Raw genomic sequence first — 122,461 nt, 5'->3', positions numbered from 1 at the left:
GAGGAGATAATGCTATTAGAAACTCATCTGCTTTTGAAGAATAAGCTCTGTCCCTGTGCTTTGGCTAATGTACCAGATGGGACTGCCACCACAAGCAGTCTAGAGAGTATGACTGGCATATTTCTAATTCAACAGCTTATGTCTTAGACAGATACTGACCTTTGGCCGACAGGGGTCCTTAAACACTATTGCAGTGTTTTGGAGTGAAACAGAAGTCATTTAGCGCACTCACAGAATCGAATGGAGCATAAAGTTACAGGGGAGGCTGTGGCTCAGTGGTTAGTGTGCTGGACTTCAAATCAGGGGATAACAAGTTCGAGTCCCTGGGCAAGACACTTCAACCCAAATTGCTCCTAGGGGAATTGTCCACAGTATTGAGTATGTAAGTCGCTTTGGATAAAAGCGTCTAACAAATGACATGTAATTACAGACTGTCCATTCAAGTTTACAACAGAGCATTGGAGGAGCACTTGTTAAGTGCTGTGTGATAAGTTGTTGGCACTCCAGAGAACTCAAACTGATTTGACAGCTTAAAATGGGCCAACGTTTACGGTTAAAGTGAGAAGTAGGTTCATTTTCTCACAGACTTCTAAACAGTTGGACTTCTCCTTTGCCACCACTGGAGTTGCCCCCTACTGAATATTTGAGTTTATTCAAGCTAACACCACAATTGCTAAACTGTGTTTTCAAATACATTTTACTTTGCTTAAATCAAACATCTACATCTCTTAAGTTGAAGACATCAATACAAAATCCTGCACACATTTTGGCATTTCATAACAATACAAAAAGAAATCTGTCAGACAAAATGTAGAATTGCTGTGATTTAGCTACTACAATTGGTGTGACTGTGGTAAACCGGAGAAATCCATTATTGCAATTTGTTATTGTTTTGTTTGTTTGCTTAAGTCTGAAGTATATCCCAACATGGACCAGGCAGTTATTTATAACAAGGCTGACACAGACTGTCACTCACACACTCCTATTAATGGACATACTAATGTTTCCCATCCAAACCTGCATGTATTTTGGACAACATCCAAAGATATCCAATGTGGCAAAATATGTAAACTAACAATTGAGCCACTGTGTCACCTATTTTCAAATGCTGCCAGTAAAAATGTGCCTGTGACTTTTTTTCACAAATCCAGCACTCAAAATGATGGTAAAGTGCCAAAAAAGTAAGCCATCTCCAAAAATGAACAGCTACAAGGTCAATGCCCTGGCTTTTTTTTATGACTTTGGAGCATGATTACTTTTTGTGTTAATTTGCTGTTTATATGCATACAAAAGCCTATAAATAGTGCAGCCTTGCAGAGTGATAATGTGTTTTGGCTTTGTCAGCTCAAGATAAGCAAATCCTGTTGCTCTGAGTAAGAGCTTTCTTGGGATTCGCTTTCCTTGACCTAGAAAGTCCAATCACTCCCACTCGTAAACATGCTTCTTTCCCCTCGAGATGGTTTAAAAAGTCAGTTATGCTTAGAGAAGGTCCTGTACTATCCACAAGTATATGTGGCTACTTTAATCCCCTCAAGAGTTTCAAAAGTGTAACAAATATCAGAAATGTTGTATATTCAATGGAACTGCTCAACTCAGGCTTTGATGTGTTCAGTGTCTTTTAGACTGAATTTTAAAATGCCTTGGTGAGAGTGTTGCCAACCAACAGTCATGACCAAAACTCTGATTGGGATCTCAGGTCATGGTTGTCAGAGAGGATTTACAGTTCATGTAATTGATAGATGAATCTGATCCCATTAGTTATTCGTCAATAATGAAATCTAAAAATGACAAGTCCAGCATCATGTCACTGTTTAACATGAATAAAAGTACTTACTGCAGCTAATATCTCCCTCCAGGCACGAAAAGCTGATGTATGATTATTATTATATACAGTATATTATGCTTCAAATGGACGTAAGACTCTTAAGGATTGGGTAGTCTGCCATACTGGATGTAAATACTGTATGTGTTATTATGCTGCCATTAGGAGAAGTTCCTGTTCTTTTCCTGTCTGCCTTGTAACTTGTAAAGCCTAAACTTATTATGTACGTGTAAAATGATTGTTCAATCTGTTAGTTTTGAAATAGTGGTTTAAAAAAACATTTTCCTGTGAAAGATGATTTATGACAGATTGCCAACAATAGCTTGATTTGACTCAATCGCTCCTATTTCGTGCAGTTCCCAGTGGAGTATGCAACATTTCTCCTTTCTTTACAGCATTGTATTGTTGCTTCTAAAGTGTCTGAGAAAAACATGGGTCTGATGAGGTTATGCAAGGAAAAAGGGTTCAACCGAGCGCTTTGAGCACCAGGAAAAGCGCTATAGAAATAACATATACTATTATTATTATTATTATTATTATTATTATTACCAACTGCATAAATAACACTGTGGAGCTGCAGGTCCTATTAATGTAATGCTCCACGGAACAAGCACAGGTATTTGACCAATATTATTTTTAAGATTTTTTGATTATCTGTAGCTACTTATTCGGCGCAGGTCTGCAGGGGCAGAAGAGACTATCTCCTCAGTAGAATAACTGACAGCATGGAGTATTACCTGAAAGAGGCTGCCCATAGCTCAAGTTTTACAATCAACCCGGCACCTGAGGCTAGAAACACATAAAAACACAGCTTAAAAAAGCCATGAGGATTCATTCACTCAGCAAATGTGATCCCTAATGAGCTTTGTGATGACTTTCTAACTTTTTGGTAAATGTATATTTTAATGTCTTTTCCCATTATACTGTCATTTTCCAAAACAATTACAAGGTAATTATGAATACATTTACTATTGTGTCTTACCCATATAACAGTATTTTATTGGCCCTGTGTCATAGACATTGAATCAATTAAGATAGCTAATTACAATGACTGGAAACTAACTGACTGATTCTAGGATATTCCACAGAAAAGCAACCCATTGACTTAATATCATTCGCTTTTTGAAAGAAACAGTCTGATAAATTGATCACCAGTTATAAACACGAGAAAATGGACAAGACACATAAGAGGAAAGATAGAGCGAAAACAGGACAGAAAGCGCTTGACAAAGCAAATATAATAAATACTTTAACTGTCTAGTTAAATAGTGAAGTTGTGTTAAATAGTGAAGTTGTGTCATTTCTGTCAGAGTAGCAATTGCAGTGATAGCATCCGCCGGATGAGAGTGGAGTCATCAGCCTGTCGTCCTGTCGATTTTGCATCTGTGACTTAGTCCTCATCAAGGCACCTAAACGACACACACAGATGGCAACTGTGTTCCAGAGCTGTTTAATGTGCTGTTTTTATAGCCTTGCCTATAACACCCCCCCACCAACACTCACATCAGTGCAGTTTTCTCACTACACTATAGGAAATCTTGACTGTTACATAGTATTTTCTGAACAATATTGGGTAAATAACTCTACAGTAAAGACATTTGAGGACTTTTAACAATATAAAGTAAAATACTTTATTTAATCATCACCATTGACACTAGTAGGAGTGCTCTTTCTGCTGTTTGCCTTTGAGTCAGGAATGATTTCCTTCACCTTGATGGAATTATAATCAACTTTATTTTCACTTCACCCCCTTGTAACTCCTCTCTATGAAGAGGGCTCATTATTATTCTAAATTCCCTAAATTTAATGATGCAGTCCTGATCATATTTTGCAATGCAGTCATGAGGGAAATGTGAATATAGAAGTGAACTAAGGATGCATCTCTGGGGTGCAACAGCGTTTATTACCTCTGCAGATTAAGTGAAATCATCTATTCTCAGTGCTCTTTCTCTTCCTTTGAAAAAAAAGGAAATCTGGGCTAACAGATCATCTGCATGCTGTGATGGTTGGCATATAATGTGCATGCTAGTTCATGACAGTGGTTATTTAAAAGAATATGCATATGAACTTTCTCATAGTCTCACTGTGAGTGGGAGGAAGATGCTCTGAAGAAGGCAGTTTTTACATAACGCTGATGTGTGCATCCGCATGAAGTAAAACAAAGTGAAACACTAAAATGTTACATTGCTCTCCATAACCATGCATCCAGGGAGTGTGTTTGTGGTTGACACCCTCTAAACTGGAAGACACATTTTCTAACACATCCACATATTTTAACAGATCTTGTCAAAGCACATTTCAAGCCTCAAGTCAAATATATTTATTTCACGTAAAATAAATGTTTTATTGCTCTGAAAATGTGGATCAAACATGGCTCTTATCAGCTTGACAAAGATAAGATTAGTTTTCCAGTTTAATAATGCTGATAGAATAACGTATGCTTTTAAATCACTTCCCCCCCCCCATGACTCCATCACACCCTCTTTCTGTCTGGCACAGTGAGGAGTACTTCTGCCTCATCATCAATAAATACACTTTGAATGTCTCCCTATCGCACATAATAATTCCACAAGTCTTTTAGTTTAGCAGGTGAAATCACTCACTGTAGGAACTCTGCATGCTGTGATGTTCCTGAGACTGAACTAAAGTAAAAATGATGAGATATACATATAAAGATTATATTATAGGCATAAGACTGAAACGTTTCCTGCTACACAAAGTTAGATTTGTGTAATTATTTCTTGTTATTGTGAATTGTTGCTAACTTTGCCATAGAAAAATGTGATTACATGAATTTTTCCTACAGTCAATATTGGTTTCTTTAAATCATAAACACGTTTGCTTCCTATTTCTTCACTAAGTCCATAACATTGTAAGCATGGTCAATATGGTCTATTTACCTTAATACCAAGTTCTAATGTTAAATCCAAGATCCTCTAAGTTTTGTTTGTGCCTAAAACGTAACCAAAACTCAGCCATTTTTCAACAATGATTATTTAAATATAAGAACTTCATTGTTATGTTTGGGAAAGCTGTAGCAAACAGTTAATGCTGTAAGGGGGTTCAGAGTATTAACAGAAGCACGTTTGTAACAGAAAAATGAGTGGAGCATGTTGGCTCTCTAACCCAACCTGTAAAAGCTTCACACGGCTCTCACCTGTAGCTCATAAACAGTGTCATGTGAGTGGTCCCATCATCATCTCCATGAGCTGTTAATGAACACGTTTTGTCTCCATTTCTATCTTTGCCACCCACTTAACTCCTTTTTTTCTTTCTGGCTGCCTTCCAACATCATTTCTGATCATCCTCACCAGATGTCACCCCGAGAGGAAATGTCTCTGCCACAAAACATCCCGAGTATCACTTAGAGCCAATTCAAGGTCACCAAGAGGATCAAGACCTGCATACGATGATAATGTGAATCAGACCAATTTTTCTATTTCTATTTTATTGCCAGAAAGCTCAAGTTACAGCTCCAGAATATTGCTACTGGCTCAGCATTGGCACCTTTCCACTTTTTCTCAACTTATAAACATGTGAGTATCAGCTCCATTATCTCCAAGATAGTGTAGAGGCACATCACTAACTGTCAGAAACTGTAAGAAAATTGCTTTTCAAAACACTGTGCATTTTCAGTGTTACACCATACCATCTTCTCCATGGAAAAGCCAGGAAGCTGTTCATATGGCCTGACTCAACCCAGTGATTGACCCAACTTGCTGTGCTCCCTGTCCCTCACCTCCCAAAGCAAAAGTCTGAGCCCCTAATTGGGAAGACTGTGGGCTTATAGCGAAGAATGAGCCAATCAGGATGTGTCGCTCTCCACAGGAGAGGAACTGCTTGCTGGTTGTGGAGCTTGTTAAGCCACGGTTACTTGTAGCTTTGTGGCAACAGCAGCATACAGACGCACAGCAAACATAAGGCAAGGCAAGGCAAGTTTATTTATATAGCACCTTTCAACACAAGGCAATTCAAAGTGCTTTACAACAATGAAAGACATTAAGAAAATGGCATTGAAAAACAGTCATTAAAAAGCAAAGATAATACAATAAACATTAAAAGAAAAAATACATGAATAAAGGTTACAGTGCAATTTAAGATGTGAATAGTTCAATTAAAAGCAGCGGCAAACATAAAAGTCTTCAGCCTGGATTTAAAAGTAGTCAGAGTTGCAGCGGACCTGCAGCTTTCTGGGAGTTTGTTCCAGATATTTGGAGCATAATAACTGTACGCTGCTTCTCCATGTTTAGTTCTGACTCTGGGGACAGAAAGCTGACCAGTCCCTGAAGACCTGAGAGTTCTGGATGGTTCATAATTTAGCAGGAGATCAGAAATGTATTTTGGGCCTAAACCATTCAGTGCTTTATAAACCAGCAGCAGTATTTTAAAAATATATTCATTGACACACAGGAACCAGTGTAAAGACTTCAGAACAGGAGTGATGTGATCCACTTTCTTAGTGTTAGTGAGGACTCGAGCAGCGGCGTTCTGAATCAGCTGACGCTTTCTAATATATGTTTTAGTGAGACCTGTGAAGACACCATTGCAGTAGTCGAGTCTACTGAAGATAAAAGCATGGACACGTTTTTCCAAATCCTGCTGTGACATTAGTCTTTTAATCCTAGATATGTTCTTTAGGTGATAGTAAGCTGATTTAGTAACTGTTTTAATGTGACTGTTGAAACTCAGGTCAGAGTCCATGACTACACCTAGATTTCTGGCTTTATCTGTTGTTTTGAACATTGCAGACTGAAGCTCAACGCTAACTTAGTACAGTACAGTTACTCAAATCATCCCATGCATCTACACCATTTGCAAAGACTAGACATTTTTATATTTTATATTTTAGAATTTAAATACCATCGTAGGCAAACATTCTGCAGTTAATCATTACTATTATTATTATTATTAGTATAATTTCTGCAACATTATCAGTTTATGTTGTAATGATGTGGCTGAAAAAAACGTGCCAAACTATAATTACTAACAAATCAGCCGTTCTAGCGATTCTGACAGCAACTCTTTAACACAACATTGTTTTAAACTAAATGCTAACGTGAACATGCTCACTGAAAAAGAAACACAACAATTGTATGTTTACCTTGTTAACCATTGTGAGTTAGCATAATTACATTGTTTTAGTTGCAATACAAATGGGGGTGAAAAGAAGTAAAGAGATCACCAAAGTGAAATCATCGTGAGGGGGGGACATCATTGTTTTTAAAGCTTTCATGTCAATCCATCAAGACATTTGGCTCAAACCACAAATAGTCAAACTCACTGCGGCACTAAGATTCCTGGGGTAGACAACGAATGTCTTGTGCTGACCCATTCAGTTGTTGTGTGGATTTTTCTGGATATATGGGAAGCATTTGACCTCACAGTATATTATTAGAGGAAGAAGATTACCAAAGTTAGTTAGATTCATCCTCTGGGAGCAACAGTATTGAAGAGTTGGTTGTGAGAATGTAGAATCAGAATATCTTTATTCGTCCCACAGAGGGGACATTTGCATTTTTACAGCAAGAAAATACCCAAAGATAATATTAATAAGAAGAATGCATACAAAAAATATTAAAGATAACCATTTTTTTTTCATTACACAACTTACAAAATACACATGTAAAAGTTTGCCTGGCTGGTTCAGTGTTTGAAATACGATGCAGTATTTTGGTCTCACCAAATTCATTGGAAACAAATATATAACAGGACATTGTGATGTGCAGCTGAGATATGAGGCTGAAAAGACACCCTGTCAACAGTTACATCAGACCTCGTTGTCCAAAAGGCAGTGCATGATTAACAACCGGAAAAAAAAAGTCTGCTGTCATTTCAATTTTAATATTCAGAGGGGCTTATGACTCCTGTAACAGGCACTGCACCCACCAGGCAAACACATAATAAAACACCGGCAGCTACACAATAACTTTATTGGATTTGAATATAAAAGAGATGACAGACAGATGGAGAAATAAAACAGCTTCAAGATGAGAAAAGTAATAATGATATATAATGACATACTTTTACATGAAGAGGTTAATTATAACTGCAAACTTAAAGTACTATGGCTGACTAATAAACGACAACCTCAGCAGGTAAGTTTGTTAACAAAGTTTGGCAACATTTATCCTATCATTTAAAAGTGATTTTCATAATTCCATAACACTCAGCAGATGGCACAAGTCTACATGTGGTGTGCTGATGGGTTTGACTATTTAGCATAATGCTTAGGCTCTGAAGGCAACAGGGAGGCCAGATGTGTCTCATGATATAAAATAACAAACCTGGGGAAAATGCTTTTAGCTCACCTGTAGTTATAAAGTGGAAAAACGTTAGGGAAATGTACGGTCAAACAGCAACACACTTTAAAAAAATGTAAATGAAAGCAGTGTGGTGAACTTTATGTACACGAGCATGCTGCAGCACAAGTGAGGGCGGCTTTGTACATTTGGGACATGTGTGAAGTTAGATATAGAGTATCGAGTAAATCAAGTTTATTGGAGCTTTGAATGAAATGGCTCAGTGGGTTAGTGCGCTGATCTTCAGATCAGGGGAGAACCAGTTCAATCCCACATTGACAATCCCACATTTCACCCTAAAATTGCTCCTGTGCGGATTTTCCACAGTATTGAGAGTATGTAAGTCGCTTTGGGTAAAAGCCTCTTAAAAGTAACATGTAATGTAATCTCATGCTCTTCATTCACTTCAACAAACCAAGAAAATATTAAACTGCACTCTCTGCGAAAAGGTCAAGGAAATTTCATTTTAGATTTTAAGTATTTTCAAAACCAAGAGAAAATACGAGAACACTTTGTCTTTTTAACTTGCTCTTGCGGATTCTACCCTTAGTTCTAACGTGTAACCCTAACCCCTAACTCCCTGAGTTTATAAACAAAGAGATTGCTCAGTGTTTGAATTATGATTCAAATGTGTAAATCACACAATCTATCAGAATATAGATAATGTATTTATTCACAGCCGTTTAAACAGTTAAACATCAGTATTCATTTATAATTTATAAAATATGACATAACAGTCATACAAAAGTCATTCTGCTACCTCATGGCTTGCTAATGCTAATGCTAATACATCTGAACAGAAGTGACATATAAGTAAGAAATGTGAATGCTGGAGATGAAATGGTGATTGAGGTATTACTTTTACTTAAACTGACTGTACTTGTTTTTTTGGGCTCAAATTCATGATTTTTGGGGTGGATATGCCAAACGTATTTACACATCCAGCAGTTACAAAGCAACTGTATTATTCATTTAGGGTCTGGTTTCAAGCTCAATATTCACTCTCTTCTACTGTAACTCTGTTTTTGGTCTAACTTCTGAGGGAACGAGTTGTTAAGAGTTTTGTTTGGTTTAGCTTCCTGCAAAAACGATGTGAGCCGTGAAAGTGAAGGGAAAATCTCCATTAACCCGGTGGTAAGCTGTCTAGGCTATCTTTAAATTCATCACTATGAGCAACTCCTTTCACATGTGTATGTCAGCTTTAAAATACATGACATTTTACACTGATAGAAAATCACGGATACTGACTTTATGAAGGCTTTGAGTGCTTTTCTTTTGTTAACTTGCATGAAACTTGGAAAAAGTTTAAAACACTCGGAGCAAGTTGGCCTCTCAACATTCACAACAGTGTTGACATTGAGGAGTTATAATTAAAGCCTTTTTCCCTCTGACCAGCAGCACTCAAATTTGAGACTAAACTACAAGGACAAGCACCCTTCATTTTGAAGCCCCAAATAATAATTGCATCTTAAACTGCAAAACATCATTAGCACTCTTCTACCCAGAGGCTTTTCACAGTTTCAAAAGCCAGCCATCATTTAGTCCTGTATGATAGATGTCTGTGTCGAGTTACCGGTATATGCCCAGGACAGACTTCAATAAATCTTCAAGCTTCAACATTCGGCCGATCCCTCTCTACACGGCATCTGAAATGTAGCATGACCTTTCTGGTCCCATCAGACTGCCAGCCTGTCTGCTTGATGTGTTTGGGTTTGGTATGTGCTGACAGGAATTTGGAGAAGGAGCGGAGCGTGCAGCCGAATCATAGATGTGAAGCTATTTAGATCTACCCTGGTTCCTCACCCTTCCATGCCTCTCGTTTCAGGATCATTTAAAACCCTCCATAGCTACTTAATAGTATAAATTATTCCGAAGTATAACTTGCCAACAAATTGTAGGCTGTATTTGTTACTGTTGTAGGCAGCTCCCATGCTACTCTTTCAAACATTCTTGGTTATGCCCTGAATTATCGAAATACTAGATAACAATTTTTCTGTCAGATGTGTTTTAGTGGGTGAAAGAACCTGATTCTTTGATTGCCATATTCATTGAGCCAAAAGAGGATAATCCTCTTAGAAGGGATAATAACATGATTGCAACCATTAAAATTATGTCACCTCGCAGCCTTCTCCTAATCTTTAAAAAAAAACGTCTCCCAGTTTACTTGAGAAACTCTGGTTTGTACTTAGTAGCTCTGTCTAAAGCAAAGAATTACACGTTAAAGAATCACCTGCGGGTACATAACAAAATATAATTTAATACAGCAGCATAGGGAGTGCTTTGAGATGACAGTAACATGATATTGATTGGCTGCAAACTGAGAGCCTGTCTGTGCTCAGACCAGCAGGTAGTGGCTGTACAGTGGGAACTGGCTGTCATAAGGGATAACTAGAAAGCAGTAGTTTAATAATGCTTTGCTGAGATGTATACTTCCTGTGGTTTTATATAACACCCTCACCCCTTAGCAAAATAGTTTTCCAGGTTTGAAAATGTGCAGTATACATTACATTACATGTCACTTATTAGACGCTTTTATCCAAAGCAACTTACATACGTACTGTGGGCAATCCCCACAGGAGCAATTTGGGGTGAAGTGTCTTGCCCAGGGACACAACGACATGCTGACTGCAGTGGGGTTTGAACCTGTGACCCCCTGATCCCAACACCAACGCACAACCCACTACACAGCACGCCTTCCTATATATACTTCTTTCTTTCTTCAGTTATAACTGCTTTAATCGTTGCCTGGCTTGTTCCCCAACAGTATTTAACCTCTTGCCCCGAGTCCAGTAGCTGGGATAAAACTCAAGAGTCTCCACTTTCCCCTTAGTCTCTGAACTGTTGCAGTGAAAATAAGAGTTTCTCTGCCTCTTCTAACTAAAAGAGCTAATTAGCTGTAATATTTAGATGTTCATTCATGTGACTGTTTCAAGCTCAATTTAGGTGTGTGATAGCATGGTGGAGAAGATGTAGGAATAGACCATGCTTTGCCCCCTGATGGATGCTTGATCACAGTAAGACAAGCTTTGATCTGTCCATAAACATTAGAAATGATTTGTTTATTTCCTGTGAAAACATTAGCCCATCCAAGACATTATTGAATAACTGAACCTAAGCTAACATCTGTTATATCATTATTATGGACCCGTTTTGCATCCTGGTACATCTGGTCATATAAAAAGACCCCATAATTCCTGGTTGCTATGACGTTGTGCAAAGCAAACATTGGGCCAGACAACTCTCACCAGATGGACATGCAAACCATGACAGATGACCAATATGTTTAATGGTGGATAACAGACACTTCATGTTAAATGCACCATTGAGTCTTTATTCAAATTAAAAAGCTCTGATATGAAAAGAGGCTGAAAGAGGACCCTTCATCAATGAGATCTTCAGCATTTCTTTCCTTAGACTAAATTATGCTTCTTTGTGTGTCGACCTTGGATACAAATGTGGCACAAACTGCTTTTTCTACAATATATGCTTTGCTCTAGGATGCTTGTCATGCAGTTGTGTTGACACTGAAGTGGAAATACATTCTATACGGTGTACATTTGGAGGCCAAACTGTATTTTTCTGGCCAATGCATTAAGTTCATGTATAGTTCAAGTGCTTCCTCTACAGCTTTCAATAGAACTCGGTCTTTCAGACAGAACCTGAACTTTAAGCATCTAAGGTTTTAAAACTCACACTCGCTGAACCTTTGAAATAAAAAAACATAAAAGATAAGATTATACATGTACTTAATTGTCTACAGGGGATTTATTTTTCAGGTAAACACACAGCTACATTCAACCTATAACATAGCTCTTGCACTGTAATAAACTAAATATGTTGTTAATTTGCTAGAAAACCATTTATTGACAAAATATCTATTTCCCGCCTTTCTGCTGTGTAATTGAAGGAATGTCTTAGCTTTAATATTAATTACTATGCTGTAAAGTTTTCATTGAAAACTGTGGCTATAATACAGACATTTATATGTTATAAATGAATGTGTTTAGAAGAAGCGAAGTGTTGCCATTAAAGGATTAAGTGAATTATGAGACCCTGATTTTTATACTTGCTTAAATAACAGTGCTCAACCATCATTATGGCATTGTTGGTCAATCCATCACTTTAGTGCTGACTGAAATATCTGAAGGATATGACTGAATATGTATTGAATGGATTGTAGACAAATAGTTGTACACACATTTGTGTCGCCCTCAGGAAGATCCCCTGAGACATATTATTTGGTGATCCCCTGACTTTCCCTCCAGTGCCATCATCACACAAAACCTTTTATTATCCACTTTGGTTAAGAATAAACAAACTAAGCCAGATACATTCCTATCAGGCTGAGGCCTTATTCACACTTATAATGGGTATTTTTGTAAACAGGGTTTTCTAATTGTTCTCATAAAATCCTCATAAGGGTAATTTAAAAAAAGAAACTCTGTCAAGATGAAAATCAATTGAAGTGGTATCAATGCAAGTGGGCAGTTTGGGCCACACACCTTCAAAAATATTTATCGAGCCATTTCATTGGCCAATTGTATTTAGCCATTTGATTTGCCCATTTTATCAAGCTAATTAATTGGCCCATTGGATTGAGTCATGTACGAGGCAGAACACACATGGTGACATTAGACTCTGCATATACTGTAAGCAAACAAAGTATAGGGAGCAGAGGGCAGCGCCTTGGGAGCACTATAGGGGTATGGTGCCCTTTGCAGTGCCAATGAAGCAACATTCATGCTCATAAAATGCACAATACCAACCACATACCAACTTTTCTGATCATCTATATGCCTAAGTACAGCCTGAAAGAGGTGCTAGCATGGCTGAATTATTTGAAAAATGAGGTTGGCAAAAAACATATTTTTGCCAATCATATGTTAGCCCATGTATACAGTATAGCTCTGTACTCGACTGGATTTACCCAAGGAAAAACATCCATGCAAATAAGCCAAGCTGAAATTGCTCTAGTGCGGTGGGTTGTGGTGTGTCAGAGTAATAATCGTGTTGGAAGTATCCAAGAATCCATGAATACAAAAAAAAGCACTTTCTTTGATTGCATGTGTGGTGGAAGTACAAAGATACCCACTGTTTGAAATGTCAATATCTAAGACCTTGTCAATTTGGTATAATTCGTCTCATTAACTACAGTCACAGGCATTATATTCCCGCCAAGGGGTGCACACTCTACTTGGACTATTAAGTCTCTTATTACACACATTTCCATTCAATATAATGGCAGTGGAGTAGCGGAGAGATGCCCTGAAACACCCCTTCACAACGTTTTTGGTTGATTTGTCCTGTGTTTAATTTTGCATTTCAAGGGAACTTTGTTTTTCCTTTCAATATGAATTCCACATACAAGAATATTGTTCCTTAAATGATCTGCTAGAACAAAAACAAAGGAAATGGAGACCATTATTTTTCTTCTTGATGAGATAGAGAGAGCTTAACATACCCATTATATTATTTAGGTTGTGTGGTTACCTTGTTCTTTAATATAAAAAAAGGCTATAAAGGATACTAAATGCATTCATCAAAATGCAGATCAAATCATAAATCAAAGCAATTGACTGTATTAATCATTTTGCTCCTGTTTCCTATTTAGAAACACCACTTGACTCGTCTCCTTATTGTAAGGACTTTAAAGTGACCTCATTCCATCACATTTACAAAGCTTAAAAGAAACACTTTGAGAAATTATTGCATAATTAGCTGCAGGATGTTCAGTTCTGGTAAAAATGGGGAATCTTTTTTTTTCCGTCCTCTTTCTTGCCCTGTAAATAAATGCTTTGCTCGTAAAACTTCTATTGAAAAATGCTGATGAGGTGACTTGAATGAGGATCTATGGTGTGTGTTTGTGTATGTGTCACCAGTAACCTTGAAGGTGTAAAAAATGTATAGAAATGTTGTTTATGGTCAGTCACACAAGGTACGCTGAAGATGACTGGTTTACAGAGAGGTTTGTGCTAGTCAAACATAATGTGAACAGTCCTCCAGTCTCCAATTACACTTGGTTAGAATACAATTACAGAAACATACTTCCCAAAACGATTTTCTTCAGAAGATGAAATGTTGTTTTTTATTAAACTATCTCAACAACAATTGAATAACTTGCATGGACATTTGGTAAACACATTCATGGTCCCCAGAAGTGAATTGCAATCATTATTGTATCCCCTTACATCCATCTGCATCATCTAGGCAAATTATAATTTTACCAATGCTCTATGACCACATAAAAAATGTGTATGTATCACAAATGTATCAGAGTCAGATTGGGCTTTTAAGGGAGGGGGGCTTAAATGGAGGATTTCAGAAAGAAGGTGAATAATCTTCAGACAGTATAGGGGAAAAAACACGTGTTTTTTTATATTAAAGCATGTCAACATATTCTAATAGAAACCCATGTGTACGAACCAGGAAATGAGGATAATATGTCCCCTTTAAGAACAGCCTCACAGACCCGCTAGCACACTCTATCATGTGTGTATTGGTTTGTTGTCAAGGCCAGGTACAACCTCCAATCTTAGCTTATTAAAAATAATGAATTTGTTAAATCTTTCTGATATAACTTGATAGAAAAAGAATACATACATGGATGAAAAATCCTGTGGATCTGCCGATGGGTCACATCTAAACAGGCATACACGAAGAGCCATATTCCTTATATAAGACAGCGGTTTCATATCAACAGTATGCTCTGAAGCTGCCTTCATACTGCTGCTTTGTTAGAGAATTATTCATCTCTCACTCTATTCCTGGGAGGATGTTGTTGACAGCGTCTCATCTCACTGTCTGAGTACAACTGGTTTCCATTAGGGCAGGGATTGCAATATGATGTCTTTGTGGAACATTCAACAGTTGCACTAAATTGTAAAAGCTCCGAAAGCAGAAGTGATACTGAGGCAAGAAAGGAAACATTTATTGTTTATGAATGTGGTGTCACACAGGTCCTGTCAGAAAATAACAGGGAAGTGAGGTCTTGGTTTGAGGTCTTTGAAATAATCCTCTCCTCTTTTCTTTCAACAGACAACTGAACTTTGAAACTGTTCCACATCTGCACATTTGTGTAAAAGCGATACATTGCAATTGCAAAGACAGTCTAACATTCCACATGACAACTAGGTTTTACATTTGTGATGCCCATTGTAGTTTATATTGTTATAAAAATGTACAGAATAACATTTTTGTGTCTCAGTGCAAAATATATATTTCAAAAGAATTCCAGAAAAGCCGTGCCCTTGATAAATGACCCCCCACTTCTCCCCTGATCTGTGCCCCCAACAGTACAATAACTGGCCTGTTTACAAGACCACCAATAAATAACCAACAGAAGCAGTTTTACAGTCACCGTCAGATAGCAGCAGTGTTTCAGCTTTGACTTATTCACAAACAACAGTGTGTCACTGTACACCCACAATTCATCAGAACAACTCTAACTATAGATAATAATAATTACAGTTGTATTGATAGTAATAACCATAACAATTACAACCAAAAAAAGAAATCCAATGTGTCACATCTGCATTACAATATTTACATTGCTTTTTCAAGTTCTGTGGCTTAATTTCCGTCTGTGAATTTCCCAAGTAAAAGAAGGCAATGAAGTGTCTCTAAGGTAAAAGGCTGGGAGTGGGGAGTTTATCAGCTGGTGCAGATGCTGTTGATGGAGATGATGGCGGGGTCCACCAGACCCAGCTCCTCGTGCTCATTAACGCACAGCTGATAGCCGCAGCCTCGCCTACGCTTCAGCGGGGTCACCTTGGCGTCAGGCTTGGCGCGAGGCGGAAGGAGGAAGCCCACGCTCCCTGCGATCAGCATGTGCCAGATGCTGTGGATGTAGAAGTAGTTCTCCTCTGTCTCCACAAAGGCGTAGAGGGCCACGGCGGAGGTGGCGATCATGGTGCCCGGTAACAGGAAGAACACCCAGCGTTTCCAGGTGGGCGGGTAGCAACGCCGCCGACGGATGGTGCGCACCGTCTGACAGGTCAACACACATAAAACAATGTTTTAGGACCTGTTATTCATCAAATCTGAAGTTGCAAATGGTAATCTATTTGAGCTATGAAATTACACTGACAAAGAGCATAATAATAGAGAAGTAGAAGTGGAGTTGGTTGAATTTAGGTTTTCTTTTCTTTAATTGACTTTAGTTCCAATGTCAGTAACATCATGAAACTCTGTTGAACAACATTGGGGCTTTTCATTATTTTTTCTTTCCATTTGTTCATTTCAAAGCACACCTGTCATCCCATTTTAGCAAGAAGAGTAATTTCCAGGAAATAACTGCACAATGCCAAAAAACTTCAAATACTGAGATCTATTTGTTTACCCATGAACATATTTTCCCAATTCTTTAACTACCTGTAACAACCGCATAGAACCAGAAAGAAAATGTGTTTTTGTATTTATGATCAGAGAGCCAGTTCATTACTGATTGAAAATGGGGTTATTCTCCTCTGGGCTTTACGTTACACAGGTAAATGAGATATAACAAACGTGTCCACCACGAAAGAGGGTCGCGTTTAAAGTAATGTATAAAACTGGACATTTAAAGTGCCAGTCAACATTATGTTGTTGAGATTTGGTCGATGTGCACAAAAAGCAAAAATTCAGATTAAGACATTGTAAAAAAATCTCCAATTCTAAAGTCTAAAGACAATTTGTAAGAAACAACATCTGCTATACATTTATTTCCATAAAATGATTCGGAAACTAAGGCACCCATAAAGTTTATTGCTCACTGGTCACCATGTTTAATCTTCCTCCTTCCTTGATTTAATGAACACATTTCATGTCAAAACAGGTTATTGAAGTGGGAGATCACACATGCACAGACATTAACAAATGGAGACCAATGGGATGTGAGTGATGGAGCACCAGGCAGTTTACTTTGAATGGAGGAACAGAGGGTCGGATTTTTCATAAATCTCTGCTTTATTGCCTGAAATAAGCATTCATGACTACTGCTGCAGCCTAGTACATCACAAGGATCATAATCAGCTGATAGAGGCTTTAAATTGGTCATCAGCAATTGGGACGTCACAGCTTTTGCAATATTTTTTATTTATAAATATATTTAGAAATAGACGTAGATATACATCTATATGTAGACGTAGAAATAGACGGCTTCATTATTGATTTCAGACTCTATTTTCATCGGTTCATAAACACTGATTGCTTGCATTAGATTGTTTTAGCAGTAAGAATCCGGACATTGCCAAGTAAGTTGTTCATGAAAGATTATGACATGACATGTATGTATGTAATTATGACATGTATTCTGGCAGTAAAATGGCTCTAATTGACTATATAATGACTTGATTATTATGTATGCATTTTATTTCATTGCTAATAATCTATGTTAAGCAAATTCAAGGAACTCGGTCCCTTAGAAACTGCATCATTTTTTGGTTAAAACAAAAAAATTAGACCAAGATGGTCTTGTCATGTATAAAAGTCAGGGACCTCGTTTAGTTTGAGTTAGGGATTTTTGGCATTGGCAGATTTGAACTTCTCCCCTCCTTCTTACTGCTCAGGAAGCGTCTGCAGAGCTGAGCAGCAGACGCTTGGTGCCCTTCACTTGACTGATCTAATTCGGTTGTGTCTGGGAACATTCGGAATGCCAGGCTTTGCAAAAACATGACAAGTTGAAATGAAAGGGCTCTTGTAGAAAATGTGCAGCACTCAAACTGAGGGATTGAGGAGGCGGTGCTGAAATGCAGACTATTGAACTGTTGATAAATTATGAAGTGGTGGGTAATCAAAGCTGGAGCAAGTGTTACTTTAAAAATGAAAACAGTAGCATAACTTGCATTTAATGTTTTAAGTTGCTGTGCTTATTTAAATACTGTGATTAGGAGGCATCGTCGTATTAAGATAAATACTCTGTGTTTGAGACTTTATTTTACTGCTTTTTTTTCATAAAAGTATTGTTTTTGAATTTAGTCCTTCATTTGATAAGGAAAGTAACAGTAAACCAGAACATGATGTTTTACATTTATCTAATAACATATATCAACAAGCTCTCTACAAATATGCTAGAGCTTATAAGGAAAAAGAGCAAAAATAGTTGAAGCCAATGGCTTTATGTAAACTCCAAATGCACTCACATTTGAATGATAAACTAGTGCCCTGCATGACTCCTGAAGCACTGCTGTTAATCTAAATCTAAATCATCTCTATGGTCAAATAGATTGTGTCCTTAAACTGGATGATTTACACGTAGGAATTGTAATATTACTTTATCTCCCACAGTTTTTGTAGGATCCTGCAGCTCATAGAAAGATCATTCACAGTACTACAACTCCCACACTTTATTCAGAGCAAAGCTTTCTCCAAGGAAGCCACAAACCTTGTTTTCAAACTCATGTTAGATGGTTTGGTGTTAAAGGCTTTTTTCCAAGAACCTTGCCTGAAAGACTATTATTTGTTATCTCTTCAGTTCAGGGAGCACATTATGTCTCGGAGAAGAGTCAGTGGAAGTACAAGCTGACTTATAATGAAAATACAACCCATGACTAATACCCACAGGCTGCAAAACTTTTAAAGCCCCTTCCATACTAATGTAAAATAGCTTCACTGGTCAGGAACACACAGTTTTTAGCCATGCACATGTTCCAGCACTAATCTTAAATGATGTATCAAATCCTTTTACACGTACTAGCATGAGGAACAATAGATGAACAGCGCTGACACATTTCATCTGCATGTTTCAACAAGCTTGTCTACGAATGTCAAACACAATTCATGTATTCAAATTAATCATCTTTCATCTCTTGTAGACCACACGCTGTAAGTAGTAACATTTTCTAAGAGGAAAGTCTGTCTTCATCTCGAGAAGATTAAGAAGCCTATATTTATAATTTTGTCATACAAGATCATACCGTGTGTTACAAATATTAACACCTTTAGTAAATGCCTTTATTATTGGTATATTCCAATGAACTGGTTAAACTTGGAATGGTTCATTTTTGCAATTATACCGTTTTTAAATGCAGATTAACTCAATATGGAATATATCAGCTTTAAGCTCTGGTCTTCTTGTCTAGTCTTCTACTATGCAGTAAATACAAGAGTAGTCCTTACCCATGCCACGGCCATGATGCCCAGGGCAAACAGGCTGGGTCCCAGCAGGTTCCACAGACCGTGACGGTCTAGCTGCAGAGCCATAGACAGAGACATCGCCCCCAGCAGATACAGCACCTTGACAAAAAACACATGGATCAATAACAGCTCTCCATAAACCCCACTGACACTGTTACTGCCTCAGTAAATAACAGGATAGTTGTGTGTTCAGGACACAACACATCAGTGGTTTTGGCGAGAGTAAAACTGTCACAAATGTGATTTCCTCCTGACATTGTATAATAATGGCGACAAAACCTTCAAAGTCTTTTAGAAATGATTGACGGTTACTAAAACACCTGGACACGATTTTCAGTTACTAAATGTGGAACTACATCTTCCTTCTTTCTTTCTGCACCTGTGTCCTGTTTTTCGGATTCGAGTTCCACTTTTTTAACACAGCTGCTACATTCATGGAGGTCCATTGTACCTGTAACTGTGTTGCTACAGAAAAGCTGGAATGTAGCACAAACGGGCAGGGAAAATGCCTTGTGTGTTTAAGTCAATTAGTAAGAAATGGAAAACTACAGTAAAGGAGAATTCAAATAGCTTGACATATTCAATTGTTTCTCTATTATCAACTAATAAATAAATAATAAATTACATAGATTTATTTAGCGCCTTTCATATACCCAAGGACGCTTTACAGAAGGAAACACAAAACACACTCTAGGTACATTGGGACTATAGAGAAGATAAGATATACAATATAACAAGTACTTTATTGATCCCAATTTGGGAAATGTTTGCGTTGCAGCAGCATAAAATGACATTAGAGAAATTAAAAGACTTGAAATAAACAATCCAAAATGTAAATGTCTCAAATAGAAGAAAACAGACAAGGAGACATAAGGCAGATGAGGCGTAGTGTGGCGTTGTCTGTGAGTGCAGGGGGATGAGTAACTAAGGTTGGAAGGTTATTTTAGACGGATGAGTTTTCAGGGTATATTTGAAGATGTCTAGAGAAGGGGCGTTATGGATTTCAGCAGGGAAGGAGTCCTAGAAGGTTTGGGCAGCAACACTGATGCACGATCCCTAAAAAGTGCGGAGACAGGAAAGAGCAATTGAAATTATGCCAGAGTCTGAGGATCGCACAGTACGTAATCCCTCCCTGAAATAACCAACACCAATAATTTGATCCTATTAATTAAAGTTAAAACATTTAGGTGCTGTTTGTGTTGTCAGAGTTTGATAAAGCGTATTCTTATGACTCAATCTCACAGTGTGGCATGCAGTTGATTTATCTGCAGCTGAAATAAATTAACACAATAATAACACAATATATTTGGTATCCATTGATAAAGAAAACATCCCAATCATATCCTGTAATGTTAACAGCTTCTACAAGACCAGGCTTTTCACAAATGTGTAAAAGTAAAGTTAAAAGCCTGCTATTAAGAAAGCATGTCATCAGTGCATAAAATAACAGAGCTCCGATGAAGTGTTTGCAGAACGATACACCAACTGAACTTTATTTATTGAATGAGAGCCCCCAGTAATAAAAAATAAAAAAAACACTATAAATGTCCATGCTATAAATATTGCCGGTTTAACTTTTTTGGTCAAGCTCACAATTTGACATAAAGCCACAGGATATGAAATAAATAAAGTGAGAGGGAAAAAATCAATAAACTGGGCTGCACAGCTTTGGGAGAACTTAAGCCCGTGCAGGATGCCTGAGGTCTGCTTTCTTCTGTCTGGAGTGCACGTGAGGAGGAATTGGGGATTTTGGAGACGGAAAGGGAAGACTTGTGCTGCAGGAGAGCAGGAATAATTGGCACAGACGGAGAAGGAGAGGAGCAGCATGGAGCAGCCCGAGGACTCTGGGCAGCACGAGTCATCAGTCATACTGCACCATGGATCAGACAGGGGCGCCATAACATGTATACATGTATTGTATGCAGGCTTGAGGTTTAGCTGTAATGAATTATTATCTGTAGCTGTGACAGACAAGCCTTCGGGAATCCTAGTACAAAGTCTATTTCTGTCTGCCACATATATTTTCATGCTTACTTATGTGCAGTAATAAAGACTGTAGTACATATGGATTACAACATGTCCAATGCCAGTGCCTCAATAAATTGTGTTACAAGGACCATGCTTCGTAAAGAATAGGGCAAATAAATGTTGGGAACACTAAGATAGTGAAGAGCATATGAGAGACAGCAAAGTTGAATGGCACAGGTATCTTTTCAGAATTGACCTAGCAATACTGCGATCGAATGGGCCGCTGTTGAATGAGTCATACAGCGGCCTGGTATTAATCTCCTAATATAAGCCAATAATACACCCTCTTAATTACGAAAAGCTTTAATCTAATTTCATAGTCAATGGATACATTTATGACCTTGTCTTCACCATCTCTTCCCCATAATAAAAATAAACATGTAATAATAGCAAGACATTGTGTTTCTGTATTGTTATATGAGCTAACTTGAAAGAGAAAACAAAAAATAACATCAAAACCTAAAATGGCTGTTTTATATATCCATCATGTTTTGTCAAGATGCTCCCTCCAGCTCTGAAATCTGGAACCATTGCAGAGGTGCCTTTAAACTGCATCTTTTTTTTTTTGGGCCAGAGAGTGCCTTCTTTGAGAGGTACAGTAGTGAAAGGGGGAGACATAGGGGAGGACATTGCCTAATAGTTCCAGGATCTGTAGATGAACCCCTTGAAAGTCAGATTATATAGAGGTCTAGTCTATGAGTCTATGAGAAATGAACCTATACTTCTCACCTGATGTCCTTTCCCTTAATGTTTTTATGGTTTCATTGTGTTTTTTAGTTCATCAAAGATAATGCTAACATTTTGGTAGCTTAAATGTCTTATCCTGTGACAAGCCAATGGTTGACACAGTGACTATTTTCACTTCTTACAGTCCAAGCCATGTACAGAGGTTCAACTTTGACATAGCATAATGACCTTGAGCAAAATAAGATAAAACAATTCTACTGAAGACAAAATGTCATTGTTAGATATTCTGCTGACATAATTGTGATGACTTTTCAGCCTTTGGAGGTCTAAAAGTCACAAACAAAACACTAGGTGCTCCTGGGTCCTTTGCCCTCTACTGCGGTCATGGACTTAAACAAACAAATCAACACGCAAATACACATACATACACACACGCACACACACACACACACACACACACACACACACACACACACACACACACACACACACACACACACACACACACACACACACACACACAAACACAGTCTCCATCTATTACACAAACTCACAACTCCACTTGCCAGTCCTGACATGTGCGATTTGATTAGTGACTGCATACTGCAGTGCTCAGCAAAAAATGAAAACTCTAGAGGACAGCAGATGTTTGTATACTCTCCCTCCCTCCCACTACTCCGCCCCCTCTACCCCTCCCTCTGTCTCATTTATGGACACGTGTACACACACACACACACACACACACACACACACACACACACACACACACACACACACACACACACACACACACACACACACACACACACACACACACACACACACACACACACACACACACACTTTCCATGAGACTGCTCCATCTTGGTGGGCAGCCAGGGAGCGACATAGGGAGAAGGTGCACCTGTTAGTGTTTACTGTTATCCACCGCAATATGTCAGCAACCAGAGAATTTAGCACCAGGCATTGCTGATTCTAACACATTGATCTTCTGATTAATAACTACAAATTTGGGCATATGTGGTACTCATTTACATTTTCTCCTTCACAGCTCTACTTGTGCATCCTCTGATCCCTGTTTGCTTCATACTTTTCAAGTTGTCGACCGCTAATGTTGACCTCTCAGTCTTGATGCGGTAAATGCATGACAGTGGACATGGTCTACTGATGTCTAATTATTGATGTCTTCACAACTTATATTTCAAGCAAATCATGTCAAAGTCTTGAGTTTCTGTTTAGAAAAGCTATAACTCTGTTTACAGACACAATCTGGGTTACTTTTCTTACACTTTAATGACCTTGTCCACTTGAATTCTGGGCATGTTATGTAGTGAACTCAACTGCCTTGGAAACAAAAGTGGCCATTAGTTGGAATATTAGGTAAGAATACAGCTCCATTAAAATAGTGAAACTGAAAAAACTGAAAGGTTGACTTTAATTAAATGTATTATGTCAACAGATTAAACATAACTGTATTAAGTTATCAGATATTAGTAGTATATATCAGTTAGTTGAAAGAAATAATACTATATAAGTTGAACCTAATTTTTGTTTTTTTAAACTTCATATTATTGCTTTTTAACTAACCTAACTAGTTATGTGAAATTATAGTCAACATTTTACTTGACTTCCCTTTAAGTATAATGCGACCTACAGTAGGTGCCTACCTGTTTGATGATGGACTTTAGCCTGGCCATTGCAATGACAGTGACCCACACTGACATCAGCGAGCCGAGGAAGTCACAGAACTGCAGCACGTCGTACTCCATGATGCAGAAGACCACAATACCCGGCTGATCACAAGCATGGTAGAACTGTCAGAGGAGAGGGAGAAAGCAGTGAGTGGTTATACACACAAGAAGATGGGACAGAAACAACACATCAGGAATTGGATTAGTAAAGTTATTTATTATGAAATGATTCCATAACAAGAGCTGACATGTACATTATTGAATGAAGAGCTGGATGCTATGCTCTGGTTGCCTTCGCTAGACTATCTTCATGTGGTGAGCCTTTTTAATTTGGCCTTGATTTAGATCTAAAATTGTTATCTTAACCACCACTGTCACATGCTGATAATATATACAACTCTTGTTTCTTTAACAAAGTGATAGTAAATTACTGTCTTTCTTAACTTGTATTTTCAACCAAAACATTTCAAGCAGGCGTCTGGCTGGTAGGAATGAAGCCAAACAAATATGTTAAGTGCATACATTATCTATCCTCACTAAACATGTACAAAGCATATACCGGATTGTTATATTTTAAAATGTTTAATGTTTTGCAACCATGTGTTGTCGTTTGCAGTCTACTGACAGATATCAAGATGAGCTTTTCAATGCAAAGTAAACCAATAATGCATCTTTCCTACTGTTTGTGCTATTATCAGACCCAAACATCTTTTTAGGTCTACTTTTTTATTATTAGTGGATGGAACATGCACCAGTGTGTTTGTGTGACAATCACTCACAGTGGAAAAGAACATGGTGAAGATGTAGACTGAAGCCTCCAGCAGGTAGTGGCTCCGGATGGCTATGGCCACCGGAGGGACAAACATCAGGTTACTGAGGCAGAGCAGCAGGGTGGAGAGGAGCTGGAAGCTGTAGGAGTAAGCCTCCGAGTTGTCTGTGCATCCCCAGCCCTCCCAACCTAACACACAGACACACAGTCAGTACTACACTGTATGATGATCTGAGAAACTAGACATCGAAGAGAGAAGAAAGCATTTGTGTTCCCAGGCTTTTTAAGATTGGAAAGGAGAAACTGGAGTTAAAATGGTTTCTGACTTCCCAAAAACTGTGAATAGACTTTAAGAAAGTTTTCTTGAAGCTTTAACCCTTTAGAATTTTAAGTATTTTTTAAAATGTTTAAAATATGTATCTCTTGACAAGATGAATGCTCCATGGAACCTTATAAAAAAAGAAATCTCTGTGAAAAACAATCAAAACAGATAAATGAGAGGTTGTTTATTTTCTAACCAAGTCTCCTGATGTGAACTAATCTAGAGAAAAAACACCCCTGCTCTGCTTCTTTAATTCAATCTTCAAAAAAGGCTGGATTAGATACGACAGTGTGAATTAAATATTTGTGAGCACTGTTGAACGGAGAGTTTGCAGTGTGAGATGGGCCAAGGGCAAGTGCTGAATGCAAAGCGCCTGCCAGGAAGCAGTCACACATATGAAGTATGACAATGAATTTAACTGAAGAGAAAGCAGCTCTGATAAAAGAACATCAAAGGCAGGATTTGTTTTAAAGCCCCAGAGGATGCGCTTTGTTTAGTTTCATAAACTCATCTTTGATTGAAATGCTGTTCGTAATTAAGAGGGTGTATTATTGGCTTATATTAGAAGATTAATACCTGGCCGCTGTATAACTCATTCAACAGCGGCACTTTGATCGCAGTATTGCTAGGTCAATTGAAAAGATACCTGTCCCATTTAACCTCGCTGTCTCCCATTCGCTTGTCACACTGCATGATGTATGTTCAAACTAATTGAAAATTATTTGCAGCAGTGATGACCTAATTCCCTTACATAAAGTCATATCTTATCTTGTATGCAAAAAAGCTTTTGACTGCTGAAAATCACTTTCACTTATTAATTCATGGCCACGCTTTTTGCTGATAATTAATTAGTGATTAATAATGAAAGACAACGTAGAGAACATACACCAAATTTGTACAACTATTCATCGACTTCTATCAAACAACTTGCTGTGCTTTGTTGGTAACCGGCTTCGATAACTGGGCTTAGTAAATGCAAATAGAATTTCAAAAAGCGTACATTGAAATAGAATCAAAGATGACATAAATAGACAACCTAATCTGAATTCAGTGCACATTCAAAGTGTGCACAGAATCAAATCAGCAGAGAAGGAGAAAACAAGCTCTCCATGTGAGCCTGAAGAATACACTGAACATGATTTACAGATTTTATAGGGAAGTTCTTACCTGCTTTGCATTCACAGGCAGCATAAAGATAGTTGTTTGTGCGTAGAAGCTTGCACTGTCCATACGTCCCACAGTCATTGATGCATGGAGTCAGGTATGCGCGCATATACACCTCAGCGGTGACATTGGGGCATGCTTCAAATCTGAAAAAGTCAGAGACAGGCAGAAAGTTAGTTGGAGGTGAAGAAGACGAACATCACTGCAGCACCACAGGGGAATATACGTACCGTTTTCTATCAGTGTGAAGGTAGAAAGGTGCTACTGTTTCACTTTTAAAAGGATTTCAAATGACATATTCTGCTCTCAAGATAGCCTTTCTTATTTGTGGTCAGTTGATGTGGCCAAGCTAGAGGCATGGAACTGGAGATGGCAATGTCAGTCTGTCTTTCATGATTGAATGGATATCCAGGAAATGTCCATCCTGTTCCCCAAATGATGAATCCTCATGACTTTGGAGACCCCTTGACTTTTCCTCTAATGTCACCATGAGGTTCACAGTTGTGGTTTAGAGCTAGATGTCTCAACAACTATTGGAAATACTGCCAATAAATGTGATTATAACATCATGTACCCATCAGGATGAATGCTAACAATTGTAGTAGCCATGGCATGATTTAGAAATGTCCAGATATTCCAGATTTACAATGTTATCCTGATAATCTTTGATACATGCTTAAAACTCCTAAATGGCACATAAACATACTAGAATCAATTGAGCTTTAATTTATTAAGCAACTGGTTTGGTTTCATCAAAAAATAATAATACTTTAATCCGAGTCAATCGAGTTTGAAAGTCATCACATAACGGCATTGTAATACACGGTTCGGCTGCATTAAATATTACACATCTGCCGTAGTTATTTATTTATAGAGCCCAGATTAAAAGACCTTTGGACAAACTGGAAGAACTGCCACCAAAACTGAATACTTGACGTGGATCATAAATATATCAGCAATTAAACTTCTTCCATTTCTTGAAATGTTTGGCTCTATGAAACCTGATGTACTTATATGATTCTGTTTTCTTCAAGGTTGTATCTTCCTGGTCAAATGTACTTATTGTAAGTCGCTTTGGATAAAAGCGTCAGCTAAATGCAATGTAATGTAATTTCTCTTCACAAAATATGTCTCCTTGCAGTATCAACATTAATTCGGCTGACTTTTATATTTGATCCAATTGGTAGATATAGTTATATTTACCCCATAACGGTGCAGAGCTGATATAAAAGGACTTGTAATTTTTAAAGATATTACTGATTTTCTTTGAATATAAGAATGTAAATACTGAATTGAGAGAATAGTCAGGGGTTTTGGGTGATGGGAGACACATCTATGGATTCACAATTTCAATAGCTTACCATTGAATGACGGATAAACCTTTCTCAGATATTAACGTATAGAATATGTGAAGTAATATAGCCATATCCTGTAAAATTATGTGAAAACATGAATAAAACTACACATGTTCAAATGTTATACATACATAAGTGTCCTACACTAATAATAAAAAGTTATTATGGCTGTGTGTACCTTGTGTGCACCGCCTAGTGGTTAAAGCACGTTATTTAATTCTTTTTTAAATATGTTATATTTGATGAAAAACATATTAAGAGTACATAGGGGGAAAGTAGAAGGTCAATGATAGAAATAGAGAATATAAAAAATCAAGAAGATACTGTAAGTGATCTCTACAATAAAACAGTTTAATGCTGGATGTACAAAGATATTAATAGGAGGAGGTGCAGAACAGACAAACTAATTAACCTTTATTAACACATTAAAGAATACTTTAGGTTAAGGTCTTCTTTTAAATAAGAAAAAAGCTTTGGGGGTATCTATAGATAAATATTAAGCCTGACAAAGTACTTAACGTCTAATATATTGCTTTCCTGCAATGTTAACTATGTTGAAGCACTTATTTTAAAGGTGGGGTAGGTAAGTTTCAGAAACCGGCTCGAGATACACTTTTTGTTATATTCCATGGAATGCTCTTAACATCCCGATAGCAATGAATATCTTAAGTGCTTTGACAAAAAATTCATAAGTACTGTAAAAAGCACGGCCCGGCTAAAATAACTGGATGGCCTACCTGCCTGTCAGCCTTCCATCTGTGCACAAACTTATCTCGTGCCCTCATTGGTCATGTGCGCGTTCTTGTGTGTTGGAGGAAGGGCTCTGTAAGGAAGTGGCAGATTTTTTCCGGTTGTGTATTTTCAAATTCTAGCGCACTGAAGCTGGTTTCTCCAAAATTACCTACCCCACCTTTGACTGATATTATGAATTATACTCTTATATATGTAGATAGTATAAGAAATTTGCAGAATACAACAGTTTAATGGTGGAGGTACACATATTGATAGATGTCTTGTAATGCACTGTTGAGGAACCTGCGACCCAAGTTTTTCATTCATTGCATAACTTCAATGTTGTGTATATGATATGTCAATGAACCTTTGACAATCTTGAAATCTTGAAAGGGATGTGCAAAATAGCCATTATACAGTCTTTAATTAACTATTAGTAGAGAATAACGAGTAATGAATATACTTTATAGAGATCTGCAGATAAATGTTTAGTCTTCTCAAGCACCAACTATCAAATATTTCTCCTGATTGTTGGCACTTGACAATCAACTACCCTGAATTTTACTCAGGTGTAACTAAAGTCTGATTTAAGCGTTGTTTATATTTCCCATCATTAATCAGAATCTGCAAAGTAACTAAAATAAATGTAGTGGAGTAAAAATACCAGGTTAACCTCTGAATTGTAGTGGAGTAGAATTACAAAGTAACAATGAGCTTTCATGTGGGTATATATTAATGCTGCCCATTATGGACACAAGCAATTTTCACCCATTTATTAATTATATGTTTTAAATTTGATAACACCAATGGGTTTAATACTGGCAACTTCTAATTGTGGGAATAACGAAAACGTTTGCATATACATTTTGCGAAACACAATAGCCAGCATGTGTAGTTCTGAGGGGGGGGGGTCCAGTTCGAGTCCAGTTTTGGATAGTCTGCCGTGGTTTCATTCCATTTCAAAGTGCTGTTTGACGTTTGGCGTAACCTTGGCGCACTGCCACTCCAACATCCAATCCAAGAGCTTGAAGATTAATCACAGGGTTTGTCAAGCAAAGAGACTGTAGTCCCAAACAATAGCTGAGGATTATGAGTAGTGTAGTGTCTTCGGCCAGCTAAAACATCCAATTAGCGAGCTAAAACCATAGCTGTGGAACTTGGGTAATCAGTTCAGTGGGTGTGTATCGCTGTCACTACCCGAGCCGTCACCCTGCCCGATCTGTACTGCGCATGTGCGAGATGGTCCGCCATACTTTCTGTTAGAGAGCCATATGCCATACATTTTTGCATACATTCCAACCCAGTCTCACGGCATTTCGTGTTCACCAACACGATTTTTAATCTATTGATTCGTGTTCACCAACACGATTTTCCCCTTTTTTTCGTGTTGCACAGCACGATTTTAAAAGCAATGTATTTCTATTGGTAGTCTCACGAAATTACGTGTTTTAGGAAGACCGGAAGCTGTGTGGTTCATAAAAGCATGTTCTTACTCAATATCAAGCCACAATTATTGCTTTTATTTTAAATCGTATAATTTCGGACTTTTGTTGCCGTCTGTGAGGAAAATAAATGGGGCTGAGAGCCTCAGGATACTGAAATCTGTATATATGTAAATCTTTTTTTCCTTCTAATTTTTTATTCTCTTCAAAATAACACACTGTTATTTACAAACCAATAACACACAATTATCCTTGTTTTTATTTATTTGTTTAATTCCATAATCTCTGTTTTTTTTGGTGTCCGTCAGGAACTGAATTTCAAAATAAAAATAACCGGAAACAGATGTACGCATTTAGAGTTCAGGATGGCCAAAGACACTACACTACCCATAATACTCAGCTATCGTTTAGGACTACAGTCCCCGTGATTATTCTTCAAGCTCTGGGATTGGATGTTGGAATGGCAGTGCGCCAAGGTTGCGCCGAGCATCAAACAGCTGTTTGAAATGGAATGAAACCACGCCAGACTATCCAAAACTGGAATCGAACGCCCCCCCAGGACTACACATGCTATGGGACATCTCTACTGAACGTTTTCGTTTTTCCCACAATTAGAAGTTGCCAGTATTAAACACATTGGTGTTATCAAATGTAAAAATATAATTAATAAATGGGTGAAAATCGCTTGTGTCCATAATGCGCAGCATTAATATATACCCACATGACAGCTCATTGTTACTTTGTAATTCTACTCCACTACAATTCAGAGGTTAACCTGGTATTTTTACTCCACTACATTTATTTGAGTTACTTTGCAGATTCTGATTAATGATGTGAAATATAAACAACCCTTAAAGCAGACTTTAGTTACACCTGAGTAAAATTCAGGGAAGGTGATTGTCAAGTGCCAACAATCAGGAGAGATATTTGGTAGTTGGTGCTTGAGAAGACTAAACATTTATCTGCAATTGACATGAATGGAAACGAGTAATAAAGTATATTCATTACTCGTTATTCTCTACTAATAGTTAATTAAAGACTGTATAATGGCTATTTTGCACATCCCTTTCAAGATTTCAAGATTTTCAAAGGTTTATTGACATATCATATACACAACATTGAAGTTATGCAATGAATGAAAAACTTGGGTCGCAGGTTCCTCAACAGTGCATTACAAGACATCTATCAATATGTGTGTACCACCATGGTACCACCACCATTAAACTGTCATATTCTGCACATTTCTTATACTATCTACATACATAAGAGTATAATTCATATGTATGATATCAGTTAAAATAAGTGCTTCAACATAGTCAACATTGCAGGAAAGCAATATATTAGACGTTAAGTACTTTGTCAGGCTTAATATTTATCTGTAGATACCCCCAAAGCTTTTTTCTTATTTAAAAGAAGACCTTAATCTAAAGTATTATTTAATGTTTGAATAAAGGTTAATTCGTTTTTCTGTTTTGCACATCCTCATATTAATATCTTTGTACATCCAGCACTAAACTGTTTTATTGTAGAGATCACTTACAGTATCGTCTTGATTTTTTATATTCTATATTTCTATCACAGACCTTCTACTTTCCCCCTATGAAAGTGTGTACTCTTAATATTTTTTTAATCAAATATAACACATAAAAACAATAATTCAATAACATGCTTTAACCACTAGGCGGTGCACACAAGGTGCACACAGCCATAATAACTTTTTATTATTAGTGTAGGACACTTATGTATGTACAACATCTGAAGATGTGTAGTTTTATTCATGCTTTCACATAATTTTACAGCATATTGCTATACTATTTCAGACTCAGTATTTACATTCTTATATTCAAAGAAAATCAGTAATATCTTTAAAAACTACAAGTCCTTTTATATCAGCAGTGCACCGTTATGGTGTAAATATAACCTATTTATTAATTGGATCAAATGTAAAAGTCAGCCGAATTAGTGTTGAGACTGCAAGGAGACGAATTGTGTGAAGAAAAATTGAAGATGTTGTTTAATTGTTGATATATATATGATCCACGTCAAGTCTTCAGTTTCGGCGGCATTTCTTCCTGTTTTTCCAAAGGTCTTCTCATCAGGGCTCTATAAATAAAGAACTACGGCAGATCTGTAATATTTAATGAAGCCGAATCGTGTATTACAATGCCGTTATGTGATGACTTTCAAAGAGAAAAGCAAGAACACACGGAATTAAGTATTATTTTATTCTTTTAAAATGTTTTCCGGATTTCATATCATATAAAGACCAAATCCCAGCATGCATTGCGGCTAAAACATCCAATCGGCGAGCTCAAACCATAGCTGAGGATCTTGGGTAATCGCTCGAAATGCCTACGTCTGTTTCCGGTTATTTTTATTTTGAAATTCAGTTCCTGACGGACGCCAAAAAAGCCAGAGATTATGGAATTAAACAAATAAATAAAAACAAGGATAATTGTGTGTTATTGGTGAGTAAATAACAGTGTGTTATTTTAAAAAAGAATAACAACTTAGAAGGAAAAAAAGTTTTACAAATATATAGATTTCAGTATCCTGAGGCTCTCAGCCCCATTTATTTTCCTCACAGACGGCAACAAAAGTCCAAAATTATACGATTTAAAATAAAAGCAATAATTGTGGCTTGATATTGAGTAAGAACATGCTTTTATGAACCACACAGCTTCCGGTCTTCCTATAACACGTAATGCCGTGAGACTACCAATTGAAATACATTGCTTTTAAAATCGTGCTGTGCAACACGAAAAAAAGGGGGAAATCGTGTTGGTGAACACGAATCAATAGATTAAAAATCGTGTTGGTGAACACGAAATGCCATGAGACTGGGTTGTACATTCACAGTAAATATATATTCAGTATGATAGCTGTCTAACAGAAGTTAAATTCATTTCTCACTTATTCTGACAATGTACTTAACCCCAAATAAAAGTACCCAATAAAAAGAGTTGTTAAATAATAGTGAAGTCACGTTGTAATAATAATAACTCATCTCTCTCTTGTTTTTTTTTTAGCTTTGCTAAAAGCCACTGTGTCAAGTGTGCTACTTGGGATGCCGTCCGGAGTTGTCCAATATGGCGGACCATCTCGCACATGCTCAGTACAGATCGGGCAGGGTGACGGATCGGGTAGTGGCAATCGCAATGATGCTCGAAATGTCCCATATAGGCCTACGTCTGTTTCCTGTTTTCTTTATTTTGAAATTCACTTGTTCACTGTGTTATTGTTGAGTAAATAACAGTGTATTATTTAGAAAAGAATAACAAATTAGAAGGAAAAAAAGATTTAAAAAATACAGATTCTCTGAGCCCCATTTCTTTTCCTCACGGAGGGCAAAAAAAGTCAGATTTTATACGATTTAAAATAAAAACAATAATTGTGGCTTGATATTGAGTAAGAACATGTTTTATGAACCCCACAGCTTCCGGTCTTCTGAGACCCGACCGGACAAAAAGACGTGCTGCAGGCACGAAACACATTACCAATATAAATACATTGCTTTTAAAATCGTTCTGTGTGACACGAAAAAGAAAGGGGAAAATCGTGTTGGTGAACACGAATCAATAGATTAAATGTTGTGACTATAACACAAAATGCCGTGAGACTGGGTTGGCCTGTTAGATGTTGTGATTATGCAGCTAACTGCAGCTATCAAACTAACAGATTCACATGGACATACAGTGGGGCAAAAAAGTGTTTAGTCAGCCACCAATTGTGCGAGTTCTCCCACTTAAAAAGATGAGAGGCCTGTAATTTTCATCCTAGGTATACCTCAACTATGAGAGACAAAATGAGGAAAAACAAATCCAGAAAATCACATTGTCTGATTTTTAAAGACTTTATTTGCAAATTATGGTGGAAAATAAGTATTTGGTCACCGACAAACAAACAAGATTTCTGGCTCTCACAGACCTGTAACTTCTTCTTTAAGAGCCTCCTCTGTCCTCCACTTGTTAACTGTATTAATGGCACCTGTTTGAACTTGTTATCAGTATAAAAGACACCTGTCCACAACCTCAAACAGTCACACTCCAAACCCCACTATGGCCAAGACCAAAGAGCTGTCAAAGGACACCAGAAACAAAATTGTAGACCTGCACCAGGCTGGGAAGACTGAATCTGCAATAGGTAAGCAGCTTGGTGTGAAGAAATCAACTGTGGGAGCAATTATTAGAAAATGGAAGACATACAAGACCACTGATAATCTCCCTCCATCTGGGGCTCCATGCAAGATCTCACCCCGTGAGGTCAAAATGATCACAAGAACGGTGAGCAAAAATCCCAGAACCACACGGGGGACCTAGCTAATGACCTGCAGAGAGCTGGGACCAAAGTAACAAAGGCTACCATCAGTAACACACTACGCCGCCAGGGACTCAAATCCTGCAGTGCCAGACATGTCCCCCTGCTTAAGCCAGTACATGTCCAGGCCCGTCTGAAGTTTGCTAGAGAGCATTTACATGATCCAGAAGAGGATTGGGAGAATGTCATATGGTCAGATGAAACCAAAATAGAACTTTTTGTTAAAAACTCAACTACACGACGTGTTTGGAGGAGAAAGAATGCTGAGTTGCATCCAAAGAACACCATACCTACTGTGAAACATGGGGGTTGAAACATCATGCTTTGGGGCTGTTTTTCTGCAAAGGGACCAGGACGACTGATCCGTGTAAAGGAAAGAATGAATGGGGCCATGTATTGTGAGATTTTGAGTGACAACATCCTTCCATCAGCAAGGGCATTGAAGATGAAACGTGGCTGGGTCTTTCAGCATGACAATGATCCCAAACACACCGCCCGGGCAACGAAGGAGTGTCTTCGTAAGAAGCATTTCAAGGTCCTGGAGTGGCCTAGCCAGTCTCCAGATCTCAACCCCATAGAAAATCTTTAGAGGGAGTTGAAAGTCTGTGTTGCCCAGCGACAGCCCCAAAACATCACTGCTCTCGAGGAGATCTGCATGGAGGAATGGGCCGAAATACCAGCAACAGTGTGTGAAAACCTTGTGAAGACTTACAGAAAACGTTTGACCTCTGTCATGCCAACAAAGGGTATATAACAAATATGAACTTTTGTTATTGACCAAATACTTATTTTCCACCATAATTTGCAAATAAATTCTTTAAAAATTAGACAATGTGATTTTCTGGATTTTTTTTTTCTCATCTTGTCTCTCATAGTTGAGGTATACCTAGGATGAAAATTACAGGCCTCTCTCATCTTTTTAAGTGGGAGAACTTGCACAATTGATGGCTGACTAAACACTTTTTTGCCCCACTGTATAAACAATGTCTTAATCTCTCATGCTACATAGGATCAAAGGAGCAACCTTGCATTGTGTTGCTTGCCTTGAATCTTTTTGAAATGCTATCTTATACAATCAGTTACAGACAATGAAACTCCAGGAGGTAACAAATGTGTTTCTTTGCTTTTTCCCAGAACCCATTCTTTTAATTGGCACAGCTGCTCACTTCTTAATCTTTACGTTATATCACTCTGTTTAATTGCCTTGACGAGCATCTATCGTTCACACTTCCTCTTTTCTTCTCTAACAAGGCCTGATTAATTTTGCATGTGGAAATCTATCACATATGTGAATGTTTTCCACATTTTCATACCTCAGCACTGCTCTCGTGTTAGGATGAGCTCATGTCCCGCACCATCTGCTATTATTTGTTATTCAAATTCAATTGGAAGTCCCATGTTGCCAGCAAAAAAACAACTTAATTTCATTCTGTTCGCAATTTTGTGCCATTAAGAGTTCGACAAAACAGCTCAATCTGCTGATATTTAATACTTAGAAACTTGTGAAAAACATTGTGATGGACAACTAAATGGAAACGTTTTGCAACATTTCTCATAATGACTTCAAACCACACTCAGATAAAGAGGGTGTTGTGCTCATCTGTTGTTGAAACTGTACATGAAGCTGGAGAAAACAACAGAGATAAGATATATTCTAGTCAAGACAAAATAAGGGCTACAACCAAAGATTTCCAGTCAATTCAATGTATTATGGTCTGCTTAGTATCCCAAAAAATGAGTGTATTTATCTCTGTCTATCATTTTGTTAATCTCCCACTATGCAAATGTCAAAATATGAAAAATCAGCTTTTTAAACCTGAAAATCAAACCCTCCTCCATGTCATGCGCTAGGTGTTTGCCAGAGGTACATTCATGGAGTCAATCCCAGTTTAATCTGCTGGGAGACAGATGGGAGGGAGTGAGGCTGAATGAGGGAGGCAGCCAGGCCCGGTTCTACGGGGGTGCATAAGGGTGCATTGCACCCTCAGTTGAGTCGTTATGCACCCTCATTTGAAAAATGAAAAGTCAAAAATAAATAAATAATGAAAAGTCAAAAAAATGAAAAATGAAAAATATTACATATATAATAACAATAATAACTAGAGAATAAAATTCCTGAAGAAATTGCTAGTGGGAATGCTTTATGATGAAAGGCTGACGCTAAACTGCTATGCTGAAATGTAATGTGTAAGAAGAAAGTGAAGAATTTAGATTGAAATGACACATGAACACTGGGGGCTTGAATGTGTGATGAGAGAAGAAAATAAAGTAAAGAGGCTTGGAAAAGCAGGAGAATATTTGAAGTGCAAACTTTTGAACTAACTTGATGGTGAATGATCCATCGCCATGGCAACGGCATTTAATGACACCCCATAATACGCTTAGATGCATTGATGGCTGCATCGTTACCAAACCTGTGAAGTTTTGGGGCGTTTGGAGCATTTCACTGAAGTTATGAGAAAACCGTGTTTCATTGCGGGCATTGCGTTGCCATGGCAACGGCATTTGAAGAAATCTCAAAACTGTCCCGTAGATGTCTTCACGGCTGGACTGTTAGCACACATGTGAAGTTTGAGCACTTTTTGAACATTTTCATAGGAGTTATAGCAACATCATGTTTTATGGCGAGGGATGCGTTTCCATGGAAACGGCATATGGTGAGATCTCAGATTTGGCGTAGAGCTGTTGAGGCATGGACCGGTGATATACAAGTGAAGATTGGGGGACGATTGGACCGTGTCGATGGGACTTACAGCCACATCGTGTTTCATGGCGAGTGGTCCGTCGCCATGGCAACGGCATTTAATGACACCCCATACTACGCTTAGATGCGTTGATGGCTGCCTCGTTACCAAACCTGTGAAGTTCTGGGCTGTTTGGAGTATATTCACTAAAGTTATGAGAAAACCGTGTTTCAAGGCGAGCATTGTGTTGCCATGGCAACGGCATTTGAAGAAATCTCAAAACTGTCCAGTCTTCACGGCTGGACTTTTGGCACACTGCTATCTGAAGTCTGCTGCCCTGAGCATGTCAGTTGGAGTGATGACATCATCGTGTTCCATTACACAGGTGTTTATAGTTGAGCTAACGAGCTCTGTAGAGATCAAAGGCTTCATTGTTCTGAATGAGAGATAAACCTCTTACATCTGAACGTTTTGTGGAAGAACCGTAACAGATATCTGTGAAATTTCAAAACGTGAAGCATGTCAAGGAAGTTGAGTATCCGAAGTGTAATCTTTGTGTAGTTTCGGGTTAATAATGTGGCCTTTTTGGCAGTTTAACTAAAGGTGTGTGCGGCTGCTACCGTGAGGAAATATCTGCCTGAAATTACAATGGGGTTTAATGGAGGAATGTTGAATGTTTTTGTCACTTCATGCCCTCAAAAAGCATTTTGTTTAATTATTTTTTGCCTAATTATTTGTCATTTTACAAGCTACGAGATGTTTTCCTACGTTTGTCATGATAAATTATGTCTCAGGAATGTAGGGTTTGGGAATTATGGCAGTTTAAATAAAAAAATTCCTCCACTCTAGCTGTGACATCACACACTCTAGTTAATGTTAAAATGTGAAGAAAACCTATAAAACAAGGTCTGAACAATGTTTAATATCTCTAAAAGTAAGAATCAGATTTAAAAGTTGTTTTACACGAATAATATCAGAAAGATGTGTAACATCTTAAAGTTGGAATGAGGTGTCTGAGTGAAAGTATGAATGAACAGTTAGCAGTTGAATTGAATGAAGATTTGTTGAAGTCTGAAGATTTTCTCCATTGACTTCAATGTTAAAAATGTGATGTATTATGGGATTTATCTCTGGAATTATGAAAGTTATGAATGAGAAAAGTAATAGCCATCGATTCCCGACCGAGCTGAACGTTTTGATGTTTGAACAAAGTTTCTGCGATGTTCAATGCGGGAGGAGAAGAGGGCCAAAATACCGGCGGAATAATAAACTTTTCGTACGTAGAATAACAGTTAGTTGGAATGCTGTTAACAGCATTCCCACTAAATAATAATAGTAGTAATAATAATAATAATAATATTAATAATAATAACAAGAATATAGTTGAAATACAATAAATTGTAATTGTGGTTAAATAACAATGTCTGCTGCATTTATTTGGTCAATTTAAACGTTAAGTAACGTTATTATGTCAGGTGCGCGTGACCTGTGCCAGTGGCCCGCACGTGCCAGAGGACCTCGGCAAAACAGAGCCTGCCCAGGTATATTTAAAAAAGTACCCAACTCGCCTGTACAGTGGGGTAAGGCGCTCATTTTGCAGCTCATGGTTTCAAAACAGAGATTGGCTGGAATATTCATGTCAAAAAAATCATCAAACAATCACCAACTTCTGCTATGCATGTAGACATTTCGGTTCAAGCAAGTCAGATGCCTTCACCACAACTGGCTACAACAACTGGTTCCATGCTCTTGTACGTGATAAGGGACTGGGAAGGCATGAATCAAGCAAAGAGCACATAGATCCATAGATCTCTTAATTTTGCTCTCAAAGTACACCAGATTGATGCTTTTAACTTCAATATTTAAAAAAAAATCAGCCCGGGGGAGCATGCCCCGGGACCCCCCTAGAGAAGGTGAGGATCCTCCGAGAGGAGGTGAGGACCCCCCTAGAGGGTGTTAGGTCCATTCCCCACTTATAAAAGTAGCATTTTACCACTGCACCCTCTCTAATGTCAGATGCACCTTGAGTCATTTTGTTCTGGAACCGGGCCTGGAGGCAGCAGCGTTCAACAGGGAGCACGGTGTCTTCATTAGAGCACTGACTTATTAATGTTGGGGAATAAATAACTTATTCTCTTACAAATATGTTTTTAAGGAATAGGACTTTATGTCCTATTTTGCAACTGTCATCCTGCAATTGACAGCAACATTGTTTCACAGAGGCTGCTTTGGGGCACTGGGACCAAGCTGAATAGTCGATTATGAGACTGTCAAAGTCATCCGGCTGTTTTCCGTGAATTTTTACTTCAGAGAAAACTCCAGAGAAAACAATTCGTACCAATGTTTTTGTTTTAAAAATAATAGATTGACATTCAAGCACATTTTCTTTTTTGTTAAATGAGAAAATAGAGACTTTCATGTCTGTAAGATAAAAATGATCCTAACACCAGCTTCAAGAACACGGGAAACATGGACAGGTTGCTCCAGTCCAAAGATAACTAAATCCACGTACTGAAACATCTAAAGCTGTCTTATTCACTTTTTAATTGTTGTTTGTTATTTTTGTAAGATTTACGTGACATTGATCTTTGTATACACTTTTGGATTTAACACTTTTACATTTCTCAATCTCCACTAAAGTAGCGTGTAATCATAAAGGATAAACACATATCTATATAAATACAGAAGCAGCCTGTCTTACCCGTGTTCAGTGCCACATAGAGAGCGCAGACTAAGGTACCAGGTGCCTGTCTGTGGATAGGGGATCCTCAACTTGGTGATATTAGCAGAGGTGTTCACAGAAAGGAAAAACCCAGCCTCTGTTTCTGCAACAGAAAAAGAAAAATCACAGGGTTTGAAACTGAAAGAGCTTATGCATCAGCATTAAGAAAACAGTTGACCTCTTCTGAAATGAATATATGCTTTCCTGCTTCTGAAATTGTGCATTAAAAACATTAGAAAATACTAAAATAGTTGAGGATGGAGTTTAAACAAGTGAATACTGAATGAATATAAAGTGACATTTAAGTTGCAAGCAGTGACATACAAGAATTAGATGAAAATAAAGTGCCGAAAGGAGTTGAAGATTCACTTCACTTAAAAGGGGGGGACATGTCAGTCGTGTGTGAGTAATATATTGAGGTGTCACTTGTTGTGAGTGCTGATAACATGAGTGCTAGTTTATAACTGAAAGATGATGTCAGTTGAAGAGCTATCTGAAGACTAGGCAAAACAGTGGCCAACGTTTTGGGTGAAAGAGAATAAGTGTTTTTGTTGCTCAAAGGTGAAGATGTGGAAGAGCCTCACACTCCAAGGTGTCAAAGTTATATTAGACATACCTGATTCACACTTCAATGATGAGTTATCCCGTAAGAAGAGAGGCATCCCGTGGTTCAGGCAGCCGAACACTGTGACATTAGCTCCTTTTAACGTAGACTGCAAAATGAAACAAAAACTAATGTCATTCAACCATCCGACCATCAACCATCTGCTGCCATCCTGCTGCTAAGCTAACGCTGTTTGTGATCACTTCAGGTCTCATTTCAGCTGTGAAAAAGTCAACTTTAAAACTAACAAATCAAGTGAAACGGCTCTTCCTCTGACTGCCCGAGGCAACTAAATAAAGATGTTGGCAGTTTATCTCCTTAAAGCATCAATTATACATTAACACGCTCAGGCATGAAAAATAAATCCTGGAGAATTATTCAAGCGTTCGGAGTTGCATATGCTTACACAAATTGACTCATTCTGCAGAGAGGTGAAAGGAGACCACTACAGTCCAATTTGGTTTACCGGTGGAAGGACTACTGGAGTATGAATAGCAGCAATAAATCACTGCATGTGTTCATATAGTATCAGTGTGCACTCAGGCATCAAATGTGAAACTTCCCAAGTTTCTAAATTCCTTCTAAGTTATTCACAGTGTCTCTGTCTTTGGGAAGGTGACATGTTTTACAACTATTGTGAAAAGTGTCCAGCGAAGTTACTGAACCTTTAATTGCCGATCACAAATTGTAAAAGTTGCTTTTTAAGAGAGGTTACAGCAGAGCATATTCGTTTGTGTCCAGAGGGAGATGTGCCTGGTGGTCGGGAGAACTTATCGCAATTATTTCTTGGATGAATACGATTTCTATCACCCGTCCAAAATGAGCATAATGTATGTGCCGGGAGATGGCAAAGTTGTTGATTAATGGAATGACTCAACAAACGCTTTGCCAGGTGCTGAGTTTTTTAAGGCTTCCTAAACTCACCATCTGGCCTTCTCTCTTGGTAGTAAGACTAAATCACGCCCAATGGCATTTCAAGATATTCTCTCCCCCCCCCCATCACTTCCAGCTCTGCCCTACAGTGAGAAGATGATTGAGTGAGAAAAAAATGGTGGATGGTTTTCCAGACACACAAAACCAAGGCCTTTAACTGTAACATTTTTTGTTCAATATTTATGACCAGAAATTCACAAAATCAACCATTCGCTTCAAAATAACTTCATAACTGTCATTAGTGCTCATTAGTAATTGTTTGCACTTAACTTAATAAACTTCCATGCCGTTGCAAGCAGGGAAGCATGCTGATGTTAGCATTTAGCTCAAATAACGTCTCAAGACAAACTAGCATGGCTGTATCTTATTTTAGTTTTGCTCTTGACCCCATAACACTCACTTAATATACAGTTAGTTTTTTAAATACTATTTTTTTCATATACTTGTTAGACAAATATAGCTATACAGAGTATACCCCAAGTCTATGTGCAGTTTTCAACCTACAGTACATCAGCACTTATGTCTACAGCAGAGTGGCTAATGTTGCTAAAGAGGTTTAAAGCACTGCTGCTACAAGGATATGCCCTGTACACATCTGTGCCCGGGGTACAATTGTGCTATTAAAAGTTCATTCAAACATAAAGCCCAGAGTCACAACAACAATAATTTTAAAAGACTGCTTTTTTAAGTTAGAGTATTGTTGTGCCTTCTTCCTGGCATACAGAAAAACTAAAGTCATCAATGTGCATGAGGAGACACACAGGAGGAATCCAGCCAAAAACAGTTTTTGGGACTTTTGCCTCAAGCAATTTAAATGAACTAACAAGAAATAAAAACACATCTTATTCTCGCTTTAACTGATATCATAGAGGTGTGAATATTTGTGTTTCCTTTGTGTGAAGTATTACCCCCTCGCAGTTGTATGCCTCTATCAACCAGCCAAGTGGTAATTAACATCTATATTTAAAATGTCATCACTCGATAATTGTGGGAAATTGTCATAATTAGCATATTCATGTTTGACACACACACACACACACACACACACACACACACACACACACACACACACACACACACACACACACACACACACACACACACATAGTCCTCAACGTGTCAATAATGATGAAAATGACAAGCCTTGTGCCTTTAAGGCAAGTTGCTGAGTGTGAATTCAACAGGATGCGGTTTTGACCAGTACTTATCGACTTATCTGCCTCACTACTTATCAATACATGAACATTTACTGGTTGGATTAGATTAAGCCATAATACATAATGCACTCAAACATATAATGTAGTTCAGGTAAGTAATATTTTGGCAATAGAAATCCTTTTGGGACTTCTGAACTTGAATCTTGAATACCCTTTTGGGTAAGAGTTGTTTTATGAGGCCGCCTCATGTAATATGCCACCACCAACAGAATATTACATTAATGAAGCTCTTAAGATACAGATGATTCTTTTTGGATATGTAAGATCCTTCTCAACACGTGTCTGAACCATTGATCGGTTGTATAAATCAAAAGGTTCCTTTGTTTTCCACATCAGTCTGCCTGGGTGTAGCTCACATTAAGATTTCACTGGTAGCTCTGGAGTCTGAATCCATCTTCCAGCTCCATCTCCATAACCAGTCATTCACAAAGGATGTCAATCTTTCCTCCCCATGCAAGGCATTGTTGTTAATTTATGTTCCAGTGGTGTAGAGCTTGCCTGTTTTTTGCCTCATTTTAAATTCACCTCGGATTTGTAATGCTCATTTTGTTTGGGTTTTTATTTATTGCTGATAGTTGTAGAGCCCTTTGTAACATTTCTGTGAACATTGCTACATTAATCCTGTTTAATATAGTGATGTATATGCCTGATCCATTATGCAGCTGTTACGAATGTGTGCGTGAGTTCATAATTCAAACAGGAGCGCTGTCTTTCATCAATTAAATCTTCAAGGTTACTGACTGAGGCAAACTACTGTAGAAGAGACTTCAAAGTAATTGCTTTAAAATAATGACTACAGATTTCTGATTTCCACTCTCATAATAGTAATCTGTTGTGAAGCTTTTCATTTGCTACATTTCCCAGGAGTTTCGCTGATGACATCTGCCGAGTGAGACACAATGCCAACTGATGCAAACACATGGATGAAGTTGGCATGGAGACTGTATGCTGCACGTCCTAGAGCCCAAACTAATTAATATAAACTCCATTATAAGTTAGAATTTTGTTAAGAAAAATATCAAACAGGCTCTGTTTTGACTTATTATACTTGAACTTAATAAGTAGAATATTAATAAATATATTATCCTAAGTATCCCCCCCTCTGAGTATACAAATGCTGCTTAGCAACAGATAAGATATGAATGCATTACCAATTTGGGGTCAATAAAATACATCTTATCTTATCTTAACAGCAAACATGAACATATTTTTCAGTTCAATCGCTTATATTAAAAAACATAATTTTACAAAAATGCTCGCAGACCCTGGGCCCCAAACATAAAACTAGAGATAAATAAATAAAGGAATAGTATATAAATGATGATCCCTTCAAATAATTAAATCATCATTTGGATCCCTAAAAATATCGAAATAATTGTTTAAATAAATGAACATTTACATAAATCAATAAAATACCTAGAAAAACTTGTATCTGTTTATCGCCATTTCCTTTTTTGGGGCAACATTTATATTAATAAATGTATATGTAATCTACCATGCTTATTTAGTCATTAATTTAAATTCATTATGCGTGTGTGTAAAAAAAACACTATAAAATAAAAGTCCAACCATCTCATGGACTAACGCTCATTGCAGTGCTTACAATGTCTTGTCTACATACCTGGAGAAAACTTTGAAAAAAGGGATCTTAAGTAATTAAACTGATTTACCACCGGTTGAGGTATCAGTGGAACGGAAAGCCATATGCATTCCTTTCACAGAGTGATGCAAGGCAGACAAGCAGCTCCAGCTATTGTCTCCTAAAGCCCTGCAAATCTGCCAGAGTCCCCCCGTGGCAGCGCCTGACTGGATCCTGCTGGGACATGCGAGTGACAGATCACCGCTGGGGGGAGGAATCTGTCCATAGAATAATATCGCATGACAGTGTCTCTGAAGAATACATCTTGCGGCTCACACAGCGGTTTTAAAGCAGCAAACTGTCTCTGTGACATCTGCCGAGTTAAAATTAACCGATAAACACACAGTGGGTTGGAGGGGTCAGGGTCTCCCCCCAGAATTGAACTAACTGTCAATCAATAAACTATCATATTCATTACTGTCAATTATATTCTTTCCTTGCAGTTAACTGTTTGTGTTTTTCTCTGACATTTTGGGAAATAAGGCTCTTTGCTTTCCTACTAGAGGTTAGATGGGAAGATTGATTATCAATTTCATCTCTGTGTGTGCAGTGGAGATGAAAGATGAGTTTAGGCTGGCTTATCACAAAGTGGAAGCAGGCAGAGACAGCATGCGGCTGCATGATAACAGCTTTAAACCTTTCGCTTTAACATGTATAGCGAAAAACATATTGCATTCATCGATTTTAGAGGTGATATTTTATCTAAATGTTAAAGAGTAATTTCCTATATAATGAAAAAACAGCAAAATATGATATATGTTTCGAAGCTTTTTAAAAAAAGAAGTCCATAGGCTCACTGCAGTTGAAATGCTGAAAAACTCAGAAACGTCTTGGCTGTCTTGGTGGCTAACATGTAGACAATGTAAATGATTTTAAAATCAAGCATCAGTTGTCTTATCTCATCAGAAAGTCGGTTCAGTAGATTTTTTTGGAGCTTTTGTGTGTATGACGCTAAAGTATTCCACAGTGAAAAATCAACCTTTAATCTTAAGCAAAATTGAAAAAATGCATACTTATAGCGCTCTGAAAAAATTGACATTTTAACATATGCCATAACATTATAACTGGGCACTGTCTTACAGTTTGCTTTGGTTATGAATGTGCATTTACATTCTGTACGCCTTCAATTGAAGATCAAACTATGTATGGCTTTTCAATTGATGTACAATAGTATTTAAGACTAAGCTGATCACTAGTTGTTTTTATCTGTAACTGTGGTTCCCATTGATATACAGAATGTCTTTTCTATGTGTCATGTGTCTTCAATCAAAAATATTTTTAGAAAAAGGAAAACATTATTACTGGGCAACTTCCTCTGCAGGGGAAAATCATGTGATAAGATCAAAATGACATCAACAGCTACCGAATGAACCTTGCAGAAAGATTGCTCTGTTCATCTGACAGTTGTTTTAGTTTTCTATTTTTTCTAAAGGATAGTTGTTTCTTCCTGCTTCTGCCTTTAGTGCTAAGCACAGATCTGCAGGCTAAAAATATCCTTGACCAATATCTTTCCTGAAAGCAGAGAGATAAAAACAGATTACAATCCAACTCCCAGGAAGACAGCGCAAAAAGATATTTCCTAAATGTCAGGATAAGCATTTGAACTGAAGATGTTTGACAGAGTTTCATGCTTCATTGTTTCAAAACTGGCTGCCTTGCTTTTCATATCAGAATGAATTGTTCAAAAGTCCATCTGCCAGCCTGGAGCTCTCCAGAGCCACTGCAGGTAGCATTAATATCTCAAGGACAGCCTAACAAAGACATATCAGATCCTGCTTAGCTGATATTTGCATGTTCTTCTTCTCAATTCTCAATGTGTGACAAACCCTTTCCATTGTGAACCTTTTCAGCTCCACAGCAACGTTTATGACTAGACAAGCATCCATATTAAGATGCTCTCTGAGCCAGACACGTTTCCTAGTTTCCCTTTGCTGACTGTTGCATATTTACTTAATTATTTTGATCTCATCTTTTGCAATATTGCAGCAGTTGAAGGCTGACGATGGCAACATTTGGAACCAAGATGTCTCCTTTATGAATCCTCAAGGTGTCTGGTAATCTTCTTTTACTTGCCAACCGCATTAAGGATTTATCTCCCCATCAAACCGCATCATGGCCTCATGATGACGCTTTACATTTATCAGACTCTATATTTACGGGCAGATTGACAATTCATGTTGAACTTTGAAAGACTTCTCATTATTCTCTTTTTTTTGTTCATGGTTGCAGGCTAGCTATCCAGCTACAAGTGATAGCCATTGATATTAAGACTTGTCCATTTAAAGTAAACTATATTCAGATACAGACGCCCTTGTGTACATTTTAAACAAATATACAAGGATTTAAACCCAATTCATGTTTTGATAACAAAAATAAGCAAGTTCTGCTTGTAATCTCATCATTAATAAAACAACATTAATGTTTTCTTGTTTAAAAACTAACAAAATACGAGCAGTACCAGAACACCTAATCACTCATATTCAGTTTTTCATGGTGTATACCTTATAAATAACCATAATAAAAACCTTCCAACAAATTTGTAATAGCAAATTGGCGTTAAACATTTCTTTTAACATTGTATCATGTATTGTGCCTTTAAATAAAATAGATAGTGTCTCTAGAGCAACTCACCATGTTGAGTTTGAGCTCCATGTTGAGGACTCCTCCGCTGTCTAAAACAGGCATCAGGTTAATGGCGAACACAGCAGCCCTGTCCGGTGGGATGGATATATTTGGACCAAAGAAGACGTAGAAGTGCACAGAGAAGGTGTCCAGCTCATTGCGCAGGGTCGGGCGGATGGGCCAGCACTTGTTGTAGTCGGCCGTGGGGGGGAGGTAAATGATGCTGTCCTCAGAGGTGTGGAGGTGACTGTCGTTCTGCGTCAGGCTGGGCAGGGAGGCCACCGACAGCGTCTCAGACAGAGAGAAACCCATCGCCGTTCCAAAAGACTGAGGCATGTTCATGGAGGAGCTGGGCTGAGACTGGTCCTTTGACAAATTGGTCTTGGAGCAATCTTGTGAGAGGAGAAAACATTAGATTCATAAAGAAAATCAATCAAAGCGACCCCAGTATGATGGAGTTTTACTGGCTTGTTGCAAGAGCTTTCAAGAATGTACCTTGCTACATCTTGTGTAATGTAATAACACTGCCTACCATAATGTCAAACAACCAATCCTCTGTAAGTCCCAAACAAACAGGCAATAACCAAGTCAGTTATTTTAGTTGCGATATCATGCATGCCAAGCAACCAAGTCTCTTGCAAATGTTTGAAATGATCCCCTTCGATAATAAGGTAATAATAAATAATGTAATCATCTTATGATGTAATTATCTTCAATAATGTAAACAGCGAGGTTCAGCGTCGAACACTGTTTTTTTAATGAGAGAAAGATTCACAGTAATTGCAAACAGTATGCTTTCACTCAACACAAAGCAACTCTGCAAAATGGTCATTGATGGCAACTGGCAAAGTACCATCACATACTGCCAATCCCCAAGGGGAAAGGATTTCAAAGGCTTTTCTAGCTCAGCCTCGTTTGCATAGTGTTGTCTCTGAAAGGGTTTGAAGTATTTTGATGTCCGTTCAGACAGCTGAAGCTCTCATAAAAATACTGAAATACCAAATACTGCTGGCTCGAGGCAATTGTAACTTTGGTAGGAACAAGAAAATGTGATGTATAAGACCCAAATATGTTTAGGAATGCATAATTGTGGGATGGTGGGAGAGGCGGGGCTGTGTAAACATACTGTTTCATAACATTATAATCCAAAGAGCTGATTTCTTTTTGATTTCATACACAGCACAACACACACTCTCTCTTCAATGCGGATATTTTAAAGGGCAGGAAACCTGCAGTGGATATACGGTATAAACAACTATAATAAATAATAAAGTGCAACCTAGTTTCACTACTTCCTGTCTATGCAGCTCCCAAAATAATACGTAAATTAGACTGGATTGGAGTAAAGGGCACATCATTCTAAGAAGGCTTGGAACAACAATAAGGTATAATGGTGAGAAAAGCCTGAGAAGGTGAAGACTCCAGATGGTCTTTTCTCTAAACCTGAGGTGTTCTTCAATTGAAATCCACAAAAAGGTCAAGTAAGATCTGCCCGGCAGGCGGGGGGAGAAACAGAGTTTGAATAATTAGTCTCTGTGTTGCTATGGTGACAAAGTGCACTGTACAGTGTCCAACACAGGCAGGGGATCGCTACGCGGGAGACGACTTCCCACAGATTTCTGAGCCATCCCTGTAGAGTGAGCATAAAAAATATCTCCACTCTCTCCACACAGCCTGCAGCACTTTAGCGTCCGATCACTTGCTTCCTAGCGATCCCATAAGAATTCCCTCTGTTTACGCTACATCCTTTACTCGAACAACTCTACTAATGGCCCGGCGGTGTCCGGCCATTGTTTCCTGATCAGTACACATGTTCCAAATTAATTTGTCCCTCTCGCATCTATGAGAAGCTTTAGCATATTGGAAACGTTTTAAAAGACATTTTATTTTTGGTTTTTTAAGGATAAATTACACCTAAGAATCAGTCATGTTTTTAAAGAGCCTGGGCCAATATAAAACCAAAATCCTTTCTTCTTTGACTTTATAATTATGGATGTGGCATGCTGCAAAAATCCACTTTTATTTGGTGCAGTTAATGAGATTTCAGGTTTATAAAAAACGACCCCAGTATCATGTTGAATTGCACATCAAAAGCAGCAGGAAGAAAAATGTTGAATGAGGCTGGAAGCAAACAGCACTCGGAATGTGTCAACAAAACGCAATTTATTCTAGTGAGAGTAATCACAAACACATTACCTCTCATAAATCATGTCATCATTTTGTTAATTGGCAAAATTGGTAAAATACTTGTGATAAGATATTTTCATAATAAGAAAAAAAGAGAAAAAAAACTAGAGAACTCAAATAACATTTTTAAACCTAATAAAATAATACGAAAAATGATAAACGTATAACCTACCCATAATTTTCCCATATAAGTGATTGTAAATGTAAGAAATAAAGCAAATATTACACTATGAGGGTCAGATCTATAATGTAGCCATTACATTACAAATACAGTTGAATATATATTGGGGTACCAGTATGGAGCAAAAAAGGGAAAGGTAAATAGATGAGGGGTAATCTTGTTTATTCTCAGTGTTTACTGTAAGTGTGTTTTTTGTTTGACGTTGATGTTTGATTTGATTTTTTTTCTCATATAAAGAAAGGTATTTCCTTTATAGTAAGCCGTGAAACCTACATTTAGGCAACAGAAATTCATAAAAATGAAAAAACAAAACAAACAAAGCCGCAGACTCATTAATCACATTTTAAAAGACACTCACCTGTGACCTGCACACCAATGCGGAAGTAGACGTTGGAGTTAGTTAGATATCTCTCCACCAGGATGTAGTACCATTGTTCCCAGGCAGGCACGAGCGTGTCTAACTCACAGGGGTTCCACTCCCTGCAGTCGAGGGCACTTGAGTTATGCACCGGCGGCGCCCGCGCTCTTATCTTCAGCACCACAGGACAACTGTCGCTGCTCCTGTTCTTGGTGCTGCAGTTTACCAGCTGAACCTTCACCTTTGATATATAATTGGGGATGAACACTCTGCACAAGCACAAGCACAAGCACAAGCACACACACACCACACACACACACACACACACACACACACACACACACACACACACACACACACACACACACACACATACACACACACACACACACACACACACACACACAAATTCATATTTATTAGATAAAAATACTGGATAGAAAATGTTACAATAATTATTATGAAAGAACAGTGTGTCTTTTCAGTTCTAATTATATAAATTGCTACCAGGGTAATACATCCGTTGCTTTTTTTAGGCAGATATATAAGAATATAAGAATATTAAAAACATTTTTCATATTCCTCTACTCACAATGTTGAGGTGACTTTTAGAGAAGAGGAAGTCAATAAAGATGCTCACACTGTAAGCACACACTTTGAAATTGCATCTTTTAAAATGAAAATGCACAATAAGCTCACAGAGAACACTGAGAAAAAACCATAAGAAGGAAATGAAGAGGTGTAGTGGGGAATAATAGAAGACTTGCTTATAAAGTGCAGATCTGTTATGGACAGGGATCATCTGGTCAATGAAGTATCCAGGGTAAAGCACCGAAATCCCAACGAGCCTCTGGACGATGAGCTGAGGTTGAAACAGATACTGGCATTCTTCAGAGAGACCCTAGAAACAAAACACAGCAGCAGACGGCATGTTAGCGGTTAACTCAGCAATATTTCGTAAAAGCTGGTAAGGAGGGCATTAGATATCATTCAGACTGGCTGAGAGATCCTAATGGACTTTGTGTCAGCCTCCTGGATTAATATGGCTCCGTCCTCCCTCGGCCTGCCACACAGCGTAATATGCAGCCAGTATTTCACGCATGTTGTTCTGAACCATTAAAGCTTGATGTGCATTACTCTGTGAGATGAGCCGAGCACACCGAATGACTCCGAGCCAGGAGGCCGTGCATTGTTTCCGCACATAATCATTTGTTTTAAAAAAGGGAAAGGGGTTATTTTTGCAGCAGATTCAAAAGGACAGGTGTGAATGCCAAATGAGGCCCTTCATTCCTGTCAGACGATCAGTGACCCTGCCTGCTCGAGCCACAATTACTGTGGCATGTCATTAGTCCGGGAGCTGCCGAGGTGACCCTTTGATTTATTACAGCCTGTCAGTTGGACCAGCAAATGTGTCTTGTACAGCAAGTTGTGTTTTAATGAAGGCTCAACCAGTATGGAGTTTTTAAGGCCAATGTTTTTACAGTATAAGTGAAGACATCTTATGATGGCTTTAAATGTGACTCTTTCCAATGCCAAAAATAGATATAGGCATTCATTTATGTTCTGCAGAATTTCAGTCTTGGCAGAAAGCCTCTAAAAGTCCATCTAGGCCATATAGCTCTAAAACTCTCCATTGGAAACCTGACTAATTGTATTACTTTAGCTCTTTCAGCCAGAGTGACCCTATGAGACTATGCAATTTGAGGAAAAACTCTGGGGTATACACTGAGCTTTCACTTTATTAGGTACACCTGAACAATCTAATGCAATCCTCCGCAATATTGCTGCAATAAATGCAACATTTGAAAGCTTATGTACAGCTTTATTGAACTCTATGGTCACTTTTCAGTCAGCTAGTGGTGATGTTGTATTGCATCACAGTACATTGAGTTTCTTATATAAATTACATTACATTACATGTTACTTGTTAGACCCTTTTATACAAAGCGTCATACTCAATGCTGTGGGCAATCCCCACAGGAGCAATTTGGGGTGAAGTGTCTTGCCCAGGGACACAACGACATGCTGACTGCAATGGGGTTTGAACCCAACGCACAACCCACTGCACCACACGCCTCCCTCCCTGAATAAATACTTCCATTTACACACTATAATGTAATGAGACAGAAAGGATTACTTCTCAATATAATTATAAGGCTATTACTGGAAGGATTTGTGGCGGTAATAATACTTCAAATGGAAAAAGACCATATCATCTAAGAAACCTTAGTGTATTTGATATATGCTCATTTATAAGACAGATGGAAACTTTAATTAGTGAATAATTTGTGCCAAAATTATACTTAATTGCCACTTTTAAACACTGCTTGGCAATATTTTCACACTGGGAGTGAGCCTCATTGTTCTGACTGTTGCAAGCGCTGACTGGCAAATATCCAGCATTTAATAGAAAGCTAATAAATCATATAATAGCTTGATTTTAACGATCATCATAACATGGTAAGTCTGTTTGAGTAATGGGTAAGTAAGAGAAAAGAAACCCCTACAGAATTGTGATTGATTGTGTTAAGAGTTATTGTTTTAAAAGTCTTCCCACAACCCTTGCTTTTAATGATATGTTACTAAAGCATCTCCATAACCCAGATACAAGATCAAATGGTTGCTTTTAAGGTAAAAATAAACCAATATATTCAACAATTAGTTACAAAAGAGAGGTATACAGGTCAATGATCTTCAGAGAGACTTGCCGGAATGAAATACTATGATCAGAGGATCTCGCCTCTCAAACAATGGACATTTCAGAAGTTCCCATAAGAACATATAAATAATGTATTTGACAGGAAAAGCTATTTATCACTGCTTCTTTGTTCCTGGTTGCTAAATCCTTACCCTGTGTGTTCAGTATTTTTACTGAGATTCTTAAAAAATGCACAGTGCATTCCCTCCTGTTCCGCTTGCATTGCTTCCACCCGTGTTTCCTTTCTGATCTGATCACATCACAGATTGGGTCTGAAAAATTGCTTCAGAAGGCAGAATGTGTAATTTCCATCTATGCAGTGTGTCAGTGGATTTCAGCCACAGCATCTATTCTCAGAGCCCCCAAAGCAAACCAATGCCTTTGTACATGCAATGTTGATTTCAACTGTTGATGATATTTCTGCTTGTTGTGCATTCCTGGTGCACGTTTGCCCGCCAATGGAAACCACAAAGGGAGCACAACTGAATACCATGCCAATGACAGATAAATTGCCTTTAAAATAAATCAGCAGGAGTTTTTATGTGGCCAAATAGGAGAACATGATGAGATGAAGAAAACACTCTTCTGCTTTTTTAAAGCTCTGAAGCACTATCAGGAATACTAATCCCAACCAACACTTACATTATATTTATTCATGTTATTCTTTTCATGGAGGGGAGATAAGTAACCATGAAGAACATTTTCGATAAAGATGTCATTCAAGCCATCTTAAATAACACTTTCACATGAATAAGCTTAGCTTTAACCAGTCTCTTTTAGCGATTCATGTATAAATATACAGTATAGTGACTAATTTGCTGCTCTGAACAGCTGATTCTGGTTTCGATGTATTAAAGGTGGGGTCATTTATTTCAGAAACACTTTTTGTTATATTCCATGGAATGCTCTGAACATCCCGATAGCAATGAATATCTTAAATGCTTTGACAATAAATACATAAAAAAATGTCATCTGTGGAAGCCGTAGTACTGTAAAAAGCACGACCAATCATCTGAGCCGGCCCGGCTAAAATAACTGGATGGCCTACCTGCCTGCCAGCCTTCCATCTGTGCACAAACTTATCTCGTGCCCTCATTGGTCATGTGCGCGTTCGTGTGTGTTGGAGGAGGGGCTCTGTAAGGAAGTGGCAGGTTGTGTATTTTCAAATTCTAGCGCACTCGAGCTGGTTTCTCCAAAATTACCTACCCCACCTTTAAGGCTGCTAGCATGGAGGCATGGCAATGTTGGTCTGTTAGTTCAATATTCTGTACAAGTTCTGTGATCCCCTTTTCCTCTGAGGTTGATATTTGAGGTTGACAGCAGCTTTTTTTATGGAATGCCATGAAATTAGGTATAGCCATTCATGATGCCTAAAGGATACATCCTACTGACTGGCATCCGGAGACTTTTAACAAGTGCCACTAGTAAGCTGGTCACTTATGCAGTGAAATATATAGAATATAAGATATAATGGCTTTAACCTTGTACCTCACATATTACTTTTCCACTGAAGAAAACCGTAAATAGATATTTGTGATATTGAGTATTGACAACACTTTGATGGTTCAGACCTTTATGTAATAACTTAAACAGCATCAGGTCATACTCTATACTTGCCTTTCAGTACCAAAAGCTAACAACACCCGTAACCGCCTCATAGTGTTAAGACAAAAACTACCAAATAACAGCATGATATCACACCAAACTTTGACAGCTAACAATACACCTGCATCTTAGCATTGGCATTGTTAGCATTATGGAGTGCTTATATTAGCACTTAGCTCAAAAGCATCACTGTGCCAATGTACAGTATAGTATCACAGATCAAGGATGAAAGGTGGATATCGTAAGCTGTAAAAGCAACTATATGGTTCAGAAACACAAAAGTGACCAACGTTAGCATCATCTCAGGGTTTTATATTCAAATCTGAACCTACAATGTTGATTTGTGTGAAATGTTCAGGCTCACCTTGACTGAGATCTTGCCTTCGTCCTTGGGTAAATGTGCGGCTAGGAACCAGTCTCCAGGGAGCGGGCTGGTCACGTTGAATGCTCCTGTTGTACGGTTTGGAAGAGTCCAGGTAAGAGTCACAGCAAAGGATCCTGGGACGACTGTATCCCGAGGGAAGCTGGTGTGCAGGGGGTTTATTACTGGAGGAGCGCCAGACCTGAAGTACCTATTAAACACAAAGGCAAAATATAATCCTTGTTAGGCCTTATGCTTTCACAAATTACAGAGGCATCTGCCAATAAGTAATTCATATATAAAAACAGATGATGGCATGAGCATAGATGGCATCTCCTATTTTAAAAATGCAAAATTCAAATCCAAAACATTAATTAGCACATCCACGTCAATCACAACACCACAGGCACAGAGAAGAATCACCTGAGATGCCAGCTCTTGTGACAAACAATATATTATGACCAATATGATGCAAATTGAAAGGCATGTGAAAAGTGAAATGCAGTTTTAACAGCAGTTCCCTCCATACGTCGAGGCTGAAAGTGATAGCTGACACTGTTTGAGTTGAAGCAGCTGGACCCTTTCCCCAAAGATAGAATGCATAATATTCTTGTTGATATATATGTATAGCCTATAGAAGGAGCAGACGGAACTCCCTCAGTTTCCAACCTTTACAAAAGAGCAACTAAAGAAAAAGCTGAGCACAAGCGACTCCATTCCATAAAAGATATGTTGTGATCCTCGTCTTACACAGTCACGTTGCGGTTTGGGCAGCTGTCTCCAAACGTGCCCCCTTGCTCCTTGAAAGTGATGAGGTTCCATACGGCCATCATGGTGTCGTCAGGCACATTGAAGTGGAACAGCTCCACGCTGGCGAAGGAGTTGAAAGCATTCAGCTTACGAGGCGTTCGGGTGAAGTATTCAGTCACAAAAAGGCAATCTGTGGGAAACAGAGGAAGGACGCTTTGAATATGTGTGAGGATGAATGTATGGAACACATGATATAGCCTTATTAAGAGAGGCCTTCTTTGATCAATAAGAGTCTACAGCAATTCTTACTGCTTTAAGGCTTCACTTAGGTACAGCAATGTTTTGAGTTCAATATAGCGTGCTATCATATATACAATGCTTACGTGCTATGGTTAAGCACCAACTTAGTGTTCTGGCAGGCTAACATCTGCACATGTAAACTGCAGAGTTCAGATGTGGATGATGATGAGACACAAAACAAAGTATTGGATGATTAGAAATGTAGATAATCTGGTAGATATTATTCACATAGTAATTAAAAACATTGACCCACAGGCGGCGCTACCCACAAAGTAATGCGATCAGAAGTCATCCTCTGGGGATCATTTGTTTCTTCACAAAATCCAATAGCAACCGCCCGTAGTTGTCAACCGGTTTCAGTCTCAGCCAAAGGGCTGGACCTAGCCTCCCCTGATGTAAGACCTTTTCTTTTAAAAGATTGAATCTCAAGTACAAACATTTTCAAGTTTCCTCAGCACTATCACTCTTGTAAACAGAAGAGAGGCAGACGCAGTCTATCTGTCTTAAGTCCTTTACGACAAGCATCTCCTTGAACCCGACACACTGCAGAGAGCTAGATCATCTAAATATGTGATCACAGACTTAAACTCCTGTTAAAGCAGCGGAGGGGGATGTATATATGCAGGCCCACTCACGTCCTGCATAATGTCAAATCCTTGGATTACATGCAGGGAAGGCTCTGCATATAAAAGCAGCGGAACAAGTGACAGCTGTAATCTGCCATTACCTACATGAGCCATCGAGCTACACCCAGCGGGTGGGTAGAATCTGGGGGGGAATGGAGTGTGAGTCAGTTAATTGCTATAACTATAGTCTTCTATATAAGATTCAGTAGAACATGAGGACGAGTGGATATGAAAGAAGACGGCAATATTTCACAGAACAATGAGAGGTTTGTTTTTCCACTTGAGACACAGTCCCTTTGTGTTCATGCATATCAAGCCTTTCTACCATCTGTACATGGAATACCTGTGGCGGTGTCTGTTTTGTTTCCTTTTGGGGATAATTTATCTCACCTGCAATTTGTACAAGTATACTTAAAGCCTGTGCCTCTAAAACAGCATGAGCCCAATTTGTTTAAGAGTTGCAGCGACACAGTAAGCGAGCACACAGAACTAATGCTGTCATTTGCAGCTGCATGGTTTGCTTTTGCTTCTGCTTTTACCTTGATGATGAGAAAGAGTAAAAAAGCGACCCTCTATAGTGTCGAGGAGCTTGGGCGTGGAAGGAAATATAAGGAAAAGGTTTTCTTGAATGTGCAGTGTGTTCTAACGTGTGTTAGGAAACAGAGAAAAATGTCTCTGCTACGCTCCTCTCCCCAGCACTATTACCAGTCCTCAAAGCCCTCACCTATGGATGCAACCTTGAATACTAAAGAAGCAGAACAAGGAGGCAGAAACTCAAAAGAATGAAGCAATCTTGCTGTCAAGAGCTAAGGCTTAATCCCATACAAAGCTCTCAGCCTTAATTTTCACTCTCATCCCCTCTGTTTCTCTGCGCTATATGTGAGCCTGCTTTGCATTTGGGTTCTTCTTTGCAATTTCATTACAGTGATGTCTGTGAGTGAGGCTGAGGAGAAACTGCTTCCATGTCACACATTCAAGTGCTATAACTCAAAAGGTGGAGGGTGGCCCCAACGCTGCAGAAGTCACTCTGCAGTAAGCCTCCCGTACGTTCTGCTTGTCTGAGTAGAAAGAGACAGACCTCTTGTTCCAGCCACAGATCACAGCTAACACCACTTACGCTTAATATCACACTGTAACCGGTTCATTACCTGTTGGTCAGGCATGTTGGAGAGGAAAAAGTCAGTGATATTGCACATCTGGATATTGTCAAGCTGCATTATTTAAAAATAGCCATTAGACGATGGATTGCACATCCCTACATACATTGAATCTTTGAACAAGTACCCATTATAAAAATAAGGTATTATACACTCTAAATGAGGGGTAGCCAAAGCTGTGGTTAAGGACCCCACAAAAGAGGTTGAGCTATAATTAAGGGGAGAAGGACCAAAACCAATCCAATTCCTGCTACATGTACACTTTTAAAATGGTTCCTTTCTTGTAGTCTTACTTCTTCACATTTAGGAAATGATTCAAGTAATTATTTGTAGGAAAATTGAACCTCAGTTGAACTGCTCACAAGTCAGAGACATTTGAGTAGGTATATTACAGAAGGCATCTCTTTGTATTAAACATGGTCTAAACGGCTATGTCTTGGTATGAGGTAATGCCTGCGAAAAGTCAGTGTACCAAAATGTTGCTTTTTTTAATAAAATGTACGTAAGCGTTGACAGTGTGCAGCAGATCATTTTTTCTTATTCAAGTAATTATTTGTTTGCATACAAACCTTTCTGTAAATGTGCAAGAATATTTGTATTTGTTATTAATGTCAATGAACTGTGAAGGTAACATTCTGAAATCGTTTTTTGAATTTAAATAGTCCAAACGTCGTGTTTGCCAGTTTTTCACATTTTGTAATTATTATGTTTAATTATGCAAGTTGGAATCACTCAATTGACAGGCTACATGTGAAGTGTTCTTGTGACAAATGAAATACATGACTGTAACCGACATGCCAAGTTATTATAAATAGAACAAACAAACCTGCATCTATTTATAAACCGGCTCTATGTGAAAAACAAAGATTAGTCAAAGGAAATGTCTCAGTTCCAGCAGCCGCACACTGTGCCTGCTCTCAGTGTGAAGGTGATAACACACAAACATATTCAAACATTTTAGTTTGACAGCTGAATAAAGACATTTAAAGATAAAGACAGCAGAGTGCTTACAGGCGTTCTTACAGCACATTCTGAATTCAGTCCTCTCAGTAATCTTCAATGAGCACCTCCCAGCCACTGTTTTACCCTGTTAGAGGCTTAATACAAGCATAATCCAGCTTTTTGTCATCTCAACCAGAGATTTATCCCTGAATGCTAAGCAGGATGGTCTTTAAACTTCATCTTTTTGGAAAGACGTAGGTAAATGCTGCTTCTTAAAATATCTCTTCTCTTAGCAGGATTTTGAATAATTTTTTATACATAAAGAAACAAAATCAAAATCTGGCAATTAATTGTGTCCCCTTTGTCAAATACACAAACCTAACTGAATAGACAACTTCCTGCTGATCATTAATGAGCATTACATTCTGTATTTAAGACTCAATCTTAAAATATCACGCTGACCCCTCTTACTGTAATACATACACAAAGAAAAAGAGGGTAAAGGGGGGAACATTCTTCTAACTGACTTCAACCAAGTCTAAGCATTTAACAACACGGATGGAGAGAAACAGCAACAAGTCTGTCAGGGGACTGCAACATCCTCAGACAGACCTTTAAGGTCTTCTTTGACCGCAGCAGCACAGCGTGTGCAAAAGGTATGGATTCATTGTTGTCTCACAATGAGCTCTGAGCTTTTTGTTTCATGCCTCTGTCTTGAAGCAGCAAAGAAACTGGGTGTATGGACACCAAAAACACAAGAATCAAACACTCCTTATTGGTGTTTTCGTGAGATTGATCTATTTAAAAGGAAAACAACTTAGACATTTTAACGCATCTTGTACATTTTTCATGTCATGTTTTATGATAAAAAGGAGCAGAAATTAAAAGGATTTGAGAGATTTTACTTAAATATTGCCACATTATTAAAGGAAATCCTCTCATTTAGATTTAGACTAAATTGAACCAGAAAATAACAAGGTTACTTATTGTCTTATAAATCCAGCAATATTTTTCCATTTTGCCAATGTGTCTTATTAACTTGTCTCTAACAAAGCACAACACCGACAAACAAATGTCAAAGGCATCAACAATGAACGCGTCCAGCACGATGTATTTTCTTTCGGCCACATACATCCCTCAGTAACGTATCGTACAACATATTGGAGCATCTGTCAATGTGTTGCGTGCCATAATTAGCAGCAGCTTCTATGCGTCACGTAACTGAAGCATGTATTTATTAAAAACGGTTTTAATTGTAGACCAAGAATAAAATCCGCAGCTGTGGATGTTTAGTAGACTACAATCAAATGACAAACTGGACCCGATGCTGCTGCTGCTCTCCGAGGTTTTCAGCACCCCGACAAAAGGAACAGCTCCCCGCGAATCAAAGCAGCACATACTGAATGGAGAGCACTCACCTCCAAGAGCGCACAGATAGTAAACAAGCAAGAGGAGCCTCGGAGGGCTACATCCTGAGCCCAGGCGCTCCAGCTGCCACATCGTTAAAAGCAAAAAATGTAGTGGAGGGCTCCAGCCCGGGTGCAGTTCTCAGTCGCTTTGCTGGTCTACATATTTTACGGATTTTTTGCCAACGACCAGCTGTTTGTGCATGACGTAATTGAGACGACGACTGGACAGCGCCTCCCCTTTGGCTTTGATTTGACAACCTCAATATGTCGACTTATCTCATTGGACCTCCGGCCCTGTCAGTCTGGGCACGCTGCAGACGTACATTGCACCACAAGGCTCGTCACTCCGGCGTCCGGGCCACCACACAGCACCGAGCCGGGAGAGGCTGCAGGTGCCCCGGCGGCAGCTGCCTCTTTACCTGGGCACCGGGACACACAGTTGGGGGGAGCATCCAAGCATCTGACCTGATCTGATCCAGTACAGCCTTCTGAACTCAGAAACATCTGTGTCATAAGCAATGTTTGATCTTTTAGACATTTGCAGCCTTTTCTGCATTGCAGTGTACAACATTAGCAATAAAACAGCTACTTGTAGGTTTACAGGAATCACGTTTTTTTTTTCCATGCAAACCCCCTTTGTTCTCTTTTATATCTTAAACAGTACTGTTGACTTGTAATTTCCTAATCTTATGGGAATTACATATACACATTAATGAATATAAAATAATTGTGAATTATGTCATTTAAACAAATGTTTATTGTAAATATTCAACTCCAGTTAATAACAAAGAGAAGGATAATGTTTATTCAGGTTTTAATAAGGTAAAATCAAATATCAATCAATGTTTATTTATAGCCCAATATCACAAACGTTACATTTGTCTCAGTGGACTTCACAGTTTGTACAGAATATCAGTATGACAATACGACACCCTCTGTCCTTAGACCCTCACATTGTACAAAGAAAAACTTCCAAAGAAGGAAAAACCCCACCGTTTAAAGGGGGAAATGGGAGAAACCTCAGGGAGAGCAACAGAGGAGGGATCCCTCTCCCAGGACGGACAGACGTGCAATAGATGCCGTGTGTAAATCGAATAGATAATACATACAAATGTACACATATTTGTTGGTTTTGCAATTAGTTTTAAAACACAGCAGTGGTGTATGTTATATACAATGAAGGTTAACTAAATTACTGAACCAATAATGACATTAACAGTTGCACTGGACTTTAATTAAGATGGTATCAAAATAATTGCATTTTTGTTATTAAGTGTTATTCTATTTGAAAGACAAGGCATAGCTTTTTTTTCATTAATACGCAAATGATTCTCCTGGACTTTTATATATTCTAATTCAGTAGTCGAATAGGCTACAGACTTGTTTTGGGTGGGGAACAACGATTTTTATCAATGTCTGCATCAGACAATAATCCATCGCCCAGACTGACTCGAAATCTCAGTCATGTTTATTTTTAGGCTGTGGTGTGACTTCAACATGAGTCATGACTGTCCAAGCAGATCTGACAAGAGGGAATGAGCTCCAGAAACAAGTCGGGCGCAATTTATTTGACACAAATGAATCATTAAACAGTGTTTTGCCCTGCATTAAGAACAAATGTCTAAGAGGTTGAGAATGATAAGTAGGTTCAAATTCACTTTGTGACAATTATTTTGTTGCTAACCTTAAACTAACCCAACTCCCACAACATGATTTTAGGATGAAAAACATGTTTTACTATTTCTTGAGTTGTACCATTTCAACCAGTTATTGATTCCTATATTATGATTCCAACTAAAAACCAACAGAATATGTAAAGTACATTTCAGAGACCAACTAAGAAGACATTTAGTTTAATCTTAGGAAACATGCAAGATGTGTTGTGTACTTACTTGTCGTTTTGCTGAAGATATGGAACAATGCAAGAACAATTGACAAAACACTCTTTGTGAACGTTGTGTGTAGCTCGTTGGTAGCTGGTATTTGGTCGGCAACGAAGTTCACTCTGAACTTTTCTTCAAAAATGTAGACTGCCAGATTCCCTAGATACCACGACCTACGCGTAGCAACCAATCTTGTACGAATGACCTTGTCAAAGTGCTAAACACAGCTGCACTGTGTGTCAATGAAGCAGTCTGGTGTGTCCTTCATCAGCTGTAGAAATGTATCCCTATAATGCAGTCACACTTTGAAGACGGACAGCACTGATACGACACAAAACTACAATGAATTTCTTAGTTAAAAATGCTTGCTGTCTTGTTCCAAGGTTTGACATGTTTTCCTTTTGAACCTGGAATGTATGGTTTTTGGTCTCAAGACTTTCAAGTTTCGGACAAACTGGCTGCACATAGCTGTTAATGAGGTCATCTGTCTGTGTACAGATGATGCAAGGAATGTTGTAATCTTCTAGTATGCAAAGTGGTGCAACAACTCAAAGCCACTGTTCTCATCATAAAATGAAAAGACAGTCATTCTTCTCCTAAAAAAGACCCGCCAGACACCTAGTGAGACATAATCACGGCAAAGCAGTCACTGTCATCGAGAAAGGCTTGGTCAAAAACCAAAATCCTTGATTGATTCATCTTGATTGATCTTGAAAATATGAACACTTCCAATCATTAGACCTCAAAACCTCTGGAAAGTGTTTCTTGCTTACATAAAGGTGAAGCTTTTAAAACAGCTTCATACTGTTTGGTAATGATCCAACTATATGTGGTGGAAGAGCATGAAGCATAACCAGCTTTAAGAGCTGGTGGTGAGAGGTGGTGGAGGATGTCTGCGTGGGTGGCACACACAACCCTAGTTATTACTATAATAAGGTTATGCTTTCCAGTCTCAGTGTACACACAGTCATACACAGATGAGCATGAAGGGCTTCAAGTTATTTTAACCAGCTAAGTTTGTATGAGGATGTTCAAACATTCAAAAACACAGCTGCCCCTAATCCACCAAAAACTGAGTAAATAACGGAACTTGTTGCCAAAGTCAACTCAGATGGTCTATACCAATTATGTGAGCAGACCAACTGTGTGCAGCATGTTCAGTTTAAGAGATACATTTACACAATGGAAAAAAATGGGGGGGGGGGGGGAGGGTTGCCAGTTGGTTAAGTTAAGCATTACTCTTCTTCGGTGGCTCGACATACTCTGCCTTATACAATACATCTGGGGGATTATTAAAGTTAAAATCAAAACATATGGCTGGCTGTGTCTTTGAACAAGATAGGTTAATGTAAAGTGGATTTCAAAATTGCACTGACCTTGGAACTTTAAAACAAAAGTGTTGTTTTGAATTGTACTCAAAACAGCTCCTCTGTCAATATGAGAGCATCCCTGTGTTATCTAAAAGGCATTTAGCGTGAACAAGGTTGAGTTTGCTTCTCGCGTCTGTTAAGCCTGTGGCCAATCAGATATCTAGCTAAACAGTGCCCCCTTATGAACAGTTTTACTCTCTGACATTTCTTTACCAGGTGCTGAGCAACATCAATGGTCCTGAATAAAGACTACAATTGTGCACTTTTATATTTCATCATTTACAGCATTCAATAAAAAGAAAAAAAAAGAAGGGAAAATAAAACATGAATACAGTTTGCATTTACAAAGGATTAGTGATAGTTAAGGCACAACGTCTTAGTGGAAATATCCCACAACAACAGCACACCATCCAATCACATCCCCATTGATCCGAGGTCTGTGATTCTACTTGAGTCATTATTTTCTGTGTTTGTTGCCCTTAATCTGGTGACATCTCACAAGTAAAACTACAAAAACTAGTTTAGGTACAGTATATGTCAAACTCTAACAGGTAGGCAAGCGTCATGAGCATTACATTCTGAACACTCCAAAGCGTGTCTTCTTCGTTGGTGCATTCAGTGCGGCACTGAGGCTCAGACCCAAAACCAGACGAGTATCTGCGGGATCAATGATCCCGTCATCCCACAGTCTGGAAAAAAAAAAAGCATCACATTATTAAACAATCTCACTCATCTGATGTGTTTTGTAGTCTTAAATATGATAATTACCGAATTAATGTTTTTTTTGCTGCTTTATTTGATAGTTTTTAACTGTAAATACATTTTTAGGGCTTTGAAAAACATTTTGGGAGACCTTTATCATCTGATATGTGCTTAGCTCACATAAACCATGAAAATAACCCACAGGACCAAATAATAAAAACAAGCAAAGATGGTTCATATTAGCAGAACAACAGGACATCTGATGGAGAATAAATACACTTTGAACCCATCACAGCATCACTCCTTATACGTACATGAGCAGTATGATTTCGAAAAGCAGGGTAAGATGATTTGATATTGGAATGATTTACAAAAGAAATTAGAAGCAAATGCTGCTGGCATGTTGTTATTCCACCTCTGCAGAATATTATCATTTCAAAGAGATCATTTGAACATGTAGTCAATGCTGTGAAAGCCTTTCGGTGAATACTTTTATCCCACACACAGAGTGAAGCGTCATGACCAAAGCTCACCTTGCACTGGAGAAGTATGGACTGCCCTCCGCTTCAAACCGCTCTACGATTGGCTTCTTCATGGCAGCCTCTTGCTCTGCTGTGAACTGTGAATAAAATGTGAAATCAAAAAGGAATTGGTGCTGCAGGTCTACCAAAGATAATTGTATTAGTTTTAGCATTAGTTTTAGCTAGGAGGACTGAAAAAACTGGCAACTGAATTCAACAACATTTACAATGAATAGATTGCTGTAGCTACATGAATTGTGCAACATTTGCACTCCATATCTGTCCTGTCTTCAGGTATGATTCACAGAAGGTAATGCCTTAACGGTATTAAATAGTAAACATATTCATAAGCATTGCGGCTGAGAGCGATTTAAAGGCAGCCTAAGCCAGAGGTTTTGTCAAATTATCTGAAGGCAATTAAGAGAGAGGCAATGGGAAATGTAAGGTCAGGATTTGGGAAAGGTGGGAAAGGAAAGAAATGTGTTTATCTCTTGTTATATAAAAACCTTACTATTCATTAAAATACAAAAATCTATTTCTTCCAAAGTGACAGGTGGCGGAGCTTCACTCATTTATTTTTCACTGTCACAACTGTCTTGGCACCCCGTAATTGCATCACTAAATAAATTAGTTTGAGCGCGCAGCACTTATATATGTTATATATGGGATTGCAGGTTCCAATTTGTTCACTTTAACAGTGTGTGGTTATTAGTGCTAAACTTTCTAAATTGTATTGTTTCTGCAATGAGGCTCACTCGCATAGAAAGGTGACAATTTGGTACCAAATGTTTGTATATTACCTCATTTAAATAGGTGCAAATAGCGTAGAAGCAGGAGTCGCTATTTGTTTTGCAGCACAGTCAGGGGTTAATTTCATCTTACTGTAGCTGGTGCTTTGAGAATTACACGGTTTATTTCCATTTTATTTGCACAGGTTTAGCAGCTGCAAAAGCCCGGCAACCCTTTTTGAATCCATCCTGAGTGTACACCATGTCAGTTAAAGACACAGTGATGTATACTTATATTTGTCCAATAAAACTTGGGGCAACAAGCTAAGTCTGTAATGTAATCATATTAAGCCACATTTTGTATTAGCTTGATGATTTTTTCATACCAATGCGGATTACATCTTTAGAAAAAAACACTTGTTCAACTTTAAATAAGAGTAGAATAAAGACTGTTAGAGAAAGACTTCATTTAAATGTTTTAAGGTGCCCTAGAATGCTCATTTTCAGGTTCATATTTGTATGTTGTGCCTCTACTGTGTCATGTTTCCATGCTTTAATGTTCAAAAAGTGCTTTGTTTTTCTCATACAGCCTGCCTCTTTTCACCCTCTGTCTAAAACCAGAGCCCAGTCTGCTCTGATTGGTTAGCTGGCCAGCTCTGTTGTGACTGGTCAACCGCTTAAAGATGTCCTTCCCCTTAGCCTTTCACATACAATTTGTTGGATTGCTTTGCAGACCATTTACATGCACAAAAACCTATAAACTAATACACAACAGGAAAGGGAAAACCACAAAAAGCACAATAGGGCATCTTTAAAATAATGTTAATAATAAGTTTCCTTTTCAGTCTTTTTAAATCCACATTGAGAAACAATCAATGAACATCAATGATTGAAATGCATCACCCAAGGCACGTAATATTCTGAAGCTATTAATGCACTCTTAATACACCCATAACAGTGTCTCGGACCAAATGTAATGCAGCCATTTGATGGCTGCAATATTCTGTCATCACTCTAACACTTAACATTGATATATCTTTATCCTTGTATAAGTGCCATGTCAAACCATTACTGAAAGAAAAGTGACTTCATAATGTTTCTGCTTTTGGCAGCAAATGCAGAAAAGCTCATTTAGGCCTTTCAAGTGAAGCACAGACGGGAAGATGAATGTTACCTCCTTCCCCTCCCGTGCCCTCTGATCCTTGGTGATGGTGGCCAGGACAGTGGCCGCCTGCTCACCGCCCATTACAGAGATTCGGGAATTCGGCCACATGTACAGGAATCGTGGGCTGCGAGAAGAAGAGAAGGTCTTGTCACAATTTGTTCGCTTATTGTTGGGCCAGAATAGTCTGCTAAATAATGCATGAAAAACTAAAACAAACAAAGCAACATCCAGAAATGGAATGGAAATGGTATATTCTAGTTATGGTTTAATAATCTCATGACAGCTATGGAAAAACATCCTTTATGAGAGCCATTAAAAATACCACTCAGGGAATATCAAAAGATCCAACCTAAAGGGAGTACCAGCCGTAATTTAAGATGTATGTAAATTGATTGAACAATTATTTCATGTCCTATTGCACATGTGAGAAACACTGTGTGAAGTTGTTTGTGGAGTATAAACCAGCCCATCATTTTTGCTTCTTATTGTTCTAAAAGGCAAACCTCTCAGAGGATGTCATTTAAACAAATTAGGAACAAAGAAGACGCGAGGAAAGATAGCCAGTGTCAGAAAAGTCAAACTCAAATGGAGGTTTCTTTACTAGAATGTGTTCAAAAATAGAACCCTCCATTTCTGTGGTTACCAAAGGTCATTTTCATATGAAAGGAAAAGTCAAAAGGCTTCTGATGCATATTCGTCCACATAATGAACAGCATGCAGAGCACATTTTGTACAATTGAATTATGCACAGCTAATGATCTTCACATTTATGTAAGGCTGCTGGTCTTGGCCAAACTCTTATGTTTTTGTTCCTTTGTGAAATCTTTTCTATTTTTCATTAATGTATTCTTACCTGTAGGCTCTGCCGCACATGCCATAGTTTCCTGCACCATAGGAGCCTCCGATAAGAACAGTAATCTTGGGTACATTGGCACAGGCAACAGCAGTAACCATCTTAGCTCCATCCTTTGCGATGCCACCTGCTTCATACTCTCTACCCACCATGAAGCCTGAGAGAAAGATGCAGAGGAGAGATTGCAAATGAATTTGACTTCACAGTGTGGTGTCAGTTCAAATAACACGTGTGAAAGAAAAGGTTAAAACGGTAAACCGAGAGCACCTATTTGATTATGATGTGAACCATGATATTAAATCAAATTGCAGTGTGTCATTTCACGATTGTATTAAAGACAGGCTTTCAGTAGGTGCCTAAGAACCTAATCCAAACGAACCGTTTAATTATATTTTCACTTATTTAAGAACTTTAATGATTATGAATAAGATGTCATGTTCACTCGGAATTAAGGTAATGAAGCAAAATGAAGAGAAGGACTAAGAAGAAGAAACAGTGTTGGCAATAATCCCAAAACTTCAGAAATAAAAACGTCCCACTCACCCGTTATGTTTTGGAGGAAAATAAGAGGAATGTTTCGCTGGCAGCATAATTCGATGAAATGGGTTCCCTGAAAAAGGAATACAAATCTTCAGTCGAACTAATTAACTTCCTACAGGACAAAACACATTCAAGTTATTTTGCAACCTTAAAGCGGACCTATCATGCTATATTTGAATAATATAGTGTAGGATCATACCTATATTAGGCATATTTATACTTTTTATTTTTCAAAATACCAAACAGATCATGCATTTTAGCCATTCCTCATTTCGCTCAATTTAACACTGTCTTTTCATGGGCTGATTCTGTGAGAACAGCACCATCTACAGGCCTGGCATATGTACTACCGCGTCTCCAGCGCTTTCGAACGGCAATGTCCGTGGCTGTCTCCTCCTGATTGGTAGAGTTGGCCCAATAGCCGTAGCGCCACTTCTGTGACGTCATAGAAGTGTTCAAATCTGGATCAGTCTGTATCAGATCCGTTGCAGCCCCTTTTTAAGAGATTTGGGTATGGAGGAAAATAGAGAGGGTTGTGTGTTCTGACACTTGGTGAGTTCCCTGGAACACCGGGGACACATATTCATGTATAAAAGACGTACAAAAGTGCATTTTGCATGATATGTCACCTTTAAGATATTAACAGGAAAAGAGCCTTTACCAACAAAAACAGTGTTTTCTAATGAGACAGTGATTCTGTTCAAAAGCGCTGGATCATATCTGGAGTTTGTGCGTACACGAGAAGATGGAAACTTTTTGAGAAGCTGAAGGCCCAATCAAAGTCAATATCAAAATGGACAATTGCTTCATGCTCATTGAGCCGTTAACAAAGTGATGGTCCTGTGAAGAATTGGTCTCACCTTTATCTTCATTTGATTTGAGACAGAAATGTATCAACTCTGGAGGTAGAGTCATCTCCGCCACTCATGCTTTATTCTTGCTAGATTTTTATTTTGAATATGAAAGAGCTGAATGGCCTTCAGCCTCGCCAGAGAAATACATTGAAGAACACAGAGCTGCCAGGAGCCATTGCACAGAAAAACCCAGCACAAAAGACTGTGCAGTGTGCGGAGACACCTCATTTCCATATATTTTTGTATTGCTGAATTGCTCAGGTGTTTTCCTCATTTTGGCAGTTACCTCTGCTGGTTCTCTTTCAGTGAAGCATGCTGCCTTGCATTGCAAAGAGTAAACACAAGTTGGAGACGGCCTGAAAGACGGTTGCTTATTATAAACTGTTACTTATTTTTTGTTCACTCAGTTGGCTCCCAAATGTTCACACAACAACACAAATGTAATATTTTTCTCTGTTACCTCTCCTTTTCACAAACACCTGGGGAAAAGCTTTTAACAACTTAAAAGTTGGCATAATAGAAGCCTGGGCAAATCGTTAGTGATGACAGCGTGTCAGAAATGCATCACGAAATGCAGGTGCTGTATTGATTTTCTTGGATATGCTCTCAGACACAGATGTGGAACCGACGTGCTAAGTCTGAAGCTCTGTGTCAGTATCTTTTGTAAACAATTACACTGATGAGATAACCAATGCTCTAACTGGCCTATTGAGACCTCACAGGAAAAAGAGAACAAAATAATCATAGAAAGAAATATTTGTTCAGGTCAAGCTTGTTATCTAAATTTGAAACGTGTTTGAAAAACGCATTAGGCTATAATCACAAATTCAGCTCCTCATCTTTCCTAAGCCTGGGTAAAGTTCAGCTGTTCACGGCAGACTGGCTTACAAATTAATGGAATTACATTGAATGAAAATCATGATTGTCCCTTGTCCATGCTTTCTAAATGATATGTTATTACTATGCCATTCGTCAGAGTTCTCCTGAGATGCCCCAGACAAGTGCAATTTCAGAGCTTATTGTGAGAGGGAAACTCGCCTCTGAAAGGTCAGTGGAAGCATCTATGAAGACTAAAGCTCCCTCAAGAGAGACATATTGGTGGCAAATCCCTGTGGACAAACTACCTGAAGTGCTTCAGTATTAAGTTCAAGTCCTTGACATTCAGAGGAACATATTGAAAGTACAATTGTTACCCCGTAGAACATTGAACCCGATCATGAGGCTTAGCTTTCTACAGGTTACACAGGTGTCTGTTTATAATATCACAGGATTGAAGCTGTACCATAAACTTAAAGGTTTTCAGAGAAGCCAGGGGCACATTTCAGCTTTTCTAATAACACTGTGGAGATACTGTGAACAGACCTTAGAAACCAATAATTATCCTTTAGAGAACACTCACTTATAAAGGTTTCAGACATCTTAGTGTACACACGATATTTACCTTTTTCGCAGACTCTGAAAACAAGACTCCGTTGTTGCCAATGATTCCCACAGGGTAACCGAATATTCTGGAAAATCCTGCCCAGTTACAGAGTTTAATGTTAATGTTGCTAAATTCCATGGGAAGAAACATAATTGTAGACGTTCTTTTCTGGGTTGTAGTAATGTCATTTTACCGACCTGTAACAAGCGTGTCTCCGTAGAAAGCCTTGAACTCGTCAAATTTACTGCCATCCACAACTCTGGCGATGACCTGCGATGAATGAATAGAGGGAAGCTGTAAAATCCCATAATGCAAAGCCAAAGACAGTAAATACAGAAAGCAGATGACACTTGCAATACCAGTTTTCCATGTTGTTATAGTGTGTTTATTCCAGAGCCTGGGATATGCCATAGAGAGAATAAATAGAAATTCAGACCATGATTTATTAATTTGTGCCTATGAGATGTAATTCGTGGCCACAGTTTCATTCAATTATTCCCACATTGTTGGCACAACAGACCAGCCTTTCTCTCACCTGCAGTGCACCTGCTTCAAGTATCGGTATCTTCAACTCTGCCTATTGCAGGATTTAATCCACAAACTCTCAATGTCCTCAACAAGTTCTGCCAACATGTATTGATAACTCATCCCCAAGCTAAGGTAAACCCTAATTAAAGAGTCTCTATCCATAGCTGCCTACAACCAAGGGTGAGTGCCTTAAGCAGCTGGCTGCTGGGATGAGTGACTTGGCCTTGTAAACTGCCAGATTCTTTTAATTTCATTTTGAGTTTTTATTTAATTGGGGTTAACACATTATAAACTGTGCGCACAAATTAGCAAATCGCAGCCTTGATATATATGTGTTTATATACTGTATAAATATGTTTTCCTCCTTCTAGGTAAGACCAGAAATATTCCATATTTATGATATGTCAACATATCACAAGCCCTCAGTTTATCCATTAACACGGAGGATGTAATTTATTCAAAAATATATATAAATATATTGATTCTAAAAAAGAGCTCGGCAAGCAGATGGGCCTTTTAGTTTTCAGCAGAAATGACTGAAAAAGAGGTAAACCGAGTATTTTTAGGAGGCCATTTTAAACCAGTAGTACGTATGAATAGCGCATAGACAGCATGTGGTTAATTCATATACAATAACATAATGTAATTTTATGAAACAGTGTGGCTTATTGGTGTGTTTGTAATATTTTTTAGACAATAGAGCTCAATGACAAACATTTATAAGAAATATCAGGCTTTGACAGACACAAGTATAATATTTGAATCATGATTGATTTAACTTAAGCGATGCAGGATGCCCAGTGCTGAAAATCCCTTTACAAGTTAAAAGAGGGGGAAGCCCCTTGATCCTGTTTGCTAAATGGACTGCCAATACTGTTCTTGACTACAAACACTTTGACATCTCTACAGTTAGCAGCGATTCTTGCTCAAGGGTCTAAATCAAGAATCAAAGGCACAGGCTTTAAACCAAATGAGAACATCTGGCAAGCCGTGCCAGAGAGAGAAAACTAGGCGATTAAAGTGATTGATGCCCGCTGTCCATGATTGACTCCTAACAGAGACCCGACAGCTACAAATTGTTTAGAGTGCATTCTGAACCTTTAAACGTCAGGTTTGCTGGTATTTTGCTGCAAAGTGTGCATATGTTCTCTAAATCTTGTTACTGTCGGTAACACTATAAAAGAAAAATAGATCAAGGAAAATTGGCTGCTAAACACACATTTCAGAAAAGGGGCAGAGGTTTATAAAGAGGTTTTAGACTTCAAAAGTGATGCAACATCACCCAATGTAATAAGCCTCAACATTATTGTTCAGATCATTTGTGGCAATACTAACAACATTTGTTTCTTGCCCCTTTGAGGCAAAGTGGAGGAAGCCGGACAAATACCTCTCTGACATCAAAGTTACGTTTCAGGTTTGCTCCAACTATGCCGTAGAGTTCATCAGCCGGGTAGAGAGGGGCCTCCACCGGCTCTGTGGTGACCTGAGAAACAAAAACAGCCTTCACACCAGCAGAGAGCACACACAGCTTGAATTGATGGATGAATGGATTTAAGGTGACTGTAAATGACTCATCATTTGACTTACATCAAGCTTTTTCCTGTAGTTGAGGTTCCTCACTGCTTTTCTTGCTAAATGGAGTGCGTGGTTATCATCCAAAGCATAATGGTCCGTCACACCAGATTTTCTGTAAATAAGCAGGAAATTTGTCACTGTGACATTATCATTTCAGCACATTAATCAATACTCAACACTACAATACTGATTGGTGCATGTGTTTCATTTATGTAAATTAAGCTAAATAATGATATGCAATCAATACAGTTAAACACGAACACATAATGTTGTGACTCAATGACTCCTGACAGCTTAACAAAATGGTTTTGAAATGAACAACATCATTTCAAAACCATTTTGACCGGACAAAATAGATAATTAATTACTCTTTTTACCCAACTCTGTCTCCAAAACAAAATAACATTACCATATTACTAAACTGCATGATCAATAATGTTTTGATAGGTAACAAATGTTCTCCCACATTACGGCCATCAGTTTTTAACATGTGTTTTAACGTTATAAATTGCAATACATTTTTTTTCTCACATTTACAATTTCATAGGTTGAGTAAAAAGATCCTGGTTTAGCTTAAGATAAGGTTATCATTTATGATAACAGGGTATATGCAGGAATCCTGAAGTCAAATTTAATACCTTTCAAGACCCTTTCCATACATTTTAAGACCTCATCGCAACTTCGAGTTCTAACCGGTTACATTGGCGACACACTTTACCTCACATTTACTATATTGATTGTAAGATAGCAAAACTAAACAGAGTGCAGACAGACTACTGAAGCCTCCTCTCCACATGAACTTCAACCTCTCTGTGAAGGTCAGGTTTAATGCAGTATGCTATTTTTTTTTTTGTTGCTTCTGTACTCTGTGCTCTTTCATTCCAGTAAAACTCCTCAGAAACCATTAGAAACCAGTATTTGACCAATAAACAAAACAATTGACAAAACTTTCAACCATGAAATGTATTAAACTTTGGTGAGCTTCAGCGGGGTAATGCCATATAGGAGCTTCCTCTCAAATACCCAGGGGTTAAATTGGGCTGGGGCTGTCCGGGGCTAAGCCCTGGCACATAGGACGATGCTCTGACGTCATCACCCTCACACATTTGTCATATGTTTACAAAAAAGGATATATATGTTAAGACTTTTCTCGTACTTAATATAGACTATATTTAGGGTCAATATGTGTTGACTTTACTTTAAAATAGCAGATCTCTGTGACCGGATATAGTTTGGCTTAGTGAACATGTGTCTCTTCCTTGGAGGAGCAGCATCGCCCGGACTCCGCAGCTCCTCCGTGGCTCCTCCGTGCAGAGAGTCTGCACTGCAGCGGTGTGTGTCAGCGGCGTGTAGTCAGGGGAGGCACGGATTAGCCAGCGGGAGAGTTGGGACTTAAACACCGCTGCTTTCTGGCTAGCACTAAGCACAGAGCGGAGCAAGGCAACGAAACTTAAAATAAGAAGCAGCATTTTATGGCGCGCTATGCATGGGGCCGTCTTGAGGGGGTTTCCCGACATGTCGTTTCAGTAAATTAAAGGGTGTTTCATGTTGTCGTTGCTGTGGGACTTCTTAATACCTTGGAAAATGCAGTTTAATACTTTAATAGCCTTAATTTACGCTAAATGTATCCATTTTTAATACCTTTTAAGACCCCGCGGACACCCTGGATAACACTAAGTGAAACTACTCTGTGTAAACCCAGCTTGTAAAAAAGGCACCACTGCAAAATATGTCTACAATTGTTTATGTCAGAAATGTTTGTGTATTACAGGATTTCGTATTCTGATAACAGCTTATTAATGCAAGTTTATGAACAACACTTTTCCAAAAGCAGAACCATGATATCAAACACCTATAAATAGTAAGTCATGAAAAATATTGGTATTTCTTACTTGCAGTGAAGATCAGCACCACCAAGGTCCTCTGCAGAAACTTCTTCCCCAGTTGCAGCTTTGACCTAAAAACAAAAAGCAGAAGCACAGACCCTTCAACAAACAAGAACAACAAACACAAATATCTGTGGAGTATTTTTAAAACGGCTGCAACCTGGTCGCTTTTTACTGTACAGCTGGAATGAAATTACTACCAAAAAAAGAGATATTAGTAGGATATGTCTTGTGCTTAATTTATGATTTATGCGATTAATGAATCCCGAATCCTCTCGCAGGATTACGAGAAAATTTGATGCTTTAACTTTCCTCCTAGTTTTATAATCTAACAACAAAAAGATGTCCTACCAGTGGAGGTCCTCCGAGGAAGATGGTTCCTTGCTTCCTCACGATAATGCTCTCATCTGCCATGGCAGGAACATAGGCCCCTCCAGCGGTGCAGGAGCCCATCACAACCGCAATCTAAGGAGTCCAGAAAAAGTCTCATTAACAATCGACAATTGGCAAGACATTAAAATGTGGCTATCAAATAAATATCAGATTTATCTGAGGGTGCAATAACAGCTCAAAGACAACTTAGCCCTAAGCAAGTTTGTAGCTTCACACTTTGTTTGAACCAGTAGTAATTCAGATTCAGAATTGATTTCACGCTCCACCGTGGATCTGTCCTTACGGGTCCCTCTACTACTGAACTGGCACATTTTGTAAGTCTTTTGGTAAATGTTGAGGTTATACTCAATATAACTTTGAGAGAAGAACCTGAAAGGGAAAATAACAAATACTACAGAAGGGAAATCCTGAAATAATAAATGACTTTAATCATTTTGAGGGACAATATTATCAAGAATGAATGGGCATTCAGTTTGTTGGAGATGTGTGAACATATTCAGGTGTGTGCCAGAACGGACTTCGCTATTGCACCCATCACATTTCTCAGCTCTACACTTATTTTTGTTTGTTTTTTAAACACAATGATGTTTATTGTTCTAACAGTCAAAAGGAAGCCAGAGGTAGACATTAAGGGTAAAATGCCACTGGCCCTCCGGGCCGGTGGAATTGTATTCTCACTGGCACCACCATTGTAACCTCTGGCCCGGAGCATTCGTCCAAAAGAAAATCGACTTATAATGAAAAAAATTAACACATTTGTTGCAATAGTAATTTATGCACTAACTACATTATTACTTGTACTAAAACATTTGAATCATCAGTTCTTCCTCATTTTCCTCAATTGTTCATATTTGGTTTATTAAAATAATGATATTGTGGTCATTGTTAAAAAATGTCTGCTATTATGAGTATTATTATTTGTATAAAGCGCTTTCTGCCAGTCCTGTCATTAGGAGTTGGAAATGTAATGGCTATGTAATAGATTAGATTAGAACCTTCATTATCCTAAACTGCTGGGACATTTCCCTAAAGCCAATACCTTTATATTTTCTACTCTTCACTTACTTGTCAGCATAGGTCGGCATTGATGTACAGAGCCGACAGAAGACCTTGTTTATATTGGCATCATATTGAGAGGTGCAGTGACGCGTCCTAAACCAGGAAGTAAGCTGCTGGTTCCCTCGACAAAAAGCAATGGAATTTCTCAAAAGGGTTTTGGAAAATAGCTGGAAATAAGGTCTGTGGAAAACAAACCTGTTTGATAAATGCACGTTTTGTTCAGCCGGATAATCTCCACGTTTTGTTACCCTACTTTTATAATTTTCGAATCATAAATCTAATCGATAGATTATAAAAGGGTTTTCGGACGCGTTACAGTGTAACCTTCTCTCCCTCTTCTTCTCATACTCCCTTTCACTCTCCTTTAACTCCTCCGGTGACTTTCTTTTATTTGAAGATTGTTTTTTGCCCGGCGCTTGGCCGGTTACCGCTTGTATTAAAAACATTTAGGTGAATATTCTGTAGTGAAGGAGCGCGCTCCCGCTCACTGGAACCTGCTCGCGCTGCGCTCCGCAGCAAACAGCTGTTTGCTTTTCACCCAACAACGACAACCGCCTCACGAAACGCTATGTTGTAGCGTTAATAAACGAAACAATTTAAGTAAATTGCTAGTCAAAATACCAATACCACAGGACACATTTTTTTTTTTTTAAAGCAATATTTTTAGTGGCCCGAGCGGGCAAGTGGAAAGTACGTTATGCTGGCCCGGGGTGTCTAAATAGTGCTTCCGGGCCAGCGGGCAATTTATAATGTTGAGCCCTGGAAGCTGAATTGGTTGCCTGCACACAATGAAAAGATGAAATACCTACAGTAGTGCAGCTCCTTTAAATGTACTATCTGTGTCCATTATTCAGACAAACCTTTGTGCTTCTTAGAAATGATCCATGAATCAACACAAGGTTCCAAAACAAAATCACGCTACAGTAAGAGACAGCTACCAAAGGTTGACAAGCAGATTATTACGCTTTGGTCCCATCTGCTCTAGGTGCGTTAAATGATTAACATGTGAAATGCAATGTTATCAACCAAACAAAAGCATTTACATTACATTGCATTTAGCTGACGCTTTTATCCAAAGCGACTTACAATAAGTGCATTCAACCAAGAAGATACAAACTTGAAGAAAACAGAATCATATAAGTACATCAGGTTTCATAGAGCCAAAACATTTCAAGTGCTACTCAGCTGGCTTTAGATAAGCCAGTTCTTTGTTAGTATATAAGTGCTTTGCTAGTATAGCATCACCTGTGATATTCCCTCTGAAGACAGCCTGGCCTGGTTGTAGAAAATACGTCCGAAGTGATCTCTGTCTGGGAAGACTTCGGCCTGTCTCGGAAGATTGGCTCCTCCCGAATCCACTAAAGGAGTCAAAAACATCGGAATATTTAAAGAACTCAGTAATTCTTATTTAAATTGGTTATTTTTCTTTTTTAACAGACACATTGTATTCCTCATAGAATAAACTGGTACATGTATTGTGTCCCTTTTGTAAGTCTATGTTTCTTGTTTTACCAAACCTTTTCAACTTACCTAAGTAAATGCATGGCAGGTTGTTTTGCTGTGCGATCTCTTGTGCACGGAGGTGTTTCTTCACTGTAACAGGGAAGTATGTCCCGCCTTTGACAGTAGCATCATTCGCAACTATAACACATTCCACCCTGTGAGAAAAAAATGTAATATTGAAATGTGTGCTGCACCTGGAGTACTCAAGGAGAATATCATTGGAAATTATCCAAATACTGTAGCTAATTACAAGTCACAAAGATTAAATTAACACCCCATCTAATTATCATAGACTTAACATTTTGAATATTTTGCATCTAGTTAAGAAGGTTTAATATGCATTTAATAGACAGAGTGGCTTAAAATCAGTTTTTAATAGGAAAATCTGCTCATTCACGATGCTTACCCCGAAACACGCCCAATCCCAGTTAGTATACCGCCTGCTGGGACTTCCTCTTTTCCATACAATTCATATGCGGCAAACTGAGAGAACTCCAAGAAAGGGGTCCTGCAAAATAAAACAACAAAACATGCAATGAAGGCTTGCAATTAAAAGTGTTCTTTAAAGGGGACCTATCATGCAAAATGCACTTTTGTACATCTTTTATACATGAATATGTGTCCCCGGTGTTCCAGGGAACTCACCAATTGTCAGAAAACACAACCCTCTCTATTTTCGTCCATACCCAAATCTCTTAAAAAGGGGCTGCAACGGATCTGATACAGACTGATCCAGATTTGAACACTTCTATGACTTCACAGAAGTGGCCCCACGGCTATTGGGCCAACTCCACCAATCAGGAGGAGACACCCACGGACATTGCCATTCGAAAGCGCTGGAGACGCTGTAGTACATATGCCAGGCCTGTAGATGTTCTCACAGAATCAGCCCATGCAAAGACAGTGTTAAATTGAGCGAAATTAGGAATGGCTAAAATGCATGATCTGTTTGGTATTTTGAAAAATAAAAAGTATAAATATGCCTTTATATGGGTATGGTCCTACACTATATTATTCAAATATAGCATGATAGGTCCACTTTAAGTTAAATTGACAATGTTCTTTTAGATTGAAAGCAGGATGTCTCCTGTGGTGGAGGGTTATATTAGGGGTCTATGGATGACTGTAGGATAACAGAAATGATTTCCTCCCTCCTCTGCTCTCAGAGGAAAGGGCAGATTGAAGTGCTGCACACGTTAGAACTACCTGTGCAATGGTTTGTGTGATGACGTCACACCAGAGCACATATTTGTGATATGAGTCAGCGATGGATTTAAAATCAAAGATCAAATTAGAAGATACTGTACCCAGGATCCAGCAGTCTGTCGATACGCTCTCTGGGCAGAAGTTTCCCACGAGAAGTATGAAGTCTTCTGGCTTTTTCTCCCCCACCTGGTTACACAAAAATAAAGAGAATGCTTACAATACGGCAACACTTTGGATAGTCCAGTGGTGTTTTTATGTCAAGTGTCCAAGTGTAGATAGTAACCTAAACCACAATCTTATACCCTCGACATTTAAGATAAGATAGGACCAAGTATGTTTGTACTACTTTACACTATAGGGCTGCTCGATTATGGCAAAAATCATAATCACGATTATTAAAAACATTTACTTTGAAAACATCAATTTATTGGAGAAAACATTTTTAACAGTACGTTTTTAACAGTTGATTACCCTGAACTTTAAGTATAATTCAACTGAAAAAATTAATAAAAAATAATTAATTAATAATAATAATAATAAATAAAAAAATCGGTTTGTTTCAATTACGTTGATTTCGTAATCGTCATAATCGCGATTAAAATACGATTAATTGAGCACCCCTACTTTACACTCTACTGTATCAGATGTCATGAAACCTAATGTAGTTACACTGCAATGTACTCAATATTAGATACGTACCAGCATTGAAATATCTACTGCAAATGAAATTGTGAGTGGCAATGTTTTCACACAGAGTTTTTACCCTTTTTTCATTGAGGCAAGTTAATAAAGAAGCATTTACTACTTTCAGTTTGCACATTCAGATTTGACAGCAGCCTTAATATCAACAGACCGTCCCGGAGCAGTTTTATTAAAAGAGATACGGGTAATTAAATGTGTTTTGTCAACACTTTCATCAACCAGATGGCCTGAACTAATTAGCGCTGATGAAAACACAAACTGATTAATTCAAGTGTAGTGTATGTTTAGCGCCATGTTCCCACACCTACCCAATTTAACCTTCTCGGTACGGCTCTTCAGTTCATCAACGAGAACTTTCATCCGCTCATAATTCTCCTGAAAAACAAACAAGTTTATGAAGACATGAGTGATAGATTTAAGGTCGGCTGCTGCTGCATTAAGTGTCGAGGTATAGAGCAACGAAGCATTAAAGACAAAAACACACAAAATCGAATATTTATTTTTATCCAAATACCACAAAGAAACCTGATACAGTTCATCTGTTCCTCCAATTATGCTGACGTATAAAGACAATTATATACAGCATAAAGTGCCTTTAACTGAAAATGGAACAGCTAAAGTCACCTCTTAGACAATTTGAAATGAAAAATGTTTACTATCCTCTCAACAATTAACTTATAGACATGTATAGCTTTGTATATTTTCTGTAACAAAAGTATTTTCCAAACTGGAAAATATAAAGAAAATGTGTCTATAGTGCCATCCAGTGACATATTGTGGCGTTGCACAGCGAGAATGAATTGGTTGTTGATTACACAAGAGGGGACACTGTGAACCAATATTTACACTGATGCTTCTTGTTATTAGATTCGCTACATTATAACTTCTATCAAAACTTCTTGAGCATTAAAAGGGTGATACTGTCAATTTCAGAGTTTTCGTTTGTTTATGGCATGTTTTGTCCTTTATGCATTTCATTTCTCCACTTATCATGTTTATTGCATATACCCTGAGTACCACAGCTCTGCTGGTTGCCACTCAAGCAATGTTAACCTCAACCTTGGATTTACTATACATATAGTCCCAGTTGTGAAAAGTGTCATTCCATACTAAATCATCTGTGTGTGTGTGTGTGTGGGTGTGTATATATATATATATATATACACACACTCCAAGACATGAAAGGTTTTGGTTTGGTTGGTATTGCATGAGCAAAAAGTATCATCTGCAGGAATCCTGATTACTTGAGAGTTTACCCGTGGAGCGATGCTGAGCTAGTTGAAAAAAATAACCTGCAGAATTTGCTACTCGACATACAGTGTTGTCAAACATTTGGAGCGAAGGCTGTGTCTAGCTGCTGAAATGCAGGTACATTTTGAGTAGTAGAAATAAACTTGCGTGGTTAACTTAGTGTGATGATGCTAAGACCTTAGCAGAGTACCATGGAAGCTCAAGGTTTTGACCTCTTGTAGCCAGTAAACAGTGGGGATATAGCTTATGCTCAGTTTAGGAACTAAGTAAACTAAAGTCTTAATACGTTTTAACTTTATCCGACCTTACCGTAGTTGTACAACAGCTGTCAGCTATTTATTTTAACAGTTAACGTTGAAATTAGCAGCCAGTTTAGTTCAAGCTTGTCGAGCGTACGTTAGCAACAAGCTAGCCTACCTGATATTCAGAGGACTGTGTATCCTGCTGAGACCCGAGTCGAGAAACTGTTTCGGCATGATAAGACCTTGTGCAGGCCAAAGGTAGACTCCTGCAACGATACAACCACGGCCTAACTGTCTGTAAAAGCATTTTTGAGGTTCACGTCTATTTAAACGTGCAATTTGTTACTGCTAGCTTGCTAGCTAACCTAGCAGTGATTTTCTTCTGTGGTTGATGTTACTTGAAGTTAAGCTCCATATCGCCACCTGCTGTTTGCATAAATAATACATGTGCTCTATATATAATGTCTCTGGTACTCCTTCATTTGTTGCATTAACACTGTTGTTGCCAGAGCCGGAAGAAGTACTCAAGTCAAAGTAGAACTACCAGAGTGTAGCAATACGCTGACAAGTAAAAGTCCTGCAATCAAAACTTTACTCAAGTAAAGACACAAGTATTGGCATAAAAATATACTTAAAGTACCAAAACTCAAAGTCCTCATTATGCAAATTGGCCCATTTTATTATAGTATATATTATATGTTTTGAGTATAATTCTCGATGCATTCATGTGTTTATCACAGGTGGTAAAGGTGGATCAATTTTTTATTCCTCTGTATGTTGCAGGGTAGCTTGTGGTTTTACTCAGGTGTGACTAGAGTCTTATTTAAGTGTTGATTATATTTCACATCTTTAATTCAAATATGCATAATAACTGAAAACCTTAAATGCATCTAGTAGAGAAAAAGTTCACAATGAACCTCTGAATTGTAGTGTGGTAGAAGTACAAAGTAACACAACATTTACATCCTCAAGTAAAGTGAAAGATACCTGAGTTAAGCTACTTGGGTACTTAACACCACTGTGTGTAGCCTATGAAAAAAATATTAGACAGAAAGCCTTAGCCCAAGGTCCATTTAGGAATGTAATGTATATGGTTGAAGGATCTGAAAAATCTAGTTAAGTGGACCTTGAATTAACACACTATTCTTGAGGTCAACAATAAAACAAACATCATGCTTATAAGCATGATGTTTGTTTTATTGTTGACCTCAAGAATATTGTTTGGGTCTGCTGGGGATATACAAATATGTATATCCTCAGCAGACCCAAACAATATAAACACTGCATTGTCCATTGTACCAATACACATAATGCATATGCAAAATATTGTTTTGCATACTAAATAAATAAAATATAACTCCATAACTCTGTGTGTGTGTGTGTGTGTGTGTGTGTGCGCGTGCGTGCGTGTGCAATGACACATATTCCTTGACAACCTAGATAATAACAACCTAGATAATAAAAAACATATTTTTGGTAAAGATAAAAAAGAATTATGTTGAGGGATTCCTTTTTTTAGCCAACATGATTGACGTTTTGAGCGACAGCATTAACCTCAACAACAAAGCTACACGTTTTTCAATCACAATGTTGACTACAGTCACACTAACACAGACCCTGTAGGCCTTGTCTCGTTTATAAAAGGGAAAGAAAGTTGGTTTTAAGTGGGAATCAGAGTTAGCCTAAAAGCTTAAAAAAACATAATTCCTATCACAAGTGCTTTGTTCAAGCTAGAGTACTTTGGGCAGAGTATTGGCTGGAGAGTATTCAAACCAAGAGCTTGTAGCTATAGATTTTCATTTAGTTTTAAGAGGCCTTTCTCCTCCAACGCTTCCACTTATTTTGTCGGCATGCATAGAAATGTCCATGACCTCGACTCAAATGGCTGCTCCTGTTTTCTTAGGAAATATACAATCCTCCACTCTCTGTGGAACTTAAACCCTCTCACTCTCTACTCTCTCTACTTTACCGTGACCCTTGCACCAATCTCACTGCTGCAGCGGTGAAGTGACAGAATAGATGTAGAGGCATGAAAAACCTCTTGAAAGAGAAAAAATATATATTAATAAATAACATGTTTTGATGATTGGGAGTGGAATACAGGAAAGTGGGTTAAAGCACACAGAGGATGAAAAAGAGAAAGAATAACAGGGTATGATATCCAGCCGTGTTGCTGGTATTGCTTTCACCTTGTGAGTCGGTGTGTGTTTATATTAATTAATTTTAAACAGCAGAATTCTCAAAGCTTTCTTGATTTCCAGCAAGAACGGATACTTATTCAATATTGCAGATTATTATCACTCATGTTTTGAGTAATGGTGTGTAATAAACCTAAATTCCTTGTGGTCAGTCAGTGAAAACTACTGTATTTCTTTTGTGGCTTTAGAGATTGGTGTAAAGTCGGGAGGCTGTGGCGCAGTGGACTAGTGCGCTGGTGTTCAGATCTGGGGAGCACATGTTCAAACCCCACTGCAGTCAGCATGTCATTGTGTCCACTCCCAGGGCAAGACACTTCACCCCAAATTGCTCCTGTGGGGATTGGCAAGAGTATTGAGTATGTAAATCGCTTTGGATAAAAGCGTCTAACAAGTAACATGTAATGTAAAGTCTGAGAAACAGCAGCAGTGTCCTTTTTAAAACATCTCTGGCTTATTAGAGATGCTATCCAATTGCTTTATGGGAAATTTAGAATTACATTTTTCGTGCAACTCGATCCCCACTATATGTAATTAAAGGCACGAATTATCAGCCTCTCACAACTCCCTTAATGTCTTGGCTGAGCAATATAAAATCTAGAAGGCTACCCCTTCAAACTAATTTCAAAAAAATGAATGAAAGAGGCATATGCACATGTTTTTCTGAAAGGTACTATTTAACTTTATTTTATTAATCCTAGTTTCACACCATTAATTGCTGTTTTTGTTTAACTGTATACAGAAAAGCTTCTTCCACCCTTTCTCTGAAACAGGTTGCAATGTAAGCTATACTCAAGTTTATATCACACACACAACCACCCACCACACACAAATCCTTCCCCTGTTTTATTCAAGCCGAGCTGAAATCTCTCATCCTTCCCTTTTTGGAAAAAGATAATGATGCCATCACAGCTCAAATAAGTCATTAATGTGTGAAACAGCCATACATGTAAGACATCAAAGCACAGCAGAGTGCACACTCCCGCCCACTAATGGGTAGGCCACCCTAAAATATTGTTAATAGCAACACAAATCTCCCTTTGAATCACTTGAAAATATTAATCTCCTTACAAATGTTACTTGTCAATACAAAAATCACCATCAAATGTAATCCAGCGGATAAACAGATGGACAGTAATATCATCCAATATAAAAAGTGAGAAGTGGGAGGAAAAATTCCTCAGTAATTGGTATGAGATCAAATGCAATACAAGGCTTTAAAGAGCGTTATAGTCTCAATATAATCCCATTAAAACACACTGAAGTATGTCCTAAACACATTATACCATAAAATAGTCATGCTTTAAAGGGACAATCTCTATTCAGATGAATTTCCTTTCATAAATAATCCTCCCAGTGACACACTTTTGCAGAAAATGGGAGCATCATATTTATTTCCAATATACATTTTGTGTGGGAAAATCCTGTTGGTGAATACTACACATTATCCTTACAATTATATGACTTTATTATTGTCTTACAGTATACTTTCTCTGATCCTGGGTAGTGTCCTGTTGATGACAGTAGTTATTACATTTCCTTCAGGCTACTACAGTAGAAGCCACCCACTGATGGAAAAATGAAGGTTTAATAGATATTCATTTACATTCATTATTTAGGATTCAGGCAAGGCTAAAGGAATGAAAGTTCCAGACTTTGAAAACCCCTTTTCCAAGGGAATAAATAAGCACTGGGATTTTGTGTATCCCATCAAAACATGACCAATGGTTTTAAGTTCAGCTGAAGTTTGTTTTATGATCAATCACAACAGCTACTGGAGAGAAATGGTGTTGGTAATGTAAACCGTGATCGTTATTCTCGCGTCCAGGAGAGAAGCTTTAAAAAAGGAGACTAAATGGAGTCTCTGAAAAGGTTCAATTGGGTACTTTAATTAAAAAAAAGGCGCGGGTATGTTACAAGCAGGATATTGTTCAGTTAGAAAAACAGCTGTGATCTGGTCCTCGTGAGCGAAGAAGAGAGAGCGAACCCCTCTTCTCCAGCTGTTATCCTCTGCTGGCTCCTCCCTGTGAGCCGACTCGCCTCGTCTCTAATGTCCGTTGTTGCATTTAAACAGAGGATTTATACATTTCACATTCAATATATGCTTATCACGCCTCTTCTCCTCATATTCTCCTTCATCACTTTTCATTTAACACATTCTAAACGCTGTAATTCATACTTTAAGAATACTGGAAATACTTCTTCACGGCATTTTGGTTTCCAGTGGAGTTCCGGATGTTGTCACATGCTACCCACGTCTGTAAACAATAATGTATTCAAATAAACTATACCTTCATTTAATATTAAGCATGGTAGTATCTCGACATCTATAGTTGTAGTGTTAAATCAGTAGGTTTCGGTGTGCATCACTCCATGTCATTTCGCTACTAAATTCACCTCTTTAGGAAATAGTATATTAGCCACATGCTAAATGCTAACCGGCGATGAAGGATTTTCAGAATAAAAGCTTAACTGGTTGTGCACGAGAATTTCTGTTTTTTTTCAGTATAAAACAGCATTTAAACTGACGGTATGTTTAAGCTACATTATACCATCAAAAAATTGATTTTAATTTCTAACAGTAACTAATCTCCCTATTTCTGATGTTAGATGTTGAGATTTTGTAAAAAGATCCTAGCAACCACATCTAGTATTGTGTCACCGACAATAGTCACCGAGAAATGCTCAGCAATCAATAGCAGCTGGTCTCTTGAAAAAGTGCCAAGAGACTCCTGAGACGGAGCTTCAATAAATGCCTCTACGTCGGCCATATTAATTTAGACCGGGCCCTCACCGGAATACAAAACCGAACCTTTTAAGCCGAGAGAAGAAAAAAAACAAAAAAAACAAACCGGATCAACACCACAACGTTTGCTATGCGTCCAAAGTGGAACAACACTAACTTATTGATTGGAGTTTCCCCATTAACTGTTAACATCCCACTGACTAATCTCCTCCCTAGTCTTCATGCAGTTACTTGTGGTGGGTATTTATTCACTGGAGACCGCTGGCCCAGCAAAGCGACTAGCAGGCTAGCAACACTACTGAGACCACGGCCATGCTCCCAAGCCGAAGCTTCAACCACTTTCTCCGCAACACTACACACCCCGCTCAACAATCCCAAGGGAACAGCCGCTTAACCTGCCAGGGAAAACTCCGCACCGCTCCGCACTGCTCCACATACAACGCACCCGTGTCAACGAGAGACAAAGGAAAAATAAAGCAAACAGCTGATCACGGCTAAGAACAACTGGCAAACCCTGTCCTGAAATATAATGCAAAACAAATCAAAGCCTCACAAAGTGATCTAATCAGTCCCCAAACAACGATCTGAAATCTAATGTCCTTCCCACAATGAGCCGAAACAAAGAAACCGGTCGCCCTGCACACGCGCTCCCAACAAACTTTATACACGCGCACCAACTCCCAACACAAATCTTACCTATCCGTTGTTGTATCACAGATAAAAGAAGTGGACGAGCCCCCATCTGTCATGGCCTGGCTCTTGGCCATAACAAAAAGCGTGGGAAGGACAAGAATATGTATATAAAAAGGTATTTATTTGGCAAAAACGTAACGTGGCCAAAAAACAAACATAAGGCAAGGCAAAATAAGAATAAGCGCCGCTGCTCTCCGAGGTCCAGTCCTCTGGCGGGGAGAGACCTCGAGGCTCTGGCTCAGGCCTTTTAATCCTCCGGTGCGAGCTGTCAGGTGTCCTCAATCAGTGCGTCAGGTGTCCTCAATCAGTGTGGGCACAAGCAGAGGAGGATCATTAAAGGGCCCTACGCACCATAGGAGACCTCCAAGCAGGGGTCGTCACAGAAGAAAGAACCTTTTTATAAAGCTATCTAATCTGTCCCTGTCAAAACATGTCAGCTGAAGTGGTTGAACCAAAATGTGTTTTATTTGAAAATTAACTGGAGATGAAATTGCTTTATACGATTTATGTTGATGCTGCTGTCATGTATATTTTTCTATTTTTTGATGCATTTTCTCTAAAATGATCTTGTATGGCATGCTGTGTGACAATGCACTTCATTTCAGTGACATTATTCTCTGGTGTGTTTGCACTTTTGTAAAAAGAAATTGCAACAAGTTGTAAAGGAGCCATCTGTGTTCATTTTTGGATTCACTCTTCAGCTTGGCTTAGTGCTAATTCTCAACTGTTAGCATGCTAACATGCTAAACTAGGTGGTCAACATTGTAAATCTTCTAAACATTAACATGATAGCAATGCCTTTACGTTAGCAATTAACTAAAAGCAGAGCTGTACAGGTCTACTGTCACTTAGCTTTTGTTTAATGCTTTTGTAGACTACTGAGAGGTATATTAAAGAAGAGCTTGTGGTGACACGTTTTGGGACATAATTCACTGTTGGGAATATATTGTTGCAATGCGGACCCGTTAGTGAGGGTACCAGGGTCGGTGTCATTCATGCTACCCAGGAAACGCAGGTACAGCGCCTTTGACCGAGAGCTCCTTGGACTCTGGCTGGACGTACGGCACTTCCGTTTTTTGCTGGAGGGCCGTGAGTTTACGGCGTTCGTTGACCGCAAATCGCTCACGCCATGTCTAAAGTGGCAGAGCCTTGGTCTGCTCATCAACAGAGGCAGCTTTCCTACATCTCGGAGTTCACCACAGACATTAAGCACGTGGCTGGTAAGTCGAACCTTGTTGCGGATTACCTCTCCAGAGTCGTCATAGGAGCCATCCAGTTGGGCCTGGACTATACCCGCATGGCAGCGGACCAGGTCACAAACCCCGGCGTCCAGGCCCTGAAGGTGGAGGGCATGGGGCTGCGCTTGGAGGATGTGGTGTTCGGCGACGTGGGCGTTACTCTCCTGTGTGACGTCTCCACAGGCCTGGCGCGGCCAGTCGTTCCCGCCAGTTGGAGGCGCTCCGTGTTTGAGGCAGTGCACGACCTGTCACACCCCGGCGGTAAGCCTTCGGTGCGCTTGGTGGCCTCGAAGTTCGTCTGGCTGGGGCTGAAAAAGGACGTGAGGACTTGGGCTGGTGAGTGTGTGGCTTGTCAGCGCGCTAAGGTGCACCGCCACACAAAGGCCCCTTTAGAGCGTTTCCTGGTGCCTAAGAGGAGGTTTGACCACGTCAACATTGACCTGGTTGGTCCATTACCCTCCTCTCAGGGCTTTTCCTACCTCCTCACCATGGTGGACAGGACGACCCGTTGGCCGGAGGCGGTCCCTCTTGTGTCGACCTCAGTGGCTGACATAGCCCGGGCTTCCATTGCGACGTGGGCGTGTTGGTTTGGCACCCCGTCAGACATTTCCTCGGACCGGGGTTCACAGTTCACGTCCGAGCTCTGGAACGCCGTGGCGAGTGGTTTGGGGGTTAAGCTGCACAGGACTACCGCTTACCACCCTCAGGCTAACGGCCTCTGTTAACGGTTCCATCGCTCCATGAAGGCGGCCCTCAAGGCCGGCCTGACGGACGGTAATTGGGTCGACAAGCTGCCTTGGGTGATGCTGGGCCTGATGACCGCGCCTAAGGAATATCTGCAGTGCTCCACGGCTGAGATGGTCTACGGTCAGCCGCTGAGGGTTCCAGGGGATTTCCTCCCCAACGCATCGGCTCCCTGGTCGGCGACAGCCCAGCGGGCTTTCCTGCAGGACACCGCTGAGTCCTTTGCTCCGATCCCCACTGCTCGGCACGGAACTCAGGTGTCCCGGGTTCCCGTGGAGCTCCGCTCGGCAGGGCACGTGTTCATCCGGCACGACGCGCACAGAGGCCCCCTGCAGCCCCCTTACGATGGGCCATTCCGGGTCTTAGAACACGGGGACAAGCACTTGGTGGTCGACCTGGGTGGCAGGGCCGAGCACGTCTCGGTTTACCGGGTGAAGGCTGCTCACCTGGACTTGGACCAGCCCGTGGTGCTGGCTCGACCTCCACAACGGGGACGCCCCCCAGTAGGCCTATCGCGATAATCGATAAATTGACTTGTCGTACGATAAATAAAAATGGACTCGATAACTTTTCTGAGCTCGATAAATTGCCGTTTACATAAAGATGTGACCAGCATTTTAGCCTGGAGCGCTGTGGCTGCCAGGCGCGCTGTGAGGGGCGGGGCTGACACACAGCCAGGTCAGGACACTCCGTGTGCACGTGCAGCAGCGTAGCAGCAAAATTAATAATATAGCGACAAGCGGGAGACAACGTGTGACTTACTCGCGGGGAATTTAAAGTGAAATGGAATTGGTACAAACTACACATCTCGATTCTCCGGTGTGGCAGTATTTTGGATTCAAACCAAATCAACGAGGCGAACCTACGGACTTGAATGAGCCGGGCGGTGTGTCGCATTGGTTTAAAAAAGATAGCGACAAAAGCAGGCAATACCACGCATTTTAAACCACCTAAAACACAACCACCCCATTCCGTTTTCCCAGCTGGGAGCAAACACGGCAGCTGGAGACGGAGAGCCCCCGCCCGACAATGCAAACATGTTGGTGTTCCTTGCTCGAAAACTTAGAAAAACAGATTTGGATATGGCCTGTTGAGGCATCTGGGTCTTTGACAGTGGACTGTACACTTGACTGTTGTTTTAAGGAGGTTTTTTTTGCTTGTGAGATAATGTGTGCTCATATTTATTTATTTATTTATTTATATATATATATATATATATACAGTATATATGAGAGAGAGAGAGCTCTGTTTTCCGGCCTGACTCTATTTAGTTTATTGTTTTGGTTGTGTGTGATTTCATTAATTTATTATAATTTAATTAATTTGTTTTATTTATTATATATAATTTATATATTTTAATATTATTTCACATTTCATTTGCAATGTTGAATGTTTAATAAAAAGTTATGTTTGAAAGAATGTACTTGAATTATTATTATTATATATTATCATTATGTCTAAAATGGTCTTAAAACGGTGCCGACAATATTATTGTTTATCGCAATAATTTCCAGAAAAATGTATCGTCCAACAAAATTAATTATCGTGAAAGGCCTACCCCCCGGCTTTGATCTCTGTCACCGTATTGAGACCCATTGTTCCGGTCCCGCCCATGCGGAGGTCGCTTTCCCGGCTCCCGTGCTCAGGAGTCGTGGCGGTCGGCTTGTCGTCCCTCCCCGCTATGCTGACTTTGTTTATGGGTGAATTCTGGGGGGGCTTGTGTGGGGCTTGACACGTTTTGGGACACGTTTTGGGACATAATTCACCGTTGGGAATGTTGCAACACGGACCCGTTAGTGAGGGTACCGGGGTTGGTGTCATTCATGCTAGCTTGATAGCAACAAGCAGATGTACTTACCTTGTCTTCTGTCTAATGGATAATAAAGTGTGGAGTTCCATACTGAACACACCGCCTCTGACTCCCTTTCATTGGCTCTACAAGCTGCACATATGCTACTGAGCTCAGATCTGCAGTAAATATTCACTCTAAAGATAATCACTCTGACGATCCTCTTCAGGAGACTGTGGTGTGCCGTCAGTGCTCTAAAGGTGAATTCATTAAAAGCGATTCTCAAAATGCTCTGAAGTTAGGAAAGTAGGCCTTTTGAAGCTAATGGTTTGTAAAGTGGCACTTTGAAAACATTGTGACAGCAGACTGTGAGGTCGCTAACATAGTTATCAAGGTTTTTTTGGAGGCAAAACTAAAGACATTGGTGGTCACAAACATGAATCCTTTTAATATTCAAGTCTGCACTGGCGGGAAGTTAATTATATATTTTAAGCTTTATGAGCCAAATCCACCAGAAACGTGATGCAAGGCCTGCTAGCAGCAGCCATCTTGCTATTGTGTGGCCTGTTTGTTTAATCCATCTTCTATGTCTGTCAGAAAAGTGGGCAATTTGAAAAGCAGCAAGTGCTCTTGCTATAAAATGTTGAAGTAGGGTTGGCTCATTCCTACATTGCATCCCCACCTTTTCCTCCTTCTCTCCCACTTTTGGTTGTTTGAAGTGGCAGTTGGAGAGCTGTAACAGGAGTATCATTCACTGTAATGGTGGAGCATCCTCCTCCACAGCTCTCACTTAGATCACTTAATCCACTTCAACAGTCCAGCGCTGTGCTCTGTGTGAACACATCACATTCACAATAGGAGCTTAGACAAAGACTTGCGCTGACCTGTCAGCTTGCACTAAAATTCCGCACTGAACACTTGAAACCCTTGTTCCCCAGCTCACTCATCATGGATGTGAAGGCCCGCCACACTGCTATGAGTCAAAATGTAGAATGTTTTTGGCAAAAAAGTTGATCACACTATGCTTTATAGAGCACAAAGAACATTATATGTGATAATTGTTATATTAGTGTTTTTCATTCAAACACTAGTTACTGTATGCAGTCTGTTGCGACCTGGCTCAGAAAGCCACAACAAAAAGGAGACAACACATTAACGGGTAGAAAAAGGTGTTTATTTGATCAAAAACACGTCAAAATAGACACTGGATATACTCATCAGAGCCGGGTGCCTGCAGGAGAAAGCAGAGAGCCCACAGATAGGAGCAGCGAGGCTTTAAATAGCTCCAGGACACCATACCCAGGTGCCCTGAATCACCGCAATCAAGGCAATCACTGGATCCAATGCAGCACAGACGGAACAGCCACACCCTCTCTACTGATGGACCCACAGGGGCATCACAGCCCCCCCCCCCCCCCCCCCCCCTTTAAGACGGGGCCCCAAAGGGGTCCACGAAAACCCAACATCCTTCTTCTCAACTCCAGCTTTTATGTCCCACTCCTCCTTGGGTTGGCTGGCGTTGAGCCACAGCATGTAGGCGCTCATTGGCCCCTTGGGCGCACCGAACTCCTCCGGCCTCCTCTTCTTCGGCCTCCTCTTCTTTGCTTTGCGGGGTTTCCTCTCTTTCTTCTCCTTTACCACTGGAGACACACTTGGGAATTGCAAACCGCTCTCATCTGGCTATGCAGATGCCAACGGCCTGGAAACCACCACAGGCGGTGGCACACCTGCCCACACAGCCCTACCAGCAAGATCATTGCCCAAAATCATCTGTACCCTATCAAGTGGCAACCCACATCCAAATCGGCACAAACCAGCTTCTTATCAGGCACCATGCCCGATCCTACACCCTGCGGGTTTTTAACCAAAACGGCAGAACACCACATGGCTGGAGCATGTGATGAAGAACGAGGCTTCTCCTCAGGTTCCAGCAACGGACACTGCTCCTTCCAATAACCCTCTTCTCGGCAATAATGACATTGGTCCACTCTGGCGTCCTGGGATCGCCCCGGACCTGCAAATCTACGGGAGGAGCCTGGTGAAAACTTCGCACTGTCGCAGGAATGGCCACCATCTTCTCCAATCACCCCTGGACCACTTCTCAGTAAAACTGCCCTTATGTGTCAACACAAAATCATCCGCTAATTCAGCAGCTCTAAGCGCGGTGGAAGGTTTCTGCTCATTTACATAAGTGGCCACACGCTGAGGGATAACCTCTTTAAATTGTTCCAATACAATGAGTTCACAAAGACCGTCAAAACTGGCAACCTTTGCTGCCGCACACCACCGCTGAAAATGAGAAGTCAAATCACAGACAAACTCCACATGTGTCTGCTTATCCCCCTTGACCCAACTTCTGACGATACGCTTCAGGAACCAGTTCTTATGACTTTAACACTGCTGATTTTACTCTAGCATAGTCCAAAGCATTTTCGCCACAAACAGCTGAATAGGCCTCCTGTGCTCGCCCAGTAAGTACACACTGAAGTAACAGCACTTTGTCCGAATCTGACCAGTTTCTTGCCTCTACTATGCGTTCAAATAGAGTAAAGAAAATGTCAGGGTCACGCTCATTGAACTTTGGCACTAACCGTAAGTAAGAAATAATATCGCCATTACCTGATGCCGACTTATCAGACCCATCCTCCACCGGAGCAAGCTTGCACTCTCCAATCAGCCGTAGCATATTCCACCTCACATTTAATCTTTTCCACCTCCAGCACCCCCTCACATTTAATCTTTTCCACCTCCAGCAACTTCTCCACCTCTAAACGCTTCTCTACCTCCTGCTGCTGACCCCTCAACTTCTCCTGCTCCAACCCCAACTCCAACCTCTCCTGATTAAATTGCATGGCCAAAAGCTCCTTTTGCTGCTCGAACGTCAAACCAGCTGTCTGAACCACTACCGGTGTTACAGTATAAGTTGAGTCATGACAACTGGCGACATTCTATTATTTTCGTCATCGGAATCCGGGGCGTGTACATTGAGGACCCATTGTTGACTTACCAGGAAAGAAACATCGTTTGTCGTTTACGTTCATCTTTTGCTATATCTGCCTTCCTAAGATCCATTTGCTGCATATTCAGTACTCGTATGTGAGGTTGTGGGGCAGAGGCCGATATCGTGACGCTTACAGGGAGGTATCGAACATTTCAAAGTAGGTGACTGTGTGGATGCCTGTTCAAAACATTGCAAACTTCAATAAATCATTTAAATTATATATTTGTGTCCGACTTTCATTTGTTCATCGTTCTTAATGTGATGTATAGTAGCTTTGATAGCTGTCCATACCTTCAGACAGCCTAAAAGTAAAACACAAGTTGTTTATTCACAGCCTGAACGCTCATCGAGATGACTGGATCAGTCATGACAACTTGTGATCAGCTCCGATTAAATTGTGATATCAATTCTGTAGCTAACCTCCAGGGATCACGTTTATTTTATGAAATACCTGTATCCCTCTCATCACAACAAGACTCTACACTGTGCAGGAAAAACAATTACATACATGAAAATAACCTTGATGCATGGGAATTAAACACACAAACTATCTTCCGTGGCTATATTGATATGTCACAGTAACGGTAAACCACAGAAAAATAAGTCCAGCGGGGCACAAGTTGAATACATATAATACGGTAGTTCTATTATGCCTTTAAGCCTATACGTTTAACCCATAAGAACCCGGACCCATTTCTACTCTTGGGGAAATTAAGGGGAACGTCATTTAGACTAAATAGACACATTTCTGACAAGTAACCCCCCCTAGTGTCAAATATCTGGGCTTTAATGGTAAAGTAACTCTTATTTATAACTTAATTAACAAGGATGATGTTTTGGTTTGCATTTGTTTGAACATACTATGAATTGAAGAATAAAGCATATGTTAACTAAATATAATTGAATCAGCTAAATTAACTGACCAGACCATACTCATATTTCTAATTGTGCATATGTCACTCCGGGTTTACTGTGAATGTTTAGGGTTAAAGTCCCGATGTGACACCATGTGTCACAGCAATATTTATGGCATTTGTTTCATATCAATTTCATCAAGAAATGTTTCCACAACAGGTTAAATGTAATCAGAATCAGAATACCTTTATTCGTCCCACAGAGGGGAAATTTACATTTGTTACAGCAGAAAAGAGCCGAAGACAGCTTAATGTTTAACAAATGACATGTCATGTAAGCATTTTTATTCTTAAATGGCTTGAATATTAACTTTAGCAACAAAAAACCTTTCCAAATCTAGCTAGTTCTGTCACATGTTTTAGCCTGACACATGGACATCTTGGACATGTTGTTATGGGAAGACAAAAGCAAATGACAAGGACCATGACCCCAGACTGTTCAGTGTGTGTCACTTAGGGACTTCATGAGATAGAAAAATCTCATGAGGAATCTGTATAAGGAACTTTCCAGAACCTTTAAATTTCATGTGACACCCGTGTCTAAGCAATTCTGTCTGCCTTCCGTGTTCCTTTTGTTATTTACTTCCTCTCTGCCTTCTTCTGATGATTTATCTGTTAGTTTGTGTGTTTAATTCCCATGCATCAAGATTATTTTCATGTATGTAATTGTTTTTCCTGCACAGTGTAGAGTCGTGTTGTGATGAGAGGGATACAGGTATTTCATAAAATAAACGTGATCCCTGGAGGTTAGCTACAGAATTGATATCACAATTTAATCGGAGCTGATCACAAGTTGTCATGACTGATCCAGTCATCTCGATGAGCGTTCAGGCTGTGAATAAACAACTTGTGTTTTACTTTTAGGCTGTCTGAAGGTATGGACAGCTATCAAAGCTACTATACATCACATTAAGAACGATGAACAAATGAAAGTCGGACACAAATATATAATTTAAATGATTTATTGAAGTTTGCAATGTTTTGAACAGGCATCCACACAGTCACCTACTTTGAAATGTTCGATACCTCCCTGTAAGCGTCACGATATCGGCCTCTGCCCCACAACCTCACATACGAGTACTGAATGTGCATCAAAGTGATCCTATGGAGGCAGATATAGCAAAAGATGAACGTAAACGACAAACGATGTTTCTTTCCTGGTAAGTCAACAATGGGTCCTCAATGTACACGCCCCGGATTCCTATGACGAAAATAATAGAATGTCGCCAGTTGTCATGACTCAACTTATACTGTAACACCGGCATGACCCCTGCCGCAACACTCCCTGATCAAACAAAGATGAAAGCTTTAATCTCATCTTTCCGCTTGCTCCCTACAACAGCAATGTTATAATGCTCTGCTATTTCGATCAACTGCGCCTTCCGGCAATCATCTAAGACACTGAGGGCGCATCCACAAACGCCAACAAAGAAGTCATAATATATTGCCTATCCCAATCAGAAAGCAAAGTATTATCTGTCAACACGCATGGGCAAAAGACAAATTTTTCCCCTAACTGCCGAACCAAAATCTTACTAATCACTCACCTAGTCTTCATGTGGCTTGCGGCGGGTAATTACGCACTGGAACCCAGCGGATTTATGGAGCGACCTGCACGCAGGTAACACCAAGAAATCACGCGGATGTGACCCCGAGACAGCTGTCCGAAAACAGCTGACACTAACCACGTCGCCACAACACTATGAAAAAAAACAAAAAACAGACGCAACCCAAGGGGAAACGCCACTTAAGCCTAGTGGGGAAAACTCTTTACAAAAGCGTAACAAGCAGCAACATCTTACCTTCTGATTGGCACACAACACCTGCCGACATGTCAAACACTAACGCTTCCTGAAACCCAAAAAACATGATGTGTCCCCCAAATAGCAGCGCCAAGCCAGCACACAGCTGGACCACATCAACTAATCAGCTGCTCAACTGACGCCATGTGCTCTGAGCACTACACAAACTTTCTTGAAATAACCCGTAGGACAAGCCCCCATTTGTTGCGACCTGGCTCAGAAGGCCACAACAAAAGGGAGACACAAGACATTAACGGGTAGAAAAAGGTGTTTATTTGATCAAAAACACGTCAAAATAGACACTGGATATACTCATCAGAGCTGGGTGCCTACAGGAGAAAGCAGAGAGCCCACAGATAGGAGCAGAGAGGCTTTAAATAGTTTCGGGACACCAGACCCAGGTACCCTGAATCACCGCAATCAAGGCAATCACTGGATCCAATGCAGCACAGACGGAACAGCCACACACTAGGCTTGTTTGAGACGCGTTGCGGCTCGCCTCGAAAGTAGACGAGAATAGCCAATCGCAGCCGGGGGAGGTCTCAAAAAGCTCGCCTGAAGTCGGACAGCTCCGAGTCGGCTTCGCCTTCTTCTTCTTCTTCTTCTTCTTCTTCTTCTTCTTCTTCTTCTTCTTCTTCTTCTTCTTCTTCTTCTTCTTCTTCTCTCGGTTTTTTGGCGGATTGCAAACAACTTTAAGGTGCATACCGCCACCTCCAGAGTTGGCTTGACTCGGTTTGCATTTATAAAGAATGCACACATGTGTTTAATTGTTAATGTCAGATATGTACTAAGTAAATACATTTGTTCCTGCTCAAGATTAGATTCAACTCTATCGTTATTGCACAGATTACAGGTACTGAGACAACGAAATGCAGTTTAGCTTCTAACCAGGAGTGCAACGAGCAGTAGAGTGAAAAGTAATGTACACAATCTACAGAATAAAAGATAGAATGAAGTGAATGATGAATAAACAGTGAGGGGTATGAATACACTAGATATACACAGCAGCCTGTGAGCCGTATGAACAGTGTGTATGAATATGCTAAGATATATAAAGTATAAAAACGGTAAGCAGTGCAAGTATAGTATAACATGTATAGATATTAATTTCATGATGATAAACATTGTGGAACAATGATGAAAAATGTGAATGGAAGTGGCGACGTAAAACTGACACCAAACAACAACTTTTGCCGAGCCAATTGGAGAGTTTCATCAGCAGCACGGGGTAAAAACCACCAATGAGCGCTCAGCTCGAGATACCAGCGAGTCGTTTCCCATCAAGCATTTCGCCTCCGCAGCCCGTGGAGTGGAACTGCGCCGCGGTTATGGCTAGAAAGGATCCGTCTTGTGTAAATATGACGTCACGTTCTCGTTGTAACTCTCGTTGGAGCAGCTCTGAAAAAACATCTACAGCAGTAACATGATGCAACATACACATTAACGCAGCAGGATAATAGTAAAACACAGAAAGGGAACATTTTATTGCACCAGGAGCTATTTTGGGACTTTTACTGCGACAACGTTGACTTGCCTGTGAATAAAAAATAAACCATAGTGTTGGTGATCTACAGTGTTGTCATTCTTCTTTGAACAGCAAAACCACTAACATCCTATTTCAACAATCACACTCCCTGTCATTGACATCATTAATAGATAGTTTAGCTTCTCACGATCATTTGCTGTGGCCCACTGATGTTAACGATCGTAACTGAAAGGCTGCCTGCCAAACGTAAACATTCAGCCACGTGACTTGCAAACTCTCGGAGAGTTTTACACTAGACCAGAGGTGCCCAGTACGTCGACTGCGGTCGACCGGTCGACCGCGGGGGCAATGCTGGTAGATCGCAAGTCATTCATAAATTTAAAAAAATCCAGCTCCGTTAAAATAGACAAAACAGGTTTTGATCCCTCCTCCTTTGGCCTCCCTGCCACTTAATTCAGGAGTTGACTTGATTGACAGAAAAAGCGACCTATTGCTTTCCAGTCTGTTAACACAGGATGCAAAGTGATACAAAATCAGTCAAGTGCCGGGAGAGACAAACAACAAAATGAGTGCGGGAACGAGCAAAAAGCTAAAGACATACCACTTCCACACAGAATGGGAGGGAGAATCTTTTTTTGTGATGTCACATTCAAAGGTTATTTGCCTTATTTGTAAAGCAAGCGTCGCTCTGCCAAAGAAAGGTAACGTGGAGAGGCATTATCGGAGTGTTCACAAGGCATATGACAGAGACTTCCCTCCGAGTAGCGAGTTGAGAAAGAGAAAGGTCATGTATTATTGCTACACAAACATTATCTCTTAGTCTTAGTGTCGCCAACTCGTTTCTAACATGCAAAAAGACAAACAAATGTGTCTATGGTCGGTGTATTTTCTATCTTTCCAATCCAGAAGAGATCTCTCTCTCCCCCGTCTGTTTGCAAGGGGGCGGGGCAGTTTACACACACGCATCTGCTACATGCAGCAACACACGGAGGAGATGGTGGAGAGAAGCGCTCCAAGGTGTGGTTACATGTTACCCGTCTTGAAGTGGACAATGCTCGTCACCAAAAGTGTTTAGCATGTAAGGGCGGTAACACGAGCAATTTGTCTAAACATTTAGCAAAAGTGCACCACATTCAGACGGAGGAATGCACCGGTTTCGACTGTCTTTCGAGTAGCTCTGTAGCCCCATCCACGAGTAACGTTTCCACGTCAGGTGTTATGTATGCTAGCAGCAACACACGGAGTTAACTACATTTTCCAAACATGGGTTAATGATTAGAGGTAACTGAGTTATTTATTTTGTTAAAGTTTCAGCTATTCTGTTTCCAGTTCTGTCATCAGATTATTTAATAAGATTTGTTAAAACATTGTTGTTTCTTTTGATGTGAAATATTATTTATTTAATTCAAATAAAAAGCAATGTTAATTTTGTTCACAATTTGTTAAGTTAATTTAATAATATATGTATTTTTGAATCAAGTATTCATCTTTATTGTCTTCATTGTTAGTTTCCACATGCCTAAAACAACCTCAAACTAAATCTAAAAGTTGATGGCTAAATAAGAGCGTTTGAGAAATTGTGCAAGGCACACAGTAGTAGTCCGAATAGTCGATTAATCGTTTCATTAATCTATAGATTAATCGATAATCAAATTAGTCGTTTGTTGCAGCCCTATTGTAGTTATCCCATGTAAAAATAAAACGTGTTATTCAGCAACCCTTGCAATTCGGGATTTTATTTTTGGTTGGTAGACCTCGGTTAGCTGGTGATTTCAAAAGTAGCTCACCAGCCAAAAAAGTGTGGGCACCCCTGCACTAGACGGATCATTTCTAGCCCTGCGCCGCCTCGCTGCGCGTCGCTCTCAAGGCTGCGGGCGTCTTTGTCCCGCGAGATTTCAACGTCTCATGTGAGCGAGCCTCCAGAGCAAGTCAGACAAAATGACTAACCATCATGCAACGCACGAGCAAGACGTTGATCGAAATTGCGCAGGTCTGCGCCGGTCTCGCTTGTCTCAAACAAGCCTCCTCTCTACTGATGGATCCACAAGGGCATCACTTTTTAACACAGTCTGTGTAAAGTAGACAAAGTAAAAGATGAAAGCTTGAAACTGTAAAGAAATTGGAATAAACTCACTAGCAGATTAAATATGAAACTTTACATTAAGCATCATCTTTCCTCTCAAGAAGATTCAGAGGCTGTTTTGTAATTTCAAAAATGTGGTAAAAAACAGTGCTGCAGGTTTCTTCGTTCAAGGGCAGAAAGCTATAACCTATAATGCAGAATTACAAGTGTTCCAGAGCTGACAGCAGGCTGCAGCCAGTGTAATTGTGTGGTAGTTGTATTAGATTGCCAATGAAGCCTTTATAATATTGCCCTGGGCACGCACAGAAAAGAGACAGGTTGTTATTTAGTCCATTAACATGTTGCCATACACACTTGTGAGTTGGGTATTGAAATGCAGCGACTTGGGGACAAGTCAAGTGTTGTTTCATGAAAATGTAATACCTATTTGCAAGAGGGAAAGGTTCTGCTGTCAGTCACTGTAGGTTAACCCTGGGTCATGAGTCTTTCTCACCTGCAGTCCATGTTTCACATGAGCTACATACTGGGACCTATAATCAAATAACATGTTCAATTAGCCCCGCCAACACAATCTGCAACATTTTAGGGCTTTGTTAAATACTCGATTCTGATGATTATCTCTTAAAATCTGCCATGGACTTTTGGAGCCAATGCTTTCCTACTTTTGGTTGTTTTGAATTCGGAATACCTATATTCAGAATATAAACAGTATATGTATCTATACCCTGTATTGCTTATAACAAAGATACAAATATTTGAGTCCTTTTTTCACTACTGAACCGTTCTTTAACAATTCAACAAAGAGTCCTAGTTGCAGAACTTCTCAGAAAGTCTCAGACAAAATACTCCACATATTCATTTAATAAGATCAACCACAGACTAGAAAAGAGAGCAAAGGCATTTTGTTTTGAAGAGGAAAGAAAAACTCAACTAGGAGCAGTTGTTTTCTACTGTAAACTTGAATTATAACATGGTACAGTTTATCTATAACAGTGAGTCTAAATGCTCTACACATCATTATGTACGTAGCAATCATTTCTTTATCAGGTCATGTTATCCAGCTGACTGGGCATTAGTCTAGGTAGCGCCAAAGTGTATTTTATATATCTTTTAGTATTATTGAGAAAGTAGGTTGCACAGTAGCTATTTAAGGTACAGATTTTAAGACTTTTTGCCGCTGAGCAGTAATTGACAACAGGGGGAACAAATCATATTTTTAATTTGAAAACAAAGCTGACTGCAATAAACACAGATATTCTTCAGATTCAGAAAGCACATAATAAGGCAAACACTGAAAAAAACAATATCAACATCCAGTCCTTCAGAATGTACAGTGTCACTGGGTGTGTATGATAAAGAAATTACAAAAATATCAGAACAGTGTAATATCTTACATATGGTCCCGTCTTTATCACACATATTACACTTTTTCTGTGGTTTCTGCAAAATGTCCCTTTCACACCAGTGCAGTTGTATCAGTAGTTTCTTTAATGTGATTAGAGATCTGTCAAAGTCAGAGCCACAGCCTTTTTTGTATATTGTAAGAAATGGTTATCTTTTAGGAGAAAAAACATTTGTAGTAAATACTGCATGACAGACCCAGGCTGACACAAACTCACCTTTTTCCAATTGTATGTCTATATATCACTGTTAAGACCTTACAGTAGAGTAATCACAATCAGGTATTAAGGTGTCAGGAATATTAGTGTACGAGCACAGCACTGTTCAGTTTGTTCTGTCAATGTAATACTTTGTGTGGCAGTCAGTACTGAACAACAGAAAGATAAAGCTATGAAATGCATTTCCTGTGATTACAGTACAACGCAAGTGATATCTTATACAGTGATCAGCCTATCAATGTTTACTCATAGGCTTTGTATTTCTGTATCTTGCCTTGGATTAATGTCATTCAAGCTTGGGGTTGAAGCTATGCTGCAGTAACGCAATAACACCAAGAACAAAGTTTGGAAGCAAAAAGGCAAAAAATACAGTGAGGAAGAAAGCAATGTCAAAAAGCTTCTAGTTAATGGCACCGTGCTTAAAACAATCAGTCTGAAACAGCAGTAGCCATGAATAATGTATTTCACGTGCATGTGTTTGGCAAAACAGGAGACACAAAGAGGAGTTTGGTCCTGATTAATTCAGTGGAAAACAGACAATAATACAAATCGTACGGGATAATATGTGTTATTGTTTGGGTTCATTTTCTAATGCTATTTTTTTTTTAAATGAATCTTTAAAAGTGACACTCAAAAACAGTGTTTTAAAAGAAACACTCCAACAGCAGAGTCCATCATGTTTCATCTCTGTGCAGTCGAACACTCAGCAGGACAAAATTGTTTCAGAAGCGCAGCAGCATAAAGGCACTGTGTTATTTCTACAAGCCAAGATAAGTAAATCCAAGAGAAACCATGACTGTATCGCTGACCACAAGAGTCCAAAGGTCCAAACAAGAAGGAGTCCAGGCAGGAAAAGCAGGGCCGGTTGACCTCCCAGCATCAATCACACAGTTTCTCTGAAATCTGTCACACAGACTTCGGTTAGCCTCCAGAAGAGTCTGAACTGAGGCCGCAGAACCAAGGGCAAAGGTCGCACAGCAGTGAGGGCACCGAGGGCAATCTTGTTAGTTTGTTTGTTCAATGCCGACAAAGCCCACACACACACTCACACACACACACACACACACACACACACACACACACACACACACACACACACACACACACACACACACACACACACACACACACACACACACACACACACATTCACAAAGAGATTGAGCTCCCACCTAACTCAAAATTGTGTGAGAAAATAGATTTTTAAAAGGTATCAAAGGTAGACTAAGCTGCATTTTGAAGGAATACTTTGAACATTTGGGGAAATGTGCAGATAGTAAGAGGAGAGGATTGACACAACTGTCTTCTGTTAAATATAGAGGTACATTCAGCAGCCTATCTTAGCGTCAACATCTGGAAACAAGGGGAAGCAGCTTGCCTGGCTTAGCCAAAGATAAAAACATTAAAATAAATCCGCCTACCGGAGCCTCTACAGCTAACTAATTACCAGTTTGCATCTCAATTGGTTAATCATTATGTTCAGTAAGGGGAATGCCAATTTTACTGATTTAGGCAAGAGCAAAAAGTGTCTTATTATAAAAAAAGGCTAATTTGGTTTGAGGTTTTAAATTACCTGAAGGCAAAAAAAACATGGGACAGAACGAAAATATAATAAATAGAGAATACTGCATTTCGAGATCACATTAATATAACTGTGATCTTCAATCAAACCACTAAACCTTTTATTTATGAAACTATCCACATGTGGTGAATAAAGCCTAAATGCGTGTTGAATGTGTTTAGTGCATCTACAGAAAAGAGCACATACGCAGTGGGGGCAGTATACAGTATCAGGATTTGAAATTAGGTTGGCAGCAGCTGCTGAACAGATGACAACTACAATGGCATTACGTTTTGAGGAGAAAACATCTTCTTTAATATAACTGTTAATCTTATAGTTATCCTCTCAATTGTTGCTCTTATTTTTTAGCCTCTAGGCACACAAAGTACGAAGGAAAGCATGTGAACAACGGTGATCATGTTTTAGCTGCTAGTAATGTGTTGGTTAAAAAAAAGTGTAAAGGAATGTTATTGAACCAACAGCATGTATTGAACAGCATTGTCTCCAGATTCAGTGCACATGGACATTCACTCATCCTCACAACAACAAAAAGCCAATCCTTTAGATAAAAAAACGAAATCTCTGTGCTTGGTTCTGCTTGTTTGATTTGATCAACGGCGAGCTAAAGGGTCAAAAGGGTCACTGTCCAGAAAAGTCTGTTTGGTTAGTTCCATTCAAATCCGTTTTATATACATTACAAATTGTACATAGTCGAGACACGGCGGATGGCCTGGCCCTTCTAGTAGTTGACCTCGTAGACCGTCGCTTTCTTATCTCCTGAGCCCGTCACAATGTACTTATCATCGATGGAGATGTCACAGCTCAGCACTGAGGACGACTCCTTTGACTGTAAGGGGAATAAAAGATGTGTGAAAAGTGCACTTACAGTAAGGCGGAAAAAGCCAAGGATGAGGGCTAAGTGTGTGGGAGATAGATATTAGGCAGAATATTTATTTTCAGTCCAGTCCATAATAAATGTAAAGTGCAGTGGCAGCTTCCAGTGCAACATATTTTAAAGATCCTGATGAAGGCTTCTTCTTCAAATGTTTGTGTCCTTGATATGCAGTGACTTTTAGTTTTTAAGATTCCTGAATATTCTGTATTCAGCACCTCCACTTGTGTGTCTGAATGGTTTTTGACTGTCATGCTCAAAGACATTTCCTTTCTTTATTCTTTCAAATCTTTGAATGGAAATTTCTGGCACCAGGATTGGGCAAATATATTCCACTTTGTTGTAAATGTACATCAATTAAGTATAGTAGTATTACAAAAAGCTGCCTGCATGTTCTTGTTCTTTACACTTACCTGGAAAATGCTGGCTCCATACGGAGTTCTCCATGCATTGAGCAGATTGTCTTTTCCTGTGCTCACAAACCACTTCCCTGCAAAGGATGACAAACTGCATTAGGCCACAATCAAGAAAAAAACATAAATGTATTATGTTGAAATGTATGAAGCAATAAAGCTAAAGTAACTCAGTCACATGTTGAGATATTTAGGTCAGAGTTAAACATTTTATTGAGAAAAATGGTTGCAAACAGTTTTGAAGAATATAAGACTTTTCTAAAATGAAAGAAAATTGAGGAAACCAGCTTTTCATTTTAACCACTAGAGGGAAAATGTATACAGAATTAGTGGGACCAATATAATACCAGCATAATGCTCAAATACTGACAGTATGGAGGGCATTTCTGTTTGCTTTATACCTTTTTACTGACCAAGCTTAATAAACTCTCGAAAATATTATAATGTTGAGATATTTTTAAATATAATTACAATCCTATATTAGATTTTAACAATACTGTAATTACAGACCAACTGGTGGCTTCAAAAAAAGTCAGGTTTGTCGTAATCAACATTTACAGAGATTGTCTATTTATCAATTCAACCATTAATTGATGACGATGTTTTAATGGTGGAGCAATCTATTCAAATCTCATCTTTTGGTTCCTGCAGATAATTCATACTGGTTCTCCATGCTAACATGTGTTAACTCATTTCAGCTTTTCTTAATTTCCAGTATATTAAAAATGGTTTGTTAGGATTTTATGTTTTACATCCCAACAGGATTTGTCCTCTTAACTTATACTGCAGCAGTATAAACCAGCTATAGATTGTAATCTCTTATCAAACATACAGTATCTCTCAACATAGTAAATATGTTTTTGACAGTTCTTCACAATTCACACAGAATTTGATCAAAAAGCCAAATCACCCAAAGATTTAGTAGATGCATATTTGTTTTTTTCTTTAAGACTTTATCTAAAACATTGATAGAATTATGAACCTGTTTAAAGTGGTAAGGATTCTTACCACAGTGAGCAAATCTGAGTGAGAGCACGCAGCTCTCATGCAGGTGGAGCTGGTACTTGTCAGGTTTGGTGACATGTAGGACCTCCACATTGTTGTTCTCCATCCCCACTGCCAGCCACTCGCCCGTTGGACAGTATCCCAGTGAAAATATCTGCAATAAAACAAGTTATTAAATCGTATTTACCATATGCTTTATAACTCCTCTCTTATATTATTCTACTGTGTTTTTTTAGCAGATGAATATTGTGTTTGTCAGCGTGGGCGGCAACTAACATAAACATATCTATTGATGCTGGCAAATCCCCTGTTCAACACATTCATAAGAATTTCATGCTTATCTGTAACGCGCACGACTGTTTCAGCTCATAAAATCATATTGAGTAAGTGATGTCCTGCTGGCAGCAATTATCAATCATAAAGGTGGGTAAATTAATTCAAATGTGTTGCCACAAATCACAGCAATATTTGTTCAGATCATTAAGACACCTCATGGCTCAATAAACCTCGTAAACACAATTGTATTTTTTGTCTTTGCCAACGCATTGGTGTATAACTCGCTGAAGCTGTTTTTAAGGGGGTGGAGGGGTTAGTACAGATATTATAGGATGGCATTAGCACTTTATTGGTCATGTCTCTCCTTGTCTGGCCTGCCCTCTCTGAGCTCTCTTTAATGCACACTCGTCTCCTCCTGAGCATACTGAGAATGCCAAATTGGTCTTTTCAGGGAAATTGCAGTAATGGTCTATTATTGCTGCTTTTCTTCTCACCTGACAAAACCCTAAATTCTTACCACCAGTGTTATTAGTGTTAAAGGCATTTGAGCACAGAAACCCTGAGCTCGTTCTAGCCTTTATAGCAGGTTAAATGTTCTGAACTGAACTTGTTAATTACTGCAATAAGTCATCACAGACACTGCAGATGGCAATGAGCTGTCCTGACATGCACGATTTTCAACAATCTGTGTATTTTACTTCAACCACCAAGCAAATCTGTATGCATTTTATACCTGGAAACTAATTCCACTCTGCTGCTACACCAACACGTACGGACACATTTAGCATGCATGCAGTGACACCAGCAGTCCGTCAGCTGGTGTAAGTGTTTGAGCTTGGTTAAGAACATAGAAAGGGTGTTTGTGTACCTGGGAGGTGAAGTCGTGCTGCTGCAGCTGCCGTCCCTCTCTCAGGTCCCAGGAGCGCACGGTGTTATCCAGGCCTCCCGTCCACAGCTTTGTCCCATCATTAGAGATGTCTATACAGCTGGCCCCATCAGTGTGGCCCTGGAACTGCCTGCAGAAAAACACAAAGCCAGACAAACCCATGTAGTAGTGTTCATCGTAGCAAATTACACACGAACATTTGGAGCTCTTAAGATAGTAACGTCTTAGTATGTATTCCTCAGGTTGTAAGATGTGTTGCTTAAGTTTTGTTGACATTAGCCCAGGCAGCAATGGAGGAAGACATGTCAGACATTCTTTGATGGGGCACCCTGGTGTCTACACTATCCAAATATAAGCCCATGAAATATATATATATTTACATTTTAAATAAAAATACATTATATCATTAAAAAGTCTGTTTGAGTATTGATGCCATTGCCATTAAAAAAAATCACTTCTAATGACATTGTTCTAAAGAAAATGTAATTATAATCAGCAGTGAGAGCCATCACTTGCACACAGACACACACACACACACACAGACACACACACACACACACACACACACACACACACACACACACACACACACACACACACACACACACACACACACACACACACACACACACACACACACACACACACACACACACACACACACACATCATCATAAAAGTAAAAAGAAAAACAACAAAATATTTATAGTCTTGCAAAGTATGGTAGAGCAATCAGTTTTAGACTTCTGGGCTGAATTAGAGACTCAGATCCTATAACTGGTTTAAAAACCCTCCCACTTCGCCCCCCACAGCTCCTTACCGAACCAGGGTCTGGTTGTGTAGGTCCCACACGGCTATGTTTCCGTCGGAGCAGCAGGAGAAGCAGACCTTGGAGTCTGGGCTGATAGCCAGAGCATAGCATGCAGGTGCTGAAGAGGTGAGTTCAGCCTTGATCCGTGGCGTTGGTGTAGCCAAATCCCAGATCGACAAAGTGCTCGCCTCGCCCCCGACTATGAGGGTCCGCCCATCCGGGAGTAACCGACAGGAACGGATGTAGTTATCTCTGTTCTGATAAACACAAACACAGTTGTTTTGTGAAAAAAAGGATCACTCCATAAACTGCTTGCTGTAAGGAGTAGCAGGCAAAACATTAGAAAGACATTCTGTATTTCACCCATATATTAAGTAACACTGCATGGATGAAGGGCTCATCACACTTACAAGGCAGTCCAGCTGGGAAACAGGGGTCTTGTTTCCAGGGTGACTGATGTCCCACACCTTGACGCAGCCCTTGCCGCCGGTGTAGACATGACGCGTGGGGTTACTGATGGTGACAGCACACACCACCTCCCCGTGGCTGAGGGTATTGATCTGTCGTGCGTGGCGCGGGATGCCTGGGCCGATCAGCGCATCAGGGGGAAAAGGCACAGGCTGCATCTGTCCATCAGCACTCACATGAAAGGAGTACGCTCTAGAGGAAAGAAAATGTGACAATAGAGGTGGAAGTGTGGGTAAACGAACATGCACATGTGAGAAAGAAAAAAGAGTAAATGGGGATTTATTAAACGAAGGAGGAAACATACGGTTTTCCACCAGGAATGCCTGACAGGTTGGGAGGAAGGCCAGGGACACGCATGTGGTGGTGAGGATCAAATCCTACCTATAAGATGTGAGAAGAGAGGTTAGAATACAATAAAACAATAAACACTAGTTTTCACGCTGCATGTTTAAAATAATCTTTTAAGAAGAGACATGAACTGGCGTTTGTAGCTTGCATACTGTATTATCTGAAAACTGCTTTCTGTATTAATTGCACCGTCAACTACGATAAACAAGTGAAAAAAACCGGTAACGTTAAACAGCTACTGACAACTACAATATAAATAATGTAATGTAATCACTGAAAATCTGTTTGTTTTATGGAATTCACACTTTTTATTCAGTCACACATTTATTCTAGCCTTGTTTGTTTTGTTTTCAATCTGTAAATCACCAATCAATGCTGACTGAGCGTCCAACCAAATAAAACATTTCTACCTTTTATCCCTAAAAATTATATTCTCTCACTTCAGGCACATTTTTCCATGTTTGCTATTTGGTTTTAGTTTTTACGGTTCAAATGTTTCTGATTACACGGAGAGTGTGAACAGATATGGTAATTTGAATGAGCACTAGAAGCAGGCACACGGTTAGAATGCTTAAACTGCTTAAAAATAAATTCCTTTATTTTATTTTTGGCCTTTTCTATTGTAGATTTTTGGTTACCAGTTCTCGGCATGCCAAACATGGAGTTAATTCCATACTTGGTACTATGCATACATATGTCAATGAACTTGGGTATGTTTGTGTACCACTTGTGTGCGTCCGTAAGCTGCCACTGCAGCGGCTGCGACCGCACTCATCTGTGGAGAAATGTTATGCAGCCCGCTGTATGCTGCTGCGGCTCCAATCAGCTCTCCGTTCATACCCGGGTGGGGAACCATTCCAAACGGACTCGGGTACGAGCAGGGCACAGCCAACGGCGTGCGGAGACCAGGAGCTACAAGACAAAACACTGTCTGACACAAGTTGGAACATTTGCATCTGATGTTAGAAGGCCTATTTGATTTGATTTCAAAGTCTCATGGATGCATTCAGAGAGGTTTGAAGCTCTGCTTGCAACACTCACCAAGCGCCTCAATTCCTACAGGTTTACCAGGGGCAGACCTCAGGCTCGGGGTGGAGGTGCTGCTCAGTGTCGGGGCGTCGGAGCGGGATGTGGGGGAGCTGGACTTGGACACAGGCGTTGTGGACTTCTCATTCTACAACAAAAAAAGGCTTAAAATCAGGTAAATCCCAAACTGATCAAAAAATGCACTTAAAGTGAAACAAAAATCTAATTGTGAAAAGATTTAAGAGAATGAAGACAAACGCAGCTATTTCAAGAGGACAAACATTTAAATTATACATTAAGCTGCGATTTAATTTATGATTGGTTTTCTATAAACGCTTTCTGAACCTGATATTATCCCGGGTTTTTTCACTCACATTTTGCCATTTATTCACATTTTTCTTATCATCCTATTTACCTTTTTGCAAACTCTGACTGGAGTTTGTCATCATTCAAATCAGGCCTTGATTTCCTTATATATTTTACTCACAATGATTTCATTTGTTCTGAATGCCTAAAAATAGAAAACTACCCTGAGAAATGATGAAGAAAAAGATCAGAGGGCTATAATTACCCCAACGACTCACCAAATTAATCTCTTTGGATTTGGATGAAGGTGTGCTGCTGGAGGAGGCGATGGAGGACGGGCTCAGTGGAGCATCCTTCTTCGACAGGCGGCTCTTGTCCAATCCGTTCTCCCGAGGCGAGTGGGCAGGACTTCCTCGTGGAGACGCTGGATCCTTTGGTGGGTATTCACAGGCAAAGATTAGAAAATAAAAAGGATTTTCATAAATGTTTTTATATTAGACGCCAGGATGTGTTGTACCTCATTGGAGACATCCACTACCAAGTTGTCATCGCTCTTCTCTCCATCACTTTCCTGGGATAGACACAGAGTAGAAAAACACACACACACTTACAGTTTTGAAAAAAACTTTGTGTAAGATTTATACAAACTACCTAAGAACTTTTACATTGCATTTGCATGTACATTTTTTGTGCTCGTCAATTTATCATTTGAAAATTAGCACTCCTTTCTTTTTCTCTGAAAAGGTCAATTTGAGCCCAGACTCCACTTTAGTCGAGAGTGAATGTGATAATAATCACAAAACAAGAAAATCAAGTGCTTCTGCTTTTCATTCACAAATGAAAAAAGGTATACATATAAAAATGTACCTAAGTCATTAAAGGTAAAATAAATGATGATGACTCACATAGCGTGTAGAGGCCAGCTCCTTATCCTCAGTCTTCTGTTTTTTGCTGTCGGAGGAGTAATCGCTTGAACTCCTGTGCTTCTCTCGGGTCCGAAAGCTGGCCGAAGGGGACACGGATGAACTCTGGAAGAAACATGAAAGACTTGAGTGTCCCAAGTAATGCTGTGTTTGTATTTAAATATATTGTAACCATCTTTATCCTTATGTCTTAAATCAGCTGTAAAGCTTGTTCAGCATGTCCTGTCAAACATTCATTGTAAAGACTCTTTAAATAAAGGCAAGTGGAAAAACCCATAAATGTTATTCCATTTAAGTCCTTTGTTTTGGGTGAAAATAGATATCTTCCAAACAAACTAGGCAAATAAAACATCTGTACTACGAACAATAGGAGGTAAAGAGAGAACATTTGTTTGTTATATGGGAGAACCAACCCTTTTATATAGAAAATGAGATTGCATCTATTATTGTCAAGTAAAGTAAATTAGACGCAGGGGTATTTGGCAATTACCACTAGTACTTTGGGCCTACTTGTTCAGGTTACACTTGAAAAATATCCAATAAGGAATCTTCCAGAGAGACACAGCTGAAGAGATGACACATTATGTTCGAAGATCTGTTGTGGGTTGAAGCTGGTCCACTGATGTCTCTCTTTTCTTAATCAAATATGGCATCTTTTAAATAGCATTAATGACAGATTCATCCTCTCTAAGAAGCAAAGATCAAAATAAGGTCAACTGAACATTTCCCCTCTTGCTCGGCCTGTCCCTGCTGATCTCTCTCTCTCTCTCTTTCGGAGGCTTCTTCTTCACAGAGAGAAGGACAATAAAGCAGGACCTTTAACTCGACCTTTCCACTAACTCACGCTTGTAACCTTTCCACTGCCCTTTGCCGTGCTGCAAGTGTTGATGACAAGATTCAGTGGGGGAGGAGTGAGTTTCGGTGTGTGTGTGTGTGTGTGTGTGTGTGTGTGTGTGTGTGTGTGTGTGTGTGTGTGTGTGTGTGTGTGTGTGTGTGTGTGTGTGTGTGTGTGTGTGTGTGTGTGTGTGTGTGTGTGTGTGTGTGTGTGTGTGTGTGTGTGTGTGTGTGTGTGTGTGTGTGTGTGTGTGTGTGTGTGTGTGTGTGTGTGTGCGTGTGTGAGTCTGTAAACGGGCCACACTTGTACCTGTTTACATTTTAGTACTCCGTATGTGCAAACAATGCTGAGATGTCAGTGTGTGTTCAGGTGTCTCTCCTTGAGTGAGACAGAGCAGGTTGAGCCCCCTCCCCACCTTTACTCTATCACACATTTTCTAGTCTCATTAGATTAATTAGTCTGAAAATTAGCTCTTTGAAAAACATCAAGGCAAATTAATTTGGCTGCAGAGACAAATGAAGGCTCCGCCGGCAGTACAAGCGTGTGTGCAGTGTGTGCGCTGTGACTGGGTGAAACTATTAATTTACCATCACACCGTAATTATATTTGCCTCCCATTTCAAATTGATTCTGCAAGTTCTGATAATGATACCTGTAACCTTCACTGTGCTGCTCAATTACAGTTTTGGAAAACAACTTTGGTGTCTCTCTTGTAAAAGCCCAGGATGACCGAGCGTCTCTTAATGTCGTTAAGTAGCATGAAGTCAGGAGTAATCCTCAAGGTGGATGTTAAGGCTGCATTAAATGTTAAACACTGTTTAAAGAGAAATGGTATCAGTACAAAAATAACCTGGAGCTTTAAGAGGTGTTTTATCATCACAATAACATTCTGTACTTCTTTGACTCTGTAGTTTTGTCTTGTTGTGCTTTATTACCTAGAGACTATCACTGATTTGAATGCCTTTCTTTTCCTTGAACTTCCTATTCATTCACACAAAGTACACCTGGAAGCTGCCTGATCTGACTCGAAAGGAGCAGCTGGGGTTTAGAGGTCTTGCTCAAGGGCCCCTTCGGAAATTCAATTTTTCTAACCTTTTGGCTTTCACTGACCCAGTTTAAAAAAACTAAATTAAGTTGCTCCAATACTCATAATTGTGTATCACAATGCAAAAATAAAAATGCTATGATATGTAACACAGTATTGGATATGATATCATGTCACTATGTATTCTCCACTGCTGTTACCAAGGTCAGTTATTCCTTTTTAACTTTAGCATACATAATGTTCAACAAAAGCTCCTGAATTGGCCTTGTGGTGTGTATCTCAAAAACAAGATGACTGATACATTCACACAAATACAGCCATTTATATAATTTGTTTTTGTTAAACAGTATTGACATTGCCAATTACTGTATTTTAAATCTTTACTTCATTTCACTTTGTTTTTGGCTTCCACCTTTCCTGTTTTCTTTTTCCATCCCTTAAAATGTTGCTTCTTGCCACCAGCAGTGAGAAGGTACATTTCTGCTTTGTAAATATCTGAGAATTATTTTGATCCCCTGGTTTCTCAGCTTCCTTCACTCAATATCCCTCAAAAATGATGGCTGAGCTCACACCAAAAAACCTTTTTTACTCTGGTTTAAAGTCAGTATCCCCTCTGATCCCACTGTTCCACTCAACTCGTTTTTTATTCCACAGCCAACACAGCATGGAAGTCCAGCCTGAACTTTGTAAACTGATTTTCTTTAAAGATACAAACAAAGCATCCTAACAATTTCAAAAGAGACACATTGCAGCCAACCAATAAGCAAAAAATCAAGACAAAAAAGTATAAAAGAAAAGTGTGACGGTCACCACCGCAGAAGGTTTACTTTTGTGATTCAGTCTAAAGGTCAGTGTAACCATGAACGCCGCCTCATTAGGAATTCATCCTCCATCTTTTTTTCTAAACAAACAGTACATAATCAAGGTTGTCCACTTTGTTAAAGAGTAGTTTTACCTTGAGTGATTGTATTAAAGGTCAGAGAATTAAAAAAAAAAAACTGTTTTAATTGCAACTACTCCAAACATCCTGTTGTCGCTTAATAGACTGAAAAGGGAACATTCAATGTCATTGACAACTGAACCAATAATCAACTTAATGGGATAAGTGTGTCTGACAGGCTTAAGGAGGTGCAGTCCTTGAACGCACCACAACTGCATAATAGTCTGTATTGGCAACAATAACAGACACAAATGAACATCTGCAACAAGCAACTTTATCCGGCGGATGTGCAAAGGCAGAAGACATTAAGGCACAGATGTTCATGCAATTCACACACACTGAACTCAGTGGACTGTTGCCAAGGCAACTGTGGACCACTGACAACGGGCTTATTGGTTTCATGAAGTGACTGTTGGCTGTGTGTGTTCTCACAGGGCGCTAATGAAAGGCATTCATCATTCAGGTCTCCCTATCTTTACCTCACATTTCTGACAACCTCACACACACACACACACACACACACACACACACACACACACACACACACACACACACACACACACACACACACACACACACACACACACAACACAAACACAAACACAAACGCAGCTAATCACTCCCATCACGGTGCTTACAGCTGTGTGTGTGTGTGTGTGTGTGTGTGTGTGTGTGTGTGTGTGTGTGTGTGTGTGTGTGTGTGTGTGTGTGTGTGTGTGTGTGTGTGTGTGTGTGTGTGTGTGTGTGTGTGTGTGTGTGTGTGTGTGTGTGTGTGTGTGTGTGTGTGTGTGTGTGCAGGATGATACACTTCATGGGGGGCTTGAGGTAACATATTAAACATTCCTCCTGTCTCCACCTACTCTAAAAACACCAGAGAACACCCACAACCTGCTAAATACATGCATGTGTGTGTGTGTGTGCGCACGTGTGTGTGTGTGTGTGTGTGTGTGTGTGTGTGTGTGTGTGTGTGTGTGTGTGTGTGTGTGTGTGTGTGTGTGTGTGTGTGTGTGTGTGTGTGTGTGTGTGTGTGTGTGTGTGTGTGTGTAAGCTTGGGCTGCCTGAATAAAGAAATGCTAATCTGCTCATTGAGTATTCAACAAACCAAATGTTTGCCTTGGGAAAAAAGCTCAGCTTAAGGGACTAATTACTACAAGTGCTGGATGTAATGTTGCTCGGTTGAACTCCCTCTTTCCTTCACTAGTCAGATGTGTGCTTTTTTCTTTTTTCATCCGCTTCTCTTTATTTAGCTTTGTCTGCATTTCCAAATTTGATTTAAATGAATGTGTATAAAAACGACTAGTGGATGAGAGAAAAATGTGTATTACAAAATAAACAAGCATAATATCAATGTATTTAATATAGTTTCTGTTATACTAACAACACAGTTATAATGTACTTAATGTAAAATTACACAGAAACATTGTTTTTTACAACATCAGAAAGTATTTTTAGTCATTCTGTGATTGAATGTGACTTCGTAACAAACATCACGTTGACAAAAAGGATTTAAATAAATGTGGCTAAGAGTTATTATCATGCCTTATAAGTCACAGCATGTTTGGACTCTGGTTTTTTGTATTTTTTCTCTTTATAGTTGACACAGCTTTGAATGAGGACGGCAGGAATCATTTATCGGTCTCAATTCACATTATTTGCATGTGATACAAAATACTAGTCTTCGGCTCCCAGGAAGTGTGTTACCAATAAAACTGAATGAAGAAATCTGTGCTGTAATGTTGATAAATGAAAGAAAAGTTGCTGTATTGTGGGTTGTGTACCAAAAGAAGTGTTGCTATTATTTCATTATTAGCGGGTTGAGTGGGATCTGTATGTAAAAGAGAATGAAATAAATAACTTACCTTAACCGAGTCTCTGTCTGAGGAGGCGGAGGGCAGGAGACAGAAAACAAATTAAGGCATTAAATGATAGAGCAACAAGCGCAATAATGCATGTTCAAAGAGACACATGAAAAGCAGAAAGATAATGTAGAACCAACACATAAGCACACATTACACTCTAATAGAAAAGAGAGGCAAACAGATATGAACAGATTTCAAAAAGTATTTCTCTTTGCCAGACTTTGTTCAAAACGTGCAAGAAGCTGATGGATATGCAATATAAGGAGCCCAGGGGGGCAACATTACACTACATTGGTAACAAAGTAAAACTACAAATAAAGTAACCTCTAATATACTGTAAACACACACGCCCATTCACAGGAACTCAGCTAGAGAAATTGGATTGTTATTGATTGTACTCCTAATGGGGGAGACTATTACCTGGGTTAGCAGCCGTAGCTTTACTGCAGCTACAGGGCAAGGTTAAATGCTCTGCTGCTCAGTAAAAAGCCTCACAGTCATGCTGCAACAGAGTAATTAACAGCTGGCACACACAGTTTCTATCACACACACACACACACACACACACACACGCACACACACACACACACACACACACACACACACACACACACACACACACACACACACAACACTCACACACACACACACACACACACACACACACACACACGTACACAGACAAACAGTCTCTATTAACTGTAATTAAATGCTTGAGCTCAAAGTCAGCTCGCAGAAGAATTGGCAGAGGCGTTCGGCGTGTGCAAAGGAAAAGAGGCAACATGATGGTTGTGTATATCGCTCCTTATTAGGCCAATTAAAACTGCATAATGACAAATCAGTTTTTAATTGCTTTAACTGCTGTTCATTCAGAGTAATAACAATTAGGCATCAGCTAGTACAAGTGCCGGTATTATTCTTAATTCTTAACTTTGATTGGATAAGCCAGACATGAAAAATACGTTTGGGGTCATAAACTGAACAAAAGATAAAGGCTTCAGTTTGTCTTTCATACGCATTTAGTATCTGCTAATGAATGACATAAAAGAGCACAAGATTTTGCAATTTGTATGAAATATTGAGACAACTCAACACAGAGCAGGCCTTACCTCTCGGGTGTTCGTTGTTGCTGTCGTGGTGTTTCCTGTCGTCTTTGAGCGGCAGCTGGTGGCTCAGTGCAGAGGACAGAGCCAACAGGCTGGCAGTACCAGCCCCGGGGGGCAGGGGGGGCTGGAGGCCCGCTGGGTGAGGTGTGAGCGGGACGGGGATGGCGTGGCCGTGCGAGAGGTGCTGAGCCTGGAGCTGCTGCTGCTGAACCACACAGAGATCATGATCAGTGTTATGCAGTGGCGGTTCTAGACCAATTTGAATGGGGGGGCCAGGCTGGGGCCAGTTATTTTCTGAGGGGGGCCCAATAAATGAAGGACGAAAAAGACAAAGACAATATGAAGTAATTGCGCATAAGAAAACAATGCAATACAGTTATTGGTATTTGTTTCATTACACATATTTATATGCTTACCTTTAACATTTGTGTGCTGTTTGGGTCTGTGGGACCCGTTTTCAGTATTTACTAAAATAAAATATATGCAATCTAATTATTTTAACCTGCTTTATTTGGGGGTGGACCTCACATCCTCTAGGGGGGGCCTCACATCCTCTAGGACAGGGGTCTCCTACACGTAGATCGCGAGCTACCGGTAGCTCGCAAGCCCTCAATAAATAGGTCGCCAAGCAAATCCAAAATGTAAAAAATACACACAAAAAAAGGAAATGTAATTAAAAGAATCTACCCTATGCATAAATTAAACCTCAATCATAGCGAACTCTATCTACTTACTACAACTCTATATCTATCTAACACCCCTCCTCCCCCACAATGAATATCGACCAATCACGTTCTTGCAACAGTTTAAAAGGGGAGTGATTAGTAAAATATGCATAAATAGAAAGAAAGAATAGGTAATTAACTATAGGTAACATAAGATAAGAATAAACAAGTTTAAATGATTTTGTATTGGTTGTGATCATATTCTAAAGATGTATAGATCTAAAGAGGTGTTGTGTAGATTCTGCCAGAGGGAAAATCACGGTCAAACCCCTGAGCTGCCGTGATTGGTCGATATTCATTGTGGGGTGGGGGGAGGAGGGGTGTTAGATAGATGTTTGGATCATTGAAAAGTATACAGCTCCCTTTCATCTGAGTGTTGGGAGCTGTATCCATAAATTAATGTTGTGCTCAAAGTGCACCGGATTGATGCATTTCACTTCCCATTTAAAAAAAAAATCTTCCCTAGAGGAGGTGAGGCCCATCCACCCCCAAATAAAGCAGGTTAAAATAATTAAATTGAATACATGTTCTTTTAGTAAACACTGAAAATGGGTCCCACAGACCCAAACAGCACACAAAGGTTAAAGGTAAGCATATAATAATGTTAAAATGTGCTAAATATATACACTGCAAAAAACAAAACAAAAGAGGAGTAAAAGTAGCTCACGACTTGTTTTATTTTTTGAAAGTAGCTCTCATCCTAAACAAGGTTGGAGACCCCTGCTCTAGGGGGGTCAGGGGGCACTTTTCAATAATCCAAACATCTTTAGAATATGATCTCAACCAATAACAAATCCTTTAAACTGGTTTATTCTTATCTTATGTTACCTAGTTAGCATTCTTTCTTTCTATTTATGCATATTTTACTAATCAATCCCCTTTTAAACTGTTTGTTTTTTACTGTCCTGAGAGAGAGTAATGGCAGATGGAAAATGGTTTTAGTTGTCAAGTGTTATTTAATGTACAGTTTCTCACACACACACTTTCTGAAAATCAGTTTGATGTATTTTACAGCATCTTCTTTAAATCTCTATGTGTGTGTGTGTGTGTGTGTGTGTGTGTGTGTGTGTGTGTGTGTGTGTGTGTGTGTGTGTGTGTGTGTGTGTGTGTGTGTGTGTGTGTGTGTGTGTGTGTGTGTGTGTGTATGTGTGTGTGTGTGTGTGTGTGTGTGTGTGTGTGTGTGTGTGTGTGTGTGTGTGTGTGTGTGTTAGTGTGTGTGTGTGCGTGTGCGTGTGCGTGTGCGTGTGCGTGTGCGTGTGCGCGTGCGCGTGTGCGTGCGTGGTGCGTGCGTGTGTGTGTGTGTGTGTGTGTGTACCCACTCCTATGATTGCATTGAGTTCAGCCATGGTGACCTGCTTGGCCCGCTCCACCGCCTGCACCACCTGCTGCTGATGCTGGGAGAGATAGACACAGCAGAGAGAGTGAAATATAGCAGCAGCAACTAAGATGATGAAAATAATATCTATTGAAACATACACAATTCTCTGAAATAAATACAGATCAGATTGTCTGCACACCTCTCATCTAAACAATGATTTTGCCATCAATCGGTTCACAAGTAAGTGACAGTGCCTTACTAAAAGCTTTGCATTCGGGATAGTGAAAAAATTCCCATCCATCAGTTTTTCAGAGATTCAAAATTCAAGATTCAAAGGCATGCCAGGCTCCTCCAACAATGCGACATAATATATAAAAGACTATATATAATATATATATATGTTATATATAAGAAAATAAAATAGCGCAAGAAAAAACCATGAAGAATAAAATAGAGCAAGATTATCTTGCAAGAGTAATTGGCAAATGCAAATTATACCAGCTCTAAGCACAAGTTCAATGAAATTCTATTGTATATTTTTTGCACATCTCAGAATAGTGTAGCTATAGAGAATAAGACATATTTGTGGAGAGAGAGAGAGACCCAGAGAGACAGACAGCTAACAGGGCAACAAGTCATCCACAGATTGCTGAGCGAGGAAGACAGATCCACACGATGAGAGAGAGCAGCAGAGCTTCAGGAGCGCAAAACATCAAAGTAGGGCAGAGACGAAAGAGCTTATCCAGTGTGGAAATGAACCTGACCATCAAGTTCAGCTACACCTCTGCAGAGTCTAAACGTGACTCACACAGATGAAAGGTGAATATTGGCCAATAGCTTCTAAAGAATTGTTACCAACTTCTCATAAACATAATAGACCATCACTTTTTTACTTTGATATTTCAACCCAATCAGATGCTTTTCATTTGATCACCTTTGCCCTTAGAATGTATTTGCCATAAGGTGACACGATAATTGATGGAAACACTGTCTCTTTTTCTGGTTGGATTACTGACTGAGTTTCCCTGGCTGGCACACTGTTGTAACTAAGGAAACACTTATAAGTGTATACGAAAAGCTGCTATCAGTATGAAAACCTTACAAATGTACACGAGGTAAGATATTTATTTTATTTTATGAATTGCTAGTAACTGTCACACATTACCAAAATCATTTGATCAGTTCAGCTAAATAATGTCGGATTAAAGGTTTGGTTTGTTAAAAAATATAATCGATAACAATATCCACTAACGGACTGATTTATGATACTGATACCAAAACCTTACTTTATTAAATCCCATTACTTGCAGAGATCAAACCCGACAAATTATTTTATTTTTAAAGAAAAAGATAAACCTATAATAATGAGAAAAGATGTGATCTACATTTAGCGAAATCATGATTTAAATCAAGAAACAAGACTAGACTATGACCCAGGATTCAGTTATATCGTGAGTTGCTTGATAAGTTAAAATATTCTTGGTTAAGACTCAATTTGCATCTATATGAACAAATATAGAATTTTAGGGATAATTCCAAAAAAGAGCAAATACTTCTGAGCAATTAATTCACAATACACTAGGTTGACTAAGTACGTCATCGTATTTGTGACAACAACAAGAAAAACTCTAAACTGTGAAAAGGGAAAATATAAAAAAATGACCAAAATAAAATACACAAGGCTCTTCCAGACACACACAGTCATTGTGATTTTCTGCCACATCTTAATATGATTGTCATAATAAAAATATGCACACGTAAAAAGGGCTGTGCATCAAAACAAAAGCAGCATAAAGCTGTTTCCTCTCCCTTCCCCCCCCCCCCCCCCCTCTCTGCGGGCCTCAGGGCTGTGTAGCAGCACCGCAGTCTAATGCCATTATTCCTAATCCACCCTAAACCCTCCTAATCCATGGCTAATCTGGAGGAGAGTTTTGGAGTCCACACTCACTCCTTCCCGCTGTTCCCACACCTCAAAACACACACACACACACACACACACACACACACACACACACACACACACACACACACACACACACACACACACACACACACACACATACACACACAGTCCTTTAGAACCAGGACACACACCAAAATATTCCATAATAAACATTATTATTCAAAACACCTCTGACTCCCACTTCTGTACAAGCACACAGTGTACTTTATGTGCATGCAGGTGGACACACACACTAAACCAAATAAGCTTAAACACAAAAGATTGTTCTCGCACACACTCTAAGCCGCTGGCTCCTGCATATGTTAGTGGGAGACATTTAATAAATTCAGAGCATATCAGCCTATCCCGAGCAGGGAGGATTAGCCTAGGATAATCTGTGTGTGTGTGTGTGTGTGTGTGTGTGTGTGTGTGTGTGTGTGTGTGTGTGTGTGTGTGTGTGTGTGTGTGTGTGTGTGTGTGTGTGTGTGTGTGTGTGTGTGTGTCTCAGCTCTCTCTCTCACCCACCTCTGTCTTAACTCACAGCGACAGGCATGTTTTAAGTCTTACCTCTTGAGAGAGGAAGGGGATGACTTGGGCGCAGATTGCGTTCAGCCGCTTGACGATCTCCGCCTGCAAGACAGAGAGGTGGGCACACACAACACAATCATTTTCAACTTCAGACAAGGAGGCGTTGTCTTCTTCACATGACTTAAACATTATAGTAATAGCTCACATTGGTTTTCTCTACATGATAGCCAGCTCATGTGAAACAATTTGATGAATTCTCAGTTGTTGAAAGCTTTTACGTGGGGTGTTAGAAACATCATGTCTGGCGGGTTTTTTCCAAGGAAAATCTTTTGTCTCACAGGAACTGAGGCCAACAGAGACTAAATGAGGAAGGATATACACTCCATACATTTATTTTACCTTGAGGATACACACAATTGGTTGTAATGAGTAGCACCGAATGTAAACCCTAACTTTAGTTTGTTTACAAAAACTCCACAGGGGCTCTTTTAAATTAAGCATTTAATAAACACATGAACTGTGATTGGAAGTCTGCGTAGCAAAGGCCATGAAAAGAGAAAAAACGCCAGAAACTCAAACTTCATGTGCAGAAAACTGCAAGATAGAAGACATCAAAGTACCACCCACACTGTGTGTTTCAAAGATGATCTCTGGAAAGTGCAGTGCACAGGCAGCACGGTAATGAGCACTTAGCACCAATGTCACCAAAACAGAAAAAAACAAGCGTCACAGAAAGTGCTCTCAGAAACTTTATTATTCAATGTTAAAAGTAAAGCAGATGTTCTGCCAAGAAGCCTGAACAAAGGGAAATGATTCAGACTGACCAAAAAAGAAGGTTGTTACATGTCATCCAACGAGGGAGTTAGTAACTCTTTATGACCTTATTTGTTGATTTGTTTTAATCAGCTAAATTAAGACCAATCTACTGAAAAAAGCCATAATGAAATATGATTATGTCTCCAAGTCCAATGCGGTAGTATCCTGTCAAGGGCTTCTTTCATGTGTATAACCTTGACAGAGGTGAACTTTGCTCTGGTATCAGCAGTAACAGAAGCCCCCGGAGGCCATGAAAGCAAACCTCACATGGATACAAACCCTTCAGACAGACGCACACACCTCACTGCACCAGGATACTACACAAAAACACAACCATGTGCGCACTGGCAGGTGCACACCTCCACAGCCTTCTCTGTATTCATCAGATGTTTTTACTAAACCCAAGGGTTGGCTTTTAAAGATTATACAGCACTCTCTCTCACTCCACATCAGGTAGGTATGTCTTTTTACAGGAAATTGCCTGATCCACTGTCCCAAAGGGAGTGCTAGTAGTGCAACTCTAATCCAAACACAAACACAAAAGGAGACACAGACTTGCACTCAACCACACACTAAATGGAAAACAAGGATAAACACCATTTCTTTTTTTTGTAAGACTAAACTATAATTTACAGTATATCCTCAAGAGGTCACGTAACCTGCAAGCACAATGGTTGGAGAACTCTCGGTCACTCCTGTCATACTGATTTTTTTTAAATATTATGACTTCCAGAGCCAACAGCAGTTTGTTCTAGGGATGACCCCCAAATAGGCGACTATTGTATCTTACGAGCTTGATTTGACTGCCAATTTCAGAGTTTAATTGACGCAGTGGCAGAAAAAGGGGTTTTGAAAAAAAAATTCAATAATTCCACCCATTGTCCCGTGTCGCTAACCCTTTTCGTATGTTGATCGCTACAATCGGGGGAATGGAATTATAGATGACGGTAGCTACTAAAACCACGAAAAGCACAAGTTATAAGACCCTGTGTCAGTGACTCAAAATGACTCAAATGCAGAAAATACTCATAAGGCAAGCTAGGACCAAGGATAATTTCCTGAAGGCCAAGGACATGAACAGGCTTACATGTTGGCAACAGTATTGAAGAGCGTACAAGAAAAATTCAAGACAGGTGAGAAGGTCAGAAACAGGAAACAAAGCAAAACCTGTACACTAGAGATCTATAGCTTCCAGATAGATCCTTTGAAAATGCAAGTGAAGAGGACCTAAATTAGTGAATCACTCCACCTGCACTTTTACAGTACAGTTTAAATACCGTTTATTCTAACATATTATGATTAATACTTAAACACATGTTAGAGATCAGCAGTCCAGGGCTGATAGTTGTACTGATTTTTATTCAGGTATAAGATGTGTGCTCTGGCAAAGAAGCAGCAGCAGCAGCTCTGCAAAGGTTTTGCCATTTAAGAGTATGCTTCAGAATAGATGAGGAGCTAGAAGAAGTGCACCGATGTTCACCATAACCAGACAGCAGACAGACGGTAAAAACAAACATGAGGGCAATAACACAGCTTCATGCTGATCCTTTTCCACTCTGCGTACATTTGCAGTCATTTCCACAGATTTGAGTGGTCATTTACTGAAGAGATTCCACTGAGTTACTTCATTCAATGTTGATGATTCACTTATGGACAAATACTGGTCAGAAAATAGTAATACTCTTAAACATCTCAGGAATTACGTTTGTTCTGCTGTTGTGCTTTTATAAGTGAGTGATTGGCAGACAACACTTAAGAGGCAATACATGTCAAACATATATATTGTAAGACACATGACCACAGGATGTCTGAGCACCAGCTATCAGTAGACTTAGGGAACCATTTGTCAGGCAGTTTGGTAACTCCAGGGAGTCCAACTTACCTGTGATTAACACAGCAACTCACTCTGCCACACACAACCTAAAACACTGACATTTTCATTTTATATCTAAAGTTTATCCTGTGAAGACTTGCTGTGCACACATGCCCTTTTTCAGCTGGGTTCTGCTTCACATTCATACACACCGGGGAGCTGCCCGGTACATATTAGTCTCTGGGAAACTTGACTGTTTATTAGTTGGTTGGGGTTTAGTGCCTTGCTCAGGGGTATCCAGTGTGATGTGTTGAGGGCAAATAAGGCCATGCTCTGTATTTGCACCCTAACAAGTGAATGAAAACACTGCTCCCTCTATGACTGTTGAAGGACACAGTGAACGGACGGTAGACAGCTAGAGGTGAGGATCAGTTGGGGGAGATGTTGCCATATCTGCTTGGACACTTCGCTGCAACATATCATACTCCCAAAGATGGCTCTGTAGCACAAGTATTTGGGGGCAATGTATACCCCTATGATAAAGCTGACAGGAAGTGAGGAGGAAGACGGGGTGGGGTTTCATTTCATTTGGTTATTGCCTTGATGTAGTATTGACATTTTACATTGTGTATTTAACAGTAGAACCGCCAACGGGTACATTTTACCCGCAGCTGTTTTTGTATTGTATGTAACTTTTTTTCCATAACATATTAAAGTCTCCCAGTCTGTGACTTTTCCTGAAAGTGTGTTATACAGCACCCTCTGTTCTAAAAAATTGTCAATAGAAAGTCAGATTGAAAAGATCGCCAAATAAATTGCCATTTATACCCATATCCGCCAGCCGGTAATATTTACCTCATAGCAAATGCAGCGTAAACATGACGTGTTGCTATAGCAACGCCTTTTGTCTACTGCGGTTCCTTATAGATAGAGAGATAGATAGAGAGAGATAGATAGATTTATTGATAGATAGAGAGAGAGAGATAGATATATAGTTATAGATAGTGTAACATCTTGGAGAATACAAGATCTTGGATGACTGAGCTCACGTTGAGGACGTAATGCATGTGTGCAGGTTACGTGCCAGTTGAATAAAGATGGACACTCGGAATGAGAGAAGTAGTCCGCGTCGTCTGTTTATGTAGACAATTATATATCCATAGAACAGAACACTACAGATGGATCGATAGAT

The 122,461-nt window shown here is 39.4% G+C and overlaps 3 protein-coding genes across 5 annotated transcripts in view; all 3 read right to left on the bottom strand.

Moving 5' to 3' along the window:
- Window positions 1–15,033: 15,033 nt before the first annotated feature.
- Window positions 15,034–58,931, bottom strand: tmem8b (transmembrane protein 8B). 2 transcript variants are annotated; one of them, XM_079686253.1, is made up of 13 exons: window positions 58,745–58,931; window positions 54,302–54,491; window positions 53,555–53,762; window positions 49,655–49,788; window positions 48,888–49,156; window positions 46,171–46,553; window positions 39,763–39,859; window positions 39,126–39,249; window positions 25,898–26,040; window positions 24,419–24,480; window positions 23,616–23,762; window positions 19,216–19,332; window positions 15,034–16,107 (listed from the first exon to the last, which is right to left on the bottom strand). In XM_079686253.1, exons 1-13 carry the CDS (start codon window positions 58,824–58,826, stop codon window positions 15,772–15,774), a joined length of 2,292 nt encoding a protein of 763 aa, XP_079542379.1. In that variant the 5' UTR covers window positions 58,827–58,931; the 3' UTR covers window positions 15,034–15,771. The 2 variants fall into 2 exon arrangements, with proteins under 2 accessions (XP_079542379.1, XP_079542378.1); XM_079686252.1 differs by having other exon boundaries at window positions 24,419–24,597; window positions 58,745–58,930.
- A 3,300-nt stretch (window positions 58,932–62,231) lies between these two features.
- On the bottom strand, window positions 62,232–79,531 carry mccc2 (methylcrotonyl-CoA carboxylase subunit 2). Its single transcript, XM_079690556.1, has 17 exons — window positions 79,295–79,531; window positions 77,935–78,001; window positions 77,026–77,110; window positions 76,125–76,226; window positions 75,746–75,873; window positions 75,461–75,573; window positions 73,115–73,228; window positions 72,770–72,834; window positions 70,890–70,989; window positions 70,690–70,785; window positions 68,972–69,044; window positions 68,793–68,869; window positions 66,501–66,567; window positions 65,958–66,114; window positions 65,114–65,228; window positions 63,224–63,309; window positions 62,232–62,677 (listed from the first exon to the last, which is right to left on the bottom strand). The coding sequence occupies exons 1-17, from the start codon at window positions 79,424–79,426 to the stop codon at window positions 62,560–62,562; spliced, it is 1,695 nt and encodes a 564-aa protein (XP_079546682.1). The 5' UTR covers window positions 79,427–79,531; the 3' UTR covers window positions 62,232–62,559.
- Window positions 79,532–99,012: 19,481 nt separating this feature from the next.
- LOC307044801 (transducin-like enhancer protein 4) overlaps window positions 99,013–122,461 on the bottom strand; it is a 32,575-nt gene continuing 9,126 nt past the window's right edge. The window contains exons 5-20 of one of the 2 annotated variants that reach the window (XM_079690192.1): window positions 118,680–118,742; window positions 116,172–116,246; window positions 114,131–114,332; window positions 113,022–113,038; window positions 108,326–108,448; window positions 107,938–107,991; window positions 107,699–107,851; window positions 107,130–107,262; window positions 106,813–107,000; window positions 106,045–106,121; window positions 105,683–105,932; window positions 105,282–105,529; window positions 104,445–104,592; window positions 103,304–103,454; window positions 102,296–102,372; window positions 99,013–101,837 (exon numbers count right to left, since the gene is read on the bottom strand). In XM_079690192.1, coding sequence (XP_079546318.1) covers window positions 101,730–101,837; window positions 102,296–102,372; window positions 103,304–103,454; window positions 104,445–104,592; window positions 105,282–105,529; window positions 105,683–105,932; window positions 106,045–106,121; window positions 106,813–107,000; window positions 107,130–107,262; window positions 107,699–107,851; window positions 107,938–107,991; window positions 108,326–108,448; window positions 113,022–113,038; window positions 114,131–114,332; window positions 116,172–116,246; window positions 118,680–118,742 — 2,067 coding nt within the window. In that variant the 3' untranslated portion in view covers window positions 99,013–101,729. The remainder of the gene's footprint in view (window positions 101,838–102,295; window positions 102,373–103,303; window positions 103,455–104,444; window positions 104,593–105,281; window positions 105,530–105,682; window positions 105,933–106,044; window positions 106,122–106,812; window positions 107,001–107,129; window positions 107,263–107,698; window positions 107,852–107,937; window positions 107,992–108,325; window positions 108,449–113,021; window positions 113,039–114,130; window positions 114,333–116,171; window positions 116,247–118,679; window positions 118,743–122,461) is intronic. The other variant, XM_079690193.1, reaches the window with a different exon arrangement.

Source organism: Notothenia rossii, assembly GCF_949606895.1.
Source record: "Notothenia rossii genome assembly, chromosome: 6".
NCBI lineage: Eukaryota > Metazoa > Chordata > Actinopteri > Perciformes > Nototheniidae > Notothenia > Notothenia rossii.
The sequence above is the reverse complement of the archived record's forward strand: the minus strand, read 5'-3'. Positions and strand labels throughout refer to the sequence as shown.

Coding starts and splice junctions, on each gene's coding strand:
- tmem8b (XM_079686252.1), bottom strand. CDS start 58,826: ATGTGGCAGCTGGAGCGCCTGGGCTCAGGATGTAGCCCTCCGAGGCTC. Junction 23,763..24,418: donor TCACCATGTTCTTTTCCACT/GTGAGTGATTGT, acceptor CTCCTCTGACAG/TTCTACCATGCTTGTGATCA. Junction 16,108..19,215: donor GCATCATGGCCGTGGCATGG/GTAAGGACTACT, acceptor TTGACCTGTCAG/ACGGTGCGCACCATCCGTCG.
- mccc2 (XM_079690556.1), bottom strand. CDS start 79,426: ATGCTTTTACAGACAGTTAGGCCGTGGTTGTATCGTTGCAGGAGTCTA. Junction 69,045..70,689: donor GTAACTTTGATGTCAGAGAG/GTATTTGTCCGG, acceptor CATTCATCGCAG/GTCATCGCCAGAGTTGTGGA. Junction 65,229..65,957: donor ATGTGCGGCAGAGCCTACAG/GTAAGAATACAT, acceptor TTCTTCTCGCAG/CCCACGATTCCTGTACATGT.